The sequence below is a fragment of the Equus przewalskii genome, chromosome 27 (genome assembly GCF_037783145.1).
Source record: "Equus przewalskii isolate Varuska chromosome 27, EquPr2, whole genome shotgun sequence".
NCBI classification, from domain to species: domain Eukaryota; kingdom Metazoa; phylum Chordata; class Mammalia; order Perissodactyla; family Equidae; genus Equus; species Equus przewalskii.
In genome coordinates, this window is record NC_091857.1 from 29,251,829 (window position 1) to 29,360,299 (window position 108,471).

Sequence of the window (108,471 nt, forward strand, 5' to 3'; positions counted from 1 at the left end):
TACAAAATTTGGCAACTAACCAAAAGTAAGGGATGTTTAGTTGCTACAACCCGCTTTAGGAAACCCTGATTTGAGAACAGCGAAAATCCAAGTAGTCAGCTCAGGGGCAGCCGCCCTAAGCAACTGGGAGATGGTGGGGAGGCAAGGGGAGAGGCAGAAGGTTCTGGGAGAACTTGTGTAGGGTGCTTGGGGTCCTTTCTGCTCTCCAGAGGGACTAGCCTGCCAGGAGCTCACGTCCTCCCCTTGAGTGGAGGGCAGAGTCTCAGGGAGTCTTGCTGTGGTGTCCCAACTTCTATTTCCTCTGACCCAGGAAGATGGGCAGAGGGAGAAGTGGCCCGTCCCCACCCCTCACAATGGGACCAGGTCTGGGAACCAAGCAGCGGGTCCCGGCCCCGCCCCCAGGGAAGGCTGCCCCTCAGCAGGTGGAAACTGTACCCACGCTGCCTCCTCTTGCTCCCACAGCTCCATCTTTGTGGCTGTGGTGGAAGCTTGGACACCATGGGGGACGAGGAGCAGTGGGCACAGGAAGACCAGAGCAGGGCAAGTCCCTGTCACTTCACGTTTCCTCAGGGCCAGCATGCTGAGCTCCAACTGGGGGAACAGTATTTTACAGAGCAAAAGTCAAGCAGGACAAGATTCCTAGGCCACCTCTGCTGCACAGGCGTTCTGGGAGACGGACTAAGCTACTGAAGTGTCAGGGGTGTGCAGATGATGAGCTGGAGTGTCCTGGAAACCCAGTCAGGCTGACGGGGCACAGAGTGTGTCCTGTGGCCGGATGGTCACCAAGCCAAACTAGGCGCCTGAGCTGGACCCCACTGCCAGCCTCAGACAAACAAACCTCCGCGCACTGAGGGCTGTGGGCTGAGCCCACGGGGAGAACCAGCCGTCACCAGGGTCTGCATTCATTTTCAGGAAAAGCCTGGAACCTGCAGAAGAATGTGTTCAGTTTCAAAGTTAGACTAGTTTGGCCACCCAACTTCCATCACAGGTGGAGGACCAGGGCAGTCAGGCCCCGACCGGGACGTGAACTTCACCGTCCAGGCTGGGAGACGCCAGGCTGCGGTGAGACCGTTCGGCGGGTTTTCAGAAGCCTCGGAAAGAAGACTGAGAACAGAGTTCTGCAGCAGGTCCAAGGACACCGCGGGACAAGAAGGCGCCTGGCGGCCTCTAGTGGCCACTGACGGCCAAGTTTACAGCAGACACTTGACTTGCTGTGGAGGTTAAGTACCATCAATTTCCTCCCATACGACAGCCGTCATGAGGACATAAAATAATCAGGAAGAAAAACATGTTTCCAACCACATCATTAGTATTTTGTCAAAGAAAAACCTCAAATACTAAACAACTGTCATGAAATAAAAAATTCAGGCAGATTCTTTGGAGGATGTATTTATTAAGTTCTGAAACCTTGAATAACTTTTATTTTAAAAATTCAAACGAAAAGAAAAACTAGGAAAACCAGAAACTACAGCATCTTCCACAGAGGGTGGTGGGTGTCCTTCTTAGTTCTTCTTCTTCTTTTGCCTGAAGAAAGGAGAGCGAATAGTTCCGAAAGCTTCGACAGCCGCGACCTTCATCTTGGCCTCCACTTGATGTCTTTCACCCCGTGGAAATGTCTTTTCAGAGCGGTGTTGTCTGCCCACGGGGAATTTAAACAGGAGTCGTCATCATTTTCTTCCAGTTTCTGGAAATAGATGTGTTTTACTCAGGAAGGCGTTTCAGGAAAGTGTTTTGCAGCATAAAGAGACTGAAGCGAGAGCCAGGACCCTCCCCCGCCCACCTGCCCAGGCCCTCGTGCAGGGGGATGCCTGGCAGGGCACTAGTGGCCCTGGGGAGGCTGAGGCTCTAGGAAGCGCCCCCTGACATCTTGTAGATGTCACCACCCCCAATGACCCCGGTGCCCTCGGGTCAGGCATGGGGTGAAGGTCCCAGGCCCCGTCTGTCGCCCGATACCTTGAGTTCCTCCTGTCTCCTGTGATAATGCAGCATCAGCTGTTTCTGCTCCTCACTGCTAATAATGGGCTCTCGGGCAGGAGCTCCCTGTCCCCTCTGAAAAGATGAGGGAAGAGCAAACTGTGGACTAAGGCATTCCTCTAGCGATAAGCCAGGAAGTCACAGAGAATGTGTCACAACCAACTTCGCCAACTGCTAAAGATAAACCATCACCCACTTCCGGTCACCCAGAGGGACTCACCAGCAGAGTCTCGGGCGTCAGCAGCCCCTGGCTCTGGGCCCTCACGGTGGATGGAGCCCAGAGGCTGCACGATGCCATTCCCCAGTCAGCCACCGCACGTCCAGTGGGGAAGGACAGAGAATCACGGAGGACCCTGTTTCCCCAAATTACGGAGTGCTGCCTTAAGAGAGAGCACGCAGCCAAAGCAGCCTCACAGATACTCGGCTCAACATCACACCCGTGAACTCTCCAACGCTTCCTCCCCACTCCCTGAGTATCAGCACTTTGAAAAACGTGAAATCAGTGTGTTTTTTCATTTCAAGAAACATTGTTAGTTACTTGTAGCTCTTTTCCTTTTTTTTTGGTGAGGAAGATTCACCCTGAGCTAACAACTGTTGCCAACCTGCCTCTTTTTTCCACTCTCCAAAGCCCCAGTACATAGTTGTATATCCTAGGGGTAGGTCATTCCAGTTCTTCTATGTGGGATGCCACCAGAGCATGGCCTGATGAGTGGTACGAGGTCTGTGCCCAGGATTTGAACCAGTGAACCTTGGGCCGTCAAAGTGGAGCACGTGAACTTAACCACTTGGCCATGGGGTTGGCTCCTTCCTCTTTTTTTGCTTGAGGAAGACTAGCCCTGAGCTAACATCTGTGTCAACCTTCCTCTATTTTGTACATGGGTCACCAACTCGGCATGGCTGAGGAGTGGTGTATGTCCTCATCTAGGATCCGAACCTGTGAACCCCAGTTGCTAAAGCGGAGCACATGAACTTAACCACTAAGCCACAGGGCTGGCCTCCTTGTAGCTCTGTTTTTAAAGTTAACATGGCATATTCCCCTTCTGCCCAAATTAAAACAAACTCCAGATATTGTCAATCAATTCACATTTTCTTCCCATTTTGGTTGGTGCATAAAGAGGATAGTTTTATTTTAAGCCTGGACCAATAGGCTTAAGTATTTGCACAAGGAGTTTAAATCTTTGAGATTTATTGTAAATTTTTATCAGTTGCAAAGTGAATGACAAAAACTAGTGACGTGTTAAAAGCAAAAATACTTACCTGCTGAATCTTGACGATAATTTTGGTTTTTTCGTTTTTGCCCACGTAGTCTGAAAGCTTCTTTGTTCTTCTTAACTCCTTGGCTGCCCACCACAGCTGGGCCTCCGATTCTTCAATGACACTGAGTCCTGCCTGGGGCCACGGTAAGGACAGCTTTGGGGTTATCAGGCCACTGCCACAGGGGTGGGCCACCCCAGGTGCGGAGCCTGGCTGGTGCCCTCCCAGTGCAGACGTCCAGCATCCTGCGCCGCCTGCCCTCTCTGAGTCCCCATGGGCAGTACAGACACCCCCACCTACTCAAAGCCCTGGCTCATTTTAGTACCCTCCCTGCTAGTTTCAGCTCACGCCCCGCCTCGTTGACTTCCTGCTCTGGGCAGGGGCCAGTACCCTATCTCGTTTGCGCCTGCATCTGTAACACCAGGTGCCTCTTGGATGGAGTTTCAGGACACTCGCCAGGGGACAACAGTGGAATCCTGCTGGGTTTTTAAATACAGGCAGAATGGGGCTGTTTGATTGCTTTTGCATATTCCACCTATATAATTAAGAGAGTTCAGAGAAACAGACACTGTCTGACAGGATAAGGAACAAATGAGAACAACAAAGGAAAATGGAACATAAAGGTAGGAAAACAACAGGAAGCAAGAGGTAAGCCTGGATCACAAAATTCCACGCAGAGGGACCAACACCTTTGGGTAGAAAGAGGCACAGATTAGGTTCCTGGCTTTCCAGTGGCCAAAGGACATGGGAATGCTTTCAGTTGCCAGAGATGGGCAGCCTCACAAACTTCTCTCCTGCCCTCCATGTGTGTGTGGGCCAAGCCCTCGACCACAAGCACCACCGTCGGGGGCCTCCCCCGAATTCAGAACTCTTCTCGGAGGCACAGCACAACAAGATGGGAAGCCATGGATGAAGCAGAGAGCTCTATCCGGAAGAGGAGGGTCAAATCTGAGGGGCTTTGGCCCTGGGGCGACGGGAACCCACAGAACGCCCGAGAGCCACATACCTGCGTTCCCGACAGGTCCTCTTTATTTTCAAACTCCATCCGGACGGGGTCGTATGGCGGCAGCCCCATGGGATAAACAATCATCACGGCGCCTCGAAGCTGGTCCAAGGCGTCCTTCACCATCTCCGCGGTGACACAGACGCCCGCCTCCACTTGTTTCTGAAAGCGGACAGGCGTCGTTATCCGCGGCAGATCAACTCAACCAGTGCTTAGCGGGTTCCTGTACAAGACCCTCAGCACACCCCGCCAGAGCAACCCCCACGGCCGAGCCGGTGAAGCAGCCTGTGAGCAGCACGGGAGGAGCGCGGTGCAGCGCGGAGCGCCCAGCCAGCGGCAGAGCTGGGAGAGGAGCAGGACACACGGCAGCGGGGACGGCACCGCGGCGGGGCCTGAGGACACGGCTGAGGGACCGGCTGGGGACGGGAGCTGCGTGCCTCAGGACAAGCAGAAGCCAAGAACAGCAGGGAACAGCCAGCAGGCCCCTCTGCTCGGGGCAGAAGAGAAGACAGTGCGAGACGGGTAGGGGGGAGCTCGTGTCTGAACGGCCGTGAACCGGCGGAGGGGTTTGCGTTTAATGTGGGGTGATGGGCAGCGCCCGGCTTCCCGGGGAAGGAGCTGGGAGAGTCCTCTTGCAGGGGGTGTAGGACCGCCTATCCGAGGGGAGACCAGGTAGCAGGCTCTATACAATAAAGAATACATCTGATCCTCGTCCCCTGCTCCTGGCACAGAGCTTCGAAACCCCTTGGGATTTCCTGAGTGATGGGAGTCTGTTTTTCATAAGGAGCTCCATTTGACCACACCTGGGTTTATGCTAATGAGGCGACCCAAGGTGGGCCCTCAGACACTTCCAAGGGAGGAGCTGTACAGGAAGACCAAGCAGGTTACTCGGGGGCTGGAGCTTTCAGGACCAAGGCCCCCCCCCCCCCCCCCATCACCACCCCTAGGTAAGGAGGCAGGGCTGGGGACGAGTTCAGTCTTGCAGCCAATGATTGAATCAACCGTGCCCACGTAATAAAACTCCGATAAAAATTCCGGAAGTCGAGGTTCAGTGGAATCTCCTGGTTGGAGGACACATCGATGTTCAGGAATGTGGATGCCCGATTCCACGGAGGAGGAGAGGGCAGGGAGGGTCTGCCCCGGCCCCCAGACCGTGCCCCACAGGTCTCTTCCATCTGGCAGTTTCTGAGTTGTGGCCTTCATGACACAACTATCATAGCAGGTACAGCACCTGCCGAGAGTTCTCTGAGCCATTCCAGAGAATTACTGAACCTGAGGGGGCCGTGGGGGCCTCCGATCTGCAGCCACGTCAGACAGAAGAGCAGCCCGCCTGGGGTCTGAAGGAAGGGAAGTCTGGTTGGGGACGTTACCCTTTAACCTGTGGGGTCTGCGCCAGCTCTGAGTAGAACCGAATTGTACAGTTGGTGTCTGAACCCGAGGCTATCAGGGGAGCCTGAAAGGAGGAGTTGGACTGAAGACGCATCTCGGGGGCAGACGGCACAGGACCCAACTTAAGGCACACGGTGACAGAGAGGGAAGTGGTGAAGATGGCACCGAGGACCAGCCTGCATAACCGAGACAGGGCGGTTCTGTTCATAGAAATGGGAAGTCTGCAGGAAGTGTTTCTGGGGTACCGAGTACGGGGGGGTGGGGGGGGAGTCAGGAGTTTAGGTCTAGAAACTTGAGTGTGAGGAGCCGGCTGGACCTTCGGGTAGAAGCACCCAGGAACCAGCTGGGAACTCAGGCTGCAAGTGCAGACAGATGTGAGGCGTGGAGGATGGAGATGTGGGAGACATCTGCAGGGGTGGGGCTCACCTCTGACAGAAGACACACTGCCGAGGGAAAAAGAAAGCAGAGGCCAAGGGGAAAGTCCTTTGACATCACCACATCCGAGGCACGAGCAGCAGCTGAGGGCACTCAGAGAGCTGGGGGCAAGGAGAATGGAGCAGGACGCGGGTGTGGTCAAGGCCGAGGGTCCAGGAGGCAGGCTGAGAAGGGCCTCTGGACGGGCCGTTTCTGGGCAGAAGACGACAGGACCAGGTTCTAAGACCCGGGAGGTCCCGGGCCAGGGGTCTGGCGACACAGTGCAGCCCTCCTTCGGGAGCTCACCAGGAGGGACAGGCTGACCGCAGAGCACTGATGCAGGCTGAGGGAAGAGGCCTGAGCATGCCCAGAATGGACACGGCCACAGGACGGGAGAGACCAACAACATCACCCCTCTGGGGTTTCCAGAAGAGCCAGGGAGTGGGAGCAGAGGCAGAGACGGGAGATAGCCCCGGGGGGAGAGACACCGATCTCTCAGTCTCGGGGGAGGGACGAGGACGACACAGGAAGAGGGAGAATCTGCAGGGGACAGAGAGCCTCTGGCTCGGGCCGCATGGCCTCGCTGCCACAGCAGGAGGCTGAGCTGCCCATGGGGAGGGCGGGAGGGCAGGAGCCGGAGGGGAGCAGAATGTCTGAGCCAGGCTGCCCGGTCCCCACAGGGGCCCAGAGAGATCAGAGAGCAGGACCCAGGTGGCCCTCCCCAGTGCTCCCAGCACAGGTGGGCGGCAGGTGGGCAGAGGGGCGGCAGGTTAGAGACGAGCAAGGCAGGGGCACCGGGCATTCTGAGCCCGGAGCGTGAGGGCCTGCGGACTGTGAAGAGGCCGGATTGGGGCCAGCTGGGAGGAGGCAGGTTAGGGAGGAGGGGTCAGCGGGCAGCCCACGGGGTTGCGGAGGCACTGGCATGCTGACGAGGGGCAGGGCTGAGGGTGGGAGGCAGGAAGGACGCTGGGCCCAGAGCTAAGAGGGGAGTGTCAGAGTCGGCGTCTGAGACGGAACCGTTCTGAGTAACCCTGAGTTATAGTCTGACCGCGGTGGAGACGAATGACACGGAAGGGAGATGAACCCTTGCTTCCGAGAAATGAGGCGTCCGGCGCCCTGGGTGTGACATGGAACCGACATGGATGCCAGAGTCCCAGCTGGGGAAGGAGGACGGGCGGGGCCCGGGGCCTGAAGCTGACGCCCCTCGGGGAGGAAGGCGGGAGTCCTGGAGGCCCAGATTTAAACCCTAAACCATGTCCTCCTCTGTACAATGGAGGCAATCCTCCTGCCTGACCCACTCCCAGGGCGGCTTAGGAAACTGTTCTCTAAGGCATACATCCCCACTAAACACAGCAGGTCTTCCCACCAGAGGCATATGCCCCAGGAACGGAGACACGGGACCACGTGAGGGAAGTCTTCCTGCTCGGAGGGCATCACCCCCACCACAATATTACCCACGGAGGGGGCGCCACAGAGTCATCTTCCATAACGGCTCCACCAGATGCCAAGGGCAGTGAGCCTTGGCCAGATGCCACGGCTGGAGGGCAGACTCTGAGTGCAGCCTCAGGACACCAGAGATGTCCCAACCGTCCTGGACTCCCACTCTCAGCAGAGGTGGGTCCCAGGAAAAGGGGTTCGGTAGACGCCATCGTCCCATCCCCAGGGGCCACACAGTCTGGATATTCCACCGTCTTTTGCTCTCCCAGTGATGCCCCGAGCGATGGAGGTTGAGTCTCCAGCCCAAGGTCATGGGACCAGTCAGGGGGGCCACTGGGGCTCGAACCCTCCATTGCTCGCCCCGCGGCATCCTGACCACAGGCCAACTGCCTCTGACCCGGTGCAGGGTGTGGAGCCGGCGTGGCAGGCCCGGGGAGAAGTCGGCCCGAAGGGGAAGGGAAGCAGTCACATGGGCGTCACAGGTTATTGGTACTACACGTGAGCCGCATCTACACAGGCCAATGACCTGTGGGGACAGGGAGGAGTCATGAAAAGGAAAAGCCAGGGCCCACCCCAAACAAGGGATGTTTCCCTTGCCACTGGAAGGCTTAAAGAAGAAAAACAGAGAAGAAAAGGCTGGTCGACAGATGACTCCGGAAGCCGTAACTGGAGTCTGTGTTTCAAAGGACAAGCTTGAGAGCATCATTTAAAAAGTCTAACCTTCGATATTATTGCTTTGGCCTCTTCTACAGTCTTCTTTAAAACTTGCTTCATTTTTTCATTTGGAGCTATAAAAACAGAAAAGGGAAGAGGCAGAGAGACAGCCATCTCTAACACGCTTCTTAAACATCCCAGGCCCTCCTGTCTGAGTCGGGGAGTGAGGGGAACGAGAGAAAGGACGAGCGTGGCATTGAGTGAGGGATATAAGAAGCTGGCGTGAGCAGTCGGGTGAGACCTCTTCACGACAGCAGAGAGCGGAGCGTGCTTTATGCAAAGTGGCGAAAGCTACGAGGAACAGGAATAGATGTCCCTGGAGAGACAGGGGCTGGCAAGCTTTTCCTGCGAAGCGGCAGAGAGTAAATATTTTGGGTTTTGCAGGTTACACCGTCTCTTGCAGCTACTGGACTCTGTCAGAGCAGTGTGGAATCAGCCACAGACAATAAAACCAATGGGGTGGCTGCATTCCGATAAAGCCTTATTTACAAAAACAGGCGCTGGCCGAATCTGGCCTGTGGCCCACGGCTTGCCCACCCCTAGACAAGAAAAAAAAATAACTTGAAAGCTTGGAAGCAAAAATAGTGGATGTGGCATGTCCAAACCTAGGGGAGACGGGGCAAGTTCAAACCTTATATTCTCAATAACAGGATTAACTAGACATTGAAAATACTAGAAATATAAAATTGTATTAGAATAGAAATGGTTAATTTAAGACAATATTGGTTTAAAGATGAATAGTCAACTGCTAACTGGTTCTTATGGAATCCTACTATTTTTTTCATTGATGCAATTCCTTCTAAAAAGCAAAGAATCTCTCTCCAAATGAAGAATGAGTTTAGGGATGAAAAGACGTGGAAGATAGCCAACCATTTTCCAGGTTAAAATTCAAAGGAAATGATACTAGAAATTCCTCTTATCTTCAATATTTAAAAAATAAAGGGGCCAGCCTGGTGGCACAGCGGTTAAGTGCACACATTCCGCTTTGGCGGCCTGGGGTTCACTGGTTCGGCTCCCAGGTGTGGACAGGGCACTGCTTGGCAAGCCATGCTGTGGTAGGCGTCTCACGTATAAAGAAGAGGAAGATGGGCACGGATGTTAGCTCAGGGCCAGTCTTCCTCAGCAAAAAGAGGACTGGCGGCAGATGTTAGCTCAGGGCTAATCTTCCTCAAAAAAAAAAAAAGAAAAATATATATATATATTTCGAGCGTGTAAAGGCCTTGAGGGGACACCTCTGTATTTCTTTTGCTCCTAACAGTGTTTTAGGGGCATAGTAGATACTTACATGTTTGTTCAATGATTGATTATAGTCTCTCAAATGGAATTTTCTATGCAGGTCAAAAGGGATAAGCTACCAAAAATGGGTTATCATGCTTTTTTCCCTCATGTTCCCCATGATCTACCCGATCCTAAGAGGAGAATAATTTCTTCCTGCTCTGACATACACTAAGTGCTGTGCACCAGAGAGACGCATGTCCTCAATTCAAGAGGAGACCCCTGGGCTGACATTCATTTCCTTCTTTCACAAGAATCTCTAAACAAGCCCCAGGATCTGCAAACCATAACAAAAATACATTTCCAATGATTATCCCCCCAAAACTATGAGGCTGAAGCACATGAAACGGCTAATCTCCAACACTTATACCTGCAAAAATGGTAATTTCATATGGTTCATCTATATATTTAAAAGCTAGCTGCAACTTAGTAAGAGCAAGACAAGTACTTCCTTTATCCACCGAGCTCATTCTGGGTTAGCAGCTCACCACAAGGAGGTATGTGGTGCAGAATTTTGTTAAGTTTGTCCAGAAATACTGAGGTCAATTTTTTAACGTGTTGCTATATTCAGGTATGCGCAGAGAAGAAAAATGCTGGATTACCTTGTCCATTCCTTCGTCCAATATCATCCTTTTTAAACACTGAGCCCCCGCTGGGCACACACTTCTCACCCCATTCATCCCTTAGTTTCAGTTCTTCAATCTGGTCATCAGTCAGTCCTTGCATATTAGGAGGGAGAAAGACGCCATGTTCTGCTAATTCTTCCATTTCTTAAAAATAGGAGAAAGTTAGTATGTATTACAATCATCATCATAACACCTTATGCCTTATTAGAGCATAAGCTCCCTAGACATCAGGGGCCTTGCTCATCAGCCCGCTATTTTATTTAACGAATGCTTAGATACCACTTGCTATGTGCCAGACCTGTCCTTGACCTTTGACGAGTGGTCGCCAGTTTGTCCTAGGTCAACAGAAGCACAGTGGGTTTCAGAGCTTGCCCCTGGGCACGGGCAGCTGGGCGCAGCAGACTCCATGTTCTACTCCTGTGTGCTATGCGGCACTTCCTGGCACTCCGGAGGCAAAGCACAATTCACTGACAGTCCGAATCGTATCTGCCCAGGGCGTTACAGTTTCCCAAGTACATTCACATAGATTATCCCGTTTAACTTCACCTTAGGAGGCAGGCAAGACAGTTATCAACATCCCCATCTTCCCTAACGTGAAGCTGTATCATCGGAGGCTTGCTCAGATCACACAGCTACTTTGTGGTGGTGGTTAGTGCCGTGCAGTGGATTCTGACTCCTCCAACCCTGTGGACAGCAGAGTGGAACCCTGCCTGGTCTTTCTGCACCATCCTCTCACCCTCCATATCAGACAATGCTCCACTGCTATTCATAGGGTTTTCACAGCCAATTTTTCCAGAAGTGGGTGGCCAGGTCCTTCTTCCTAGTCTGTCTTAGTCTGGAAGCTCTGCTGAAACCTGTGCACATGGGTGACCCTGCTGGTGTTTGAAATCGCAGTGGCATAGCTTTCAGCGTCACAGCAACACACAGCCACCGCAGGAGGACAGCTGACAGACGGGTGGTGTGGTTCCCTGACCAGGACAGGAACCCAGACTGCACGGTGAGAGCACCAGATGGTAACTACTAGACCACCAGGGCAGGCTACCCTGCTACTACTTTATATAAATACCTTATAAATAATTTATGTAAATCTGATCAGTGGGGAGGATCTAAGGCAGCTCACACTCTTCCAAAGCGGCAGAGATAGGACAAGACTTTGGTTTTCTAGTATCATGTTCACTATTCAAATGCATGGCTTTACATCTTTCCTATTCCACATATATTCACCCCAAAACGAATCCATATTTTAATCTTGCAAAATTGCTTTTCCTTCCTTCCTTCGCTCCTTCCTTCCATCCCTCCTTCGTGAGAAAGAGGTACCCAGATCGAGGTCTTCCATAGCACTGTATGAAGACCCCAGGTGGCTTGTCATATACAACACTACGGAACAAACGGTGTAACTAAATGGGATACTTATGGGATATTTATTGCCCCTCTCCCCAGCAGACTGTAAGTCTGGGGGGGCAAGGCCCTGGTCTCCTCCATCCTTGTCTCACTTAGCACAGCACTTGGGCCTGCCTGAATCACAGCTGACACTGGCGACTGTAGAATAAATGAACAGATTTTAAGTTCACTCACACGATTCTTAACATTTCACATTTTCAATTGATAATTTTATAGAAAAAGAAGTTGAGCCCCTTTTCTCCTCATATGCTTTAACTTTAAAATAACATTGAAGATTAAGCTTGTTTTGGAATCGGTACATTTTACTAAGAAACTATATGCACGTCTTATACAGGCAGAACCTGTGACCCTTAAGGCGTTCTCCATGGTACAAAAATCACCTATGATAGTTACAGAAACACTCCATAACATCCTAGGCCACATCTGGAGAATCATGTCAAGGACTGTGCTGTCTATTGCGGTAGCTGCCAGCCGCACTTGACTATTTAAATTCAAACGAAATAAAATAAAAAATGCAGTTCCTCGGTCGTGCTCAGCGGCCCCCTGCGGCTGGCGGACACCTCACTGGACAGCCCAAACAGGGCACACTGCCATCGCGGTGGCAAGTTCCACGGGACAGCGCTGCTCTGGAGTGTCGCGAGGAGCGTGGCCTGCGCTGCAACATGAGAAACAGGCTTGTGTTCCCTGGAGAAGGGAAAAGAACATCAAGGCCCTCGCACTGTCGCCCTTGAGGGGCCCTCCCAGAGCTGGGTGCTTCACCCCTGGAAACTGCACCACTTTAGAAGTTTCAGAAGAGTGAATTCACCTTTTTATCGGGGCCAGTGATCGGTCCACCTCTCGCACTTGTTGATGCCACTACACCTGCTCTGCGGCCCAGTCCTTCAGGTCCCTCCTGGTCCCTCCTCCCTCTGCACCCAGTCTGTTTCAGTCTGCGGCTCACAGCGCCCCAAGCCCGGCGCCGAGGCCCGTGCCGCCCCCTCCCATCGCAAGCCCGGTCGCCACAGGTCGTCGCAAAGTGGACCCTCGCCCCTAGCCGGCCCCAGACAGCCTGGCGCATCCCGCCCGCCTTCCTCCGTCCCGGCTGGCCCCGATCCGTGTTCCCTCCGGCGCCCGGCCCGCCCTCTCGCCGCCGGCCGCACCTGAGCAGACGCGCTGCACCTTGAGCCGCGCGTTGTAGACGCGGGCCACCTGCACCGTGAGCTCCTCCAGCTCCGTGCTCCCGGGCGCCTGCAGCAGGAACTGGCTCTCGTCGCCCCGCTTCACGTGCAGCAGAACCATGGCGGCCCCGGAGGCCCCGCCAAGGCGGCGAGGAGGCGAGAAAGGAGGCGCGGCCCGCGGGGACCCGAGCGGCGAACAGCGGCGACCGACCAACCGTTGCCGGGAAACCGGAACCCGCGGCTCGGGCGCCCGCGGTGCGCGGGGAACGGCGCTCGCTCCCGGAAGTGGCTGTTGCCAGGAGCAACAGAGCAACGCGGAGTCTGAGGAGCCGCCAGCTCGAGGTCAGAAGCCGCAGGCGGGGAGGCTGCGGGGCGCGGAGACTCGTAATCCGCTTCCGGAAGCAGGTGCTGCCGAGCAACGAGCCCCACAGCCCGGGGGGCCGCTGGTCCAGGCCCGCCCCTGCCGAGCGGGAGTCGCCGAGGTCCGGAAGTGGCTGTTGTCGGGGCAACTCTCAAACGCAGACCCAGCCGCCGGAGGGGAGCGCTGAACGCCAGGGCCGCTCTCCTGGGGCCCGAGGCTCCGCCCAGGGAGGTGGGGCGAGCGCGAGGCACGTTGCTAGGCGACGACCCCCCCGCCGCTTCTTCCCGCCCCGCTCCTAATCGGGGCGGCGTTTCCGCCTCCAGCAGCCTCCACTTCCGGAGACGCCTCCAGCCGCTTCCGGCCTGGAAAAGTTCGGAGGGCGAGCTGGGTTTGCTGACCCCTGCTGTCTGTCCGCTATGCTCCGGTTTTCAGCACCGGGCGGCCAAGGAGAGCGGCCGCACTGCTTGTGCGGGCCGATTCGGGCTCGCATGTCTAGGGGAGCTCAAGCGGCTGCTGCCGGAGCGACCCTCCCCGAACTGTCCAGCCAGCCCCCGGCCGACAGACTGCTAGGGAACCGCGATCGGGCCGGGCGCGGCTGCTTCCCGGCGCCGGCGACACGGCGGCAGATCCAGAGGGCAGGGTTACTGCTGTCATGGAGCTCATGTTCCGGTGTAAGGGACAGGGAAAGCAGAAGTAAACGGATGAGGCAATTCAAGTAGAGATATAAAGAAAACAAAACAGTGACTGGCCTTTTAGATGGGATCGTCAGGGAAGGCCTGCCTTGGGGGCTGGGTAACATTTGCACCGCGTCCTTGACAACAAGGCGCCGGCAAAGCTAAGCTAGGGCAAGGCCTCTAGCCCTGGTTTTCTCCTTTCGAAGGGCCCTTGCAGACGAATTGATTTGAATATTACAAGCAGCCGCTGCTTTGTATTCCTGAAACTTTGGCTCTCTCCATTGAAACTGCATCCCTGGGGGCCCGGGGGCAGCAGTGGAGAAAGTGTGTGACTGTAGGCCTGGAAATGCCCAAAGCCAATCCAGGGCCTCATATGGAGCCTGGTACACTGGATACTGGATACTGGATGGCTCCCAGGGAGAGACGTGTTTTCCTCTAGTGCTGTTGGGGCAGGGATTACCCAGATCCTGGACCATCAGTACCGTCAGACTGGCAAACGTCTCTCTCCCCAGGGGAGAAAGGGGCCTACTGTGTTCTCTTAGCTGCTGACTGCTCGCCATAACATCATCCCCGTATTTCTCCTGAATCCAATTCCATATTCGCCAAGCCAACTCCTGCTTAACACTTGGTTTAGAGTATAGCCTTCTAGGCAGTGAGAACCATTTATTCCCAAACTCATGTATGACAGGGTCTCTGGGTATAATTTTTAACAATACGAATGAAGTGTAGAACACCCACGTACGGGCCACCCAGTTTTGTTTAAATGTGTAGTTAATCAGCTGGTAAAGAATCTGCCAAATCGCCACAGATGAAGCCCTTGCAGCACCTTCAATTCTTGTCAGCACTGATGCTTGTCTTTGTAGCCCTCCTAACTGTATTTATTCTTTTACTGCATTCCTTCAGTGTTCTCTTAAGGTCTTTTTCTTCTTCTATCAGCCATGTCTCACCCATTTGTGTGTAGTTTTTTCAAAGTGTAAATAATAATAAATCATGACAAAGCCTGTTGTCTTGCCACCACCCAAGTGGGTTCTGATTTTGAAGACAAAGATGACATCTTGTGCGTTTTGGCTAATTTTCTCTGAATGTTTTAGGTACTGTTGCCTTTCTAGGTTGAAGGGCATCTCATGACCATTTGTATCTGTTGAAGCAATCCAATCGTAAAGAACACTCTGGTCCAGATAACTAATGGGTCATTCATGATGACTGCTAGATATCAGGCAGCCAGGAAAGAAAAGAGCAAATTTTTACTCTATTGGAAAAAAAAATTTTTTTATGTCCTAACACATTAGAGATACATGAAAGTTCCCACATACCCCTCTCTGGTCTTATTCCCCTCCTCCCCTTCTCCAGAGGTAACTGTTAGCCTGAATTTATCATTCCCATTGCACGGGGTTTTGTTTTGTTTTGTTTTTTGTGAGGAAGATTGGCCCTAAGGTAACATCTGCTGCCAATCTTCCTCTTTTTTTGCTTGAAAAAGATTGTCGCTGAGCTAACATCTGTGCCAATCTTCCTCTATTTTGTGTGTGGGATGCCACCACAGCATGGCTTGGTGAGCAATGTGTAGGTCCATGCCCAGGATCCGAACCTGCACAGCCCAGGGTGCTGAAGCAGAGCGCATGAACTTAACCACTATGCCACTGGGCCAGTCCCCCAGTGCATGTTTTTATACCATTAACACATCTATGTATCCCTAAAGAATAGAGAGTATTGTTTTGCATGTTTTAAATTTTATATAAATGGTGTCATATCTTTTTTTAACTTGCTTTATGGCTCCCTAATGAGATTTACTAATATTTCATTCACTTAATTTTCACTGCTGTATAGTATTCCACTGTATGAATGTGTCCCTCCATCCCCCGTTGATGGTTAGCTTATTTCTAGTTTTCACCATTACAAACAATGCATGTCCTGTTCCACATGTACTAGAGTTTCTCTACAAACCAAACTTCTTGTGATAGAGTATGTGAACCTTACTGGATGTTGTTAAATTGTCTCTAGAGCTGATGTGCCAAATTACCCTCTTAGCAACAGGGTATGAGTTCCCATTTTTCCACGTGTGCTAAATCTTGATGTGGTCAGACTTATTTTTCTAAAATTAATAAACTGGCATTTTGATTTACACGTCAGTTTTCTGTGAGTTTGCTTATCCTGTGCCAGTCGCCCCTGCTGTGGTTTGTGGGCCTGCAGAGCTCAGGATCTGGCTATGGAGCGAGCATATGAAGAGGGTGAAAAGATAAGCTACGGACAGGGAGAAATATTTGCAAATTTGTAAACATATCCAACAAAGGACGAGTACATAGAATATACAAAGAAGCTTCAAAACACAACAGTAAAAAACCATCCATTTAGAAAATGGGCAAAAGATACAAATGGATATTTTACTAAAGAAGATACCAGATGGCAAATAAGCACATGAAAAGATGTTCCCATCATTAGGTATTAGGGAAACACAAAGTAAAGCCACAATGAAATATCTACTACTAAAATGGCTAAAATAAACAATAGTGATAACAGCAAATGCAGGCAAGGATGCAGAGAAACCAGATCACTCATAAACTGCGGATGGGAACATAAAATGGTAGTTATTCTGGAAGACAGTTTGGCAGTTTTTTAAAAAGCCAAGGATGCAACTACCACTGGCCCAGCAATTGCACTCCTGGGCATTTATCCCAGAGCAATGAAAACTTGTTTACACAAAAATCTGTACATAAATGTGCACAGCAGCTTTATTTATAGTAGCCTCAAACTGGGAACAACCCAGATGTCCCTCAGCGGGTGAACGGTTACACCAACGGTGGTGCCTCCATACAATGGACTACTACTAGCAATCAAAAGGGACGAACTAGTGATTCACACAATCCAGATGAATCTCCAGAGAACTGTGCTGAGTACAAAAGCCAATCCCAGAAGGTTACATACCATACGATTCCACTTATATAACATTCTTGAAGTGGCAAAATATAGAAATGGGGACCAGATTAGTGGTTGCCGGAAGTTAAGGACAAGAGAGGGGGACAGGATGGGAGGGTAGTGGAAAAAGGGCAAGGGGAGGGCTCTTCGCGGTGATGGAAATGTTCTGTATCAATGTTGATGTTCTGGCTGTGGTATTATGCTACAGTTTTGCAAAATGTGACCACTGGCGGCATCTGGGTAAAGGGTACCTAGGATCTCTGTATTATTTCTTACAACTACATATAAATCTACAATTATCTTAAAGTTTTTTTAAAGCCTATTATTCTGTAACTTCTTAAACAGAGGTTAATGAACATACATCAAGGTTATTGTTTTGAATAGCAGTCTTATCAGACTGACAAAAGGCAGTACTCATCGGAACTACTAGCCTCAGCCTCTTTCTTGGGGTCTTCTTCGCCAGTCTCTTCTCTGGTCTGGCTGTTCCTGTGCCTATTTCCCCTCTGCCCCAGGCCGTTTCTTTTGCTGTGGGCTAGAAAATCATTGTTCGGGCTTCATGTGTTATTTTCCAGGCAACAAGATTTTGAATGAAGGCTTCTCTTACAGAAGAAGTGCATGGGTTTCTTAACAATGATTAGTAATCTCAGAATCTCTTTTTTCTGACATTTAGAGTAAGTATCAAACGGAGAAGTGAAATTGATGAAAATAAGGTCATGAATTTAAAATAGCTGATCTGACTGACAATAAGCGTTAATCCCCAAATGTCAGTAAACTTGTATATATAAAGTTCAAGGCAAATGGCTAAGAAAATTTCTTTCTTTTTGAGCAAAGTAGTCAATATGGTAAAGACAGGTATATTTATTTCATATGACAGCACATTTCACAGGATATGTACAGAGTGTTTGTATACCACTGACTTTAATACTGTACTTCTATAAAGTATATAGTTATAAATACTGTATGCCACATAAGCAATAAAATTCTTACATATAAACAGCAATCTACTATGGAGAACGAGGAATTCACAAAGAGATCCTTAGTGTCTGATTTCTGCTCTGCTTTTAAGAGAACTCGTAAATATTGTAATAATACACAGAATAATGGCTAGTTATTTGCAGCATACCTTTAACTTTCATAACTTTGTACCCTTTCAGCAACTTGCCAAATATAATTTTCCTGATAAAGGCAGAGCTGCTGCATGATATGTATATTTTCAACAGTAGTTAATATTTAATAGGAAACATTGCTCACAGAACTGCAGTCTGCACTAGGGAAGTTTCTCATGAATTATTTGCTAATGGAGAGCAAATGCCATTTACATTAATCATATAGGTGTTAAAGCCACAGTTTCAACAAGTTAATTCACATTTTGAAGCACAATGCTTAGAGTAATACTGCTGTTTAAAATATACTACTGCTGAAATGAATAGAACCCCCAAAAAAGCACAATATAAAACTCGTGAGAGTTATTTCTAACAGCAAATCCTGGCTGTTAACAGAGAGAGGATTACTTCTATAAATATAGTATTTTGATAACATTTGAGCATTTAGAAAAGTGCTTTCCTACTCGATGTGCTCTACGTGGTTAAGTGCAATGCGGTTTGCTGTGCTTTCACGTTTCACAGATTCTTAGCCATGAACTCTATTTCTGATAGCCCTCCCATGCACATCTTCAAAGGTTAAATGTGGACAATGTGGATGCCTACAACTCTATATAAAAGGAATGTTCATAGAAGTCTTAATGGGTAAAGATGATTTTAACTTAAACTGACAACAAAACAATATTGCTCAAGGAGTTTTCTGATTGGGATTACTTAATGATATCAAAATACTACATTCTGTAAAAATTCTGTGTACTTCTTCATAAAATTAATAAAAGCAGGATCAGTTGCATATTGGCAGTGCAGGAGACAAAATCCACAGCTAACTTGAGATGCAGTCTCTAAAAACGTAAAGCAGCATCACAGATGTGTTCTGTAGCTCTAGGGGAGAGAGCGGACACTGAGCAGACCCCAAATTCAAAACACTCTGTGGACTGCTGCTTTCCCTGCTGACCGAGTTCCAGGGCAAAAGCAGCCAGTGTGGGAGGGAAATGAAAACAGATCCCTTAACGTACCGAGAAAGGAGAGGACGCTTCGCTCTAAGATTCCTCACTGAACTTGGTGGCACGTGCCTTCCCGCCTACAAGGCCATAGCACTTTTTGAAAGGGCTGGAGTGTTTGTCTACATGACAGTGACCACAGAATATGCTGCTTCCAGCTGCAAGAACCTCCTCCCAGAGCAAAGCATATGGAGGTGCTGGAGTGGAAAGTAACAAGGATGGACGTTACGTGCGTGGTTGAAGGGGCAGGGTGTGGGGATGGTAGGAAGTTCCGGTTCTGTAGTGAGATTATTCTAGTCATGGAAAGAAAATTAATGAAATGTCCAAATTCCATTTATAGCCATCCTTCTGATAATGAAATACTGAAAAAACAACTCTGTTAGAACTTTCAGGTAAAAATTTGGTCTGTGTTATATCCTAGAACTTAGATTATGAATTTTATAAATATGTAAATGTATATATGTGTGCATGTGTGTGTGCACACGTATACATATTTTTTTTTAAAGCAGTGCCTTTCAAACTTCTCTTTCAGTATAACTTTGATAGCTCTCTAGTAAAAACTTACAAATACTGATTGTTAACAAGTACCAAAGGGCTGGCAGTAATGTCAGCTAGAAGTTGTTTGGGCTTTTTGAGATTCTTCAGAGAAGACCGAGAAAGAATTTCTGAATAAGGACTATTTTCTAAAGTAGTTTTGAGCACTTTTTATGGCTACTACTCTCTTATTTATCCAAGCATAAACACACCAAAACTCCAGTTAATAATGAGAAGGATTTTTCCTTATTTCCAATATACACATATTCCAACTTTGTACACATTAAATAGTGGTATTTCATGACGACATCAGTGCACTTAACAATTACTTATTGCACATAATGACTAACTAATGCCCAATCCTTTTGGCTCTACCCTGCCAAAACTAAAAAGACCACTGTTTCCTAGTGCGTACCATTATCTTTCTGTAAAGTCTAGTGTGGGTGATGCCTTAGATGCCAAAGTTGTGACAGGCTCTACTGGTGGGGTGGTACCAGGTGGGAGCAGAGGGACAGGAGGTGGAGGTGGTCTTCTTGACGGCAACACACAGAAAGAAACATTTGTACCTTTACTCCAGTCATTATCAAAGGTCACGCTGGAGCCAGAAGATGCGCGTGGCTGATTACCCAGTAAGTCTGGACCACAAGTTGACTTTGACTTCCCTTTCACACCAAAGTCCTCTTCCTCCTCAAAGGTTACCCATCCTTTTGGGTTGCTATTTTTTACCATAGACTGGCCCTGCTGATCAAAACCGTCCTTAAAGCCATCAAATGAAGATAAAGGCTTGCTTTTGTTATGACCAAGAGGCTTCAGAGAAAGGAAAGGAGTGTTAGCAACAGGCTCTTCTTTGGAGAACCATAAAGTTGCCTCTGATTCTTGAGACTCGGCTCGAAATGGGTTTCCAGAAGCAGCAGTCCTGTCAGTGAAAGGGTTTGTGCTGCTCAAGCTCGTAATAAATGGGTTTGGTGAACATCGCATATTTTCCTGGGATTTACTCCGGGCTGGAATTGGAGGCATTGTTGGCATGCAACTTGCAGAACTCAAAGTATTAATGTTACTTTGTGTTGCAGAAGGTGACTGAATCAACCTCTTCAGGTCTGGGGTTGGAACAAGTGATGTGTGGACAGGTAACTGAGCCTTTGATACAGCAAGCAGATTAAATGACAGATCTTCAAATGGGTCACTCTTTAATGGCGATTCCAGTCTGACAGCAGACACTCCATTTGTTTTTACCTGGTAAAGAAAGAGAGCACTGAATAATCAAAAAAAAGTAATATACTTACTTGTAATACTCCCTATGCTTCCTGTCCCAATTATTCTTCATTCTGGGGGGCAAGTGTACAAATTTAGAAAATAAAAAGCAGTTTTGTGTAATTTGTTATTCCGGTGGTTTAAGTAAAACAGCTAAAATCTTATGCTTTAAAAAGTCCTTGACAAGTAAATCCTTTTATTAAATACATTTTTTTAAATCCCAAAGAAATTAAACAGCTTATTTCATTCATGCAAGTATTGATATGATAAAATGGAGAATTATACAGAATTAGCAAATGAGTTTTGCTCATGTCCAGTTCTATCAAATGTTAACACTAACTTAAGAAACTCATATTCAGAACTTATGCTAAATCTGTATAAATAAACTTCCAACACCCATGGATGATGATGATGTGGTTTCATTGTTCTTTTAAACATATTTTAATTGAAAGTTAATGTTAACTATGGAAATTAAACTTTATGAATGAAAATTAATTTTATTAGTATATTTGTATTCGTAAGCTGAAGACAATGCATCTTTTCCTTTTCCACTTGGAAAAGTGAATCTTCAAAGCGTTCTCTGCCTTTTAGTGTAAGTTCTCCTTCGTAGAATAAACTCTGTGAATAATGCGAGTGCTCCTTAATGGACCTTCCTCAGCTTGTAAAGATGTTCCAAAACAGACAGGCTTATTAATAACCAAATGCGATGACTGTTTAAAACCAGGGTAAAAAGATGTCATTTTCTGTTTGGTATATTAATTCTGAAACCAGAGTGAAGCTGTGCCCAGAGTGGTGCACAGTCCTTTCTATGTGACAGAGCTGGCAGTGAGCTGTTATTGGGAGGACAAGTGTTCTGAATTACCGTACAGTCATAAAAAATCTGCACTCTGTGCGCAGTTCACAGAGAAGCCAGGTGGAGTGGAGCATGGCTGGGGACTGAGCAAAGCCAATTTTTCTTCTGGGAAACAGAACTATCGTCCTGGTCATATGAGCAGATTAGCTCATCAAGCACTTCATTTTAATTTTTAAAAACTCCACATAATTATTAAAACTAGGTGGATGACTTGGATATTTATGCCAGATTTAAAAATAAGAAAACAAACCTTTGGGTTGAAAAGAACAGGGGAGGGAATATTTCAGCTCAAGACTTGCAATGTGACAAAATGGAGCACTAACCAAAATGAATTTAGATAGTTGTTAAAGCAAAATAACTAAACGTTCATGAAATAGGCTGAAATAGAGGACAGCACTCCCAATAAAACATTAGTGTGTCTTAGGAAACAGTAACGTGGTGCTTAAGAACAGGGAAGGCTGTTCACTTGCACAGGGAAGTGCTGTGGATAATTGCATGAGTGACTAACTTCCAAGTATCCGATATTCCTATTCAATTGTCCTAGAACACACTTTATAATTGAATAAACAAGTATATTTTCTTCAAACAACTTAATAAATTTGTACAAAATTAAAGAGTAAACATGTTACAGACTCTAAACTGTATTGTAAGTGTATTAAAGGTAAACAGACCTAAATATGGAAATCCACTCGAGAGGCAAATTTATTATAGACACCATAAAATCACAATTAACTCTACATTACCAAAAATCTCTGGATTATTTAGGATTAATACAACACAACGGAAGTACTTGATGAAGCCTGGGACCCAATTCTCCCATGGCAGATACAACAGTGCACAACACAGACATTATAGGACAGGAGAATTGTATGCTTTGCACAGCTTAGAATACTAGACCTTTGCCAAATAAATGGTATACATTTAAATATCTTTATTTCCACATGTAAAAAAAAATGTTTTTTCAAAATAAGTTAAAGGTAACTTGATAGAAGCAGGATTTTGCCCAATCAGACTTGAAATTATAATGAGAGCCACACCACCATTCATTACCTTAGAATAATTTATAATCGAAGCAGGATTTGTGATGACTTGACATTAAAAACAGTGGTATTTTTACAGAGAAAGGTGTTGGAAAGATCTTTAAATAATCCTGTTATAATATTAACTTTCATCTTTCTAAATCATCAATCCTTCCTTAGCAAAAATACTCGTTACTAAAATTATTTGAAAAAAACTTCCCAGAAGAAATCTAAGGAAAAAAATGGAATTTTATATTTATGTAATTATGCCATTGTTAAAACCAAGAACCAATTTGGTTTTGCCAGACTTTCATATACCTAAAGCTTACCTTCTTGAAGTTATATTTTTTAGTTTTGTTAATTTCATAAAAAACAAAGCAAAAAATGGTAAAGCATTAGCAAGAACAACTAAAAATTTAAAATGGTTCCTAAAAATTTAAAATACTAAGAAAAAGAAAAGGCAGGTTTTATGGTATGATGATAGAGTTTATTAATGTGGACAGGTGGTTTTAAAAATGGGTGAAACTTTAGATGTATGCAGTGAAAGACTCATACATCTAATGTGCTACAACAGATGAAAAGCACATAGAAGATTGAGAAATAATCCGATACCTGTTACCCTGATGGTTGCTCCTGCTTTGAGAAAAGGAACACAGACATCAAAGGAAAGAGTTAGGAGGACAATCTGAGACCAACCAGCAACCCTAACAATTCACTCTTCAAAATACTTCTAGGCCTGCATTATACACAGAATGCAAGAGCAGTGACATTTGCAGGTTGTAGCATAAGTTCAAGAGACAATTCCAATTTCTTTTACGATTCTGAACAAAAAATGTATTGAATTAGGGCTCAAACTTTAATTTTATCTGAAGTTGATTACTAACCACCTCAAAGTTTTGTTATTCCAAAAGTAATATTCTAAATAGGTTTCTGGAGCTCTAAAGTTTTAAGCAGCCTATTATGAACTAAATGTCTGTGACCCCCCAAAATTCCAATGTTAAAGCCCTAACCCCCAATGTGCTGGTTTTTGGAGATGGGGCCTTTAGGAGGTAACTGAGGTTAGATGAGGCCACTAGGGTAGGCCTTCATGATGAGATGGGTGCCCTTATGAGAGGACACCCAGACGGCTGGCCTTCTATCTATATGCAAGTACCGAGGAAAGGCCACGGGAGTGAACAGCAAGAAGGCAGCTGTCTGCAAGCCAGGAAAAGAGCCCTCAGCAGAACAATCTACCAGGCCACACAGAAAGTATGTGTGGTCTGCCACCAAATCACCACACCCATTCCAGTGAAAAACAGAAATCAAAACAATGCAAAATGACCTAAGAAAATGATATGCGGCAGTCACTGGAATATTCATTCTGGAGCATTTGCGTCACAAGATGACTTTCTGCTGAACACTGCATCTTACTTGAGAGTTGGCTCTCTCTGAAGTTTTTCGGAGTGCTGTGTCCTTCCTACTGGCCTAAGAATACTTACACCATCACAGAGCTTTAGGAGTAAGGTGCACTTTACTATGAAGTGGATGATCGCGTGCTGTCCCAAAGCAGTGAAACAAAGCTCTAAGACGGCTACTTTGAAAGGTTTTGGCCCTCCAATTACATTTTAAAAACTACAACAGTACACCTTATTAAAAAAATGAGAAGAAAAATTCATCACTAACTAAGAGTGGATGGCAGAGAGAAAAGAAGAGTAGTCATTTATTGTTTGAAGGATTCTAAAATAATTATATATCTTCAGCATCCTCAATTTTCTGAACTAAAAAATGTAGACGACTTTTCGCTATTAATTAGCCTAAGAGATCAGTTTATTGTTCTTGATTATATATCCTTCTTAGCTTTTACAAATGTGACCAATAGTCTAATGAGTAAGTGCTAATTGCCAACAGTATTTATATTGTTTTAAGAGTCATATTTAGGGGCCGGCCTGGTGGTGCAGCAGTTAAGTGCACATGTTCTGCTTTGGCTGCCCGGGGTTTGCCAGTTCGGATCCCGGCTGCGGACATGGCACCCCTTGGCACGCCATGCTGTGGCAGGCGTCCCACATATAAAGTAGAGAAAGATGGGCAGGGATGTTAGCTCAGGGCCAGGCTTCCTCAGGAAAAAGAGGAGGATTCGCAGTAGATGTTAGCTCAGAGCTAATCTTCCTCAAAAAAAAAAAAAAAAAAAAGAGTCATATTTAATTTATTATCTGTTTTTCGTTATGTAGAAGCAAAAGAAACTGTTAACTTCTGCCAACTAGGTGGACATACTAAGATATCTGTAAAAATAAATGCAAACTATTATTTCGAAATGTACTTAAGGGACACTGCCATTGTGCCATATTTCTATATTTTAAACTTTCCATAGTTTAAAAGCAGACTTTTAAAACTTTACACAGTTCTTTGGCCTTGATGGCCTTTCAAGTCACAACTTTAGGATCAATAAAATGTAAGGCTAGACAATAAAAAATATGCTTACTAAATATAAATTTGAACAATTTTATTGAAATGTATATAACAAAAACTAAGTAAAACAGCATCCAAATAAAAATAAAACCATTTAACTTGCATGACTACTCTTGTATTAAAATAGCTCTGTATACACATGCCAGAGGCTTTCCAGTGTGAGATCACTGTGACGTAACAACCGTGCCTGCGATCCTATGATTTCCACCCACCAAGGCAACGGCACTGCTTTCTGTGCGACACTAATGAGGTGACTTAGCACATTGATGGTTTTTCTCTTGTGACTAAGCCTCCTGCTGCACGCCCAGCCCGTCTAAACATATCCAATAGTGACTGAAACCAAGATCCCGGAGGAACCCGAGTGCCAGCTCCAGCACAGATGTGAACCGTGCTTGCTTCAAGAGGAATAAAGGATCATTCTGTTTATTGGAGATCAACCACATGCTAATGTCAGGGGGTGATCTGACTGCCTCTCTCTCCAGGAAGTAAAAGCCAAAATTTGCTATGAACAGTAAGAAAAATAAACAATTGCTGTCTATCCTAACTTATCAATTATCCAAATTATGAATTAAAAAACCAAAAGTCATAGACACTTTAAACATTAACATGATAAAACAGCCTGGGAGCCACTTGAAAATTCCCTAAAGAGCCCTAATTTAGGATCACTCTCTGAGAAAGCATGATCTAAGCAACAGGCTAAAAAAAAAGCCAAAAAACCCAAACCCTCAGTCAAACCATGCGTTTGTTACGTGACTAGTTTGAGATGTCAAGTGACACCAACTGTCGAAGGCATATCTCAAGAGGCTATTACTATCAAAAGGCAAAAATAAAAAAGAAAATTGAATCTTATATTTGTTTATTTCTTATAAAAGCTAATAATTAAAAATAAATGTTCAAAAACCATACCAAAAGCATCAAATATACCTCAATAAAAAAAAAAAGAAAAGAAAAACAATGGTGGCTAAAAAACAAACAAAATCCCAAGGCATCACAGATGATCTGTTGTTTACTAGTAGGACTTACCTGCGGCTGCGAGGGAGGTTCTGAAGGCAAGCCGTGGGACGACTTGCTCCGAGGTGGTGGCTGTGGCGGGGTTTCCAGGTATGGCTGCGGGGCAGACTGAGGCATAGGTGCTGCCACAGGGACAAGAGGCTCCTGCATCTTTTGAACAGGTGGGGGCAGAGAAGGCTGCACAGGAAGGGCAGCCTGAGGCTTCAGTGGTTCAGGAAGAAGAGGTGAACCTAAAATAATCATTTTCACACGTTAGGTGTTTTCCAGAAAGCCACGTTTTATCCTTCCTTTAGTGCAATGTTAGGAGTTTCGAATCCCCTCCCCCAACAAGTGGCCTCACTTCTTGTGGCATAAAGAAAGAAGGATATCCCTGTCTGAGTAAGTTGCAGAAGGTGAGAGACCACAGGAAGAAGAAGGCAAAGTGAAAGGACGGAGTGCAGAGGGAAAGTGCTATTTCTAACACGGTGTCGACCTTTCAGCACTTCCGGTGGTTTGCTTTGGCTCTCAGGAGTCAGTCTTCCGGCGGATGCCCGAGCGTGGCTCTGTGGAGCGCTGATGACTCCAGCACGGGGCGGAATGGTCTAGAAATGGGAAATGTAACATTGGAGACATTACTTGTTTTCAACAGATAAGATTTTGTTAAAATATTTGCTTTTGCACCTTATTTAATCCCCTCTCTGGTGTTATTCCCCATCTTTTCCTTTTCATTGCTCGCTATTTACAGCCAAATAGTCACACGAGTTAAAATCTTCCCTTTTATCTTTCACTATTTACTGCCAGGCACTCTGCTAATTAAGCACTGTGGAGGCATTTCCATTTCACTTCAAAATATCCCTCATACGTAGGTATTATTTATCATCTCTATTTCAAATTAAGGTGATGAAATGTATGTAACTTTCCCAAGACTACAAAGATAGGAAACTAGGCCTGGAGCCGACTCAGGCCTGCCAAGCCGTGGGGCCCTTGCTCGTCACCGGAGCATGGCTGGTGTAATGGGAGATGGGCCGGTGTCAAAGTTGCCGAGGAGATGGAGACACACACTGAGCAACGAAGACGCTTACAAAAATCCACACCCTGGGATTTTTTTCTTTAAATACAGAAGTAAAAACTCTTGAATGACTAACTCAATATGCTAAACTAAATACATTAAAAGACACACTGGTGAAAAATATGTTTTCTATTTTCATAAGTTTGCAGAAGCCTTAAGCCCCCAATACTTATTTTAAGCAAAATTATGCACACAATCTCACAAAATCCTGACTTTCCTTCCCTCTTCTTACAGTATTACATAGAACAAAGAAAGTACTTGTGGTGGAGTCAGTGAATCGCAATTCTCCTTTTTTGGAAAAAAGGAGAATGGGTAATAGATATCTTTAGGCATATTTTACAGATGTTTTAATTTGGAGTGTATTACAGTCACGTGTTGCTTAACAGCAGGGATACACTCAGAACTGCGTCGTTAGGAGATTGCGTCATTGTGGGAACATCACAGAGTGTCCTCACACAAACCTAGATGCTACAGTCTACTCCACACCTAGGCTACGTGGTCCTAATCTTATGTGACAACAGTCATATATGCGGTCCGTCACTGACTGAAATGAGCCTTATGTGGCACATGACTGTACTGCATACAGAAAAGGACCTTTAGATTGGATGTTAAATAGACAGCTACAACAGAAAAGACAAAATTTCTATCTTGGAATTTTTATGAGAATGTCTTACTAGAAATTAGAAGTAGTTTCATCACAAGTAGTTTCTTAATTTCTCACAACTTTAATTTCTAGTTACAGTAGCAGTTCCCAGTTCCCACTCCTCAGCTAGAGGCCTCCCAGCAGCCCCAGACTGCCCTAGACTAGCCTAAGTCACTGTTTACTGGTTTCCATTTTCTTTTTTAAAAAAATTGTTATATTCCAGAGAAAATTTTCATTCAGGTAAATAATAGAATAATTAAGCGTATAAAAGAACATATGATAAACATAGAGCAAACCACAGATTCACAAGGTAGGAGAAAGGCCCGGCAACAGCATCTGCTCTCCTACTTTCCTGGTTTTTTTTTTTTTTTTTTTTTTTTTTGGTGAGGAAGATTGGCCTAAGCTAAGTTCTGTTGCCAATCTTTCTCATTTTTCCTTGAAGAAGACTATCACTGAGCTAACATCTGTGCCCATCTTCCTCTATTTTGTATGCAGGACACTGCCACAGCATGGCTTGATGAGCAGTATGTAGGTCCGCGCCTGGGATCTGAACCCGCAAACCCCAGGCCATCAAAGCGCAGCACATGAACTTAACCACTATGTCACCAGGCTGGTCCCATGCTTGCCTACTTTTAATACCTACAGAACCAGTTTCAGTATGCTAACTCTATCATAAAAACTTTTTTCTGAAATCTAATTTTAAAATCCTTCTTATAGGGGCCAGCCCCATGGCCAAGTGGTTAAGTTCGCGAGCTCCGATTCAGTGGCCCAGGGTTTCACCGGTTCGAATCCTGGGCGTGGACATGGCACCACTCATCAGGCCATGCTAAGGCGGCATCCCGCATGCTACAACTAGAAAGACCCACAACTAAAAATACACAGCTATGTACAGGGGGGCTTTGGGAGAAAAAGGAAAAAGAAAATCTTTAAAATCCTTCTTAGTGAAGGATGACTTTATATCCTCATTAATTACTCAGATAATATGATAAAAAGTTGCCCCAATACATCACTCCCTCATAGACTTGGTGATTCTAAGATATTCAGTGACCACAATTACTTAAGAATATCACTTTTATTCAAATAACGAAGTGCAGATGATGGTCCCTGACTTAAGATGGTTTGACTTTAAGGCAGTGAGAAAGTGATCTGCACCAGAAGAAACCATACTTTGAATTCTGAATTGTGCTCTTTTCCGGGGCTGGTGATACGTGGTGCCATCCTCCCTCGGGACGCTGGGCAGTGGCAGTGAGCCGCAGCTCCCAGTCAGCCCGCGATCACCAGGGTGAGGAACCAAGACACTAACCATTCTCTTTTTCACTTTCAGTCCAACATTCAATAAATTACATGAGATACTCAACACTTTATTATAAAATAGGCGCTGTGTTAGCTGATTTTGCTCAACTGTAGCCTGAGGGAAGTGTTCTGAGCACGTTGAAGGTAGGCTAGGCTAAGCCGTGATGTTTGGAAGGTTATGGGTATTAAATCCATTTTCAACTTACAATGGGTTCATCAGGAATATAACCCCATGGTTAGCTGAGGAACATCGACGTTTAGTTATTTTTGAAGAGTATGTTAACATAATGTGAGAGGTGAAAGGTAAGCAGGAGATCGTCAAGTGCCATGCCCTCATTTTAGAGTTGAGGAAACAGTCAAGATAACCCATTTGACGAGCAGCAAATTGGGGCCCAGAGCCAGCCCTCTGGGCTCCCAGGCCAGGTGTGCCTACCGGTCTGGCTGCACTGTATCCAGCTGGCCCCGGGCCTGCGAGTCCTGCCTGAGGTGAAGGCTGATTGCGTCCTGCAACACAGACATCACACCATGTATTTCAGGTTCTTTTAAAAAACAAAGAAACAAGAAACCATGCACTTATATCCTAAGCGTCTATTCACGGTCCAGTTTTAAGGGTAAGTAGCTAAATTCAAGCATTTTTACCTATATTATCTTTCCGCGTTGTTCCAGGGCTTTTGGGTGCTTTGAAGTAGGAGGGAAAAAAAATCAGTCATAAGTAAACAATAAAGCAATCAGTTGGCTACTGTTTCATTACTGGCAGAAATGGGGGCATGAGATGGTAACAAAAGTACTTTGCTTTGGATAATGATGAATGAAAGGAAATATCTGAAATACCTAAATGAAATATCTCAGAAGAGAGAAAAACTAGAATTCTTAGAGTGACATTTATGAGAGACAACTTAGTCCTCAATCTGATACCTCACTCGTGGGGTTACTTTTAAGGCGACTTTCCCAGCAAAGCTCTCCTGTGAACCGCGAAAACACAAGGTCAGCTCGTGTAAAGGACAGCCTCTCAGAGCCTGGCCCACAAATCGCCCCTGAGCAAACAGAGCTGCATTCTCAAGTTACACCAAAGGTGCCAACAACGCTGTTTCAGCACTTCAGGCTGTAGATGCCATTATGCACGAAGCAATCTTAGGACGAGACCTTTTGGATTTCTATAACAAACTCCCATGATGAAGGTAGAAGACAGGCACATAGGACTACTAAATATCTGCCTTATGGAAGACAGTGTTAAAATATGGTTCAGACTCATTAGAAATGTAGTGGAAGGATGAAATGAAATAAATCACTTTTGGGGCAAAAAGGAGTAGGGGGGACTAGTAGGGGCAACTTCTCAGATTTATTCTTTTTTGAAAGGAAATTCAAATGCAACTGTTATATGAAATACAACAGCCCTTTAATAACTATAATCTTAATTAATGGCTTCTAGTCTTAATGGTCTTTAAGCAAATTTAGTTCAGCATCATTATACATAAAAATATTTGTTACTTGAAATCATCCACACAATACCATATTCTTGGACCTGAATTAATAGGGTTTAATTACAACTATTAATTTTTAAAACTTCAGCGTTAGTATAGTAACTTTATAAACATTTGACTTATTCTGAAAAGAATTTTGAAGGCATTCTTCTCAAAATAACATTGTACAGTAATTTCACCTCCTAAGTATATATGAAATATATCCAAAACAGAGTGCAAAACAACGTAAGACTCTCAGGGAAATTAAACGGATATCCATTAGAAACTATACACAACACAGAATGAAAAGAGAAAAAATACAAGGTTACAATGTATACATAAGGAGGGGAAATTTACAGTCAGACTAAGAAAAGATTTAGTATTCCTTTAAACACTGGAGGGGCTGACATTTAGAAATAAAATGAGAGATCTATTTCTATGATGCGAAAGTCTTGTTACCTTCCATCTCTCGCCTAGCTACCCCAGGACTGGGAGGGGCTCCAATACCTTTTTAGAGAAAGAACAGAAGCTGTATATTGTTCAGGGCCCACAGCACAGAATGAAAGGCAGGCACACAAAACAGTTTCTGTGTTAAACTTACTTTTGCAAAAAGGTTCTTTTACTGCTTTAAGTTTCTTCAAAGATATCAATACAAACCAAAGTAACTTTAGATGCCGAGCCCAAACCTGAGTCCTCCCTATCCTCAAGCAGAGGAGTGGAAATGGGATGACAGTTTTCTTTTTCTGTCTGAGATTATTAGATGTAGGGAATTTAAAAATGTTTAATGAAAGCCTTTGCTTTATGATCCTCTCATTCCTTATATTCAGACTTAAATCTCTAATAAAAGCTCCAATGTCTGACAGTCAAAAAGGAAAAAACCATAAAGGCTCAATTTCATCTTAAATTTCTATGAGACTACATAGTCTCTTACAAGTTATTTTAATACATTACTTTAAAAAAACTCTAAAAGTACCATAATGACTTTATCTAAGCTTACTGCCTTAAAGGAGTTATTGGTTTACAGGGTAAAAAAAATATGCTGCAAACACTACCTACAAAAGAATGATGAAGAGAAGCAATTTTTAAAAATTAAATCAGTTCCTAAAGTAAGCCACTGAGTTGCTAATCTAACTTTTCACAAATTCATTAAAAAATTTATTTTCTACAGGTTGCTTTCCTAATTAAAGGAGAAGATAAATAGAATTTATCATGAAAATATAAACAAAAGCCGGAGTTTGAAATGGGAAAAATTAATGTCTTCTGTAAGTCCAATGGAAAAATTTTCATGTAGCAGTATTTTGCAGAAGCTGTCATGCCGAAATAATTTAGCTATCCTTCTTATACAAAGTCATTAAAATATACACACAAGCAAAGTCAATCTTAATAACATGTGAATTGGTCAGCAATGTCATTAGGCAGCTAGACTAGAAATAGACCAACTACACATGTACAGTAAGCCTTAATAATATTAAAACTGGATTTGTCAAAGCTCCTCTTCGGAACTGTGACAACCTGCCTCATCCTTCCTTGAGAATTAGACTAAATGAGCTTGTCAAACTTACACCTCCAACTGAGCTTTGTGAGAAGTTTTCATGTAAACCAAATAAACCAAACAAAAAGTGCTCCATTTGTTAATAAGAATTTTCTTATTGAAAAAATAAAAGAAAATTGCTCTTACATTTTAAAAAATGAAGCATCAGTTTTATGACAAATTATGATAAAGCCATGCAAAATGAAGATATATTTCAGATAATTATTATAACTTTAAATTGCATTCCTAGGAAATTTTGCTAATCCACAAGCTACTAGAAAAGGAACGTACTAGAGCTCTAATACTATCAAATACTTGGGAAATGTTCTATATTCACTGTACCTGAATTCCTTTTGAAATTAATATGATTTTTGGGAAATCTTTGTAACTAAATTGACTACATTTATTAAGAAAAAGTATATCAAGCCCTGATGAATAATTCAACTATGTCTATCTGGGAAATGGAAGCCCTCAGTTCCATTCACTAATAAAACTAAGCTCCAATCTTTTACTTAACAGGAATGTAATGGAAGTTTGGAGCTATTTTTAACCAGGAGTATAAATGTCATTCATTTTGACTTTCAGTCATAGGGATCAAACTCCAAAACATAATGAACCCAGATGCACGCATTATAACAAACATAAACGTTACCTCCAAATTCTTTTCTAGAAGGTGCAGGACTCCTAGACCCTTATAGTTCGTAAGAAAATATGCAGCAGAAAGGAAATGACATTAAAAAGAGTTGAAAGGTCAAAGATTTACTACAGTATTCACGATGTGAAATATCATGTAGGAACTACGTATTAGAACCTTGGTACTATAAAGAAGCTATTATTTAATGCAAATACTTCTAACAATTTAAGTAATGACACTATACTTATTTAAAAAGAACATTTAAACAGATACATAAAACTTCACAGTAAGTATGTTCTTCAGTTCTAATTATACATTTTACAGAAATTAGCACTACTACATCAAATTAGTAAAAACAAAACAAACACTTCTTGCACACTTATACGAGTCAGCTCTGAAAACACACTACAGAAATCAAGTCAGGAAACAATCTTTTTACCTGTTCTGTCACGCCTACCACATTCTTTAGAGAACAGCTGATGAAGAGGCAACAATGATAGAAAGACAATAAAATCTAGAAGCTAGAAGTTTGAAAACATGAAAAACATCTCTAAATAGCGTGGAGGAGGACTTGGAAATAAAATGGGCCATTACCTGAAGGTGGAGGCGGTCTCTGTGGGGGAGCTGGCCGTGCCGGAGGAGCAACCGGGCGGGGAGGCGGCGGCCGCTTGGGCTCCAGGGTCTGGGAAGAATCCTTCTGCTGTGGCTGTGTTGCTGGCAGGGTGTCAACAGGAGAACCTGAAAAAGTACCTTAAGTAAGAAGATCAGTTTCCAAGTGGGTATGAGCACAAAGGTACAGTACTTCCTATACATCTATGACCAAGTCTCTATTTTGCTAATTTTCTAAATTTGTACCATAGCGTATTGACATGCATTTTTAGTATCAATAACATATGCAGTTCTGCCATTACATTACTCTTCGGTACCATGGAAGCAATAATGCTAGCTCTATATGGACTTCTTAGCTAGGTCCCAAGTGGTGAAGGTGATTTACCGAGCGGGCCTATCAAGATGGCACAAAGTATTCTGTAAGTCATTTGAAATCTGCTGGCAAGTAGAGAGAAAAGAAAGAAAAAGGAGTCTCTTCTTTTCTTGATACCTCAGCTTATCTTGAATTTATTTAACGAAGCCAGTCCTCTAAGAGTGGTATGAGAGAACTAGAGAAGTTTATGAAATGGAAGATGTTTTCTGAAGATGTTGGTTAACATGGAATAGTGACAATCATGTAATGTAACAACTTCCAGAGACAAATCTTCCAACTTTGGAGGAGTAATGAATATAAATTTGAATTAAAAAAATCTGTTCTGTCCCTCTTGCTCCATAGTGTAATACAGGTAATGTACAGATATATAGTGAAGCCTGAATAGTTATCGGCTCTAACTATAATGATAGAAAATCATCAATTATAAGACATGGACAAAGCTGACCACATAGAAAAAGGTTTAAGAAAAATTCTCATCTAGTGACAATCATGATGAGTTTCCTTTCCATTTAGGTCTCACCATCTACAAAGTTTCTTCTTTTGTATGAACAGAACGCACAGTACATGTTAGCATATGTGTATGAAAGTTAAACAAAAATGGCTCTCCAAAGGAATCAGAGACTTGACCAGCTGAAATCAAACATATCAGCTGGGAAAGGCATACAAAACTTTAAATAAAATACACACTTTGCGACGTTGGGTGCCCAGGAGTTCTTGACGGTGCTCGACTCGGTCTTATGGGAAGGGAAGGTACAGGAGCCTCTGAGATTGTAGGTGACTGGCAGGGACTGGTCCGCGGTGAAGAGCTTGGGGAAGTGCCAAGGCCAGAACTTGAAGACGGCTGGAGATGCTGAGGAAGAATCTCCTCTACTTCAGCACTATAGTCATCAACGTCGCCTGAGGAAACGCAAGGTTATCAACGTTACCACCATTTTAATTTCTCAGAAATGTTGTTCATCAATCTAGGTTTTAAGGTGTTGAAATACAGAAAATAAACATGTTAACATTATGACACCGCAAAGATGCATAGATTAAGCATGTGGGCAAATATAAATTTATATGTATAAAGCTAGAATTAGTACAAATGCTCTTAGAGAAAATATAATTAAAGAGAGTCTACCCTCTCAGCACAACAGGAGGCCAGTGATGACTCACATGTGGAGCTGGGCTGATTCGAGGGCTTTCAATGCTCCACTGAGCAGCTATCTCGGTGCCGGCTGACTCAAGTTCACTGCTCTCCCTCCAAACTTTCTTACTTGCTCTGTGGACTGTGCCCTCCTCCCCGCCCTCAGCTCAGCAGACAGGCTCTCGAACAGCCACACACCCTTCCCGGAGAGTCTCTTCATACCTTCCATACTTTAATTGAATAGGGGGGAATTTGTTCTCCCCTAAGGTCTCCTCATCTCCACTTTTCTCAGGGCTGGAAAGTGGGGTAAAGGTGCCCCTTGCAACCTAATTCCAATTCTAGACGATTAATATTCCAACCCTGAATAAAAAGGCCTATTTCTTTGAGGCTGTGCCATCAGGAATTTACATAACACCCTCTATACTCCCTTGATGCCATGATCTCCAACCTCCACCCTTCCAGGCACTTGAACCCATTCATCGAGCACTAAGCAGAGAGCAAGATGGCAACCCATAACCATCTTTCTGGGTGGCATCAAAGTCCGTGTGGACAACCCATCAACAACCTAAATGCTTCGCTCTTATCCTCACTGACTCTCACCTCCACTCCAAACACTACAGCCCTCAGAACTGCACTGCCTCTGAACTAATAAACTCAGAACGCTTCTTTCTGACCACCACCTCCCAGCCTTCCGGCTCTCTCCCTCAGTTACTCTTTCCTCTTCTGACTTCATCAGGATCCAGTCCTCTCTTCCCACTACTCTTACCCCACCGAATTTTGCTTCTCTGCACGTGGTCTTCAGATTCTACTGTTCTTCACCTCAGCTATTCCCCTCCTGCGCTATTCTTCCATCACCCCTGCATCAATTCCACCATTTAATCTCTCCATAACTGCGCTTGGGCTGCTGAGCGCTGCTGCTGGAGAAAACCACACGGTCCTGATGATGGCAGTCACATTAAATTTGTGGTTTTCAGCCTCTTCTGGGTTCCCAAAGCTGCCAGGAAATTCCATAATTTCCTGGTTCACTCTCCTCCTTACTCCCTTTCTCAGGAACTTTATCTCGAACCTTCTCAACTCCCCTGCACCTGTGGGTTGCCCTACTCCTGCAGATAACCTCAACTCTTAAACTACACAGAAAAAAGAGAAATTGTAAGATGGGAAGCCCCCTTCAACCACCTGCCCCCATGCTGGAGTCTAATCACTTGGCTGGCACGCCCATATTTGTAGAGGAACAAATGGGGTTCTGCCCACACCACGTTCTCGGTGACCTTGCTCTATCACTCATTTTGCCCTGCCCCGCCCTGATATCATCAGCCATTCCATCAGCACTGGGCATTCTCAAGCGTCTCCCATTTCAAAACAACACTCCCTAGATCCCCAGTCTCCCTGGAGCAACTGCCTTCCTTCCTCTTTTCCCTGTCTCACTTCTTTAAAGAGTTGTCTAGAGACACTCTCTCCACTTCTTCACCTTCTATCCACACCTCAATTTACCACCATCTGGCTTCATCACTCCAATGAAATCACTCTCATGAATGTCACCAACAGCCCCCTTCCCTGATATTAAACCCAAAGGGCAAGTTGCAGTCCTCGTTTCTCCTCATCCCTCTGTGACACAGGACTTCAGCGACGACTACTTCCTTGTTACCATTTCTTTCCTTGATTTTTAAGTCACTATATTTTCTTGGCTCTGTGACATTTCTAGTGGTTTTTTTCTCATTTTCCTTTTATGGGCAGACTTCCTCTGCCTATCCTTAAAGTCTGTGTTTCTCTGTACTCCATCCCAGGACCAGCTCTCTCCAATCTCTATGTAATGCTTTGGGCCAAGCTAATACATATCCATGGCTTCAACTGCCATTAGGGCTGCCTTGTGAACCAAGAGCTCTCTGCTGAGCACCAGGCCCACAAAACCATAGCCTCCATCTGGGCCTGACAGACTCCACAGACACCTCAAATTCAACATATTCAAAAACAAATTCATCTTCCACCCCACGCCTGATCCTCTTCCAGCATTCTTTTTTCTTCATTTACTGCCTCACAAGCATACCTGCATAATCAACTTAGATCCTCTTTTCCCCTTGGGCCCCTGCACATTCCTTCTTCCTGGTTCACCCCTGTCTACCTTCTTTAATCTAACACCCACTCAGTCTTCAGATTCTCAACTTAAATTTCATTTCCTCTGGGAAGCCCTTCTCAACTTTCCAAATCTAAGTTAGGCAACTCTCCCATGAACTACCCCAGGATCATTCATTATTGCTATTATGTCACTTGATTATAACTGCCTGCTTACTTATGTGTAACACCCACTAAGCTGTGAGTTCTGGGAGGGCAAGGATGACACCTTTTGAATTTCCAGCACCTAGCACGTACCTGGCACATAAAATGCACTACATAAATGTGGACAAAGCAACCAAATGAACAGAGAAATGTGAAAACGGGAGATAATCCTAGTAAGGTGCTCAAATCTGAAAGACATTATTTAGATGTACAGGATATCACAATATGATGTTCTATCATTTTATAAACTAAGGTATACATTTTAAAGGAAAATATGCTACAATAACATAGCATGCAGCATTAGAAAGCAAACACATTTCTTAATCCCATTTAAGGAAGTTATTATATCCAGATAACCTGTTCCAAATTCTAAACTCAAAATGATCACATTTAGATGGGTGGGTTTAGTTTCAAATGCATGTGTTCCCAGCCACTTTGAGATTCTTTTTAAACTACTTGGAAATATATCCTCTTTTGTAGTAATTATTTTAAACCGATTTCTGCTGTTAGAATACCCACTTTGAATCTCTACTTTTCTACCTTAATTGCAATTAGCAGGACCAAACCACACATCAAAAATACCAATTTGTGCTCTCACCACTCAAGAATATAAACTAACATTTGTAAGGATCTTACTCTTTGAATGGCAGAATGCAACTGCCCTTGAAGTCTAGGTCCCAACAAAATAAACACAATATAATGCAAAACAAAATCTAATTATTCCTGCTCTGTGTGTTACAAGAAGAAAGAGAAGGACCATTGTGGAGACTAAGACTTTACTGATGGGAAAGAAACTTATCTAGAAGTACAGCAGCAAATGTGTCCAATAAACAAACCTTCCATATCGAAATCGGCCGCAACTTCTGCATCTTCACCAAGCAGGGTAGAGCTGGTTGATGATGGCAATGGAACGCTCATTTTCTCTAAACTCATTTCTTCTTCCAAATTTTTGATCCAGTCTGGACTTTTTAAAGTAATAGTTATAGTCCGCCCCAGTAACTAGTTGAGTAAAACAGACACAAAATAAAAATTCATTGGCATGAAAATTAACTACCTTGGAATAAAGTGATTGCCTTAATTATCCCATGCAGCAGTGCAGGGTAATTTAGCTAGACTCAATTCAACATAACTGTTTTATAGGTACTGAATTTTTAACTACTAGTTTAAAACGTCCCCAATTCTCCCTTCAAAAGCCTATGTTGCTAAATCTAAGGTCTTCTTCTCTAAGATGCACACAGATTCAACTTTTCTTTGCGGCAGCCAGCATCTTTCCTTGGTCAGATGTAAATTCACTGACAACTTTGCTACATAATTTTATATTTCCTTTGATTTTGATCCACAGATTAAATAACTGTTCCTCCAAGAAACAACTACAGAAGAGACAGTAGAACAGCTTTAAAATACTTCTCCTCTTCATGTGGACCTTCTTAACTTGGTGTAGTGGTCTTGAAAGTTGCTATACTATCAAGGGAGTTTCAGCATTTCAACTGTCAGAAGAATATTGAGAGTATTTAAGACCATTTACATCTTCAACAAAAGGTAATCATTCTGAAAATAGAATGACTGGTGTCTATGAAACTGGCACTTTGCCTTTCCTATAAACTTGAGTGCTTTTAGACAAAAGCATAATCTAAAATAACCAATACCTTATAATCAAGTTACATTGTCCTACTGATATAATAAAAAAAAACTTCCAAAAACTTGCAGATAGCCACAAGACTCCTTGGTCAAACACAGACTGTGCATTAGAACGATGTTCTCATTTACAACTCATACCCACTAACAAACCTGCTTTCTAAAATGTAAGCTCTCTCCTACATAGTTTCAACTTCCTTTGTTTGAAGAGTGCCTGGACTATATATAGTATGTGAACTTTTCTGGTATTTCCAAACGAACTGTGTAGCTGTGACCAACATACTGTGATGACAGCTAGCACCTTTGCGGGTACACATATTCCTTGGCCCAAAGTGCCAATGACATTAGAATTCCTTGAAGGCATAGGATGGGGAGGTAGAGAGCTGCTGGCCTCAATGGCATGGCCGTGTTTGACAGTAATTTAGCATGCACACTGAGCTCTAAGAGTCCTAAGAAGTAATAATCCTTTACTTGCTTATCAGACCCAATCAATCCAATTTCAGAACCTGGCAACAGGCTCTATAGGTCATTCGTCACTTTTTAAGGTCAACGACCTTCTTTATATATTCACCAAAGAATACTAACAAGTATTCTTAAGGCTGATCACCATAATGACCATTTAAAAGACACTTTCTTAGGAAAATCTACTTAGCAGAGATCAGAGCCAAATGAAAAGAAAGAAGTTTAGATGACAGAAAAAAACTGCTCAATGGGGCAGGCCAGTGATGTAGTGGTTAAGCTTGCATGCTCCACTTTGCTGGCCCAGGGTTCACAGGTTCGAATCCTGGGTTGCAGACCTAGCACTGCTCATCAAGCCATGCTGTGGTGACGTCCTACATAAAATAGAGGAGGACTGGCACAGATGTTAGCTCAGCCACAATCTTCCTCAAGCAAAAAGAGGAAGACAGGCAACAGATGTTAGCTCAGGGCCCGTCTCCCTCACCAAAAAAAAAAAGCTCAAGAAGGTCATTCTTTAAGGTTGCCCTGCTTAAGCTATATCCTTTTTCCAGATTCTCCCCTGAAATGGAAGAGCTCTTATTGATCTACATGCATCCTAGAAGATTTCAGGCTGAAATAATGGTACTAACAAAGGTAATAGACTAGAGATTTGGAAATATCCCACTTTCAAAAGGATAAATTAAATATTATTATACACTTGCCACAAACCTAATTTTTACAAAATTTTGAAAATCTTTTAAGGAAACTAAGGGGTAGGTACTCTCTAAGAGCATTAACACAGATGACCAGACTTGAGGGTGAGCAACAGAGCTGAAAAGAAGGGGGGAAAAAACGAAACAAGGAAAATTATCAGGGAAAGATAAAAGAAATACTCAGAAAGCAAATAAGAGCTGACAGAGAATGCCAAATTGAGAGTTGCTCTTAAATACTTATATCATCACGGGATGAAGAAGAGCTTTTTAAGAGAGCAAAACTAGAATTCAATTTAAAAATCAGTTTCTGTCTGGTGGAGACAACAACGTCACGAGACAAACTGGGAAGATGATCTGCGGCGCATGCGAAAGGGATTAACATTTTGAACGTAAAAGGAGCTTCAAAAGAGGAGCAGCCCAGTCGAAAAAAGGGCTAAAGACTAAACAGCTAGTTAGACAAGTACAAGCAACCAATAAACAAAAAAACCTAACCACCAAAATCTTAAAACAGGAACACCATACTACTTCCAGTTTTTCAGATTATCAAAGTTAAAAAATATCCAGTATGGACGAGGATGTTAGATACTAAATAATCCAAGGCATAATAAAACTAGATAAATCCTTTCTGAAGAGCAATTAGGCAACAAGCATCCAAATTTAATACGTTTATATTCTTTGACAACACAAATTTACACTTAGGAGTTTATCCTGAGAACTAATAGGAGAGGCATGCAAAGTTATAACTACGCAGGGATTCCCTGGAATGCTGCTTTTAATAATTAAAAGCTGGAAAAATTAATAGGAGTTTGGTTAAATTTATATATTTATCTACATAACTAAAATTTGTACAGCCATTAAAAATTACACATTTGTTTATATAGAAAGATGTCCACAGTATAGCCTCAAGTAAAGATGTAGTGAGAAAACAGCATTTATAACATGATCCTATTTGCATTTGTGCATGTATGTGTGTGTGTATATGTATATCCCACTTATGTTAATATGTATATATGTGTATATATAGTCTCATTTGTATTTATATATATGCATATATGAAGTTTAAGAGAAATTATTTCATAATGGTAGGATTAAGTGGTCTTTATGATTTATTTCATTTTACGTTTCTGTATTTGATTTACTTTTGCATTAGTGCATTCCTATTACATTCAGGAAAACCAAAGAAAACCCTACAAAACCTATTTCAAAAGCAACACAGTCGTGCGTCACATACTGACGTTTCGGTCAAAGACAGACCACATATATGAAGGTGGTCCTATAAGATAAGTACAACAGAGCCTCAGTGTGTAGTAGGCTATAGCATCCAGGTTTGTGGAAGTACACTCTTAATGATGTTTGCGCAAGGACAAAATTGCCTAACAAGGCATTTCTTATCCTATGGTTAAGCGAGGCATGACTGAAATGCATGGAAATTTTTTTCTCCAAGGAGGTTAAAGTAAGGTGACAGAAGAGGAAGCTCAGAGAAATACTTATAGAGTTGCCCACTGTTGGAGAAATTAGCTTAGAGTTTAGTCTATCCTGCCTAGGGACCATACACTTAAAAATTTAAGACCTGTCTAAAAGCATTCAGAAAAAACTGACAAACAGCACTTCACAAGTAAAACTATTTGAGGTCATTGATGTAAATTCCCCCATCAATGACATTTTCAAATCACAGGCTAGGAATATCTCCACTAATTAAAAATTTCTAAAATGCCTCAATGGCATGGATTTGTTATCTATGGGAATTACTTTACCTACGTTTGAAAAAGGTACCTGGGTATCACAATCCAAGCCAATAAAACAAGTTCCTATGAACAATGAGCACCTTCCTCCCTTGTTTTCTTGTAAATAAAGCATTTTCTTCACTTGATAGAAATCTTTTCTACTATATAGATGACCCAGACTATCTAACCCAATTAAAATTTTAAAAGTTTTTATATAACAAAATATAATAAGAATCACATTAGGTGGTAAACATGTTTTCTTCTGTTTCTATCAAAGGTTAATATCTCTAGGGAGGGATCAAAATAATCCTAAAATGGTCAGAAACCTAGTCTAAATAATAAACATTAAAGCACACCATAAGGTCTTTTATCCTCCTGAACTAAAAACACACTTGGATAATCTTGCTGCACATCTACAAAAATATAATCATCAGACATCTAATTTCAGAATGGTTCGGAATCAACAAATGCGACCTTACCTCTTTACCGTTTAGGTTCAGAACACTCAAGGCAGAGCTTCCCTCCAAAAATGTAACCCACATTTTATCTTCTACAAATCTTCAAAAATAAGAAAAACAAACAATAAAAAAACATAATTAATACCTTAGCCAGAACTAGCTCAATGACTAGTCCAATGATTATTGATTAACAAGGGCCTCTAGAGGTCTGGAAGTAAAAAAACAAAACAGGGAGAGCAGTAGGGCCAGGGGTGAGCTGCTGGGGGCATTCTTCCCCAAAACGCATTCAAACCCAAATGTCTTTCAAATACTATGCTAATACAACAGGCCACCAGAAGAAATGGGCTGTGGACCTCCATTCGTGATCCCTGATAATCCAACCCTTCATTTCACTGACAAAGAAAAAAAGGGCCAGAACTTAAGTAGCCTGTTCAAAGTGACCCTATAAAGGGAATAAGTTACAAGGCTAGAATCCAAGTCACCTGACCCCATAGTCCAGTACTACGTATTTTTACTGTCTCAATGACCTCCCTGAAGCAAATTTCCTTTGACCAAGAAAAAAGATAGTGAGTTGTCATTAAAAAAAAAAATATATATATATATATACACACACACACACACACACATCAGATTAGCCTCAAGGAACGTTAGGTTATGCTTGCTGTCTTTATTCATTAACAGTCATTTATTGTCTTGGAACTTCACTGGCTTTTCCTATGATTCTAAGTTTATAATTTTGAAATAAGAAACTCTCAAAAGGAAAAATTAAAAAGGACATTAGAACAAGTTCTGAAGAAGATGGTCACAGATATGTAATAATGTTATCACACAAAAAGGAATGAAACAAATCATGTTATGTCTGATTGAGAGAAACAATTTTAGAGTTGAACTCAACTGTACAAATCCAGTTCAGAAATCCCTGAAGACTTTTCAAACATGAGAGAGGGGACAATATGTACACACACACACTGCCCCCCCCCCCCAGGATTCAAAAGTATGGATTATGAATATTAAGAGGAAAAGGATAAAAACAAGTACTTTATCCTATTTAAATCAAAAGCCTGGAACAGATTTCTACAATCACTCCAACGTGACCAAGGTAAATGACTCAATTTCTCTGGCATAAAGTTACTAAGTTGCAGGATGCCATCATTTGAAAGACACAGGGACATCATTCTTACCTAAATACTACAAAGGGCATCTTTTTCAAGTTGATGGCAATGGAGAATATCCCTCCTCCAAAGGGTATAATGACTACTATAAGACTGCACTGATGCTGCGCCAGTCCCTCCAACCCCAAACGTTATTCTTCGATGGCAGTACCACAGCATTTGTGGTCATACGGCAGGGCTAATTTCTTGGTCCTATCCCTAATTAGCAATGTGCCCCTTACACATTTCTAACTTTAATAGGACACTGTGGTTCTAATTTCCAAGGATTATGTAGGTCCTTCTAGAAGCTGTATTTTCTTCCTGTTCTCACTCACTAGAGTAAAAGCCTCTAGACTTTTCCCCCAATTAATATAAGTATCTAAATTTGTCCCATCTACATTTCCAGGGACGCTCATTTTATATAGAAAGGGCTTTACAGACTTCAGGCACTCCTTAATCGTCGCCTCACTCTAGACCCAAAGGTAATCATCAGTTTAGCCTTACTGGTGACAGCAGTCCTTTCCTTGTTTTTCTTTCATTGTCTGCTTTTTCTATTCTGACATGGTTGTCTTAAAGTGTAACAACCAGAATATTCCAGGTTTCATACTGCTAGAGTAACGCTTTGTTTTGTTACCAATACTTTTTCTAACGACGCCAAGTATTCTGAGGACAGTTTTGCGCTCCAACTGAACACCAAGCTCTTTAGAGACTGGGTTGTGAAAACAGACAGGTCCTTTTCCTGCATCAGTCTTCCATCCCCTATGTACATTTTGGACTCTCTCTAGTCCACTGCAATATTTTACATTTGCTCATAAGGGGATACACTGCTGCTCTGTGCCCACTCGCACGGTCCACGTGATGTTCCTGGTGCTTTGGCATTTCTGCGTTTGGCAAAGCTTACTGTCATCTGTAAACCTGGAGATTTCACTATGTACTTCCTAGAGCCTTAAGATTCTAGAAATGGTTTGTTAAATTTTAAAGCTTTGGGGTAGATCGTTGTCAAAAGATTTGAGGGAAGTATAAATACAATTTCTTCTCTATTTGCTCACTTGCTCTCTGACAGGATGCTAGGCTTCTTAGGCATGCTTCTCACTCTACAGAAACCATGTGAGCTCTACTCTGCAGACTATTCTGGTTAGGATCTAGGGAAGCCATTTCACACACAGGCTGATCTGCGCAACTAGATTACAAGCAGGAGTAGTGTCTTCAATTTCTTCTCTGCTCTTCCATAGCACCTAGTATACAGATTTGTCCACCAAATATCTATAAAACACATCTAAATAAGGAGAAACAGCACAGAAAGGAATTTAATAGTACCCCTTCCCTATGGAATTCAAACACACACATGTCATACAACCTCTCAAAATTAACATACATTTGGAAGAGAACATTTTTTAAACAAGGAAAGAGGCATCTGGTTCTGCAAAAGGCAGATGGTAAGTCAATGATGGAAATCAAGATTGCATGGATGACTCCTGACTGTTTATCTGGCAGTGCTGCTTCCCCTCTAGCTGGAAATTAAACGTACTTAAAATTTCTTAAAACATCAAATTTCTTAAACTAAGTGGTAAAAGTTACTCCCCTTAACTCCTATCTCTCCTTAAAAAAATAAAATAGCAATCACAGCTTTATTTTGCCATAGTGCTTCGTTATATATCGTATAGGAATCTTAAGAGATCACATCTAAATGTGCACATAATTTTCTTTTTTTTTTTTTGAGGAAGATTAGCCCTGAGCTAGCATCTGCTGCCAGTCCTCCTCTTTTTGCTGAGGAAGGCTGGCCCTGAGCTAACATCCGTGCCCATCTTCCTCTACTTTATATGTGGGATGCCTACCACAGCATGGCGTGCCAAGCAGTGCCCTGTTCGCACCCAGGATCCAAACCAGCAAACCCTGGGCCACTGAAGCAGAATGTACGCACTTAACCCCTGTGCCACCGGGCCGGCCCCACTGTGCACATATTTTTGTCATCAATTGTTTATATAAAGTTTCACTACTCAGCTTTAAACTTTCTAAGTAGAGAATTCAGTTTCAAAACCTATGAGCTCTTTAAATAAGATTTCTATATGATTTTCCTATATAGCCATGCATCGCTTAATGATGGGGATACGTTCTAGGAAATGCGGAGTTAGGCGATTTCATCGTGCGAACATCATAGAGCACACTTAGACAAACCTAGATGCTATAACCTACTACACAGCTGTGCTATACGGTACTAATCTTATGGGACCACCGTCGTACACATGGCCCATTGCTGACTGAAACATCGTTATGTGGTGCACGACTGCAGTTTGGAAATACAAATACTCATATACTATTCAAACACTAAACAAGGTGATTTCAAATACAGAAAATATTATCTATGAATTGTCAGCTGCTTTTGGACAAGAAATATTTTACTCACCTTATGAGTATAACTTCACCAAAATTTGTAAACTGCTGCAGAAGCTCATCAATCAAAGCATCATCGAAAAAATTATTTTCTGGTAAAGAACTTTTGATTGAGACCAATACTGTACCATCTGGTGGACCCTGAACTGCAATTACTTCTTTATAAATGTTTTGCCTCTCTTCAGCTTCAACTTCAAATATATCTATATCAATCATGGCAACGACAGGCCTTAAGGCATAAAGGAAGACAGACATGTTAGAAACGTTTAAGAAAGGACGGATTTCAAATGAATTTCAAGCACCATTAGAAACAGTGAGGCTATTTAAACCTATGGTCAGAAGTCTTCAGCTCAGCTCTTCCGTAGTGCAGCAGAGTGCCAGGAGTCCACGTGTAGAGGATTTTGCTTCCATCTTGAAAACTAGCATTTAGAAGATCTAAATCTTCAGCTGCAGTCAGAATAAAACAAAATACAAGAGAGGCCACATGAGCTGACACATCATAGGGAGCAAGGACCTATCTCCTTGGTTTCACAAGCTTCAGCTGTTTGAGGCTGAGATGCCAGATAGACTTGCCAATCGGCAGGAAGTCTAGACACCTTTAAGTTAGAAAGGTTTTTTTGGTGAAGTTATCATTTTATGCTTTATTTAGCAAAAAATTAAGATGAGGCTCTACTTCTGAGATTACTTAAAGGCCTTTGACCAAATAGTCTTTCATAAATAATTTGACAGACAAGTAGCAGTTCATGGTATCTGCCAATCACTTTAGTTATTCAGGTTAAAAACCTTAATTAATTAGCATTCAATTGAAAATTTCATTAAAATATTTCTTTGCTTCTCTTCCGTGCAACTATGTCACTGAAAGAAAACAGACTGAAAAATTAAATAAATTACTATAAGCAGGTCTGAGAATATTTCTAAAAGTCTGTTTCACAATCACGAGCCACATAACGATGTTTCGGTCAACTATGACCTGCACACACAATGGTGGTCTCATAAGATCAGTACCATATAGCCTAGGTGTGTAGCTATAGCATCTAGGTTTGTGCAAGTACATGCCATGATATTTGCAAGATGGAATCGCCTAATGATGCATGTCTCAGAACGTATCCCCGCCATTAAGCGATGCATGACTGTATATGCAAATTTTATTTATTCTATTCTAGATAAGCTTTGTCGAAAATAGCCTCTTCTTATTTGATATTTATACCATTTCCTTCTTCCGCATAAAATTTGCACTAACTCATTTAAATGAAGAAGTCCATTTCCCAACCTGATCTATCAAAGGGCCACTTCCTTCTCCTCCAGAGGATGCGGTCTGTCCATGCAGGGGTGCGGCACTTTTCACTGGTGTCATAGTCGTCAGAAAACAGGTCATATTTATATGTCGGAGCAAAGGTTACTTTTCCTTCTAAAAATCCTCTAAAAATCTACAATAAACATATACATAGTAAGTTTTTCAAAAAGGCAAAAAGGTTGTTTTCATTCAGGCAGCCATTCCCTAAATGTCTATTATGTGCTGGAGCCTCTCAGATGAAATCTGTGTGCATCTGATGTGCACTTCTATCTGAATGTTACAAAGCTTAAGAAAAAATAACCTAAGATGTGGCATTTTTCATGCCACTTGTTTGACTTTCAACTAAACGAAATACAAAAACATAAATGAGGAAATCCCACCAGTCCTTTGAGCTGGATAACAGACAGCAAGAACTGTAAGGGATTTTGGAAATCATACAGTCTGACGTCTTATTCTCAAATGAGGACCTGGGCCTAAAAAGGTTAAGTGGTGCCCAAAGTGTTAGAATTTAAGTCTGATGATCACAAAGGCACCAGACCAAGTGGCCGTGATCACCTCTACTTTAAGAAAATTGTTTTTAAGCAAATTCTTCCAAAATTTTGTGGTCATAAATTTTAAGAATTAGTTTCAAAAAGGCAGATGACATGAGAAGAAAAGAAAAAAAAAAGCAAATTACCATAGCATCTTGAAGTAGAAAAAGAGTAGCCTTGAAGATTAGGATTCTAAATTTACTATTACTGAAAAAAACAAAAATATATATTCTTTTACTTGAGAGTGAATCTTACAGAGACATAATATATTTTTCCTCCTGGGAATTATTATGCGTTCTCCTTCTCCTTTTTTTAAAGAAAAAGTAATCTTATGTCTGTTAAACTATATATTTATTAAGTATAAAGAAACTCCAAGAGATTAAAAAAAAAGCAACACTATGATTAAGAAAAGCTTGTTTCATTACCAAAGATCCTATTCTTCTCAATGCAAATATCTTCTTAAGTATATATATACCTGCCCAGCATTTTTCTGATTGATAAGTTGGTCTCCTGCTATAAGAGAATCCCAGTTTTGCTGTCTTATAAGCTCTTTAACTTCTTCATTAGGGAGATCGATTCGATAGTTGAAATCACCACACCAAAACACATAGTCATGTGAAAATAGCATCCTTCCCTGGAAGAAAGGAGATGGAATTTTAAGTTCAAAACAACCAATTTTGAAAATGTTTTACAACTTTTTCTTTATGTCAGATATGCTTGCCACCCCCGGCCATGCCTTATTTATTTAACCCAACAGTAATAACACATGAAATATCTATTTTAGGTAAATACTGTTGATGTTTCTAAGAACTATCTTAAATTTTCAAAAACTGATATAGAATTGGGGGTAAATTAAAATATGTTTCAAATATTAAAATATGTTCATCTCTAAGAACAAGAGGCAAGAGCTTACCATCGGAAAACTCAATTTTCGTGCTATTTCTACAAAATCTTCATTTCTTTCTCTGACTTGTGATTGCCCTGCAGCAAAGTGGCTACAGACGAAGCAAAGGCTTGTTGTATGGAATAGCATCCGTATTGCAACTGCTCCCTTATTTCCAGTTGCACCTCCCATTCCTGTCTTCACAGTATCAACTGCAACATCCCTTTAAAAGAAAGAATTCTAAATCAAACATCTGAAATCTCAACAGTTCCATGTGCATAAGAAATCAGGAATGCATATTACATAATAATAAAACTACACATCCTGTGGCACTTTGAGGGCAAGCCTGTGAAATAGTACAGTGAAAGTTATTAGTCACGCTGTAATCAAAAACACATTTAAAAACAAGAACCATGAATAAGTGTTTCTCTGAAGCAACAAACATTCTGGGCCTTTTTCTTGTTATCTGATGATAGGAAGCAGCCTTAGGGGAGTGCTGTTTACTGACCTGATGAAAGGAGCATGTTGTGGTCTGATAAAAACAAACAGACAGACGCCCACCAACTGCTCAGAAGCCAGCAGCACATACTTGTTGTCTCTGGAGATAGTCTTCTGAAGCTCCACAGCCCAGAGCTTCTGATTCGTTGTGCTACCAGAAAACGTTAAAAAGGAAATCTTTAAAAAGATATGGACAATATAGCCTATTTTATAAGACAATTGTCAATTATATCTTTATATACCCAAATTTAATAAGACTAATGACAGTCATGAAATCCACATCAAAAGCGAAATCTTCACGGAGACTGTTTTTCGCTTCCTTTAAAAAGGAAAACTCAAAACTTAGCCGTAAGAACATTGCACTTCCAAGTCTAATCTATTACTCCCTTACAAAGAAAATACCAGCTTACTCATTAAATGAGTGCTCACCATGTGAGTCATCTCAAGTTTGTACACTTTACTCTTTCCTTAAGTATTTATTAGGGTAACAGAGAAGCACATGCTTCCAGATACATTTTCCCCCATTTTCTTACTTTTCTGGATTATAATTAATATCTTAAAAAATTATTATGGAAAATTTTAAACATACACAAAAAAGAGATAATTATAAAATAAATCACCATATACCCATTAACCAGCTTCAACAATTATCAACAATTTGCCAATATTCTTTCTTCCATTCCCCTTCACTTTTCTTCTTATAAACCTGGAATATTTTTAACTAAATCTAAGACACATGCCATTTCACGCATCCATACTTTAGTATGCATCTCTAATACAACAGAACATTTTTATTTTTACATAATCACAGTGCCATTATCACATTTAAATATTAACAATTCCTTAACATCTTGTAATACTCAGTTCATATTTAAATTTCCCTGATTATCTAAAAAATGTCTTCTTATGGTTGGTTTCTTTAAAATAGGGTCCAAATAAGGCCCACAAATTGCATTTGATTGTTATGTCTCTCGAATCTCTCTTAATCTTTAATAGTATCTCAATCCTCCCACCTCACTCCCTTTTTAACGCCTTTTTCCCCCCCAAATCCTCCCAGTACATAGTTGTATATTTTAGTTGTGGGTCCTTCTAGCTGTGGCATATGGGATGCTGCCTCAGTGTGGCCTGACAAGTGGTGCCATGTCCGCGCCCAGGATCTGAACCAGCGAAACCCTGGGCCGCCGAAGCGGAGTACGCGAACTTAACCACCCAGCCACGGGGCCAGCCCCTACGCTATTTATTTTTTAAGAAGCTGGACCATTTGTCTGTAAAATGTTCAAGTCTGAATTTGGCTGATGTGTCTTCATGGTATCCTAACTAGTTCCTCTCTCTTATTCGCTTTAAACTAATTAATGTGAAAGCCTGATTAAAAAACACATTCAGGGGCCGGCTCCGTGACCGAGTGGTTAAGTTCGCGCACTCCGCTGCAGTGGCCCAGGGTTCAGATCCTGGGCGCGGACATGGCACCGCTTGTCAGGCCATGTTGAGGTTGGGTCCCACATCCCACAACTAGAAGGACCTGCAACTAAGATATACAGCTATGTACGGGGGGGTTTGGGGAGATAAAGAAGGAGAAAAAAAAAAAAAGATTGGCAACAGTTGTTAGCTCAGGTGCCGATCTTTAAGAAAAAAAGAAACCACATTCAATTTTCTTTCTTTCTTTTGGCAAAAATAAACTCATAGGTGATGCCACCCTTGCATCACAGCAAAAGTACACAATTCGTGATGTGACACCTGCTCAGCTATTCAGACCAAGACAATCTAATCAACTCTTTATAATAAAAAGTTCCCCCATTAATCCTTCTAAAGTTTTAGCATCTGTTTTTCATTGACAACATCCAATACTTCCTTAGGGGTTGCAAAATGTTGATTTTGTAATTTCAGCATTCCATAGGCATTTGTAATAAGTTGGAATTCTTCTATAAAGAACTGTTCTCTTAACTACTCCATTACTACAAAACACAGTTCATAGAAAAAGAAGGCAGGATAAATGCTTAAGTCTTTCTCTTTATAAACTTTCAGCTTAACAAGGTTGTACCCAGGAACCTCCAATGGCAAGCAAAAAAGTTTTTCTCATTGTTCCAGGTCACACAAATGATAAGTGGTAAGCCAGAATGTGACCTCACGTCCAACCTAATCTGCAACACTATGTGACACTGCCTCCAAAACACAAATTCAGAACATGGATTCCCAACTACCATGACCCCACCACTACAACTTGGGTTCTGAAAAGAGAATGGCAGCTTTCATCTCTTTCTTCAATACACTTCTCAATGAACCCTACCCTGATCTTTCCATTCAAAACTGCGCTCACCTTCCCACCTCCACATGCCTGATCCCTTTACCTCTATCTCTCTATCTTCCATTGCACTTACCATGTTCTAACATGCTATATGATTTATGTATTATAGCTACTGTTTATCGTCTGTCTCTTCCACTAGAATAGAAGGTCCATGCAGGTAGGGATTTTGTCTGTTTCATTCACTGATGTATCTCTAGCAGCTTGGGTAGGTGCTCAATAGATATTGGTTAAATAAATGAATAATCATCACTTTATTAAAGAATAATTTGATTAAACTTTATTTAGACAAACAACTGACCAATTTGTTTGGTACTAGGAAACCTAAGAGTATGTTCTACTTTAATATCTGAAGAGATATTCAAACAGCAAAATGAATAAAGTTGGGTTTCTTTTCTACTTCCCTGTATGAATTGTTATTCACTTTGACTAAGAAAAAAATTGTCATTTGCAAGATTGATGACTATACCATACGATTTCAGTCCACAATTTTATTCTGAAAATCTTTAAAAATGTCGCAAAGGATAGGCAGGCAACTGCTCAACTTTAAAAGCAAGCATATTTTCTTAAAATAAAACACTTAAGCTTTACATTTCACTCAAATACAAATATGGTATTTGTAAGAAGGCTTCAGAGCAGCAGTTCTCATAGTGCGGTCTGGGAACATCCCTGAGGGTCCCCAAAACCCATGAGGTCAAAACTATCTTTATAGTAGTATAAAGATAGTTTGCCTTTTTCACTGTGTTGACTGACATTTGCACTGATGGTGCAGAAACAGTGAGTAAAAGTGTTGATGCCTCAGCATGAATCCAGGCGCCAAACTGTACTAGTATTCATTATCACCTTCGCTGCCATGCACTTGCCGTGAAAAAAAGCCACTTCACCTAAGAATATCCTTGACGAAGAAGCAAACATTATTAATTTTAACAAAGCTCAGTCCTTGGGTCACATCTTTTGAATATCCTGTGTGATGAATGGAAATACAGACAAAGCCCTCCTGCTGCATACTGAATGCACACAGAATGGTTGTTTCAAGGAGAAGCATTTGATGGTTTGAGTTGAGAGCCGAACTGCCACTTTTTTCATGGAATACAATTTTTACTTGAAAGAACTAATGATAGACTACAGTTATTCAAATTTAGGTTATTTGGCAAACATTTTTTTCAACTGAGCCTATCTTTTCAAAGGAAACAACCAATAGTACTTATTTCCAATGATAAAATTTGAGTTTTCAAGCAAAAATGAGAATTCTGGAAAACCTGTATCTGCTACTGTTATCTGGACAGCTTCCAAATACTTGAAGAATCTGATAAGATCAGTGATGATATTAACCAATATGATGTTTTGATATTATATAATGAAATGTGTCAAAATTTGGAAGATCTACATAACTTAGTGAATTAATATTTTCCAAAAGACCAGTACATGTTTCAAAATCATGCAAGGGTAAAAGACAAACCAAAGAATTTTAGTATAATAGAGCACAAGTTCATTGCTATGGTTTCAGATTCCACATTGCAACTAACCTTTAACAAACTACTATCTGTTGAGTTTTGGTATAGCATCAGAGAAGTAATGACCTGAAAAAGCTATTAAAATTTCCATTTCCAACTACATATTTATGTGATTTTCCTTATATACTTCAACCAAAACATATTGCAACACACTGACGCGGTAGATGTGAGAATCCAGTTGTCTTAAGCCAGATATTAAAGAGATGTGCAAAACTACAAAACAATGTCATCCTTCTCAGTAAATTTTTGCTTTGGAAAATAGTTACTTCTCAGAAAAAAAAATGTGCTATTTATATTAACACATAATGGGCTTGTTATTGTTATTTATTTACTTATTTTTTGAGGAAGACTGGCTCTGAGCTAACATCTGCACCCATCTTCCTCTATTTCATATGTGAGATGCCTGCCACAGCATGGCTTGATAAGCAATGCTAGGTCCACGCCAGGGATCCAAACTGGCGAACTCCAGGCTGCTGAAGCACAGTGCATGAACTTAACTGCTGTGCCACCGGGCCAGCCTCTTGTTATTGTTATTTTTAAATGAATTAAATGGTTTTAAAGTTTCATTTTTAATTTCTAATGTGGTAAATATCAAGAGATATAACCCACATAAATAAAAGTTAAGATTTTCAGTATTTTCAAGAGTGTAGAAAATCTTGAAACCAAAAAGTCTGAGATCTGCTATCTTACAGTTTAAAAACAGCATTAAATGCATTATCTCAATCTCTCCTGTACCATCTATTTAGTTATCTGCCCTCCGTGTCCCTCACCTAGAAATTTTCCCATGTGTTACCCTGCTGGCTTACCTTGCATTCACAATGTTTCCAGCATTCAACTCTACCATTTCTTCAAAACCAATTGCAAATATATCAGTTGGCTTACTTCTTTTATCTACAATTAAGCATCCAAGAAAGACTTCTGAAATATAGCTTTAGTCAAATGGCAGCTCCCTCACAATACAACTAAGATCAACACTAGATTTCATAAAAGTCCATTTTTGTGTTTTAAGTTTAACCAAATTCAAATTAAAGGCAAAAACCCATGAGCGGGACAAAAGTACTTTACAGTAATTCACTTTAATTTACTTTGCTTTCTATTCAGGTGTCTTAACTCTGCTTCTTTAAGACTGTTATTCTTGAAGACCCTTAAGTCCTTCCAGAAATCACTTCTCAGAACTCTTGCTAAAGTCTGTACTGTGGACAGCAGAGAAACAAGCCACTTCTCAAAGGCTAAGGTGAACCAAAATTGGAGAGGTAAAGGAATTCTTCAGAAAAGGCACAAACAATAAAGTGGTTGAGAAACCATCTCGAATTAGAGATAACAGTTAGGGGGGATTTTTCACATTCAAATTTGAAAACCTCAGGCTCGATCCTTTTGCTATTTCCTGGGTAGAAGAAATCCAGGAGAACTGGAAGAGATTCAGGGGTTAAGACATACGTCTCTGTTCCAGCCATCAGCTCTCTCATGGCTGACAAGGACTAAAAGAGAACAGAAGCTGCTTGAGACAAGCAGCCCAGGGGTACTTTGGGTGGCCCAAGTATTCAGAAATGAGGATAAATAGCTAGAGCCTATAAATACTACGAACTAATACTAAGAAATAAAAAAATAAAAATATTTATTGACTGCTATTATGTGCAAGACTTACACATGCATCCTCTCATTTACCACACAAACATCTTATGTGAGACAGATTATTTTTGCCTTTTATTTACAGACAGAAAAAACTGAGGCTTTTGAGAGCGTAAGCAACTTGCCCAAGTTGAGACATAAAATGCAGTGTGGCACAATGACTCTGAAACCAAACTGCCTGAGTTCAAATCCCAGCCCTGCCACTGCTAACCGCTTGCCGCTACCTGGCAGGTTACTTCCCTTACTGTCTCTCAGTCTCCTCACCTGTGAAACTGGAATAGTAATAGTGCCTGTGTAGTAGGTCTGTTGCAAGGCTTAAACGAACAGAAGTAAAGTACTCAGAAGTGTAGTGTTAGCTGTTATTATTATTATTGCTACTACCAGAACTGCAGCCTCAATCAGGTTCAACGTAAGCGGAAAGGGGCATTTTAAAATAAGTTTGGGGACAATCCCAGGGTTTAAGACATGACTGATTAAAGATAATTAAAAAAGCGAAATATGTATCTCACATTATTTCATATGAACATCACTTTCACATATAATACTTGTTAAATGTGTACCATTTTAAAAAGGAATTAAAGTTGACTTAAAAAAAGAAGGTCTCAGATTCATGATTCTAATAAAAATCTTAATAAAAGCATCCTCAGCTTAACGTTTGGTTCTGGCTATTAGGAGCTTGGTGGCAGAGTACCCAAACTGAATGAAAACCAAGTTTTTACAAGGATAAATCAGTACTGTTAAGTTATAAAGTGCCAACGAATGTCACAAAAATTGTAAGACTGCTCATGAGCCACTCTGAATATTTCTTATCTTAGTAACTAAATAGAGGACTAGATTTGAAAAATGGGACATACTAGGTTTGAAAAATCATCAATTATAAAATAAGCTTGTTTTGTGTCAGTTTCAAAGAATAAAAACAGAACTAGTCTTTCTTACACGTGTGGTTACCTTTTAAAGATATCTATTTATGCATGGATCCGATTTCCTGAGACTCAAATATCAAAGAAAAACATTTTTTATTTTACCGTTATGTCTTCTTACAAAATAGAAAATAAAAGTCTAGGAATAAAAAAGAGATAAGATTTTAATAAATTTCATCTATAAAAATGTTGGCCTTTCAACTTTATAAATATAAGTTTCTTTTATAAAGTAATGCATATTGTGAAGTGCTGCATTTGTTTTCTACATTAATAAATCAGTCAGGATTAATAAGTTCCATATTATAAACAGCCAACCTTGAAACTCCAGGATGCCAGCTAACTTGGGTGCATCAAGAAGCCAGTCAGTGAGTGTCTGATTCTTAAAAGCTATACTGCGAAACTGCTTCCCACCGTTCACATTCCAGGTTCCAACACACACTCGAATTTTCTTGGGCTTGGAATACTTGTAGAAATTCTCACACATGCTCTTTAGTACTTTAGAAGATGCTAATCAAAAACAAAATACAACAGAATTTTAGCTGCATTAAACCACTTATAAAAACTTATTTTCACAGCTGAGAAATGATGCCTGGAAAGTACTATCATCATCCTAAGCACAAACATAAGACACATGCACAGGCACAAAAAGAGATCAGCCTTGAACACAAAGCCCAGCACAATGCAATTAAGCAACACAATTAAAATAAAATCAACCACATTAAATACAATAACCAAAGTAAAAGAGCTATGACAAAATTATTGCAGCAACATAAAACATGCAGAAAAATGGTTCTGTTTCAATGTAATGGTATTATTTTATAATGTACAAAATTAGAGACTGTACATTTTTTGGAATATAACAATTGACTTTCATACAACTTTCATTCGGGGCTGGTAAAAATATAAATTTTATTTCTCCCCAAACAAAAACATTTAAGAACACTTCCATTTAAAATTCTAGCTATTGGCAGGTGGTTTGATGAGTAATGGCTTCCTGACAAAAACGTAAATTACAGACAATAATGAGATGTTAGACAATGAAGTCACTTCTAAATGCTTCTCATCTCACTCAGAGCAGAAGCCAAAGCCTTTAACAGTGGTCTACAAGGCCCTAAACAACTTGCCTTGCCTTTCTGCCCTCATCTGCTGCCCCTTCCCTGTTCACTCACTGCTCAGCCACTGGACTCCCTGCTGTTTCAAAAAGATGCCAGGCCTGTTCCCACCACAGGGCCTTTGTACTGGCTGTTTCCACTACCTGTAACACTCTTCCCTCACCTCCTTCCAGTCTTTACTTTACAGCGAGGCTTTCCCTGACCACCTTATTTAAAACTGCATTCTGTCCCTAACCTTCAATATTCCCTCCCCTTCCTTTATTTTTCTCTATAGCATTTATCACCACTTATAAACTATGTATTTTATTTATTTATCCTGTAACTATCTGTCTCCCCTCACAAGAACGGATGCTCCATGAGGGCAGAAATGTTGGTTTATTTTGTTAACTGCACCATCCCTAGTGACTAGAAGAGTGCCTGGTACATAGTAAGTGCTCAATAAATAATCGTTAAATGAATGAGTGCTCAATACATTCTAAATCTTCAATCTCTTTCCTGCATATTTTTTAACTACTACCTATTTTCTTCCTTCTAAACCACATTTTATTTTGGTAAAATTAAATTCCCAGCACGTTAAAGTAGATAGAACTTTAACAGGACCTTAATCTAAAAACCAAACAATGTACACTTAGTTGGCAGTTAACTGCTAAGAGGAAAAGGAAATCAAAATGATTCTCACCTTTTACCACATGATCTTATTTTATTACGATATTTATTTTATGATACCAAGATATACAGCAGTCTTGTGAGAGAATGAGAGTGAAAAAGGCAAATAACATCTTAGAATTACTATGAAAATAGTTTTGATCTGTGAATCCCCTGAAAGAACTGCTGATTTAGTTGATAAGTATATCCACATTGTTCCCAGAGCAGACATGCGGATTTCTAGCCCTCTGCTATTTGATTTAATTCCTTGTACAGAGGTGTTGGTGATAATGAAAGCAGATTATACATTCTGGCCTGCCAGTATGGTTAATTGAAAACTGGCTGTACCTGGATAAAGCATCATTCTCTATTACTGTGGTTTATCATGGTCTTTATAAGTGAAGTCATTGCCAATGTTACTACAAGGAAAACTGCTTCTGAAATTCTTTCTATATCAAAACACAAGTTCTATAATGATTTAACAGCTTAAAATGTTCAGCAAGACAAACAATGAATTGTGTGAACAAAAACATGTTGCCATGTGGTGTGAACTAATAAACTCAGTCTATAAATGGAATAAAAAGTTAAAAAAATTCCTAGTTTATTCTTAATTGGTTGGCATCTTAATGTGCAGAAAGAAATGAGTCGATGTTCAAACAGATATCCATCCCTAAATAGCCTATCACTTCAGAAAATGGAGTTTCTTTGTAAAACTCAAAAATATATCCAAGTGCTCTCTTCCTCCATCCTTCTCAAAAAAAATAACCAATAGTTTCTCAAAACATTCAGAACAATAACTAAGCAAAACAAATCTTAAGTGATACCAAATCTTAAGTGAAAGGAAGAAAATTTGTCTTTTTTGGCTAAATTTCTGGCAAGAGTTTAACTTTTGTTCCTTTTGGCATAGATTCATGTTTAAAGACAAGATCATAAATCTTATTCAGAGAATGAAAGCATGAGATTCCTATGAATAGGAAAGGGAAGAAAAATAATGACCTTTAGTCTTATACACAACTTTTCTAATTTTGTTAGCAATTTAATGCTTTTTAAAAGATTTCAGATAGTATTTTAGTGCAGGTCTTACAGTTACAGGAAATATTTCATCCACAATATAAGGAAATGAGTCAATGCCTTTTCAAATATTATGTGTGAGAAACACTGCTGAGTCGTCATAAATATCACAGATAGTACTCTAAAATTAATCCAAAATAAAAATAGTCGCATCTGGGTTTTTTCCACCAGCCTATTAAGAGTACGGTATAACACTAATAATATTTGTTCAATGAAATATAAAGTAAAATTAAAACTAGATGACCTATATTTAATTGGAATTAAGCATTTGCTACATGAAGACGGAGAGCACCACATATTTCTGACTAAATGAAGTACTTAGTTTTCTCAAACTTAAATACGTTTCTTAGATTAAAACAAGCTATCAATTTATCCTATTAGAACCTGAGGGCAAAACAGAGAAAGTTTCCATTTACTTATGGCTTCATTTATTTACAATATCAACTTTAGAAAAATAGAGGAAAAGTTGCTTTTATTTATAGATTGATTTTCTATACTGTACCTGACTGTAACGTCTGTTCAGAAACTACGGATAGCATCAAGAAGAAAACAAAGAATCATTAGTACAACAGAAAGTTACAGTTAACATCTAGAGTGTTATGACAAAACATTCTGAGATGGAGACTCACTTTTTCCTTTTAAGTCAATTTGATGACTTTATTTTTTCAGATGGCTGTAGGATACCAAAGATTAAGAATAAATGATAACTGACACAAACCCTCTGTGTCTAGAAAAATCCTACAGTGACTCAGCGATGTCCCGAGTTTCACAACAGAAGGTTCTACACCTGCTTTTCACGCTGTTCCTGTACGTGTATATGTGTATGTGTGAGCATGTGCACATACATGTGAGGGAGAATATAAATCTGAAAACCTTACAGGCTGGATTGAACATATGAAAGACACTGCCCTAATATATACCTTACGGTATTCTTTCTGGGACTCACCAGTTGAAAAGTACAATCAATTCAGTTATAACACCATCAAACACATGCATTCCCAAAAAAACCACCATGCTATACAAAATGGTTCAAATTCCCACAGCCACAGGGCTTATGGGGAAAATGGAGTTAGGGCCCAACACTCAAAAACTTCGGCAGTGACAGGCCAAAAGACAGGAACCTAATAAGACAGTAGCAGAGTTTTACATGTGTTAAATGGTTAAGAAATGGATGAATACTCCTTAAAATATGGCGCTTCATCTTGAAAAAGAACTGAAGTTTGCTTGCAGAAATGGGCATCAGGAGTAACTGTGAATGACGGAAGAAGGGTTCTCTGATATTGGACAGAAAGCTGGAACATCAGAAGTGGATGGGTACGGCTCATAACACAGCTGGTGAACTGAGGGAAAGTGATGTTTGAGGTGCGCACATGTGTGTATGTGTGTTTTGTATATTTCTACCCATCTCAGTTCTGCTGGGTGCAGTTTTCTGCATTTACATAGCGTTACTGCTGGTGAAATCATGCATAAACTAATGTAGAATTAGCATTACACTCAAAATGTTCCCTAATATAGCATCCATGTTGGAACAAATTCCCATTCTCAGAACAAGCATTATAGCAGAACTGACTGTACTTTTTTTAAAAGGCATATTTTACATATAGTAAAATGTGTAAGAAACTAAAACCCTGATGATCAAGTACGGGAATCAGGTCCTTCACTTCTTTTCTGTCGTTCAATTGCTTACTTTCAATGTTGCTTATTAACTAAAGAAGGTACAAGTGGAAAGAGCTGATAAGATGGAAATCAGTCAAGTCTCCACTGTTGGAAGCCAGGAAGAAAACCTGAATAAAAGCAGTAGCTGAGATCAGATTTTGTTTTTTACAGCTTTAATAGGTCTCAGCTCCTCAGCCTACTTACAGATCCCTGAGGAGCTGACTGTAATTAACTACCTTCAGCACCATGCAGAATTCTGCAAGAATCCATGGTAACCTATTTGACCAAGCAATTATCCAAGAGCACATTACTTGATGAGAAACAATTTTCTACTTGAACTTGTCTACTTGAACAGGGAAAACTAAAGGTTTAGTTTGGAGATGATAGAAGAAATAAAAATGTTCAGACTGCTGAAAAGTTAAAATAGAAAAATATGGAATTAAGGAAGCCTAATTTATTAATTTCTACAATGAATGTTGAGTTTTCTCATGATATTACTCATTGACATGAGCTCAAATTCTTTTGATTTTAATAAAAAACATACTGAAAGATAAAAGGCCATCCTGAAAGCCAACTATTTATGTCAAATATTAAAATTGGGAGTAATAATTAGTGTCCAATAATAAACACTATTTTAAATTAATATGATTTAATGCTCATTCAAACAATAGCAATTAAAAGGTAAGACCAAGTTATATAAACTTTTGGGGTGGTGATTAGCAAAACCAACAATATAGGTATTGGTTTTTTCAATAAAGCTTTTGTTTTTTACATAACTATGTTATTGAATGCTCTACTAAAAGTACTAGCTGAATATTCTACGAAATTCTGCCTTACATAAAGTTAGCAATACTTAAACCATTCATGCTCTCCATCATAATCTAAAAAAGAAAACACGCATGGGCCTCAGTTTATGGCTTAATAATACCACTGATGATATAAACATTTTAAAAATGATAAACTTCCTTTGGAGAATGAAATTTTTAAAAATTACATTCATAGAAATTCCTTCCAAAACTGTTTTAATCAACTCAATCTAAAAATTATTTATGTAAATAAGCCTAATTTACCTCTTCAACTTTTAGAAGAAATATAGAGAAAGAAAGAAAGTAAAACATAAAGTTAAGTATGCATACCACGCAAACTTCCAGTAGTCAAAAGTGCTCGAGCTTTGTCAGCCAAATCACTATTTAGAGTATTTCCCAACAGCAAAACATCAATGGCCTCTTGCTTGGAGCTGTCAAAGAAGTTATTCTGAATCGTTCGGGTAACAGAACGAGCACCATCTTTTAACTTTCCGGCCTGTTGAAGAAAGGGAGCATGGACTCTCATTCTAAATTTCATTTTTAAAATAGTAAACAGTTTTAAACATTTACTGCCCAGGTATCATTAGTGGGTGCAGTTGTGGCACCGAGCTTTTCCATCTCTTTGTGCAGAGCCGTTATCCCAAAGAGGAAGAGAAACAGTGACACCTTGGGCACTGTTCATTTAAATGTGCTTATTTAAAACAAGGAAATTATTTCTTACATCATAGCTTTTAGACTTGGGGATGGGAAGGGTGGGGAGAAACAGGGGAGATAAAAGAGACACACTGTACATACATGCTCTAAACTCCAAAATAATTTAATAGTAGAAAAATAAAATTGAAATTGTTCCCAAATAACTTATATTAGTTAAAACTAAAACTGAACATAAGAATGAAAGTCTAGTCTAAAAAGAAATTTATAACTACAGTTCATAAATAAATATTACATGTAAACTACAGTTCGCATATTTTAGGTCTTTTTATTGCCCACTTAAATATATATAATAAGAATAATAAACTTATGCCAATTCCTACAGTGGAGAGCTGATTACAACTTTTTTTTTTTTTTTTTTTTTTAAAGATTTTATTTTTTCCTTTTTCTCCCCAAAGCCCCCCGGTACATAGTTGTGTATTCTTCATTGTGGGTTCTTCTAGTTGTGGCATGTGGGACGCTGCCTCAGCGTGGTCTGATGAGCAGTGCCATGTCCGCGCCCAGGATTCGAACTAAGGAAACAGTGGGCCGCCTGCAGCGGAGCGCGCGAACTTAACCACTCGGCCACGGGGCCAGCCCCTGATTACAACTTTTAATGAACATATATTTTACTTAGGCATGTTAGTTACCATAAAGATTTATTTTGATCTTACAGATTTAGATGACTGTTGAAAAAAAACCAAACAACTCTCACCTTTTGAAAAAAACTTTAGTTTGCAACATGCACTTTTTATCCCTTAAAGAAATAACAGTAATTTGAGGCTTAAAATATTTCCTCCTGCATGATACCATACACAAATGACATTATTTAAAAAGACACTCACCATTCACATTATCAGGCAATTAATCAAAAGGAACCCAGAGAAAGGAAAAGAAAGAGCAGTTCAGACGTTAGATTTTAGTTCAATTCAGACTAGCATATTTAATATATAAAATTTCCCATCTATCTGTTAGAGATAAAAGAGACTAAAAATATATGTAAGCTCTGTACATATATTGTCTTACTCACTGCAGAAACAAAAAAGCAGAGGAACATAAAATGATATTTTAAGCAATAGTTCTAAGAGAATCAGGTTTTAACAGCAAGAATTATGTTCTCCATTTAACAGGAATAAATGAAAGTTTAACAATTTCAGGTTTTCAAAAATAGGGAACATTTAAGAACTAAATATTTGTAAGTCTCAGTACACATTATTTTTATGAGTTGAACAGAGGGACTCTCCAGGGAAGGCCGTCACCTCTGGACAGAGGCATGGCATTTTATGAGGCAGAAAAGGAGGAAGATTTGGAAATTAAAAGAAGACAGTGATGAGGAATGCTCTTTAAAGAATTTCAGTTGCTATCCTGAAGAGGCTGAATGAGAACTATAAAAGTGCTAAATGTTCTTGTTTCTATTCCTAATGTAATTTGAGGAATTGTAGACATTTAAAAAATTCAACTGAGGCCAAGAGCCTTAAAAAGCCAATATTTAAGTGTATAAAATAATGAAAAAAATCTCAAGTATGCTTCTGAAGTCTCTCAATAAGGGCCAAATACTAGAGTGGAAAGTAGTCTGTAGATAATAGCAGCAATTAAAAGGTAATGAGGCATAGAATCATAAATAAGCCCATCTCTCACACTTCTTTTGCACATTTTGATAGCCTCCTTTTCAAGGAAAGGTAAGTAAAATTATAAAAACTTAACAATCAAGCCCTAATAGTGTTGGGTTCATGGTAGGTGTTGCATAAATTGTTCACTGATTTATTCATTCATCCAGCATTAGTCACACATCTATTAAACAGGAGGCACTGTGTCAAGTGCTAGGGACACAAACCAAATGAGATAGGACCCTTTACTAGGAGGATTATGGTTAAAAAAACATCATATTTATAATCAAAATAAACAACATAAAAAGATAAAACAGATATGCAAGGGAAAAATTACACACAAAAAATGTACGCAACATACATATAGGCCTAATGGATAACCACTAAATGACGAAGTACGTCGTACTCTCACATCTAGGGAAATCTCTCTCTTTCATTCCATCATCAATAGCACTATAGAGGGTGTGTTAAAGAGAATATAAAAGCATGATAAGACAGAGACCAAAAACAGATACCTAAAAAAACCCCTGTTAATTAAAAAAGAGACCATTTAAAAGCTTTATTAAGAGAGGAAAAAGAGGATCCTTTATAATGCTGTGCTAGATCGAGATTTACCTTAGCCTTTCCTTCAAGAGCTCCAGTCCCTGCATATATCTTACTGATTGAATCACCATTTACAGACCACATTGACCGAAAAACCTCTTGAAAGCGAGTCACCAACTGAGGCTTTTCAGCTAAGCCAAGAGCTTCCAACTGTTTAGTAAGCATCTAAAACAGCAAAAGAGAAACTTGTATAAATATATCAGTACATTAATTGTGCTGTGACTTTTTAAGAACTACCAGAATCAAATTAAAAATTTCTAGTTATAGGACTATGTGGAATTGGATTCTGAAAACACAAGTTTACTAGGCTGTTATTTCCCACCATTTCAATTTTTAAAGTAAATATCCATCCATGAAACTTACAAATAACTTAACATTCCCTTGTTGTAATAAGAACTTCTTTCTGGTTAAATGACAAAATTAATCTTACTGAAACGTCTCTATAAATCAGACTAGTTTACCTGTTCAGCTAAAAGAACTAATTGTTCAACATGTATTAGAGCAACGAAATATATTTACCAAGTTTATCTAAACATATACAGAAATAATTAAGTTTCTTTAATTTTTGGATTTGGTCCTATAAGTTGGGGTAATTAAGGTCAAAAGTTTAGAGAAAAGGAGAGCTGCTCTTGAACTGTCACAAAAATAAGTCATATCTTTGAATAAAGTCATGACAGCTTTTTATGTCATAGATCTTTGGGCCACCACAATACCTTCATCATAGATAACAACGAAAGTGTTTAGAAAAGTTATTGGTCTTTACTCTGAACAAATTTTAGCCTTGAAATCTGGCAAAGTCAAAGCAACATACAATTCTTAGTCTATTTCTCTTATTTGGAATCCAGTCATATTCTATGCCTTGCATTTTTACTGAACTCCCTCCCATTTGTGTTTTGCCTTAACTTATCTATAAATATGGAGATTATCCATAATTACAGAGGGATCAAAAAACAAAATAACATAAAAAACCCTAAACTGGCTTTGCTTACCTAGGGACTCACACCAAAGCTGTTCTTTGTTGGCATGGAGAACAAAACAAAATAAGCCCCCAGGATCCCCTTTATCATTTATATGCCTGTCTCTTCAAGGAATTGGGGAAAACTGGTCTTTACTACTAGTTTGGTTTTGCCTACTTTACTAGTAAATTTTGTAACCAGTCAACCAATTGCTATACTCGGGAGTATTCTCACACCTAACTACCAAAAGCAGATAGGCAGCTAAGTTACATTCTGAACACTAACACTTGTTTTACCTTTCATAAAGACTTTCAAGTATTTCAATAAGCTTACCCTCAGAATCTAAGTAAATGTAGTTAGTTACTTAGAAACAGAACTCAAAACAAACAGGAGCCACAGGATAAACTCCATCCAAATGCCAACTGCCTGCTTTCACTTTTCTTGTCTCTGTCATATTTTCCAAATCTATTATGATAAACCTCAATAACAGACTTCAAAAAAGGCAAAACAGTAAACTTGAAAAATACATTTCTGCAGCAGAGAATTCTACATTCTGTACTTTCACTTTTGAGACTGAAAGAACTTCGGCTGCAGAGTAACTAATTAACCAATATTGTGACCAAATATGAGATCATTAATTAGAGGAGATAAGAACATGTTATTTCCTATTCCTGTTTTTTTTTTCTTTTTAGTATTAGAGAACTATGCTAAGTTCCTATGGAACTAAATGAAGACCCACCATAGCCTTAGGACCCTAACTGTTGCATAATAGGAAAGCCAGAAAGCTCAGCATTGCTACAGTTTGTCACATAGTTGAGATAATATTAGACCAAATTTGATGGATAAGTGGTAAAGAAAAAAACTTTTAAACAAAGACTGAGTTAGAGAAGTTGAATCTCATTTACTTTCATTCTCATTGACAACGGCATTCTCTTCTGATCCTGTCTTATGTAGCTACTGATTTGAAAATGCCATATAAAGTGCAGTGGGTAACAGACCGTCAGAAACATAATCCTACAGGACTGTGCATGTGAAAATAGACCCCCCAATTCCAAAGGGACATTTAAAAGACAACACAGAGAATGAAGGCCAAATATATACAAAAACATATACTTATTTTCTTCCAAAAGACAGGCAAAGGAAGCAATTATTGGGATAGTATAAGTTTTTTTAAGGGAAGGTTAAGGAACAATAGAGTGAAATATATAGATAGCTACCTAAAGAGACTATTCAGAACAGATAAAGGAAACATTTAAATGAAAATAGATTTTGGCAGAAAAAAAAAAAAGACTAGAAGAGAAGTACAAAATACCCTTAATGAAGTATAACTTCATTTTGTGGAAAGTAACTGAGAAACATAAATATTACAAAAGCACTGAAAGAGGCAGCGGATGCAAGTCATACCCACACATTTTAATTTATTTTTTACCTCTAAGCCAAGGAATGCCTGCACACTATTTGTTCTGTCGAGACAATCCAAGCAGTTTGTTCGGACTGTACCACTCTGGCATCTGTAACAAATTCAGTAAAGTTAAACAGCTGGTTAGAAACAAAAATAACAAAGCTAAAATAAACAGAGAAAAGTTAAGGTGATTAAAATGTAGCAGCCACTTTCTACCCTCAACTTTTTATTATTACAAATTTCAAACATACAAAAAAGATGAAAGAATTTTACAGTGAATACATATCCACCATCTCAATTCTGCAATTATTAACATTTGTCATATAGTCTTTACCAGGTATCTATCTATTCATCCACACTCACTATTTTTAATTAGGCCAGTAGTTAAGAACTAAACATACATAATCAAATATTTGTGAAATGAATTTTAAAAACTTAAGATCTGTTATCTCTACTGCTGTCCTATAAAATTTCTATGGCACTGATACTAAATATTGTACAAATTGAAAAAATTAACAACTTGAGTTTTGTTCACTAAAGTTTACCTTAACCTATTCTGAACTTAAATCTTCAATATTTACTTTCCTCTTGCATTTCTATGCAAAAACTGAAGATTTAAATTATCCTAAAGCAGACGATAACCAATGTCTTTTACTTCCATCTGCATTTAAGTCTTTACTTAGGTCAAGAAATATTAAAACATTAGTTTTAAGAGAGAAGTGGCATAGCCTCGGAGACAACAGCATGAGGTCTGGAGCCAGATGGATGTTAGCCCTACATTTGCCAGTTATGTGACTTGGGGCAGATTATAGCCTATGCCTCAATTTCCTCAAATGTGAATTGGGATAACAATAGACACTATCCCTACGATTGTTGTTATTGATACATGTAGAGACTAAGTACACTGCCCGGCCCACAGGACATGCCCAACAACATAAGCTAGTATTATTACTTGTTGAATTCTGAAGAAAGAAAACAAACCCATAATCAAGTATAATAAAGGAAGATATTTTCTTTAACTACAAACTTCAATTTTAGAAAATTTAAGAGTTCAATGTGAAGAATAATTTTTAAGTTATAGCAAAGTTTCAATTTAAAGAAAGAGAAACAGTCAAACCTTTGAACTTCACTTCCATCGAAATAGAAAAATCCATAATCTAGAAACTTTTGGACTTGAGGTTTAAGAACACTATGTAATTTTTCTGCCTTTCCTCCTTTAACCATTTGATGATAGTCAAAATTCACCATCTGGATATCAGCAGCATGTTCAGAAGCTTTCAAATGACTCTGAAAGGAAAAAGGCAAATATTCACCTAAGTGTTAACTAAATATGATCTTATCAATATAATGTTATAAATGGAACTTTACATTTTATTATTTTTTTAAAGATTGGCACCTGAGCTAACATCTGTTGCCAATCTTCTTTTTTCTTCTTCTTCTCCTCCCCAAAGCGCCCCCAGTACATAGTTGTATATTCTAGTTGTGAGTGTCTCTGGTTGTGCTGTGTGAGATGCCACCACAGCACAACCTGATGAGTGGTGCCATGTCTGCACCCAGGATCTAAATCAGTGAAACCCCGGGCTGCCAAAGTGCAGAGCACAACTTAACCACTTGCCTATGGGGCCGGCCCCAGAACCTCACATTTTAAATTAAAACCTCGCATGGCCCTTTGAAATCTACTAATCTCACAAAGCTTTCATCGACGCTGGTAGTCAAATGGAAAATTATTTGCTGATATCTAATGGCATCTTCTTCCTAAAACTCATATATTATCCCTGAGAGATTAAGTGACATAATTAATATGAGGCAACTTAAATAACATTCATCATTTCCAATCACCAGCATTTCATTTTTTACAACACAAATTTAATAACTGCTTACATATGTTATAGAATCTCAAAATAAATTAACTTCTTTTTAAGACAAAGCTTATCAAAGATTGAAAAACTCATTTTTTACACTTCCATTCAATACATACAAATGTTTTAAAAGTTTACCATAAAAAACCATTCTCTGAAGTATAATCTATTTATTAACAATATTTATTTCACAAAATTAAAAGAAAATACCCAAATAATTAAGTTACTTCTGGACTTAGAGTAAACTTTAGAAAATGTTTTCTAATTATTTTGTTTGTTTCTAATTATTTTGCTTATAATCTTACGTAACACCATGATTTATATTAATTCATTATTGATTCAATAAGCGTTTATTAAGAATATTTTTTTTTAGAAGTCAGACATGTCTTTGGATTCTTTTTTTACTTGAAATTCTTAAATTTTCTCTCATCAATACAAGAGGGTACAATCCAGACTTGCAGGTATACAAATGCATTATTCACCATTTCATAAGACTAAAACAATGACTGTGGTTTCTAGGAAAGAGGCAAAGCAATAAAGAGATGAAGGAGGAAACTGTCTGGTATTTTTCTACCAGTGACAAATGAACATTTTTTGGGGAGAAGGGTATTCTTCTGCTTCTCCACAACATAAATAAGCACATTTTAGAAAACAGTCAACTGCCATGAAAGCTTTCTATAATCCCAATTTCAGCAACATTATCCTAAATTATTTCCTAATAGCCCCAAAGAGTTAATGGTTCCAAGTACCCAACCTTTTGCTAGGAAGTCATTTACTTCCTGGAAGAATTTGATTATTGTGTTACATTATTTTTTTAATACCATTCTAGGTGTCCACGGGCCAGAACAGAAGAAAAAGTGATCATACTTACCTGGAAAGCCTTACTTAGCATATGTTCACCCTCCTTAGAGCCAAGCAAATTTACTATTATTTGTTTACCATATAAATTCTTAAGTGTTCTAAAATGCCTAGTAAAGAAAGAAAGGAAATAAGCATATGTCAAATTATAAGCCAAAATTACTTTTCAATAAGCAGGAATCCCCTATTAAATAGAACCTATGTGGCAGTATTTTAAACTCAGAATTCATAAAATTGGATGCAAATTCATTCCGTATGGTCTCGAAACTCTGAATACATGAAAACTCAGTTAATGCAGTTTCCTCTCTAACTTACCAACGCTAAGACTCCCAGCTATGCTGGAGCTACTGCAGTCACCCAGCTCCCTCTCTGCTCTGTGAGGCTGGTGCTAGACAAGCACAGAGAACACGAGCCACCCTCTTGGCTGGGAAGGCAACTGTACCTCATGAGGACATGAGGACATCACACACTCCGTGAACATTCAGAGAGACCTCCTTAAGAGCTCTAGCCTTAAGAAAAATAGCCCCCAAATATGAGCCATTTTTCTCTCCAGCTTCTAGCCATTTCAGAGGCTATGGCACAATGCCATCTAAAGGAAAAATAACATGAGCCACGGATATTATTTTAAATTTTCTAGAAGGTACATTTAAAAAAAGTGAAAACAGATGAAATTCATTTACATATATTTTATTTAACCCACTGCAGTTAAAATATCATTTTAACATGTAATCAATATATAAAATAAATATTAATAAGATTTTGCTTTTTTTGTACTAAGTCTTTGAAATTCCGTGTGTATTTTACACTTACAGCACACCTCAATTTAGACTAGTCAATTTCAAGTGCTGAAGGGCTATACGTGGCTCATGGCAACCATACTGGACAGTGCACCCAGAGCAGTAGTTTTAAGGCCAAGAGATCAAGACCTACACACCTATTGCTATCATCCCTAGAAATCGTAACACTAGCATCACTGTCTTCCAGTTAAATTAGGAATCAGAAAAAATTTTACTTAGAGCCAAAAAAGCTGAAATGAATCAGCAAATACAATTATAACTAGTCCCACTGCTTAACAGTATGAAAACTTACAGCATTATGTAAAAATAATCAGTCTTACCTATCAAAAGCAGGTGCATTGGCTTCAAATCCCCTTGACATACGGACACGATGAGATCCCACCTAGGACAAGAAAAATATGTTTAATCATACCAAAAGACAACATATAGAAGAAATATCATTGTTTATAATATGCAATAATTCATTTGCTGAATACACAGCAGTAAGTCGAATAGCTGATTTTCATTCATGATATTCTTTTAAAAGAAACAAGTTCTAGGGGTTTCCCTTCCCCTTTATTTTTCAAAAGGCAATCTCGAAAAAAAAAAAATAGAAGTTACACCATTATGAAATACTTGTAAGCTAAGAGGAATTTTATTTATGAAAGATATTTTTAAGAGTGCTTTCATATAAATTATCTTGTTTTAAGCTCAAAGTATGTGTTCTCTGTAAGTTAACAGATATTACTGCCATTTGGGCAAAAAAAACTGAAATACAGACAAATGAAATAACTTGTCTTCTTAGGTCAACATTAATTCCAAAAAAGATTCGCATGATCTAAATTCCTAGTCTTCCAAGCTGCCTACAAGTGCAACGTCTCTATATATTTTTCTATGTTTCCCTATGCTGAACATCCTATTCACTTCTCCCTTACCTAAAGATCCAACAAATTAAAAATACTGTTCCTGGAAAAACAGACTTTCCAAGTCGATCTTCCAGTCAGGTAACGATAGTTAGGGAACATTTTGCAAAATAAGAAAATTTGGGTTAAGAGAATTAAACAAGATGGAAAACACCTGCCTATAGTGTTCTGTTATAGTTTTTCTTTTCTCTTATAGGAAAGTGGCAGAAAGATCAGACAGAATTGAGAAAGCTACAACAGATGCCAAGAAGAAACATAAAGGTGAAACCAGATTATTTCCCTGAATTTCACTTTTAAACATTTCCCTTGAGACTTTGAGATGAAAGATCCCCAGAATTCTTCTGGCTAATCTGTGAACAAAGTGACTTCGAAGGGGACATGGGAGGAGGGTTACCAAATCAGTCATGCAGTTCGACAAATAAACCAGACAATAAACTCTAATATGCTCATCCAATTCCAAAACTGACTTAACAGTATTATCAGTCATTAAGCAGTCTCCCCTCTATCCTGATAAGTGACACAATCTAATAACTGTCCAGATAACCAGCGGATTCTCTCTTTAAGGTTTTTTTCTTTTTAATAAGAAATTGACGGGGCCAGCCCAGTGCCATAGCAGTTAAATTTGTGGGCTCCACTTCAGCGGCCCAGGGTTCGCCAGTTTGGATCCCAGGCACAGACCTATGCACTACTCATCAAGACATGCTGTGGCAGGCGCCCCACATATAAAACACAGGAAGATGGGTACAGATGTTAGATCAGGGTGCATCTTCCTCACCAAAAAAAAAGAAAGAAAGAAAGAAATTGATTAGCCTAATGTCACATCTATATTCAATTTCATTTTATACTACTTAATAGTGTTTATAAAATTTTAAAATTTGCAAGATGGGTGCTCCAGGACTTTAAGCATTTTAGACTAAAGAAAACTGAGCAGAAGTCGATACTTTTTATTTGGAGTAATCTCAGGTAATTTCTTATAACTGTATAAAAGTCCAAGACTTAGCATTTTCTTTATTGATTAACATTTACCTTGCACAGTACTGCCAGCTATCAAGAAGGTGAAAAAACACAAGTTCACACGTTTTTCAGGTAATGGCTGTGGTTGTTCCCCATTGCTATGCTCCTTAACACATATACACAACCAGCTACATATGCTAACTCTTATAGCAATACACTGGTTAGGACTAGGTCTTATTACTCCATATTAAAGAAAAAAATTCTATAATAAAAGAGCGGTCAACTGTGATAAAAGCAGCACTCCAGAAAGTCTTAAGGCTTTAGATAATCATAGATTTATCCAATTTCAAATAAGGTAACATCAAAGATATTTTTTAAAAACCATTTAATTGGGTGGTATGAAGCATCATTTTTCATCAATATTGCTTCATGTTCACATATTTCTAAAACTTCAATTCAACCAAAAATCGAGTGTGCAAGGCTATACTAGGCATAGATCTCATGATGCTTACTACCATCTTTTAAGACCAATATAAGCTATAATATAATGTCAGAGTAATACTATAAAGTATAAATGCTAAATAACTTCAGGGAAAGGAAATCATAAGGAAAATGCGTGAGTTGCCTGCACTTAAAATATTATTCTTACCTGTGTAGCACCTTATGACAACTCTTATAATGCCTCAAACTACTTCATATTGATATTTACCTTTTCCATAAAAGGCCTGACTCCCCAACAGATTGTAAGCTCTCTCTAAAGGATCACTAGCGTCTCTGAATGCCTCACAGTATATAAGACTATACACCTAGCATAGAATAATAGACACCCGAAGAACTTAAGTATTTAATAAAGAGATCAGTGTGGAGGAGTGACTGAATCCACTCAATGAGATCTGAGGTGGCTAGTGAAGGACAACAGACCTTCATTTTTGGAACAGTGGATTCCTGTTAAAAAATCACAAGGCATGAAATTGGACAGGTAGAAGAAGCCAGATCATGAAATGGGTGCCTAGATCTAATGAGCATAATACAGCAAAAGTGAGAAGAACTGCCAGGGAGCTAGGAGGGGACCAGTTAGAAAACGGAGAATATTCCAGGCAAGAAGGAATTATGAAGACCTTAACTGGGATGACAGCAGTGGTACTACAAAGAAAGGGAAAGTCCCAATGGCTAGGAGAACACTGGGGCTAAGTGTCACAGGGCTACTTGTAGCTACAGTAGTTCAGGACTGGCTACTGGAGCAGACGGCGCTGGAAACACTTCATGGTCACTAGGGTAGGATCTGGTACAACAGAAATTCTCAAATTTTAGTAGTAGGGAACTTGGTTAAAAAGGCAGATTCCTGGCCCCATTCCAAGAGATTCTATTTCAGCCTATGAGAAGTTAAGGCCATGAATCTGCATTCTAAAATCACTTCGGATGATTCCTTTAAAATCTTTTAATTTGAAAACCTCAGAGGATGGGGCCGGCTCCGTGGCCCAGTGGTTAAGTTCGTGCGCTCCGCTGTGGTGGCCCAGGGTTCGGATCCTGGGTGCGGACATGGCACCGCTCGTGAGGCCACATTGAGGCGGCATCCCACATCCCACAACTAGAAGGACCTGCAACTAGGATATACAACTGTGTACGGGGCGGGGGGAGGGGGGGTAGGGGAGATAAAGCAGGAAGAAAAAAAAAAGGACTGGCAACAGTTGTTAGCCCAGGTGCCCATCTTTAAAAAAAAAAAGAAAAGAAAAGAAAACCTCAGAGGAATAATCATGGAGGATAAGAGGCAAGTCAAGGGACAACTATCTAAAGATTCTCTGTCCATGACTTCTGAAATGGGACATCTCACTAGGCAACACTAACTTCAAGGATTCCCTATAATAAATTTCAGTCCCAAGACTACACACAACACCTAACACCATTTCCAACCACTCTAAGTCAAAAGCCCCTGTTTGTCTTCTATGGGAAAATTAATTTTTGGACTTGGTATTTTTATTTTTAAAAATCAGTATCTATTTTTTCAGTTTTTTTAAATCAATTAAATATTTTCATTCCTCTATCACCTACTCTTTTAGAATGATGGAGAAAATGTTTTGCTGTAAAAGACTCATGAAACTAATCCACTCCTGTTCAAAGAAAGGCTGTTTTTAAAAACTACTAAGCTACCAGTTTGTTTCCTGTATCTATGAGTCTGTTTTTCAGATTCCACATACAAGTGAAATCATACAATATTTGTCTTTCTCTGTCTGATTTACTTCAATTAGCATAATTCCCTCAAGGTCCATCCATGTTGTCATAAATAGCAAGATGTCATTCTTTTTATGGTTGAGTAATATTTCATTTTATGCATGTCTGTGTGTTTTTCTTTATGTGTATGTGTGGATTCTTTATCCATTAATCTATCGATAGATACTTAGGTTGCTTCCATATCTTGGCTATTGCAAATAATGCTACAATCAACATAGGGGTGCACATATCTCTTCGAATTAGTGTTTTCCTTTTCTTCAGATAAATACCCAGAAGTAGAATTGCTGGGTCGTATGGTAGTTTTATTTTTAATTTTTTAAGGAACATCCATACTGTTTTCCATAGTGGCTGCACCAGTTTACATTTTCATCAACAGTGTACGAGGGTTCCCTCTTTTCCACATCCTCACCAACACTTATTTTTTGTCTTTTTCATAGTAGTGACTCTGACAAGTGTGAGGTAGACAGGTGGGGGTAGGGGGTGGGCAGGCAAAGTAGGTGAAGGAGATTAAGAGGTACACACTTGCAGTTATAAAGTCAGTCATGGGGATGTACTGTAGAGCATAGGGAATACAGCAAATAATATTGTAATAACTTTGTAAATTGACAGATGGTGACTAGACTTATTGTGATGAATATTTCATAATGTATATAAATATCAAATCACTATGATATACACCTGAAACTACTAGAATATTGTATGCCAATTATACTTCAATTAAAAAAACTACTTACCTAAATTGAGAAGTGCTGAGTCAATGCTCAACCCAACCCAACAATACGTCAGTTCAGTGACAATTTAGCAGAACTGTTGGACTGTCTCAATGTCTCGAAAATTACTATCTCTACCATGGTTTCAAAATCTGTAGTTTTCAGCCCATAAGCATATGACGTTAGCCAGCCAGACTATCTGTGTGGGCAGGTCACACAATGCAGAAGGAAGTGGGAAGGAAGTCCTACCCAGGAGGACCCCTCAATATAACTACTCAGGATCCAATCTTACCGAATAATCAAACACTGTAATTCTGAACCTCTTAACAAAATAACCCAGAAAGCAGCATAACAGAGGGCCCATAAACAAGATACCAGAATCTCTTACACTAGCTTGTCTCTAAAGCAAAAGGATTCACCTTGCATCAAAACAGGGCTTTAGGAATGTTCTTAAAGCAAATATTCCAAACGCCGCTTCTCTGACCATGAAAGCTTAGGAGAAGTTGAGTAGGGTTGGGATTCCTCCCCAAGAGAGATGTGCGGAGAGAGAAGTCTATTTTAAGTTACCCCTACGTGCCAAAAAGAAAACCTAAACAAGCCAAAATAATAGACAAGAACTCAAGAATTTTACCAAGCAGTATAAGTGTTAATCCTTGTTAATTCCTGGCCTGTCTTAAACTGCAATATTGAAAAGATTCAAGTGATCTGTAATTTTCCTTCACAATAAAAACCATCCTAAAATGTATCAGAAATCCAGCTGTGAACTAAAAGGAGGCAAGAATTTTTTGTCCATTTTCTCTATACTGTATAGGTTGAGGCATAAAATTTACTAGACAAAATATACTAGAAGCCTAAAATGAAAATAACTTACACTTTAGGGACTAAATATTTTTCAATAAAAATAAAATGCAAAATCATACGATTATGGGCAAGCTAATATTATGACCTTACATTGAAAAAACATATTTTAATGATCAGATATTTATATCAAGAAAGTTTAAAAAAAAAGATCAGAAAGCAAGTCAGAGGACATAGTAAAGATGACAGGGCACTACAAATTACAAAGTAAAATTTCAGGAGCAGATATATTATTGACAACAACAGTAGCTAACCCTTACACAGTGCTGGCTGTGTGTGCCAGACGCTATTCTCAGTACTTTCCATTTCATCCTTACAACAACCCTATGAAGTAGGAACTACTAATATTATTACTCCCACTTTACAGATAGGAAAACTGAGACACAGAGAGGTTAAATCACTTGCCCAAGATCACACAGCTAGCAGTAGTAGAGTAAGGATGCTAACTGAGAAGTCTCGTTTCAGACGTTTTTTTTTTTTCACTGAGGAAGATTTGCCCTGAGCTAACATTTGTTGCCCATCTTCCTCTTTTTGCTTGAGAAAGAGTCACCCTATGCTAACATCTGTGCCAATCTTCCTCTAGTTTGTATGTGGATCACCACCACAGCATGGCCACCAACGAGTGGTATAGGTCTGTGCCTGGGAATGGAACCTGGGCCACCAAAGTAGAGAGCACCGAACTAAACCACTAGGCCACGGGGCCAGCTCCAGAAGCTTTTTTTTAACTACTATATTCTTCTGCCTAAAGAGATTAAATTGCTATATACAAAGATACTGAGATAGTAAATATGGAAACACTTTGAAAATCAATGCACTATAAAAACATCAAAATTTTAATATTAAATACAGCAGCTGAATTTCTATAGATATTTGAAAGAATATTAAAGGAAAAATAGCTAAGACAATTCTAGCAACTCTGTACTTAGACACTCATTTGTGAATCCAGGTAATATTAAATTGAATGACAGAACTATTCAATAAACTAATGAACTATCCTGAAAGCTTAGAAAATATGGAAAATTCAAGAGAAAAAACAAAACAAAACAATGTCCAACACATACCTGCAATCCCGGTTGCTCCCAGAACAATGGGACAGACCCCCGGATTTGTATGAAGGAAGACACAGAGTCATCTAAGTACACAACCTACAGAGAAAAGCAATATGTAAAATATTTCCACAAAGTCGGTACCTTTGCATTAGAAGGCAAAGTTACTAACATCTGTTGCACACTAGTTATATCTTATGACCCATCTCTTACATACAAAGTGTCCTACAAAATATTCAAAATAGGCTACTAAATAAGTTTGATTTTTTCAATTAGTGATACTTCTCTATATATTAACCAAGAAAATAGTAAAAATATATTGTATAAGAATCACAACTTTTAAAAAGGAATTCCTTTTACATCTCAATATTTTACACACATACTTTTATATTTCATTTAATTTTTTCTTTAGCTTTCTCTGTTTTTTGAAAACTAATTTGAAGAACTGAGTTGGGCTGGGGATATGGCCTGAATTTACAATTGTATAGTTTCATAGCCAAAAACATCATAGCTTTTCATTTTAGATGGTACATATATTCAGCTTTAAGAGTTGGGTTTGATTTAATTTCACAGAAAAACTCTTTTCTTAAGTTGTCTAGAACTATAATTGAGGATTTTTAAATTCAATACCAAAACATAGAGCACTGACAATGCCATGCTAATAAGTAAACTCTTGTTACCTACTTGAAGAGCCATACCTAAGTAAGTTTGTCTCAGGGAAGTTTTTCTTAAGGCCAATAAATAGCCAAGAACAACCATAAAATGACATTACAAATGTCAAGTGAGTTCTGAATCAAATATAAATCTGTTATTCTATCATTTATACAAACTAAGCAAAACAAAACACTCTATACCTGTTCTGTTTCTACAAAATTAGCGACGTGACCATCATCATTTGTTCCCCGGACGTTAAACCTGGTCCCAGCTCGTTCACAGCTTAGTCTGGAAATGAGGCAAGCCTTTGCCTGTTTATGAGCAGCATAAATTGTTCTGATTTCTACTCCCCCACACATGAGGCGTAATAACCAGTCATCACAATTCACACCATAGTGCTTGAGATGCAGGTGCAAAGACTGATTCCTAGCAGAAAAAGAAAGAACTGCATTAGCTTCTTGAGCAGTAGGTAACACAGCGCAAGTTAAAACAGTGCTCCTGGAACATTAATTTTAACGCTATTAAATTAAACAGCACCAAAAATAAATCAATTCATTTACAGTTACTATGCGAGGAATCAGAAGATAGGGCTACAAATGAGATCTCTAGGTATGTGATCCATGGTCCATAGAACAGAAGCATATCTCTTATGTTTTTAGTATCTGCGCCCCATTTCTGTTGCCTTTTATATAAGGTAATTACAACCTAACTTTTCCAAAAAGGATTTCATACAAACATCCCCACCCCACTTTATAAAGCTCTACGTTTTAGGCTTGACTTTTATAAGGCTTTATTTTAATTAATTTAAATAGTCAGATGGCCTAGCAGCTACTGTATTAATGCAAGCCTGGAGTTTTCCATTGCTCCAAATACTTTTAGCATTCTAGGTAACAGATGGTGCTTGGTTTCCAAACTTTTTCAGGGCGAAAGGTTTTATTCAAACAACCAAGCAGAAGCCTGATGATTACAAAACAGACAGAAGCAGAGTCACTGTGGCTAAAGCAGGGACAGGGGTTGGAGTCCTGCCATGTCGGCCATCTTCTCACCCTGCTGACGGCCTCCTGAGGAGCTTCTACTAGAACCTTAGTCCTCCAAAGAACACATGTGAAGCTCCTAACCAATCTACCGCCATGGAGAATATACCACTGTGCAGAAAAACTTCATATCTGGTACTTTCAGATAACAGCATGCCTTACAAAAGTGAAGTTTCTATAATAGTGAAACTTGGTTCTCTGAATTTTAAAACTCTCCTACCATTTTAAATGGGAATCTTTCTTAAGTGCTCTGCACTATCTTGTTGTCTTAAAGGTATAAAAAAAAAAGTAACAGAATTTTCTTGAAGCCTCAGGGTCATTAATATCATTAATATACAGCAATACTGCTAGAGCAATAGTCCCCAACTCCCTCCTTAGGACAGAGGCAGCAGGTGGTGGCCATAAGCAGTTCTGGTAAAGCATCAATAATCCCATCCCTTCTTATCCATTTAAGAAAGCATACTGGAATATAAATGAGTGGTGAGATTACCACTGAAAGTTAAATCCAATGACCACTATTTATTTAAAAAACACAAGGACACAAGCTTCCATACTTTACTATTACCTACACTGATCAGAGGCAAAGCTCAAACCGATTGTGATCCAGTATTTCCAGACACCACAGCTCAGTCTCATGTCATGGCAGAGGTATAAGACACTTACTTGTCCCCAGTGAAATAGAAGCATGATCTTATAGATTTGTTCAGGAAGAGTTTCTCTCTCTGCTGTTAGTTTTCATTTTTCTTTGCTGTCAATGTGTTGCTGTTTTAATTCTATTTAAATTTAATACACAACCCTCAATCAGCAGCAGCTTCAAATCTCTAACACAGTAAAACTACCTGGATTTTATAGGTATTGGCCACTCTCTGGCTACAAAACTTACTTGGCTACATACTGGAAAATATTTCTTCTAAACTGCAAGGGTATTCACAACAGATTCTAAAAGGTTTCATTTTTCTTGTAAAGTGCACCTCAAGAATGCCAATCCTTGGCAGTCCAAAACACATGGGACAAGAAACAAGGGAAATATAGAACCAGAAAACAAGTGATAAAATGGCAGCAATAGGGCCTCATATATCAATAATCACTCTAAATGTTAATGCATTGAACTTCCCAATCAAAAGACACAGAGTGGCTGAATGGATTAAAAAACAAGACCCAATAATATGCTGCCCCTAGGAAATACATCTCAGCTCTAAAGACAAACACAGGCTTAGAGTGAAGGGATGGAAGACGACACTCCAAGCTAATGGCAAACAAAAGAAAGCAGGTGTTGCAATACTTGTATCAGAAAAAGTAGACTTCAAGATAAAAAGGGCAATGAGAGATAAAGAGGGTCAGCCTATAATGATAAAAGGGACACTCCACCAAGAGGATATAACACTTATATATGCACCTAATACAGGAGCACCAAAGTACATAAAGCAACTATTAATTGACCTAAAAGGAGACATTAACAGCCACACAATAATAGTAGGGGATCTTAACACCCCACTTACATCAATGGATAGATCATCCATAGAGAAATTCAACAATAGTGGAACTAAATGAAAAACTAGACCAGATGGACTTAACAGATCCATCCAAAATCAGCAGAATACAGATTCTTCTGAAGTGCCCATGGAACATTCTCAAAGACAGACCCTATGTTGGGAAACAAAGCAAGCCCCAATAAATTTAAGAAGACTGAAATCATATCAAGCATCTTTTCCAACCATAAGCATATGAAACTAGAAATCAACCAAAGAAAAAATCTGGGAAAGTGACAAATATGTGAAGACTAAACAACATGCTACTGAACGACCAATGGATCATTGAAGAAATTAAAGGAGAAATCAAAAAATACCTGGAGACAAATGAAAATGAAAATACACCATACTAACTCATATGGAATGCAGCAAAAGTGGTCCTAAGAGAGAAATTCATAGCAATACAGGTCCACCTTAACAAACAAGAAAAATCCCAAATAAGCAATCTTAAACTACACCTAACAGACTAGAAGAAGAAGAATAGGGAGCCGGCCCGGTGCCGCAGCGGTTAAGTTCACACGTTCTGCTTCTCAGCGGCCCGGGGTTCACTGGTTCGGATCCCGGGTGTGGACATGGCACCGCTTGGCACGCCATGCTGTGGTAGGCATCGCACATATAAAGTAGAGGAAGATGGGCACAGATGTTAGCTCAGGGCCAGGCTTCCTCAGCAAAAAGAGGAAGACTGGCAGTAGTTAGCTCAGGGCTAATCTTCCTCAAAAAAAAAAATAAAAAGAAGAAGAAGAAACAAAGCCCAAAGTCAGCAGAAGGAGGGAAATAATAAACATTAGAGCAGAAATAAATTAAATTGAAACCAAGAAAACAGTAAAAAGGATCAATGAAACAAAGAACTAGTTCTTTGAGACGATAAACAAAATTGACAAACCCTTAGCCAGACTAAGAAAAAAAGAGAGAAGGCTCAAATAAATAAAATTAGAACTGAAAGAGGAGAAATTACAAGAGATACCACAGCAACACAGAGGATTATAACAGAATACTATGAAAAACTATACGCCAACAAACTGGACAATCTAGAAGAAATGAATAAATTCTTAGACTCATACAACCTCCCAAAACCGAACCAAGAAGAAATAGAGAATCTGAATAGACTAATCACAAGTAAGCAGACTGAAATAGTAATCAAAAACCTCCCAAAAAATAAAAGTCCAGGACGAGATGGCTTCTCTGGAGAATTCTACCAAACATTCAAGGAAGATTTAGTACCTATTCTTCTCAAACTATTCCAAAAAATTGAAGAAGACAGAACACTTCCTTATACATTTTATGAGGCCAACATCACCTTGATCCCAAAGCTAGACAAGAACAACACAAAGAAGGAAAATTACAGGCCAATATCGCTGATGAACATAGATGCAGAAATCCTCAACAAAATATTGGCAAACTGAATACAGCAATCCATTAAAAGGATCATACACCATTATCAAGTGGTATTTATACCAAGAATGCAGGGATGGTTCAACATTCACAAAGCAATCAATGTGATACACCACATTAACAAAATGAGGAATAAAAACCACATGGCATCTCAATAGATGCAGATAAAGCATTTGACAAGATCCAACATCCATTTATAATAAAAACTCTCAATAAAATAGGTATACAGAAGGAAACTACCTCAACATAACAAAGGCCATATATGACAGACCCACAGCCAACATTGTACTCAACTGGGAAAAACTGAAAGCCATCCTCTGAGAACAGTAACAAGACAAGGGGTAAAGGGGCACTTATATACAGTGACTGACAAATAACAATGTACAACTGAAATTTCACAAGGTTATAAGCTATTACAACCTCAATAAAACAAAAAAATAAATTAAAAAAATAAAGAATGCCAATACCTAGCAAAATTGCAAAATTTTAAACTGAGCAAAATTCACCAGCGGTGTTTTAGCCTTCCCTTTGTTCAATCTGCCTCCTGCTGGATAAACTCCTTCAATCTGTACCTAAATTTGCCCCTACTTCCACCCTTAATTGAATGGAATGAGATGAATTATTCCTACTGATTACACTTAGTAATTACACTTGATTGCTGACCATTTAGGCAATGCATCAGCACCTGCTTGGACTTCTAATTATGGCAGGAAAGCTTTGCTCTCTCAAGCTAAGGAATCTGGAGTACGAATGAGGAGGGAAAAAAACGGTAAGGACAGTTGCCCTAAGCCCAGCTGCAACACCTTTACCTTTTTCAGGGATGTTAATGTCTCTTCCCTCAGAAAAAGCGTAGGGTTGACATGAGCAGACAGGACTCCATATCCACTCATCCAAATCACAACCTCCCCTCCCCGCCCCCCACCATCGTCTACTCCCTTGCCAGGCTCCAAGTTTCTGACTACAATGCTCTACAACCTTTTTTCATTCTGCCCTCCCTTCTCCCCCATGTCACTACTCTGGGCCAAGACAATTCCATGTGAGCTAGAGGGTGACCAAGCTGTTGCTCTCAGGTTAGTTTCCTAGCCTAACGCTGTTGCTGACCTTGAGCCCTCTGACACCCAGGGCAAAAAGGTCAGAACTGAAAGTGCTACTCCAAGGTTATACACGTAGCTGGCCAATTGGGAGGGAGAGAAAATATACGAGGGAATATCTTGAATCTGAACTACTGAGGGACGCTGAGAGCAGACAGTTCTGGACTTTGGCCTTAGAACATATGTAAATATAATAAAACATAATTTGTACATTGTATTAAGGAAAAAAGTCAACACCAACACTGATTGTGGACAAGAGAACAACTATACTAGAAATATGGTCTGCTCCAATAAAGCAATACTAAGTCTAGTCATGTGTTCTGCTTACCATTTGTGCATACTTAGAATATAGCACATTTATGCACAATCGTGAAATAGATCACACTTACCTACTTAAGCCTTATTTTATTATAATACTACACTTTATCCTAGTATACTACTACTCCATAGTCTGTTGCTCTTAAACCAAGATCATCTACTTAACAACCTTAAAATTAAAAATGATAAGGGAACGTTGGCTTAGAAAGGCAATACTGCCAGAGACAAGATCTCAAAACTAAGAATAGTAAATATGAGTAATGTAATTCTCTTACAACGAATTCATTCCTAATTTTCAAATAAACATTTTAAATACATTTTTGAAATGAAAGGTCAGTCTAGATCAAGGACAGTAAGTGGATTTCATGACACAGGACAACGTCAATAAACTGAGAGTGGATGCCTGCTATGCTCTGCAGAGCATTCTGGAGCAGGCAAGAGTGGTGTGCTCAATCAGCAATGCCCAACCCTGTGTCTCCAAAAATAACTATTAAACCTACTATGCCCCAAATCACCAAGCTACTGCACAGCACATGATTACAAAGGGAAAAAATGTAACACAACTCACCAGAAAAATCTATTATCAGTTGTGTGTTCTTGCATGCTACGGTGTGCATTAAGACTCAGATCTAAACTGACTCCAGATGCAGACCATGCAAAATAAAAGTTTCCTGAATTCAAAACTTTTCGCACTTCTGAAATGCGGTCCTCATCTGAAGAATCAATTCGTAGTGATATAAATTCAGTGGAAGTAACTCGGAAAACTTCAGATTCTTGAATTTTTCCAACAGACATACATCCAGTGACTAGGACCAGATAATGTAACATAGTATCACCTGCAAAAAACAAAGATTTAATTGGATGAAAAGTCCCAATGTTTCTCAAGCTATTCAAAGTTCCTTTCAACTTTCTTCTGTGTCTCCATCTTTTTAAATCTGACATTGTGGTTATTTTAAACTTATCAGGGACACGTTTAAGTTCATAACTAGATTTTGGCAAAAGTTGAAAAAAATCCTTGTTTACATACATTTAGTATAACGAAACATTTAAACATTAACAGAATAATCTCACATTTATGACACAGTTCCTCTATTTAATATGAGGCTATACAAAATTTACCAAATAAAAAAATGCATGTGTTATCTTCCCTACCTTTCCTCTATTTGTTTGATCGTTAGGAAGTTCAGATAAGACAATGAATGTAAGAGTTCTTTGTAAATGGTAAAGTTGGAGAAATGATATGTAAACATGAGCTGATGATGACCAAATGGGGCAAAAAGTCCCTGGTAACAATTTATAAAGCAATTTAGTTTAGAAAAATTCATAGAGATTTAGTCCATCTAATTTTGACAAAAATCCTATGAAATTAGTATGAAGGTAGAATTCAGCAGTGGTGTACTTTGAGCAAAGATTTGGACGTAGGCAGAAGTGGCCCTGAATATCAGCTCCACTACTTATTATCTGTAAGAACTTCAGTGTGTTAACATAGCCATCTGAGATATTCTCCCTTATGAAATAGGATTAAAACAACCTGAGATATCCTCCCTTATGAAAGGGGATTAAAACAAATCTCTCTGGGCCATGAGGATTACCTAAGACAGTATTAGTTAGACACCTAGGCCCATATCTTCACATGTGATAAATTCATAACAAATGGCAAATCTCCATTTTATGGACCAGTGCTCCTCAAAGTATGTTCCATGAACTGTCACCAGTTCACAATGAGAAAAGGTGTGTGTTCCAGAATGGGAATCAACTACATCAAGTTCACAGTTTGGTATAGCTGACATTTTTTTTTTTTCCCATAGTAAGACTTTATCAATGAAGGAAGAAGCCATGTGTTGATTTGCATGATGGTGCAAGCTCCTTATCACAGACCAATAACAAAACAGTTCATGGAATGGTACCAGTCCTTGGGCCATACTTCAAGGTGACATCATTATAGATAATCTAACTGGTAATCACAAAGGTTACTTTGCAGCCCATGGTGAAATTAAATGGCAGAGGCAGGCTCAAACTGAGACCTTCTGAACACAAAATAGATGTCCTTTCCACTATAAACCAGGGAAATCAGTGTGGTTCCCACGGACATCTTTTCCTAAATCCACTAAAGCAAAGGAAAAGGTCACTGCCCTGATTTTCTCCTTGGACAACTGATACCAGTTTCTTAAAGTGTTCAAACAGGATGCTGTCTCTAGAACTTAAAATCACCAGAGCCTGAGCATGGAGCATGCCCTTTTGGGCAGGAAACATTATCCCAAGATTGGCTTAATTAAGGGTTAGAAGATGTTACCACACTTATAGCTCCAACATGGAGTCTGAAATCATACATAGGTAGTCTCTCTCAAATTCTTAAAATTACAAAAATAGAAATGAAAAAGTAAGTTATATTTAATAATAAACTTACCAAGATTTAATCGTAAAACACCTAAGAGTCCATAAGCATCCAGTACTTTGGAGTATGTACCCTTGATTGCCTCTTTTTCTGCAGATGCTACAAAAAAAAAAGTTTTAGGGTAAGAAAAACAACCCAAAACATCAGATTCTATTTAGCTATAAAAGAGTTTCAACCAAAATTTTCTAAATCTAAATCTGATATTCTTAACATAAATGTATTGCATAAAATATTTTTTCAAACTGGTAACTTAATTGTTCTTTCCAAAGAATTAACAAATTATTCCAGCACCATCTATTAATTAATCCATCCTCTCCCACTGACCTGAAGTACTACCTTCAACAATATTCACGTTTTGGAAGTTGCTTTTCAATTTTCTTCTCTGTCTCACTAATCTGTTTGCTTACTCTCAATATCAGTAACACCCTGTGTTATGACTTCCCCTATAGGACAACACCCAACTCCTTAACAAGGAATCTTCCAGAATCCGGCCTCAACATATCTTTTCTGCTTCATTTTTCATTTCTCTCCTCTTTCTCCCACCCTAAGCATCCTATGCCCTAATCGCAGTAAACTCTCACCATTGCCCAAACACTTTCACTTTCACACCTTTGCACAGCAATCTAGCTTCTGCCTGCAAGGCTTTACTCCAACCTTTGCCTCTTGGCAAAATTCTTTTCACCACATAAAAATATAGGCACACAGTCACTTTCTGGAAACCTTTCTTTACTTCTCCAGGCACAGTTCTTTCAGAGTGCTCCCTCTTCTTGATGCCAAAACATTTTATATATACTCATCACTTGTCTTTCCCATTAGCCAGCCTGCTCCCTGAGGGTAGGAACTATCCTATTCCTCCTTTTATCCCTGACACTTAGAATCATGCTTGACACACAGAAGATTGAGTAACGTTTAAACAAGGGAAACTAATGTCAATCCTTGACCACACAGTTTAGCACAGGAACAGGGGAATCTTCAGTGTGGCCTTTGTCTTGATCAGTTTCTTCTGCCATAAAGTTAATGTTATCTTGCTAAACATAACCCACAGAATAATTTCCCTAGGGCAGGCTGCTGTGGTTGTTCTACTGAGAAAAAAACAAAAAACAAATCTTGAAGCTTCACAGGAAAAACCTTCCTACTTCTTAGCAAATACAAATTAAAAATTTGACAAAGAACCAAAGAAATATAAGCCACAGCTAGTATCTTACAGGAAAATGACAACACATTCTAAAGCCTAGAAATCCAGAAAGGTCTGATCCTCTTTCTCATTCTGTCCTTTCCCTTCCAGTTCTTTCCTCCTCTACTGCTCTCCCTTTTCCACTCTCCGCACCACACCCCCCCAACTCACCTCCTGGCTGATGGGTTCAATCCTCGTTTACCTCATATCTCTTACGCTTAGCCCCTTTTCCCTATCCTCTTTCATCTACGACATAGAATTCCAGTACATGTTGGCAATACTGGTATGTTCCACATTAGAAAAGCATGTAAGCAGACCCTTATGGCCTTTCCACTTCCTACCAATCTCTATTGCTAACAAAAGGGCTATCTTTGGGCCAGCCAGGTGGTGTAGTGGTTAAGTTTGTGCGCTCCACATCCCGGTACAGACCTACACATCCCTCATCCAGCCACGCTGTGGCGGCATCCCATATACAAAGTAGAGGAAGATTGGCACAGACGTTAGCTCAGGAAACATCTTCCTCAAGCAAAAAGAGGAAGACTGGCAACAGAAGTTAGCTCAGGGCCAATCTTCTTCACAAAAAAAGGGGGGTAGGCTATCTTCTCAGCCTACTGCTTTGCCTGATACTCTTTAGTACTTGGCATTAGAGATCTTTCCTTTGCCTTGAAATTCTTCTCTAAGGTTCTACAGACCTTCTCACTTTCCTTGCCTGTTTCACCTCTTCTCAGACCATCTATGCTGACACTGTTTCCTAGTTATCCCACTTCTGCCTTCAAATGAGTTGTGCTCTGCTGGTTGACAATGACTCAATTAATCACTCAACTAGCTGACACCGTCACAATTCTCTAATAGGTTTATTATTAGGTGTGGACCTTTATCTTTATCAGACTGCCCCATATGAAATTAGGGAGTGGAGAAGACTTCACCAAGCCATTAAAGTTACAGAGATTTCTATTTCATTCTGCATTCCTAGAGTTCCTATTATTATTATTATACCATGTTTATAGAATAGTTACTCCTAACATTCAATGACAAGGAACACAAAGGTAAAACATCACAACAGAAATTTTAACTATGTTTTATAAAGCAAAACAGGATTGCCTTCCCCTAAATACTGCCTCGTTAAGACTTCCACAGGTACACAAAAGCCAAGGTTAGAGATTTGTTATCTCTCTGATGACAGAGGCATGGCTTCCAGGGGAAATATTCCAGAGTTTTACAAGTTACATACCATATGCATTTACAATACCATCACTAGCACAGTAAGATAGAAATTATTAGGGGTATCACTTTCAGCAGGAATCATTTGGGTTCAAATACCAGCAGCTAGTAAGAGTTAAAAAGAAAAAATATATATATATTTTTTTAAAGATTTTTTTATTTTTTCCTTTTTCTCCCCAAAGACCCCCGGTACATAGTTGTGTATTCTTCGTTGTGGGTTCTTCTAGTTGTGGCATGTGGGACGCCGCCTCAGCGTGGTTCGATGAGCAGTGCCATGTCCGCGCCCAGGATTCGAACTAACGAAACACTGGGCCGCCTGCAGCGGAGCGCGCGAACTTAACCACTCGGCCACGGGGCCAGCCCCAGAAAAAATACTTTTAACATTGTCATCATCTTCCCTTAGAAAACAAAGTCATTTTATAACTTAAATTACCATGCAACAAAATGTTCTCTTCTAATAACGCATAATAATTACCTTTTCGTTAACTGTGCTCTAAATATATGAATATATCATGTCTCTCAGGCCCAATGAAGACTCACCTATTAGACTGTCACCTGATTCAAACATGACAAACAAACATGTCATGCTGCTTAGTTATTGATGCTTTTGTCTTATATTCTGAGACTCAGGAAACATGACAGACACACACACATGCACACAATTTGAACGAACAGCGTATATTCTTAGATAAAAGGATGCTAAAGGAAAGGAAAAGTAATTCAAAGAATAGATGAGATGTCATTTTTCCCTGCCAGGAATTTTTTGGTTTCTCCTCAAAATATTAAATGAAACATAAAAATTATTTTTAGAGGGACAAATACTGTTTTTCAACTGAGGTACCTGTGTATTGTTTCCATGATGATTAGGACAGTAACTAACACTGGGGGCTAGGGATTTTTCATGAATTATTCAATTTTCACAAGAACCCCATGAGCAAAACTACTACTCTTTCCATTTGACATATAAGGAAACAGGCTTAGAGAGGTTACCAACTTGCCAAAGCTTAAACAGCCAGAGTCAGAGAATGCAGCTTCGGGAGGGAGGGGCTTTGTCTAGTTCACTGCCCTATCCCCAGCAGCCTTGCTCAGGGCCTGGCACTCAAGAGGAGTTCAATAATTCTATGTTCAGTGAATGGATGAATGAAATTTCAGAGCCATAAGCATTTTTAACTCTAGACACTTCCAATCTCCTAAGAGAAAATGGAGTGTTTTCTTCCTATGTATCTTTTTTATCTAAAGGACTGTAGGTAAGTTTTCCTGTTTTTCCACATATGCTTCAGAGGTTTGGCGAAGAACGGAGGAAGGTCCTCGGAAGGCTGTTGGAGCCCCGGTAGAGTAAGAAGGATGGCCTGTGCATGGAGATGAAGCCAGAGGGAGGGAAGAGGGCATCTACTTGCGGGGAGGGGCAGCCTGGCCCAAGACAATTGAAGTCTGAGTGGAGTGACAGGGGTGTTGTCTACCCAGAGACGTTGAGAGCAGCCTGGCATAGTATGCTGGAACTTGAGAAGGGTGGGGAGGGAAGGGTGCACCGGGGGGAAGCCCAGGGCAGGGTGTTGGAACCCCAGAGAAATGAGAAAGGCATCCGTGTGAAGGAGCAGGCTGCAGTGGCAATAGGAGAGTAGTTATATACAGTGGAATGATCAAGGATCCTGGGAGCCAGGTTTCTCATTGTCACAGAAGAGGAATGCAAACACGGAAAGAGAGAAAACTCGAATGGACACTGCAGTGTTGACAGGAACTGGAGTTACCAGTGTCAATTCACAGTTTTGTAGACAGACAGACATAGATACAAATGAGTGTGCATAATTATATATAGACACACATACATACTTACATATTCTCCTTAGCTCTATCCATTGACACGACCTGCAATCAGCAATACACCAGTGGCAATGAGCATACCTAGTAGCCAGATCTTGTTTTCTAATACCATTCTCCACCAAAAGGAACTAGGACTCCTTGGAGAAATGGCTGATTCCAGAGCAAGGGCAGGGATAAAATGAGGCTGAAACATATTCTTGTGCCAGGAAGTAAGGGTGTATTCAGAGAATGCAGACGTGAGAAAAATGCAGAAGCCATCTTGAAGGAGCTTCTACTGGCAAAATCTGGGACAATTTGAGCATCAAAATAAATTATAAGAGAAACAGATTATAACTCAATGAATAAGCCCATAAATTGAAAGTGTGAAGAGAAATGGGATAGTACACAGTCTCGATGCACTTTACCTCCAAACATTTACTAATTCTGAAGGGAAAAAGGGCCTGCCAGAGCCACCTGGCAGACACCACCTTAACCCAAGTAATCAAAGTGAACACCAACAGTAATGGGACATGTGAAAACTGAGTGCCACCTGACAGGACACAATGAAAAGAACACAGCACCACTTCTGTAATATTCCTGTCAAGATGTATAACCTGAATCTGAGCATGAGGAACCATAAGACCCAAGTGAACCATAAGAAGCCAAGTGAAGGACATTCTACAAAACAACTGGCCTTCATTTTCAAAAGCTGTAAAGTCATAAATGCCAAAGACTTAGGAATTTTTCCAGATTTAAGGAGACTAGAGAGACATGACAACTAAATAAAATGTATAAAATTGAACTGGATCCTTTTGCTATGAAAGACATTGTTGGACAAGTGATGACCTTCAATGGAGTCTGAGGATTAGACAACAGTAAGGTATCAACAGCAATTTTTTTATGGTTATATTGTAGTTATGCAGGAGAACATCTTTCTAAGAAATATGTAATAAAGTATTTAGGGGTGATAGAGCATCATGTCAGCAACTTACTCTTAAATAGTTCAGAAAAAAAGTTCTTTGTACTGAACTTCAACTTTTCTGTATGGTTGAAATTGTTTCAAAATTAAAAAAAATTAAATGTAATCAGCAAAAATAAATTTTAAAAATACATGTGCATCTTCCTAAATTAAGAAGCTTTTATCTCTAAATGTCACTAAGATAAACTCTTATAATACCATGCTATCCCCTCCCCATATACTTTTTTTAATGGGGAAAAGAAAGACTCTTATTTTATGGAGCTCCATGAAATATAGAGAAACATGAGAAATGATGTAAGAGGGAGGAACCTAATTAAATTATTGTCCCATTTCTCTGGTAATTTTATTCTAGAAAATAATTTGAGAATCCTCCAGTATAAAGAGATTACTTAAAATAAGAAAGCCATAATGCTTTAAAATAATGTGTATAACCTTTACATAAAACAGTATTTGTAAATACTTTACTCAATCCATCCTCATCTTTCTTTTTCCCTTAATACTCCCCCCTTGCGTCCCATGCTTCGGCCAAAATGAATACCACATTGCCCCTTCCACATGCTCCACATTCCTTTCCCTCTCTTCCTTTGTTCCCATTATTCTTTCCATCTGGAATACCCTTTAGCCATCTTTGCGTTTCCAAATATTACCCATCTTTCAAAATTTAACTAGATGCCACTTTCTTCCTGAAGTTGTCCCTGATCACTCTGGCTGGAAGAATATCTCTTTGTTCTCTCTGATTTATACCACAGACACCTGTATATTAATCGCAATAGAAACTAGGTCTCATTTCTTTATATCTAATAGCAACCTAACACAGAAACTTTGAACACTGCAGCTGTTAAGTATTCATCTAATAGACAAAAATAAATTGAGAGCTTGCAGCACAAAAGGGAATGTTTTGTTAGTTTTAAAATAATACATAAAAAGATAAACATTTTACCTTACCATTGATAGTATCTGAATGCTCTATCATTATTGAAGTTGAACAATTCTTCATAGTAATGTCTGGAAATTTTCAAATGTGCTGTCTGCGGTGGGGTGTGAGGGTGGGAGTTGGAAGGTGAGGGTGAGAAATACAGGTATTGTTAAAGGACTGCTAACCAGGGTTTAACTAGTGTTGTTTATAAATGGCAGGGTGTGTGGAGAGCTCAGAGGAAACTAAAGAATGAGCAGAAATGAGAGTTCAGGTGATATGGTGATACAGAAGGAAGCTCAGGTCACTCCGTATGAGTGTCGTCTTTCAAGGTATCTCCTGTGCATTCAATGAGCGGAATAGACTGTTATTTGTAGAGACGTTTGTATTTTTTTTCTCCTCTTCATGTTGGTGTTTTTAAACAAACAAAATGTTAGGAAAAACAAACCTTTCTTTTTACAAGTTACTGATTTCAACCACAAGTAGGTATGAGTGTCCAAGAATACCACTGTTGGGGGAGTAACTCTGAGCCCATCAAGATCTTCAGCAGCTCGGCTGAGGTAAGGAGGGCTGTGTCTCTGTAGCTTCCCAGGAAGGTGAACCTGACTTCTGAAGTTACTCCTGTGACACCACAGGGATCAGTGGTACCTAACTAGCTCAACAGCTTATTTTAAAAGGGAAAACTCTTCTCGTGTCACATTCAACACTTTCTTTCAATCATGCTTTAAACCTTTTCTTAGTCTTCAATCTAACGTCAACACACATTTCCTGAGAACACAAAGCTATCTTAAGCATAAATTTACAATTAACAGCTATATTTTTTAACACATCTTCACAACATTAGAACCGATAAAGTGAAGGCCCAGTGATTCTAGCCCTAGTGAATATATAAATATGAATAAGGTCAGAAAATAGAATTCAAAGCAAAATAAAATATGTGCCATAAACATTTATTCCTATAAAAATATTTATGGATGAAATTAAATGACATTTGAGATTTACTTCAAAATAAATGGGGAGTGGGAGACAGTGGATAAGAGATACAGATAAACCCAAGTTAATGTGTTAATAATCCTTGATACTAGTTAATATCATGAGTTAATAATCCTTGAGGCTGGGTGACAGACACATGGGAATCAATGACAATCTTCTCTCTTCTTTGATGAATGTTCGATACCTCCCAAAATAAAATGGTAAAATTTATTTTGACAACATTCTTTGGCATACTGGATAAATTCACAAAAGAGAGAAGACAAGATAATGCTGGCCAGCCAGTGAGAGAGCAGAGGCGACAGGAATTCTAAGCGATCAGAGAGGTACTTTCTTCCATCTACCCTAGCCCAGAGGTGTATTAGTCAAAAGTTCAACGGACATTGGGACTTTTACAAACTTGGAAGAGAGCAATTAAGTCCTACAACCTTGAGAATGGCTCCATGGCCCGCTCTTCCCAAAGCTATCATATATTCATCAAGTAATAAATATACAATAAATTGGGAAAGGAAAAGCCTTGGCAATTCCAGAATGCAGACCCTAGGAAGGATAAACGTTGCTATACCCTGTCATAAATGCTTTCCTTCATTCATTCTAAATAGCTTAGCTTTAATATCCTACTCTGTTGAAACTATCCTTGGAAAATAATAAGCTCACCTTTGCTCATCACAGAAGAGATTAAGAAACTTTTAAAACTACATAAAGCCAGGAGGTAGTGATATCCTATAACTTAATTCGGATAACTTATTCATTATTTTAGCTCTGTGCATGTTGTCAAAGTTCTTTTAACTGAAAGCAAATTCATGACTGAAAGCACACCTAACCTACAACATTTCCTATTTCAGCTAGAGGAAAGTAATGAAAACAGAAGCTGTAGAGATGACCTATTTATAGGCTACAGAAAACATTCAGAGTATAAATATATCAATTGTTTCCTATCAAAATTCAACAAACTAATTGTTCTCTATCACAGTATTCAACACCATTCTTTGCTAGAGTGACTTACTTTTATAGCACTATGTCATATGACATAACTGGCATTATTCAGCATTGTTGGTATTACATCCTCCATTCTCAAATCAGTATTTAAGGCAAATAATGAAGCCTAAGATCAGACTATGGAAATTCAGGCAAAAACATAATCATATACCGACTCCTTACTTTTCATGAGCTGTGACCCTAAAACAGAGGCTTATTAAACACAGAATAATGGTCACATGGTGATCACACCTGAATTGCTAACTCCACCATCTGAATGAAAAGAAACAAAATTAACTTATTACCTAAGATCATCAGATAATTTAAAAGTCATTTGTTTTTAATTTAAGTGATATTTTGAGGATTAAATTTAAATGTAACTTTCTCTAACTTGTGATGAATTACAATAATTCAAACTAAATAATTAAGCTACCCAGTGAAGGTCCTGCTATCCAATGTCAACATCCTACTGTGGCTCAAATCTTCTAAATGGGGAATAGACCATCTTTCTTTAGCTGATACAGAAAACCAAGCTAAAGAAAGTCAATAAGAATGTGAAAACAGGATTACAAATTAGTACGATCTTCCTAGAATCACAATTTGCCTGTGGTTGCATGCACGGCAGTTTGTGGTCAGCTTATTTGCATGCAGGTAGCACTTTGGTGTAGTACCAGAGGGCCTCTAGTCAGAGAATCCTAGAGATCATGCAGTCCAAGCTACTCATTTTCAGAAGAAAAAGACTAGAGTTTAGGTGATTCATCCAAGATCATATAACTAGCTGGCAGTAAAGCCTCTTTCCATTTCACCATACATAAAGAGAAAAATTATTTTAAAAGGGAAAGGTTTACTTTGTATAATAATTAAAATTCCAGCTGAGAGACAGTAAACTATGAAAATTAATGTTCTGTATAAACTACACATTCCAAACTTGCCAACATTTCAAAATATAAATAACCTCTTACTCACTCATGCAACAAATATTTACTGAATGTCTACCATGTAACAGGACCCTCACAAGGTTCTGGGAATAAAAAAGGTCAGTGCCCCAATACCTTCTATTAGGAAGAAGCATTTTTTAAATCCTACAAATGCAAAATTATAAATTCTAGTAAGTACTATGATGAAGTTCCAACGGACTGCAACAGTAGGACTGAATTTAAAATGGTTTGTTGGGGGAGGGTAGTGGTTAGAAGAGGCCTGCCTGCCTGAGGAAGTGATCTGTAAGCTGAGACCTAAAGAATAAACAGGAAGTTAGCCAAATGAGGCATGGGGCAAAAATGTTCTAGGCAATATACACATACCCTGTATGACCCAGCAATTCCATTCCCAAGAATATACCCAACAGAAAAGTGCAGATATGTTACCAAAAGACATGTACAAGGATGTGCATACTAGTGTCACTCATAATAGAAAAAACTGGAAATAAAGCAAATGTCAACAGAACAAATACTGGACTATTCATATAATGGAATACTACATAGCAATGAAAATGAATAAACTACTGCCATATGCTACAACGTGGATGATCTCCCATATATAACATTGAGTGAAAGAAGCCAAACACAACAGAATACATATTGAATGCTTCCATTTAGGTTAAGTTGAACACCAGATAAAACTAATCTATGATGTAAGAAGTGAGGACAGTGATTATCTTTGCAGATCATGGTGGAGATAATAACTGGGAAAGAACATGAGGGAATCTTCTGAAGAGCTAGTGATAATTTTCTATTTCTCAACCTGGTAGTGGTAACATAGGTATGTTCACTCTACAATAATTTATCAAGTTGTACGTTTATGATTTACATACTTTTCTCATGTGTGAAGAAGTTTATTTTAAAAAATAAAATTTTAAGCAGAAGGAACAGCATATGTGAAGACCCTGAGACCAGAAAGAATTTGGTACATTCAGAACCTTTCAAAGAAGGCCAATGTGGCTGAAACACAGAAACCAAGAGGCAAAAAGCCTAAGACTGAAGATGGAGGCAGGAACTCGCTGATTTTATTGTGTGCATTTTAAAGAGTTTGGAATTTAACTTCAGTAGCCAACCACTGAAGGGTTTTAAGCAGGGCAACAATACGATCTAAACTGTGTTTTTAAAAAGAGGAGAGTGGGTGAGGGAGTGGAAGCAGGGAGGCTATAATAACAGTCCAAGAAAGAGACTCCAATGGCTTGACTGGGGTAGAAACAGCTACAACAATGAAGTGAATGGACTCTCAATGAAATTAGGAGGTTGAGCTGACCGGATCTGGTAAGAATGTGTGAAGTGAGAGAGAAGGAGGTGTAGACAGTGATTCTTAAGTTTTGGGTTAAACAACTAGGTGGATGGAGTAAAACCCACTGAAATAAGGAAGACTGAATGAAGAGGGGGTTTGAGGTCAGCCCGGTGGTGCAGCCGTTAAGTTTACATGTTCCACTTCGACAGCCTGGGCTTTTGCCGATTTGGATCCCAGGTGCGGATCTACACACCACTTGTCAAGCCATGCTGTGGCAGGCATCCCACATATAAAATAGAGGACGACAGGCACAGATGTTAGCTCAGGGCCAGTCTTCTTCAGCGAAAAGAGGAGGATTGGCAGCAGATGTTAGCTAAGGGCTAATCTTCCTCAAAAAAAAAAAAAAGGAGGATCTAGTTTGAAGGAATGCAGTAGTCAATGTGACTGTCCACCCCGTATCTACTCCAACCCCTCCTTATTATGTAGCCACCATACAGGTTGGGATATTATGGGAACTCAGACAATCATTGTAATTTCTATCTTCTTTTGCCCATCATCTGCTTGATTCAAATAGTACATGATATCCCTGTAGCCATAGCAGCTGGTTCAGGAACAGACACAAAACTCAAAATGATCCACTAAAAGGGGAAGTGCATTTTCATTTTGTGGGTTCTAACCCATTATCTCAGTTTGAAAAAGCTGGATCTCGACTGTGCCATCCAAAGCAAATAATTATTCTACCTAGATCTGTATCAGTCCCACACAGTTTTGCAACATCTACAAATCTGATAACCATACTGTCTACCCCATTCTCCAAGAGAATGATGAAACTGTTAAACAAGATGGGCCAGACATATCCTCAATGTTGACCAAGGACAGACCACTAATGAGCACTAATGTACAATCAGCTAGAAATTTACTTAATTATAAGATTCACCTGCCTATACTTTGCACATGGTCCACAAGATATTAAAAGACTTTATCTACATTTCAGTAACGTATTCAACAGACTACAGCAATCCCATGGTCTACCAGTGAATAAAATGAAACACAATCCATAATAAATATTTATTGCTAAGACGTGGTTTATATAAGTAAACACACTTTATATATATAAAGTCATAGAAGAGGGCTATAATAAAATGGAAGAGGGTATTTTAATAATATTCAATATATAGGAATATTTAATGGTTCAGCCAATAACTTAAAAAGAAACATTCTGGTTTTTATTTTTTCTTTTCACTGACTTAGTTATCTCAAAATCATCCAGGAATTAAAGGGCATATAAAGTCTTTCAACCCAAACTGAGGGAGTAATTAAATAGTGTCCAACTGACCAAGAGGAATTAATTCATCTCTCCAAATGTCAAATTACTCACAGTAATTTGACTAGTTCAGTGGCTATGAAATGCACTCCAATGTGAATACGTGTGCTTATATTATGTACCATTACAGAGGAACAATGGCTTACACTTGCAAAATCTATTTTAGTGGAAACAGATGAAAACAAATGCTTTATTAACAAACAGTAAAAAACTCAACCAAATTTAAATTGTCAGCAGTAAAAATATATATAATTTTTAAAGCGATACCTCGTTTTGGCATTCTAAAGATGCTAACGCCAATTGCACTAGTCCACTCCACTCTTTATGCTTCTTTCAAACTTACAGTTTAAACATAACTAAATAACAAAATTTCACTGATTCAGACTTTACCACTTCAGAATTTTTGAAAATGTTGGCACTAGATGCAAAGAAAAGCAATACTATTTAAACTGCTGCCTATTACAACTGGCTTTTTTTAGCTTTTGCATATCTGAAAGAGTCTTCACATCAGCTTTGTGGTTACATACAGAAGCCTGGGTGGACAGTTTTGGGGGATTTTTTTCCCTTTCACTACTTTAAAGCTCTTGCTCCACGTCTTCTGACTTGGACTGTTTCTTGAAGAAAAGTCTATCATCATCTGTATCTTCATTCTTCTGTACATATGTCTTTTTTATCTTGGGCTGCTTTTAAGACTTTTCCCTGTATCAGTGGTTTCAAGCAATTTGATTATGTATTTGGGTATAGTTTTCTTCCTGTTTCTTCTGCTTAGGATTCATTTAGCTTCTTGGATCTGTGGATTTATAGTTTCCATCAAATTTCTTCAAATATGTTCCTGCCCCACTCCCTTCCTTCTAGGAATCCAATTAGACATATATCCTGGGCCACCTGAAGTTGTCCCACAGCCCACTGATGCTCTGTTTATTTATTTTCATCTTTTTTGTCTTTCATTTTGCATTGTTTCTAATATTCTGTCTTCAAATTCGCTATTTACTCCACACTAATCTCTCAATCCCTCTGAGTGTATTTTTCATTTCAGATATTGTTACTTTCATTTCTAGAGGTCTGATTTGGGTCTTCCACATTTCTCATGTCTCTCCTTAAAAGGCTCATTCTCTCCTGTACTTCTTGAACATATGGAGTATATTTATAATAGCTGTTTTAATGTCCTTATTAATTTTAGCATCTGTTTCTACAGATTGACTCTTCTCCTCATTATGCAGTCTATTTTCCTGCTTCTTTGCACACATGGTAATTTTTAACTGAATGTCAGACATTGTGAATTTTACAGGTGGAATGCTGGATACATGTGTAATATATTTTGCATTCTTATAAATATTCTTAAACTTTGCTCTGGAGTCCAGTTAGGTTATTTAGAAATCAAGTCATTTGGAAACAGCTGCTCTGTCAGACAGATCCGTAGAGGCATTCAGGCTGAGGCTGCTTTGCCCCACTACTAAAGCAATGTACCCTCCTGAGGATTCAACCCAATTGCCCAACTACTGAAAGATTTCTCCACTCGGGCTGTTTAGAATAGGAACTATTCCCAGCCCTGTGTGAGCTCCAGGAATTTTTGTCTGCTCCTTTTTGGTGGTTCTTTCCCTGCCTCAGGCAGCTTCCTCACACTCTGGCACTGACCAGTACTCAGCTGACGTCTCCAGGGGAACTCTCTACACATCTCTGGAACTCTCCATGAAGCTGTCTCCTCTCTGCTACTCAGTCCCGAGAATTCTAACTGCCTTGCTTCCCCAAAGTCCCTACTCTGTCTCCTCAACTGAGGGAGACCGCCAGGCTCTGTTTGGGTTCATCCTGCTACTGCTGCAGCCTGGAAGCTCTCGAGGCAATAACTGAAGCAATCATAAGGCTCAACTCATTTGTTTCCCTTCTCTTGGGATCAGTATCTTGTGCTGCCTATTGTTCGATGTCTGAGAATTGTTTCATGTATTTTGTTTGTTTTGTTGTTGCAGTTGCTCTTATTTAAGGTAGGAGGGTAAATCCAGTTCCTGTTATACCATCATGGTCAGAAGCGAACATCCTCTTATAGTCCTGGCCTAGTTATCTTTTAAAGGACAATTCAGAACATCTGATAGACCTGAAATTGTAGAATAAAAAGTCACATAACAGGTGTCACTGTTCAGTGAGAAAGAAATTTTGCCTTTACCTTTTATTCCCTTGTAGTAAAGTTATGTGGTAAAGAAATGAAAGCACTTAGGAACTACTAGCTTGGCCCTACATTAGTAGGCTAATCCTGCCATCCGGCCCAGGACAGAAGAGAGAAGTTGATTTTTTTTTTTTAAAGCACTGATATTTAAGTTGCTGTTTATTTTCTTTTCTATTAAATATGAACATTCCAAAAGTTATTCACAAAAAGAAAATGAATTTTTGCAACCCTTACATAAAATGATATATAACAAGTCTAAATTTCATTATTTCTGTGCAGAAAAAGTCAACTATAAAAAGTCACTTCTCTCAACTTGAAAATTTTTCTTAAAAAGAGATAAGATACTGCAACTTATCTAAAGGGCAATCATGCTGACTGGCAGCATTTCGCAATTAAAAAAAAAAACTATGCACACTGCCTGTCATCACCACCTACTACATTTGTCAGCCAAAATTCTAGAACCTGACATTTAACTTAGCCCAGCAAACAAACTTTATGTTTTTATGTTTTTAATGACCTAACTCTAAATCAAACCATATTTCCTATCTTATATATTAATAATTTGTAGGCAAAAACACAGCAAGTTTTATGTTTCCCTCATTAGAAAATGCTACCAATTTCACCCAACTTTAAAATCTTCTAGTGGCATTCTCTTTTCATTCTTCATTCCCCAAACCCAAAAATAATAACCAGCACCCTCACAACAGCACAAATAATAATTACAGTGAAAAAATCAAATGGTAAGGCTATGTCATTGGAGCAGTTATTTAATCTCTCCAAGCCTCAGTTTCCACATTGTGAAATGGGGATAAAAGCACAATGCACAGAATTAAATGAAATAAAGCATTTCTAATGCCACAGCTCCTATACTGTATGCTGACATGCTCCAGGACACTTCAGCAAACTCCCAGGAAAGCTGCAGGATATTTTAAATTGAAGGAAACATGGAGATACTCACCATATGTTGGACACTGCCCAAACTATTAGCTTGAGGTAGTTCAGAATTTTAACATCAGATTGGAATACATTCCTTTGATGATACCATATCTTTGTGAAGGTGGGTTTTCAGTGGTTGCTATGATGAAAACCAAGTACCACTTCAAAATCAATACAGAACAGGAAATGAGGATGGTTCTGTCCAATCTGATCCCAAGGTCTGAAAAGCTCTTCAGCCCACAACAGGCACACACATCCCATTAGTAAATAACTGTGGTTATTTACAAAGGAAATAAATTATTTTCAATTTGTTTGCAATATTTTTTTCAAGCAGCTACTAAAGTTGTTAGGACATAAATATCTATTGTTTGGTCCTAACTATTTTACAAACAGAACTGTGGCTTAGGGGTGCTATGAAAAACTTAATGAGACACCAAGGACACCATGAAACAATAAAGTTTAGGAACCTCTGGCTCAATGTTGTGACTAGCAGAGTAAGTCTCAGGTAAATGGCAATTATTATTACTCCTTTACAGTGGGCAGTTTCATAGAAAAAGCAAGACACTTCACATTCTGTGACAGAGAACTCCAGAATATTATTGCATAGTTTTGTGGCTCATGTTTTCATGATAAAAAAAAAAATTAGGTAGACAAAGAAATACAGATGGACAACCTGGGGTAAAACCTGGTCCAGACTAAAGTGATATGACTTGGCTATCTATTCAAGTACATGCTTTGAGCCCTGATTTGGAAAACCTGAAAATAATCTTACCACTAGACAGATAAACGCAATTAATCCTTACTACCACACCAGTATGAGATGTCAAAAAGAACAAAAGCTCCAATTTTAAAGAGTTAGGAACTTACATCCCCATCCTTTAAACAGGTGATCCATAACTTCTGTTTTTAGAATCATTCCCCATTTCCCATGTGTTGACCTTCTCTTTACTTCCTCTTCTACTTAGGATACAATTATGAAGTAAATTAGATACCTTTACTGAAGCATGAGATGGGTTGTAAAATAATGAGATGGCTTGTGAATTTAATGCATCTATCTGGCTGTCTGGCTCCTTGTCCTTCCCCTGTGATGGTCTTTTTATGTGTGTAACTGTAGAAAGACGAGGAAAACTGAACCCGAAATAAAACTGATAGATGTCTTCTTTTATCTCTTAATAAGTTAGTTTCCAAGAAAAAATACGTAGTGTTATAATTTGCTGACCATCACATTTACTGCTTACACAGGTCCAGACACAACATACTAGTCACAGAGAGCCCACTTGCTACACTGAACCACTGCTCCTTACACCAAATTTTCAGTTTAATTGCACACTTTTCTGGACTAATAATTTTGAAAAATGAGTAACACTAAAAATGGGTACACTACTAAAAACATACTAACTATTATCGAAGGATAAGAACATTTCAGAGGTTCTTTTAAATAAATAAATGCAACAAAAGAAATCAATAATGAAATTATTTTCCATCTAAATAAAAGTAACTTTAAAACAAATTATTAATAGTATTTATAGAAGTCATAAATAACAAGCACACACATTTTAACTGGCATTTCAGAAAAACCTTAATAATGTGGCTAGTAGTTATTTCCAATAGGATTTTTCAGTAACAAATCCAAACATTGTGTAATACACGTGTTTTATATCAGCAGTTCAGCCAAACAGCAATTCTTGAGGAGATAAAAAATAAATTTTATAGAAAAAGGTACCATACTTTCAAACACAGAATACTGCATTTTTGTCAACTCTGTAATCTAGTTTAGGTTAACCTTTCTGCCTATCCCACTTATGTAATGATCATTTATTCTGCAACTATGAGTAAAACGCTGTACTAAGCACTAGGGATACAAAAATTAATAAGACATGGGCCCTTTTCTCAAGGAGTACAGCAGCCAGACACAGAAACCTGAACACAACTCCACACAGTGTGAAAACACTATACTAAAAGTGCTACAGAGCATTAGTACCTGGTTTAGGCTGAGAGTTTCAAGAAAACTCATTATTGGCCCCATAATAGACAATAATAGCATTAAAATTCTGGAAACATGGTTATTTTGGAGAAAATTTGCAAGCCAAAAAAGTTATTCCATAATTTATCATCGAAAGGCCTATATAAACTATGCTCAGAAATGATCATTGCAATCTGATTGCATGAGAATCTTCTGGGGGCTGAAGCCCAGGCCTAGTACTTGTAAAAACCTCCCCAGGTAATTATATTGTGCAGCCAGGGCTAAAAACCACCAGCTCATTCACTGATTAAGTCATAGCACCATGACTGATTTAAGCTTAGAATGCTATCAACATAAAGACAGAGTCCTAAAGGTAGGAACAGCAGACACTCAGTCCCTGTGAGGATCCGTGATGGGAGATTAATTTCATTATATTTTCACTTGCACCCTATTTTTCACATGTGCTAATAATATGAAAGATAAGATTTCAAGTTGGGTATCTCATGGCACTTCTCTCATAAGCCAAGAAAATTAGGTGATTGCCAATACTCAACGGTATGTACTGCCTAAGACGTCTAATTTTTTCAACTTTACTCTTTAAAGTCAGGGCAATCAGGGCCTGTAGAAATCATACACTTTATGTACAAGAAGACTGAGTCCTGCTATGGTCACTTTCACCATCTACTTTGAAGAAAAACACCTGCATACAAGCATGGAGAGAACAACAAAACCAGCACAGAGAAGTCTCTAGCTTGTGATACAGACTAAGTTCTAGAGAAATGAAGGGAAGGAAGGGACAAGAGTGAGCTCGAGTGCGTGGGCAGGGCCGATTCTCCTGAAGGAGGAAGACTGGAACTGGCACTGACAGGCTTGGATAGGGAAGGCAGAGAAAAGCATTCTAACCGTCTTGGAGGAAGAGGGCGTAAAAAGGAACAGTATGACAAGGTTGGAAAAAGCATGGCACTTTGGGAAAGCAGTGAGGAACCACGAGAGTCTCCTCAAAGGAGGTCAACACTGGACAGACAGGCTGGAGCCAAATTATGGAAGGCCTTGATTGACAGGTTGAGGAGTTTGAACTCAATCTTATGGAAAAACGGGGTTACATTTTGATTTAATATCAAAAATGAATTTTAGAAGATTCTTCTGGTAGATGCAGTGAAATTCAAGGGGCTGGGATTGTTGAAGACAGAGAACACCCCACTATTTTCCAAGGACAGTTCTCTGAATACCATGGTCATTTTAAAAATGTGAACGTTTTAAAAATGAACACTCTGCAGCACAATACACAACTCAGTGTCACTCCAAAGTGAATGTCACATTAATTTTACAAGTCAAATGATTCATAACAAGGTCTGTTAGCTCTTAAATATTAGTATTTTAAGTGTTACTGTAAAGTTTATAGTAGGAAAGCTAATAACATACCTAAGACATTATATATCCATTTATGCTAGTTTTATGGAGAGAGGCAATATGCAAACTTTCTGAAAGAATGACTTATACAGTCTAAATCTAATAAAACTAAATAGAATTAATAAAGAGTTAAGACAACATTTTTAACATTCTTTTCCTTCAAATGAATGTTAATGCCAAAATGGTTGGTTTTAGGGATTTTTTTTTTTTAACCATTATTTGGCATAAAAGAGGGCTGCTAAAGGTTTGGAAATATTATTACCCTTGGGTTTCCTGACCTTGGAGTAAAGTATAGCAATAATCCTAATAACTATAGGTAATACATACTTTGTAATTGAAAATTTGACCTCCCACTTTTACCAGTAACCACAGTTAAAGAAACATTTAAAATTCAGACAAATTAGGAAATCAGGTAATGTCACCAAAAAACACAAGCAACTGAAAAATGTTTCACTTACTAAACCAAACATTTTCCCCCCGGATTTCTCCCCCCCACCCCCCCAGGAAGGTTAGCCCTGAGTAACATCTGTTGCCAATCTTCCTCTTTTTCTGCTTGAAGAAGATTAGCCCTGAGCTAATACCTGTGCCAATCTTCCTCCACTTCTTATATGCGGGATGATGCCACAGCATGGCTGATGAGTGACATAGGTTCATGCCCAGGATCCAAACCCAAGAAATCCACCAAAGCAGAGCATGCCAAACTTAACCACTATGCCACAGGGCCACCCCACCCCACCAGATATTTTTAATTAAGAATTCATCAGTATAAGAATTATATTTGTAGTATGAAAAAATATGCCATGCAAACTAATATTGCAGCCAGTTATATTTCAGTTTATTTAAGTATTAAAAAACAGTTTGAATGAATTAAGTCCATACTCATTGAGTATAACCCATATTACTAACACTTGTTTCTTGGAACACATATAGCTCCTTCCTGCTCATTCAAATCATGTTACTAAATGTACCAAAAATATATATTTGTCTTATACATCGTTCTTTGCTTAAGACTTTTCATTATGTCACTACCCTTTTCCCCAATAGGATAAAATTTTACTATTTTAGAGAATTAACATCAGCTTCACACTTTAACTGATGTTAATATTCTCTACGCAAAGATTAGGGTCTTATGCTTTTCACTTATTGAATCTAGAGAAAGTCTAATAGTGTAAAATATTTAGGGGCTTATATTTGTAAGTATGATTTTCAAACACTATTTTTAATTTATAAAAATATGACCAACAACTAAACTGATCCTAACATAGCAAAAATATGACAAAGAAATAGTTACCACTAGAAAGCTTCTAAAAACACAATCACATTTCAAATAATTCCAAACTGGAGTTATCTGCCAAAATCTCAAATTAAGAAAGAAATGTAATATTCAAATTAATCTTTTATTTCTAATTTTATTCTTCTGCCCACAAAATAACCCAAATCTTACTAATCTATTATTTTTCTTGTAGTGTAGTAGTCCTTTAAAATAGCTTATCAAAATAATTTTTAAAATAATGTGAAATCAATCACATATCTCACATGTAATTTTAGAAGTTGTTTACAATTCTCTTAATGAAAATATAAGGCTGTCACCATAAGACACTCCAATAATATTAGACACATAAATATTCTTATAGTCCATTACTATTACAGACCTATAAGAAATTCTGTTCATTAAAGACGTCAATCAAGTCATTTTATGGGTTTATGTGATGTGATATAAACTGCAACCATATTTCTTAGGAAAGACTTACTTTTAGAAGCAGCAGAAGAACCCAACAAAGCAAAACCCTGTAATCAAAATCTGCATCTCCCCCCACCCCCAGGAAAAACCTGCAGCAGAGGAAGAAAAGAAAATGAAAGTTTAAAAGACAGCAAGGTTTGATTAAAAGGAAATAAAAGCATAATCTGCTAGATAAAATACAGTGAGGGGGTTATCAGGGTCTTCTCTAAAAAATGGTTAAGTCTGAATTAATTCAAATCAAAACAGAGACCATCATCAGCTGGGCTATAACACGACTTACAGAGCACAGCTACAGCCCCAGACTCGAACAGGAGACATTCTTCCTTATGCCTGGTTTCCACTATGAGGCTGAAAGGTGGGGGGTCCAATTTGTGATAGACCCGAAATCCTTTGCTGAACGCCATTCTCCTTTCTTCAGAGGCAGCCCTGTGAAAACCAAGCAAAGCAAAGCAAAGCAAATGAAGCTGATGTTTCCTCCTGCAGCAAGAACTGCAAGGCATCCATAGAAGTCCCTCCCTGCCAGGTTTTGATGGGGGGGGGGGGGGGTGGAAAAAACGGAGCTGGGGAGAGAATGGTTTGTTCCAAAATATAAGTCGTCACCGAATTTGGCCAAAAGGCAAGAGGAAAAGCGACCAATTCTCCCGGCACGTCAAGGTTCTATCACTCTAAGTCCATGAACGGTTGGGTTAGGATGAGTTTTCCCGTTTACTTTATGTTTACCAAAGGGAAGAATTTTGAGCGTATTTCGTTCGGAGTTGTTTATCAGCTTCCTGCTTAGGGATTCATCGCTACGTTTTGCAAGCGAACCGATTCGGAAACTTCAAGCCGTCCCTTCGGGGGGAAAGGAGGGTCCGTTGGAGGGCAGGGAAGCGAGGCCGGTTCAAAGCTCCTTAGGGGACGGGAGGGGGACAAGGCTTAGCCCACGCGCCAGGCTCTCCGGGGCGGCGGCCAAGGGCCAGGGAAGCGGAACCGAGGACCGCCGCCCCCCGGGCCACTGCCGGCTGGGGACCGCAGGTGGGAGCCCGTACACATGAATGGTCACCCGGGAAGAGTCACGAGTCGGGACGCGGCCCCGACCGGGGCTCCTCGGAGTCCCGGGCAGTCGACCGCCCGAGAAAACGGCTCCTTCCCGCGGGGACGGAAGCGCCGAGCAGCCCAATCCGTCTATTATGCGCCAGAAAAGAGGACCCGGCGCCCGAACCGACTGGGTTCCCTTCTCGCAGGCAGGCTGACAGCCGCTGTCACCACAGCCCCCGCCCGCCACGGCGCCCCACACGGCCGGTGGTCCCCGCGCAGCCCGCCCGCCCTCGGTCGCCCCTCACCGCTCCCGCCCCCGCTGCGGCGGCGGTGACTGCCTCAGGAAGCGCCCGCCCGCGCGCCCGGCCGCCGGTGGGTCTGACCGCGGCCGCTCCCCGCCCCCCGCCGGCTGGCTCACCTCTTCCGCCGGCTCCTCCTCCTCCGTCTCCCGCAGCCGCTGCCGCCACAGCCGCCGGAGGCGTCACTTCCGCTCCAGCAGGCCCATCTCTTCCGCATTGCGCCGCGGCCGGGGGCGGAAGGGCCGCCCTTCGCGGGGGAAGGGGCGGGGCGTCAGGAGGAGGCCCCGCCCACTCCGGCCGCCCTGCGGACCCTGCGCAGGTGGGGTGCCCGCAGGCTCTGCGCGCGGTGACCTTCGCGTCCGGCGGCGCGTCCCCCAGGCCGCCGCTGCAGGTCCCACCGCTGGGGATGCCGGGAGAGGGAGGATCTGGTCTCCCTGGCCTCCTCGCGTGCGCTCTTCCGAGCTTACCAACGCTCCCCGTGGGCGCCAGGGAGGGACTCTGGGGAAAAGCTTTGGGGGCTGGGTATTGATACGTGCCCAAGATGGGTGTCAGGACCACCCCCGGCCGCCCCCACCGGCCTGACGGGCGTGGGAGGGGGCTTGGGACAGTCAGCACGCGGGACCAGCCCGGCGGCGCCTGGAGAGCTGTCCATGGTGTCTCTCCGCCAACACGCCGAGGCAGCACGAAGAAAAGCCAGCGCCTGCTTTGAACCAACTCTGTTCGCTGCCTTTTCTTCTGGTGTGTTCTGGAGCTCTCAGGAGTACTGTAGAAAAGAGTGCTCAGCAGTTCGGCGGAGAGTGGGAAATCACAAACCAGAATCTCAAGACTGAGTCAAAACATGGCTGTACTGAGGCCCAGGCAGCTATGGTGTCGCTGACTGGCGAATAGCTTTCGCCAACTGTGTGATTTCATAACTAAAGGTGTCTCATCTTTTCATTTTAGCCTCATTTTCAGCAAATCATGCTTCCTGGCAGTGTGTCCCACGGACTTCTCGTTCTGTTTCCACTTAATAGACCTAAACATCGGAATGAAGTCAAATCTAACAGCGTCAAAAGGAATTGAAAAACGAAGAACTCAGTACTCTGAGAAACTGTTTTCACTTGCCTTTGCAGTTTTTTTCCTTACCTCTTCCCCTTCTTGCTTTTGTTTTAACTGCAAAAGCAGAATTTAAATTTAGTATATTGCATAAAATCATTTCCCCCTCCATGCCCTGTCACATGGCTTAATTTAACATTTCTTCATTCATTTTAGAGAACCAGGACCCAGCCTGGTTTCAGGATACTAAAGTAGCTATAATTCATTAGAAAAGAAGCCACTTGTTTCTTAGAAGGAGATATGCAAAGACACTTGGATTTAGTTCTGAGAGCTGGAGAGGATTTCTCTCTTGTTTAGTACTATCTCCTTAGAAAAACTGTTTTGCTTTTTGTAGTGGTTACTGACAGCAAACCCAGAATTGAACTCATATTAAGATAATCAATCTACTGGCCCACAATTGCTTATTTTTCTTTCTAGAAGAATCCTTTTCAGTTGGAGATTGCATTTTATAGAGAAAACTAAATGGGAGTGAACAAGAGTGGAAATTTTCTTATTTGCCTTTTCAGATATGATGCCTCTATAGCCCTGAAGGAATGCCAGACAAGTAAGCCCTAGGAAGACATATGGAAGGTTATAGCTCCAGGAGAGAGGTTGATGTTATTAAGTACATTACTTGGGAGTTGCTTTTTGTGACAACTGAGACCCAGAAATTTAACCTGTTAAAAATTACTGAGTTTCTAGTGGAGTTGGGACCTGAAACCCAACTTGCTCATTCCAAACCCAAGATTCCATCCACTATGCCTGTCTGTGTGAGGGAGCCTGCGCTAGGAAGCCCTCCTATCTCAGAGGGAAGCTTGGATGCTAGGCTCTTTTAGAAGTGTTCTGCCTATTCATGGTTTCTTTTGATTTTGGACTATGGACAATGAGGTCAAAGTTTCTTGGTTCTGGGTTTGAATTACTGCTTCTGTCTTCAAATTAAACTAGCGGGTAAGCAGGACTCTTATTCCTAGAGTTGTCAGGAGAAGGCCACAGCTTTTTCCAGTCCTTTCAAAATAGATCATTTTAGTCATAAAATAAGCACATGCCCAGGGTTTGAAAAGATGTGACTTTTTAAAACTGTTACTCCTTCTTTTTCTTGTCCCTCTTTCCTATTTATACTTCTTTGTTACAGCACTTGAAAATAGCTGGACAAATTTTCACCAAATTTGAAGTGTCTTTGGGTTGGCTGACTTAGAATACAGGTTCAGTGGTGTACACAGACTTCTTAGTTGGGTCCTAAGGGCCTAGAGGTGGGCTGACACTTTCTTGGCCCTTGAAAATGAGCAGTGAGGCCTGTGGTAGGCTGAAAAATACCACCCTCAAGATACCCACATCCTAATTCCTGAACATGTGAGTGTTAACTTAACGGGGGAAAAAAGTCTTTCCAAATGTGATTGAGTTAAAGGTTTTGAGATTATTTTGGATTATCTGGGTAGGCCCTAAATGCAACCACAAATGTCCTCATAAGGAGGCAGCAGAGGAAGATTAGACACACACACACACAATGGAAAGACAGAGGTAGAGACTGGAGCAATGTGGCCACTGGCCAAGGAATGTCAACAGCCACCAGAAACTGGAAGAGGGCAAGAAGGATTCTTCCCTAGAGCCTTTGAGGGGAGCACGGCCCTGCCGACACCTTGATTTTGAACTTCCGGCCTCCAGAACTGTGAGAGAATGAATTTCTGTTGTGTTAAGCTACCCAGTTTGTGGTAATTTGTTACAGCAGTCACAGCAACTAATACAAGGCGTATGTGACGTTTCATTGGGAGAGAAACTGAGATCAGCAACAGCCCCAGATAGGTGTTTCAGATATCAGGTCCAAGAGCTTCATCGATTGGAAGGCAAACAGCCTGATTTTTAGATGTTGATTTTTGACCAAATTATTTCTCCTATGAGCAATTCTATCAGGTTCAAACATGCAATTGCCATTTCTACAGGTCAAAAATACTCAGTGACTATATATGGTCCAATCTAATGTGTCCCCAGCAAACTACAGCTGGGCTTTATTAATTTAGAAATGATTAATGATTATCCCAAAGAATGACATTAAAAAACTATACCATATGTTACAAGACTATGACTTTTGACAGATGTTTACCATGTTTATCTTTTCCTCGTAGTATACCCTGGACTTTGTTTTGTTTTGTTTTTATCTAAAATGCTGGAAAACGTTTGGCAGACCTGGGGAATATTAACAGTCTGATCCAGTTCTCTTTAACAGCTTCTTTTGGG

The 108,471-nt window shown here is 39.9% G+C and overlaps 2 protein-coding genes across 51 annotated transcripts; both read right to left on the reverse strand.

The window, feature by feature from the left end:
- Positions 1 to 1,373: 1,373 nt before the first annotated feature.
- CFAP298 (cilia and flagella associated protein 298) lies at positions 1,374 to 14,675 on the reverse strand. The gene is made up of 7 exons (XM_008534553.2): positions 12,627 to 14,675; positions 10,063 to 10,230; positions 8,192 to 8,259; positions 4,235 to 4,393; positions 3,232 to 3,363; positions 1,954 to 2,049; positions 1,374 to 1,684 (listed from the first exon to the last, which is right to left on the reverse strand). Exons 1-7 carry the CDS (start codon positions 12,763 to 12,765, stop codon positions 1,574 to 1,576), a joined length of 873 nt encoding a protein of 290 aa, XP_008532775.1. The 5' UTR covers positions 12,766 to 14,675; the 3' UTR covers positions 1,374 to 1,573.
- Positions 14,676 to 17,429: 2,754 nt separating this feature from the next.
- On the reverse strand, positions 17,430 to 105,727 carry SYNJ1 (synaptojanin 1). Of its 50 annotated transcripts, none has more exons than XM_070597148.1 (33): positions 105,285 to 105,727; positions 104,130 to 104,275; positions 84,058 to 84,144; positions 82,219 to 82,486; positions 76,487 to 76,712; positions 75,648 to 75,731; positions 69,254 to 69,315; positions 68,150 to 68,246; positions 66,537 to 66,706; positions 65,447 to 65,528; positions 63,074 to 63,226; positions 60,492 to 60,648; positions 58,202 to 58,225; positions 55,187 to 55,378; positions 53,129 to 53,213; positions 48,520 to 48,660; positions 48,042 to 48,234; positions 47,604 to 47,762; positions 46,575 to 46,731; positions 45,634 to 45,751; positions 45,318 to 45,533; positions 41,784 to 41,862; positions 37,631 to 37,793; positions 34,082 to 34,291; positions 33,007 to 33,162; positions 32,431 to 32,469; positions 30,707 to 30,754; positions 29,427 to 29,465; positions 29,221 to 29,291; positions 26,276 to 26,384; positions 25,816 to 26,033; positions 22,960 to 22,983; positions 17,430 to 20,457 (listed from the first exon to the last, which is right to left on the reverse strand). In XM_070597148.1, the coding sequence occupies exons 1-32, from the start codon at positions 105,380 to 105,382 to the stop codon at positions 22,963 to 22,965; spliced, it is 4,068 nt and encodes a 1,355-aa protein (XP_070453249.1). In that variant the 5' UTR covers positions 105,383 to 105,727; the 3' UTR covers positions 17,430 to 20,457; positions 22,960 to 22,962. The 50 variants fall into 50 exon arrangements, with proteins under 50 accessions (XP_070453249.1, XP_070453254.1, XP_070453255.1 ...); XM_070597153.1 differs by having other exon boundaries at positions 33,007 to 33,150; positions 105,285 to 105,678; XM_070597154.1 differs by having other exon boundaries at positions 22,960 to 22,980; positions 33,007 to 33,150; positions 105,285 to 105,645.
- Between the last annotated feature and the right edge of the window lie 2,744 nt (positions 105,728 to 108,471).

Excerpts from the sequence above, each read along its gene's own strand:
- CFAP298 (XM_008534553.2), bottom strand. The coding sequence starts at position 12,765 with ATGGTTCTGCTGCACGTGAAGCGGGGCGACGAGAGCCAGTTCCTGCTG. Across the intron at positions 4,394-8,191 it reads CCAAAGCAATAATATCGAAG|AAACAAGTGGAGGCGGGCGT; the intron begins GTTAGACTTTTT and ends GTCCGCTTTCAG. Across the intron at positions 3,364-4,234 it reads AGGACCTGTCGGGAACGCAG|GCAGGACTCAGTGTCATTGA; the intron begins GTATGTGGCTCT and ends CCGTGGCCCCAG.
- SYNJ1 (XM_070597124.1), bottom strand. The coding sequence starts at position 105,382 with ATGCGGAAGAGATGGGCCTGCTGGAGCGGAAGTGACGCCTCCGGCGGC. Across the intron at positions 75,732-76,486 it reads ATTTTGTAGAAACAGAACAG|GTTGTGTACTTAGATGACTC; the intron begins GTATAGAGTGTT and ends TTTTCTCTGTAG. Across the intron at positions 30,755-32,430 it reads TTCTAGAAAAGAATTTGGAG|GTATTGGAGCCCCTCCCAGT; the intron begins GTAACGTTTATG and ends TTCTCTAAAAAG.